Source organism: Heptranchias perlo, chromosome X, assembly GCF_035084215.1.
Source record: "Heptranchias perlo isolate sHepPer1 chromosome X, sHepPer1.hap1, whole genome shotgun sequence".
Classification (NCBI taxonomy): domain Eukaryota; kingdom Metazoa; phylum Chordata; class Chondrichthyes; order Hexanchiformes; family Hexanchidae; genus Heptranchias; species Heptranchias perlo.
In genome coordinates, this window is record NC_090370.1 from 10,883,259 (window position 1) to 11,027,437 (window position 144,179).

Here is a 144,179-nt window from a genome sequence, read left to right on the forward strand (position 1 = left end):
GAATGTATTTAGACAGTACCCCACACGGGGAATGTATTTAGACAGTACCTCACACGGGGAATGTATTTAGACAGTACCCCACACGGAGAATGTATTTAGACAGTACTTCACACGGGGAATGTATTTAGACAGTACCCCACACGGGGAATGTATTTAGACAGTACCTCACACGGGGAATGTATTTAGACAGTACCCCACACGGAGAATGTATTTAGACGGTACTTCACACGGGGAATGTATTTAGACAGTACCTCACACGTGGAATGTATTTAGACAGTACCTCACACGGGGAATGTATTTAGACAGTACCCCACACGGGGAATGTATTTAGACAGTACCTCAGACGGGGAATGTATTTAGACAGTACCTCACACGGAGAATGTATTTAGACAGTACCCCACACGGGGAATGTATTTAGACAGTACCTCACACGTGGAATGTATTTAGACAGTACTTCACACGGGGAATGTATTTAGACAGTACCCCACACGGAGAATGTATTTAGACAGTACCTCAGACGGGGAATGTATTTAGACAGTACCTCAGACGGGGAATGTATTCAGACAGTACCTCACACGGGGAATGTATTTAGACAGTACCTCAGACGGGGAATGTATTTAGACAGTACCTCAGACGGGGAATGTATTTAGACAGTACCTCAGACGGGGAATGTATTCAGACAGTACCTCACACGGGGAATGTATTTAGACAGTACCTCAGACGGGGAATGTATTTAGACAGTACCTCACACGGGGAATGTATTCAGACAGTACCTCACACGGGGAATGTATTTAGACAGTACCTCAGACGGGGAATGTATTTAGACAGTACCTCACACGGGGAATGTATTTAGACAGTACCTCACACGGGGAATGAATTTAGACAGTACCCCACACGGGGAATGTATTTAGACAGTACCTCAGACGGGGAATGTATTTAGACAGTACCTCACACGGGGAATGTATTTAGACAGTACCTCACACGGGGAATGTATTTAGACAGTACCTCACACAGGGGAATGTATTTAGACAGTACCTCAGACGGGGAATGTATTTAGACAGTACCTCACACGGGGAATGTATTTAGACAGTACCTCACACGGGGAATGTATTTAGACAGTACCTCAGACGGGGAATGTATTTAGACAGTACCTCAGACGGGGAATGTATTTAGACAGTACGTCAGACGGGGAATGTATTTAGACTGTACCCCACACAGGGAATGTATTTAGACAGTACCTCACACGGGGAATGAATTTAGACAGTACCTCACACGGGGAATGTATTTAGACAGTACCTCACACGCGGAATGAATTTAGACAGTACCTCACACAGGGAATGTATTTAGACAGTACCTCACACGCGGAATGTATTTAGACAGTACCTCACACAGGGAATGTATTTAGACAGTACCTCACACGCGGAATGAATTTGGACTGTACCTCACACGGGGAATGTATTTAGACAGTACCTCACACGCGGAATGTATTTAGACAGTACCTCACACAGGGAATGTATTTAGACAGTACCTCACACGGGGAATGTATTGAGACAGTACCTCACACAGGGAATGTATTTAGACAGTACCTCACACGGGGAATGTATTTAGACAGTACCTCACACAGGGAATGAATTTAGACAGTACCTCACACGGGGAATGTATTTAGACAGTACCTCACACAGGGAATGAATTTAGACAGTACCTCACACGCGGAATGTAATTAGACAGTACCTCACACAGGGAATGTATTTAGACAGTACCTCACACGGGGAATGTATTGAGACAGTACCTCACAGGGGGAATGTATTCAGACAGTACCTCACACGGGGAATGCATTTAGACAGTACCTCACACAGGGAATGTATTGAGACAGTACCTCACACAGGGAATGTATTTAGACAGTACCTCACACAGGGAATGTATTTAGACAGTACCTCACACGCGGAATGTCTTCAGACAGTACCTCACACGGGGAATGCATTTAGACAGTACCTCACACAGGGAATGTATTGAGACAGTACCTCACAGGGGGGAATGTATTTAGACAGTACCTCACACAGGGAATGTATTTAGACAGTACCTCACACGGGGAATGTATTTAGACAGTACCTCACACAGGGAATGTATTTAGACAGTACCTCACACGGGGAATGTATTTAGACAGTACCTCACACGGGGAATGTATTTGGACAGTACCTCACACAGGGGAATGTATTTAGACAGTCCCTCACACGGGGAATGTATTTAGACAGTACTTCACACAGTGAATGTATTTAGACAGTACCTCACATGGGGAATGTATTTAGACAGTCCCTCACACGGGGAATGTATTTAGACAGTCCCTCACACGGGGAATGTATTTGGACAGTACCTCACATGGGGAATGTATTTAGACAGTACGTCACACGGGGAATGTATTTAGACAGTCCCTCACACGGGGAATGTATTTAGACAGTACTTCACATGGGGAATGTATTTAGACAGTACGTCACACGGGGAATGTATTTAGACAGTCCCTCACACGGGGAATGTATTTAGACAGTCCCTCACACGGGGAATGTATTTAGACAGTCCCTCACACAGTGAATGTATTTAGACAGTACCTCACACGGGGAATGTATTCAGACAGTACCTCACACGTGGAATGTATTTAGACAGTCCCTCACACAGTGAATGTATTTAGACAGTACCTCACACGGGGAATGTATTCAGACAGTACCTCACACGTGGAATGTATTTAGACAGTACCTCACACAGGGAATGTATTTAGACAGTACCTCACACGGGGAATGTATTCAGACAGTACCTCACACGTGGAATGTATTTAGACAGTACCTCACACAGGGAATGTATTTAGACAGTACCTCACACGGGGAATGTATTTAGACAGTACCTCACACGGGGAATGTATTTAGACAGTACCTCACACGGGGAATGTATTTAGACAGTACCTCAGACGGGGAATGTATTTAGACAGTACCTCACACAGGGAATGTATTTAGACAGTACCTCACACAGGGAATGTATTTAGACAGTACCTCACACGGGGAATGTATTTGGACAGTACCTCACACAGGGAATGTATTTAGACAGTACCTCACACGGGGAATGTATTTAGACAGTACCTCAGACGGGGAATGTATTTAGACAGTACCTCACACGGGGAATGTATTCAGACAGTACCTCACACGGGGAATTAATTTAGACTGTACCGCACACGGGGAATGTATTTAGACTGTACCGCACACAGGGAATGAATTTAGACAGTCCTTCACACGGGGCATGTATTTAGACAGGACCTCACACGGGGAATGTATTTAGACAGTACCTCAGACGGGGAATGTATTTGGACAGTACCTCACACGGGGAATGTATTGAGACAGTACCTCACACAGGGAATGTATTTAGACAGTACCTCACACAGGGAATGTATTTAGACAGTACCTCACACGGGGAATGTATTTAGACAGGACCTCACACGGGGAATGTATTTAGACAGTACCTCAGACGGGGAATGTATTTAGACAGTACCTCACATGGGGAATGTATTTAGACTGTACCTCACACGGGGAATGTATTCAGACAGTACCTCACACAGGGAATGTATTTAGACAGCACCTCACACGGGGAATGTATTTAGACAGTACCTCACACGCGGAATGTATTTTGACAATACCTCACACGGGGAATGTATTTAGACAGTACTTCACATGGGGAATGTATTTAGACAGTACCTCACACGGGGAATGTATTTGGACAGTACCACACACGGGGAATGTATTCAGACAGTACCACACACGGGGAATGTATTTAGACAGTACTTCACATGGGGAATGTATTTAGACAGTACCTCACACGGGGAATGTATTTGGACAGTACCTCACACGGGGAATGTATTCAGACAGTACCTCACACGGGGAATGTATTTAGACAGTACCTCACACGGGGAATGAATTCAGACAGTACCACACACGGGGAATGTATTCAGACAGTACCACACACGGGGAATGTATTTAGACAGTACCTCAGACGGGGAATGTATTTAGACAGTACCTCACACGGGGAATGTATTTAGACAGTACCTCACACGGGGAATGAATTTGGACAGTACCTCACACGGGGAATGTATTTGGACAGTACCTCACACGCGGAATGTATTTAGACAGTACCTCACACAGGGGAATGTATTTGGACAGTACCTCACACGGGGAATGAATTCAGACAGTACCACACACGGGGAATGTATTTAGACAGTACCTCACACGGGGAATGAATTTAGACAGTACCTCACACGGGGAATGTATTTGGACAGTACCTCACACGGGGAATGAATTTAGACAGTACCTCACACAGGGAATGTATTTGGACAGTACCTCACACGGGGAATGTATTTGGACAGTACCTCACACGGGGAATGTATTTAGACAGTACCTCACACGGGGAATGTATTTGGACAGTACCTCACACGGGGAATGTATTTGGACAGTACCTCACACGGGGAATGTATTCAGACAGTACCACACACGGGGAATGTATTCAGACAGTACCTCACACGGGGAATGTATTTGGACAGTACCTCACACAGGGAATGTATTTAGACAGTACCTCACACGGGGAATGTATTCAGACAGTACCTCACACGGGGAATGTATTTAGACAGTACCTCACACGGGGAATGTATTTGGACAGTACCTCACACAGGGAATGTATTTAGACAGTACCTCACACGGGGAATGTATTCAGACAGTACCTCACACGGGGAATGTATTTAGACAGTACCTCACACGGGGAATGTATTCAGACAGTACCTCACACGGGGAATGAATTTGGACAGTACCTCACACAGGGAATGTATTTAGACAGTACCTCACACGGGGAATGAATTTAGACAGTACCTCACACAGGGAATGTATTTGGACAGTACCTCACACGGGGAATGTATTCAGACAGTACCTCACACGGGGAATGAATTTGGACAGTACCTCACACAGGGAATGTATTTAGACAGTACCTCACACGGGGAATGAATTTAGACAGTACCTCACACAGGGAATGAATTTGGACAGTACCTCACACGGGGAATGTATTTAGACAGTACCTCACACGGGGAATGTATTTGGACAGTACCTCACACGGGCAATGTATTCAGACAGTACCTCACACGGGGAATGTATTTAGACAGTACCTCACACGGGGAATGAATTTAGACAGTACCTCACACGGGGAATGTATTTGGACAGTACCTCACACAGGGAATGTATTTGGACAGTACCTCACACGGGGAATGAATTTAGACAGTACCTCACACGGGGAATGTATTTGGACAGTACCTCACACAGGGAATGTATTTGGACAGTACCTCACACAGGGGAATGTATTTAGACAGTACCTCACACGGGGAATGTATTTGGACAGTACCTCACACGGGGAATGTATTTGGACAGTACCTCACACGGGGAATGTATTTGGACAGTACCTCACACAGGGGAATGTATTTAGACAGTACCTCACACAGGGGAATGTATTTAGACAGTACCTCACACGGGGAATGTATTTGGACAGTCCATCACACGGGGAATGTATTTAGACAGTACCTCACACGGGGAATGTATTTGGACAGTACCTCACACGGGGAATGTATTTGGACAGTACCTCACACGGGGAATGAATTTAGACAGTACCTCACACGGGGAATGTATTTGGACAGTACCTCACACGGGGAATGTATTCAGACAGTACCTCACACAGGGAATGTATTTAGACAGTACCTCACACGGGGAATGTATTTAGACAGTACCTCACACGGGGAATGTATTCAGACAGTACCTCACACAGGGAATGTATTTAGACAGTACCTCACACGGGGAATGAATTTAGACAGTACCTCACACGGGGAATGTATTTAGACAGTACCTCACACGGGGAATGTATTTAGACAGTACCTCACACGGGGAATGTATTCAGACAGTACCTCACACAGGGAATGTATTTAGACAGTACCTCACACGGGGAATGTATTTAGACAGTACCTCACACGGGGAATGTATTTAGACAGTACCTCACACGGGGAATGAATTTAGACAGTACCTCACACGGGGAATGTATTTAGACAGTACCTCAGACGGGGAATGTATTTAGACAGTACCTCACACGGGGAATGTATTTGGACAGTACCTCAGACGGGGAATGTATTTAGACAGTACCTCACACGGGGAATGTATTTGGACAGTACCTCACACAGGGAATGTATTTAGACAGTACCTCAGACGGGGAATGTATTTAGACAGTACCTCACACGGGGAATGTATTTGGACAGTACCTCACACGCGGAATGTATTTAGACTGTACCTCACACGGGGAATGAATTTGGACAGTACCTCACACGGGGAATGAATTTAGACAGTACCTCACACGGGGAATGTATTTAGACAGGACCTCACACGGGGAATGTATTTGGACAGTACCTCACACGGGGAATGTATTTGGACAGTACCACACAGGGGAATGTATTTAGACAGTACCTCACACGGGGAATGTATTTAGACAGTACCTCACACGGGGAATGTATTTGGACAGTACCACACAGGGGAATGTATTTAGACAGTACCTCACACGGGGAATGTATTTAGACAGTACCTCACACAGGGGAATGTATTTAGACAGTACCTCACACGGGGAATGTATTTGGACAGTACCACACACGGGGAATGTATTTAGACAGTACCTCACACGGGGAATGTATTTAGACAGTACCTCACACAGGGAATGTATTTAGACAGTACCTCACACAGGGGAATGTATTTAGACAGTACCTCACACGGGGAATGTATTTAGACAGTACCTCACACAGGGGAATGTATTTAGACAGTACCTCACACGGGGAATGTATTTGGACAGTACCTCACACGGGGAATGTATTTGGACAGTACCTCACACGGGGAATGTATTTAGACAGTACCTCACACGGGGAATGTATTTAGACAGTACCTCACACGGGGAATGTATTTAGACAGTACCTCACACGGGGAATGTATTTAGACAGTACCTCAGACGGGGAATGTATTTAGACAGTACCTCACACGGGGAATGTATTTAGACAGTACCTCAGACGGGGAATGTATTTGGACAGTACCTCACACGGAGAATGTATTTAGACAGTACCTCACACGGGGAATGTATTTAGACAGTACCTCACACGGGGAATGTATTTAGACAGTACCTCAGACGGGGAATGTATTTAGACAGTACCTCACACGGGGAATGTATTTAGACAGTACCTCAGACGGGGAATGAATTTAGACAGTACCTCACACGGGGAATGTATTTGGACAGTACCTCACACGGGGAATGTATTTGGACAGTACCTCACACGGGGAATGTATTTAGACAGTACCCCACACAGGGAATGTATTTAGACAGTACCACACGGGGAATGTATTTAGACAGTACCTCACACGGGGAATGTATTTGGACAGTACCCCACACGGAGAATGTATTTAGACAGTACCTCACACGGGGAATGTATTTGGACAGTACCCCACACGGGGAATGTATTTAGACAGTACCTCACACGGGGAATGTATTTAGACAGTACCTCACACGGGGAATGTATTTGGACAGTACCTCAGACGGGGAATGTATTTAGACAGTACCTCACACGGGGAATGTATTTAGACAGTACCTCACACGGGGAATGTATTTAGACAGTACCTCACACAGGGAATGTATTTAGACAGTACCTCACACGGGGAATGTATTTAGACAGTACCTCACACGGGGAATGTATTTGGACAGTACCTCACACGGGGAATGTATTTAGACAGTACCTCACAGGGGGAATGTATTTAGACAGTACCTCACACGGGGAATGTATTTAGACAGTACCTCACACGGGGAATGTATTTAGACAGTACCTCACACGGGGAATGTATTTGGACAGTACCTCACAGGGGGAATGTATTCAGACAGTACCTCACAGGGGGAATGTATTTAGACAGTACCTCACACGGGGAATGTATTTAGACAGTACCTCACACGGGGAATGTATTTGGACAGTACCTCACACGGGGAATGTATTCAGACAGTACCTCACACGGGGAATGTATTTGGACAGTACCTCACACGGGGAATGTATTTAGACAGTACCTCACACGGGGAATGTATTTAGACAGTACCTCACACGGGGAATGTATTTAGACAGTACCTCACACGGGGAATGTATTTAGACAGTACCCCACACGGGGAATGAATTCAGACAGTACCTCACACAGGGAATGTATTTAGACAGTACCCCACACGGGGAATGAATTTAGACAGTACCTCACACGGGGAATGTATTTAGACAGTACCCCACACGGGGAATGAATTCAGACAGTACCTCACACAGGGAATGTATTTAGACAGTACCTCACACGGGGAATGTATTTAGACAGTACCTCACACGGGGAATGTATTTAGACAGTACCTCACACGGGGAATGTATTTAGACAGTACCTCACACGGGGAATGTATTTAGACAGTACCTCACAGGGGGAATGAATTTAGACAGTACCTCACACGGGGAATGTATTTAGACAGTACCTCACACGGGGAATGTATTTAGACAGTACCACACACGGGGAATGTATTTAGACAGTACCTCACACGGGGAATGTATTTAGACAGTACCTCACACGGGGAATGTATTTAGACAGTACCTCACACAGGGAATGTATTTAGACAGTACCTCACAGGGGGAATGAATTTAGACAGTACCTCACACGGGGAATGTATTTAGACAGTACCTCACACGGGGAATGTATTTAGACAGTACCTCACACGGGGAATGTATTTAGACAGTACCTCACACGGGGAATGTATTTGGACAGTACCTCACACGGGGAATGTATTTAGACAGTACCTCACACGGGGAATGTATTTAGACAGTACCTCACACGGGGAATGTATTTAGACAGTACCTCACACGGGGAATGTATTTAGACAGTACCTCACACGGGGAATGTATTTGGACAGTACCTCACACAGGGAATGTATTTGGACAGTACCTCACACAGGGAATGTATTTAGACAGTACCTCACACGGGGAATGTATTCAGACAGTACCTCACACGGGGAATGTATTTGGACAGTACCTCACACAGGGAATGTATTCAGACAGTACCACACAGGGGAATGTATTTAGACAGTACCTCACACGGGGAATGTATTTGGACAGTACCTCACACAGGGAATGTATTTAGACAGTACCTCACACGGGGAATGTATTCAGACAGTACCACACAGGGGAATGTATTTAGACAGTACCTCACACGGGGAATGTATTTGGACAGTACCTCACACAGGGAATGTATTTAGACAGTACCTCACACGGGGAATGTATTCAGACAGTACCACACACGGGGAATGTATTCAGACAGTACCACACGGGGAATGTATTTAGACAGTACCTCACACGGGGAATGTATTTGGACAGTACCTCACACGGGGAATGTATTTGGACAGTACCTCACACGGGGAATGTATTCAGACAGTACCACACGGGGAATGTATTTAGACAGTACCTCACACGGGGAATGTATTTAGACAGTACCTCACACGGGGAATGTATTTGGACAGTACCTCACACGGGGAATGTATTTGGACAGTACCTCACACGGGGAATGTATTCAGACAGTACCTCACACGGGGAATGTATTTAGACAGTACCTCACACGGGGAATGTATTTGGACAGTACCTCACACGGGGAATGTATTTGGACAGTACCTCACACGGGGAATGTATTTAGACAGTACCACACACGGGGAATGTATTTAGACAGTACCTCACACGGGGAATGTATTTAGACAGTACCTCACACGGGGAATGTATTTAGACAGTACCTCACACAGGGAATGTATTTGGACAGTACCACACACGGGGAATGTATTCAGACAGTACCACACACGGGGAATGTATTTAGACAGTACCTCACACGGGGAATGTATTTGGACAGTACCACACACGGGGAATGTATTCAGACAGTACCTCACACGGGGAATGTATTTGGACAGTACCACACACGGGGAATGTATTTAGACAGTACCTCACACGGGGAATGTATTTGGACAGTACCACACACGGGGAATGTATTCAGACAGTACCTCACACAGGGAATGTATTTAGACAGTACCTCACACGGGGAATGTATTTAGACAGTACCTCACACGGGGAATGAATTTAGACAGTACCTCAGACGGGGAATGTATTTAGACAGTACCCCACACGGGGAATGTATTTAGACAGTACCTCAGACGGGGAATGTATTTAGACAGTACCTCACACGGGGAATGTATTTAGACAGTACCTCACACGGGGAATGTATTTAGACAGTACCCCACACGGGGAATGTATTTGGACAGTACCTCACACAGGGAATGTATTCAGACAGTAGCACACAGGGGAATGAATTTAGACAGTACCTCACACGGGGAATGTATTTAGACAGTACCTCACACGGGGAATGAATGTAGACAGTACCTCACACGGGGAATGAATTTAGACAGTACCTCACACGGGGAATGTATTCAGACAGTAGCACACAGGGGAATGAATTTAGACAGTACCTCACACGGGGAATGTATTTAGACAGTACCTCACACGGGGAATGTATTTAGACAGTACCTCACACGGGGAATGAATGTAGACAGTACCTCACACGGGGAATGAATTTAGACAGTACCTCACACGGGGAATGTATTTGGACAGTACCTCACACGGGGAATGTATTTAGACAGTACCTCACACGGGGAATGTATTTAGACAGTACCTCACACGGGGAATGTATTTAGACAGTACCTCACACGGGGAATGTATTTGGACTGTACCTCACACGGGGAATGTATTTAGACAGTACCTCACACGGGGAATGTATGTCGACAGTACCTCACACAGGGGAATGTATTTAGACAGTACCTCACACAGGGAATGTATTTAGACAGTACCTCAGACGGGGAATGTATTTAGACAGTACCTCACACAGGGGAATGAATTTAGACAGTACCTCACACGGGGAATGTATTTAGACAGTACCACACACGGGGAATGAATTTAGACAGTACCTCACACGGGGAATGTATTTAGACAGTACCTCACACGGGGAATGTATTTAGACAGTACCTCACACGGGGAATGTATTTAGACAGTACCTCACACGGGGAATGTATTCAGACAGTACCACACACGGGCAATGTATTTAGACAGTACCTCACACAGGGGAATGTATTTAGACAGTACCTCACACGGGGAATGTATTTAGACAGTACCTCACACGGGGAATGTATTTGGACTGTACCTCACACGGGGAATGTATGTCGACAGTACCTCACACGGGGAATGTATGTCGACAGTACCTCACACGGGGAATGTATTTAGACAGTACCTCACACGGGGAATGTATTTAGACAGTACCTCACACGGGGAATGTATTTAGACAGTACCTCACACAGGGGAATGTATTTAGACAGTACCTCACACGGGGAATGTATTTAGACAGTACCTCACACGGGGAATGTATTTGGACTGTACCTCACACGGGGAATGTATGTCGACAGTACCTCACACGGGGAATGTATGTCGACAGTACCTCACACGGGGAATGTATTTAGACAGTACCACACACGGGCAATGTATTTAGACAGTACCTCACACGGGGAATGTATTCAGACAGTACCTCACACGGGGAATGTATTTAGACAGTACCTCACACGGGGAATGTATTCAGACAGTACCACACAGGGGAATGAATTCAGACAGTACCGCACACAGGGAATGTATTTCGAAAATACCGCACATAGGGAATGAATTTAAAAAATACCGCACATAGGGAATGAATTTGGACAGCTCTCCTCAGTACCCTGGCCAATATTTAGCCCTCAACCAACATCACTAAAAAACACATTATCCAGTCATTATCTTATTGCTGTTTGTGGGACCTTGCTGTGTGCAAATTGGCTGCCGTGTTTCCTACATTACAATAGTGACTACACTTCAAAAAAGCACTTCATTTGCTGTAAAGCTCTTTGGGATGTCCTTAGGCTGTGAAAGGCGCTATATAAATGCAAGATCTTTCTTTCCTTTTAATATTTGCAAAGGATGGGTTGCATCATTTCTGTTCACTCTGTCACAAAGGGTGACTTTCCAGCTGTTTCATTTTTAAGGTATTAAAAATGCCAGCGTTATTTTCTTCCAAAGTCAGGTTTTAAAACGGTGACTCTCCTTTCTTTACATCGAAGAGGGTTACTTGGTTCTATTGCTGTGGTGAAATTAGATCAGATAATTAATTTCAAAATGTTTGAGATGGAGAATTCCATTCAATTCAGCTGCAAGGCAGGTCGTGTGATCTGTGATTTCTACATTGAGCCACTATCGGACATTTGGATTTCCAAATTTGTGAAATTGTTTTTCTTTTAAAGTAATTAAGGAGGATAAAAGTCAGGTTGTTTCTGCGGTTTCTCAATTCTGACTGAATTTTTGGTGGCCGTTCAAACTCAAAGAACTTGGTATTTGCTCAGTTCTCATGTTTCACGTGAAATTCTTTACCTGAGGCAAGATGCCATTTTTATTCCAAGTTTAATTTCAAGTGACTATGTTAATTACTGGAGAAGGGCTGGTGAGACTTCTGAAGGGATTGTCTGTATTTGGGCATTTAGTTGACTTGTACTTTATAGTTAATCTGACCAAAATCTTTGCTTCTCTATATTAAGTGTAAAGAAATTGGATTAATTGTTTTAGCCTGTACAAATCTGGTTTAGTGTGTGATATATTATGAATGCATGTATGATCTCACTGCACACAGCGACTAGAGCATCATTTTCACTTTGGCAGGAGGAATAGAAAAGCAGTATATTATTTAAATGGAGAGAGATTGCAGAACTCTGAGGTACAGAGGGATCTGGGTGTCCTAGTACATGAATCACAAAATGTTAGTATGCAGGTACAGCAAGTGATTAGGAAGGCAAATTGAATGTTGTCATTTATTGCAAGGGGAATGGAATATAAAAGTAGAGATGTTTTGCCACAGTTGTACAGGGCATTGGTGAGATCACATCTAGAATATTGTGTGCAGTTTCGGTCTCCTTATTTAAGAAAGGACATAATTGCTTTGGAGACGGTTCAGAGAAGGTTCACTTGACTGATTCCTGGGATGAGGGGGTTATCTTATGAGGAAAGGTTGGACAAGTTGGGCCTGTATACACTGGAGTTTAGAAGAATGAGAGGTGATCTTATTGAAACATATAAGATCCTGAGGGGACTAGAAGGGGTAGATGCTGAGAAGATGTTTCCCCTTGTGGGAGAGACTAGACTCTGGCAGCATTATCTCTGCATGAGCAGAAAGTGAAAGACCCAAATTTTAGGCATTGTTGGTGTTTTTGTATCTTCACACGCTTCCCTTGGAGGACAGTGTGAAGAGGTGGGAGGATTTGCAGGCTGATTAATAGTCGCAACGTGAATGCTGCTTCCATGGCTGTAACCATCTTTATGCCAGCCAATAGGGCAGTTAGTCCTATACAGCAGGAGGGTGGGGGGGGGGGGGGGGGTGGGGGGCGTTATGGGCTTCCACAACCCATATGATGAGAGGGAGCCACCAACATCCACGATCTCCAGTATCCCACTGGATGTCAACCTAGAATTCAGAGCCAGAGCTCCGGTCTCCACTCGCCGGGATTGTCTGGAGTGGGGTTCGAACCCTGCACCTTCTGACTCAGAGGCAACAATAAGTCAAAGGCTTGTTCCACACTTTAGGCGTGTGGTCTGCTTACAGAAAGTGGTAAACTGTTGGCATAAGAGAATTGTATTTCAAAAGCCCAAATTGTAATAACTCTCTATTCATCTCTTTTTGTCTGCTGTCTACATCATTCTGGTTGTCTGGTACCCTCTCTTTCTCTTTTTGGTCTCAACCTATACAACAACAACTTGCATTTATATAGCGCCTTTAACATAGTAAAATGCCCCAATGCGCTACAAGGAGCGATTATCAAACAAAATTTGACACCGAGCCACATAAGGGGTTATTAGGAAAGGTGACCAAAAGCTTGGTCAAAGGGGTGGGTTTTAAGGAGCGCCTTAAAGGAGAGAGAGGTAGAGAGGCGGAGAGGTTTAGAGAGGGAATTCCAGAGCTTAGGGCCTAGGCAGCTGAGGGCACGACGGCCAATGGTGGAGCAATGAAAATTGGGGATGTGCAAGAGGCCAGAATTGAAGGAGCTCAGAGATCTTGGAGGGTTGTAGGGCTGGAGGAGGTTACAGAGATAGGGAGGAGCGAGGCCATGGAGGGATTTGAAAACAAGGATGAGAATTTTAAAATCAAGGCGTTGCCGGACCGGGAGCCAATGTAGGTCAGTGAGCACAGGGAATGATGGGTGAATGGGACTTGGTGCGAGTTAGGATACAGGCAGTAGAGTTTTGGGTGAGCTTGACTTTATGGAGGGTGGAAGGCCGACCAGGAGAGAAAGATTACAAACAAAGCAGTTTAATTTTTCTGCTAGAGCAGATGAAAAGCAATTAAGTACAAGGTTCAATATGGTTTTAATATTCCATTAAGTGAGTTCTCAGTTGAATAAGAATATGTAATCATAAAACATGTAATTATAACATGAGAGCCCAGATCTCAAATGTTCTCTCAGCACTACCTTGTGGAATGCTGTATAGAGTCGCAGTGCCTGCCCAAGTGATACTCGGAAGCCATCATTTCTTTAAGAAGTGTCTCAGGGTGTATTTATATTGGAAGTTTAGCATCAGTGCAAAGGGGGGGATCCAGAGACCTTATGGAAGTCCAGGGGTCTTTGCTTGCACAGAGCAGTGACCTGTATGAGGACTTGGCCTCCATCAGTGCAATGTATGCACGGAACAGGTGGTTGGCTCTCATGTTGATGCCCATCCTGTGCCATCACATTGCGCAAATGACAGGCGATGCCCCTGAAAGTATGCAGTCTACACTATGACTACAGGACAGGGCATGCCCGGTATAAATACAAGGCCCTCTGGATCACCAGCACATGAAGGTCGTGGCACACTGGAATCCCAAGAAACTCATGAGAGCACATTGTAGTCAGCCAGCATTCTCCTTCCATTAGGGAATCATTTAGGAATAATGTATGAGGCAGATTACTCACCATTAGGGAATCATTTAGGAATAATGTATGAGGCATATCACTCACCATTATTTCGCAAGGCACAAGGGGAAAGCAGAGCAGCACATTACATTGACCACGTTCACTGCATGACTATTACTCAAATAAGAACATTACACTTCGCTTATATGTTGCAGTCAGTTCTTTTAATGTACTCATCAGAAAGGCATGCAACAGCACTAAGAATGATAATACAATGTATACAGATGGTAGGGAAAACCGGGTATGGCAAAGCAGATAGGAGGTCCAGGTGAGCAAATCTACCGTGACAACTGTTGTAGGGGACCATGTGCAGGGTTCAAGAGTTGAAATCGGCAATGAGAGTCTGACACACCAGTCTCCTTTCCTGCTCTGGCAGTTCTGCTGCTGGAGGCTCCTCCACACCATCGATCTCCTGGCCCGGCTGCTCCTCAGCAATTCCATGGTGACACCTCTGTCCAAAGCAATATTATGCACACTCGCTTAAATTCAGGAAACCTTCTCTGCGCCATATTGTAACCCCTACCCCCGCCCCGCCTCCCCCAAGATTTAAAAATCTTAAGCATTATGAGCGGACCCAAAGTATCCACTTCATGAGACTCCTAATTCACCCACGTTCCTCGTAGCTGTGCTTGGCTGGGGCGTGGGGTTGCTATGGATGTGCCATCAGAAATAGTTGCTATGGATAACCAATGTTCCCCCGAGCCAAACTTCTTTCCCTTTTAAAGAGTTGGGGGCATGCATGATTGTCTGAGAATTAAGGCAGTATGAGTATTCCCCGGGAACGGTGTCTTCACGTGCATGATTTTCTGGCAGTAGGCACATACTAGTAGCACGCTCAGAGATAAAAGCCCTTCCTGTTGAGGCATGCAATTGAATTGTGTAAAGAGAGAAACTTCTTTACCCAAAGAGTGGTAGAATGTGGAATGCGCTACCACATGGAGTAGTTGAGGCAAATAGCACAGATGCATTTAAGGGGAAGCTGGATAAGCACGAGGGAGAAAGGACTAGAAGGATATCCTAATAGGGTTAAATGAAGTAGAGAGGGCAGAGGCTCGAGTGGAGCATAAATGCTGGCATAGACCAGTTGGGCCAAATGGCCCGTTTCTGTGCTGTAGTTTTGATGTAACTCGACATAAGATGCGCAAATGGCTATACGCATTCATTGTACCTTGGGGAAAACGGCATCTGCCAGTCCTGTGCTTATGTAGCTCAATGTTGATGCTTGGTGGCACAATAGGGAGATGGGGCATGCATGATTGTCTGAGAATTAATGTAGCAGTATATTACAAACTGATTGACCCCAGCGATTTCTGCCATGGGTGATTACAAGTATGCTTTGGCATCGTAGTTGAGGACCACAATGACTTTTATTGCTGCTGGTGGGTGGAGAGTAGATGGTGGTCTGCATCTGGGGGTCTTGTTAGAATCATAGAAGTTTACAACATGGAAACAGGCCCTTCGGCCCAACATGTCCATGTCGCCCAGTTTATACCACTAAGCTCGTCCCAATTGCCTGCACTTGGCCCATATCCCTCTATACCCATCTTACCCATGTAACTGTCCAAATGCTTTTTAAAAGACAAAATTGTACCCGCCTCTACTACTGCCTCTGGCAGCTCGTTCCAGACACTCACCACCCTTTGAGTGAAAAAATTGCCCCTCTGGACCCTTTTGTATCTCTCCCCTCTCACCTTAAATCTATGCCCCCTCGTTATAGTCTCCCCTTCCTTTGGGAAAAGATTTTGACTATCTACCTTATCTATGCCCCTCATTATTTTATAGACTTCTATAAGATCACCCCTAAACCTCCTACTCTCCAGGGAAAAAAGTCTCAGTCTATCCAACCTCTCCCTATAAGTCAAACCATCAAGTCCCGGTAACATCCCAGTAAATCTTTTCTGCACTCTTTTTTGTTTAATAATATCCTTTCTATAATAGGGTGACCAGAACTGTACACAGTATTCCAAGTGTGGCCTTACTAATGTCTTGTACAACTTCAACAAGACATCCCAACTCCTGTATTCAATGTTCTGACCAATGAAACCAAGCATGCCGAATGCCTTCTTCACCACCCTATCCACCTGTGACTCCACTTTCAAGGAGCTGTGAACCTGTACTCCCAGATCTCTTTGTTCTACAACTCTCCCCAATGCCCTACCATTAACGGAGTAGGTCCTGGCCCAATTTGATCTTCCAAAATGCATCACCTCACATTTATCTAAATTAAACTCCATCTGCCATTCATCGGCCCACTGACCCAATTTATCAAGATCCCGTTGTTCTATCATGACAGCTGACCCGAAGTCTCCTCTGGCACTGATCCTCTGTAAAGCTCCGGTCGCTCATTCTGTTCATTGCGTGGGGTACTAGTCAACCTCCTATGTCCCCTGACCCTTCTTATCTGTTGTTGCCTGCAGTCCATACTCCTCTACCAAGACCTCAGCCAATGTTACACTGGGCACTATACTTAGGCTGTCCCACAGACAGAAATAAGGTAGCATCAGTAGTATGGGGAAAGGGTAGGGGAGTAGGACTAATTGGGTAGCTGTTTCAAAGAGCCAGCACAGGCACAATGGGCCAAATGGCCTCCTTCTGGGCTGTATCGTTCTATGATTCTACGATACTTGTGTGGCCACTCTGTTCCCTGATGCAATTCTGCCAGCTGCCTCAGCTATTCTTACCCCAGCTTTTATTGCGCATTAGATGTGAGAAATTCAAGGTGGTATCATTTTTGCACGAGGTTTCCTTAATTGGCCTTTTATCGGGATATGAAAGAAACTTACACTGTGACTGTTGGTGAATATACACTATACCAGGAAGGAAGTTTAGGAGCAGTGCTGGAGCAGACAAAAGCTTTATTAGCACAAACTCCACAAACGACCCCATGCTTAATTTGTGCATAGAATAGATGTAACAACTGGAGGAATTTCTCCCCAGGTGGACATTTTTTTTTAAAACATTGAACTAGAAGAGACATCTTGACTTCATATCCTAACATTGAAAAAAATCGGTTTAAAAATATATATTAACAATAGAAAAGTATATGCATTTTGCAACAACATCTTACATTTTCTCCTACATTGCAACATCTTATTAACATAAGCAGATGGACCTTAATAGGAGCCATCTGAAGTATCCAAACAGTACGGGGGGGGGGGGGGGGGGAAAGAGGGGAAGAAGAGGAAAGAGCGGGGAGGCATTTCGTTCATGGCGTTATTCCTGGGTTTCCGCAGCTCCTCCGTCCAAGTTACGGGACATGAGCGGACTAGCCCTCTCGGAAATCCACCCCTTCCATTTGGTTGAAAATAAGTCTACATTAGAAGCCTGGTGGAAGTCTCAAAGTGCAGGTATCACTTGGCACTTGAGCTGCCCTACTGAGCTCCAAATGCAGGAGCAGAAGAGACCAGTTTTGCAAGCCTACAAGCAAGCAGTAAAAGGTTACAGATGAGGACTCAACTGCAAGATAACACAATGTGCAATGAGTTATATCATTTCCTGGCAACTTCAGAATCAAGCACCTTCTGTACATAATGACTGGTAAGGCACTGTAAATATAGTCCATGGTTTTTAACCAATATAAAATGTACACATTTCCATTATGGCATCAGATATGTTAAGTACTACAACTGATTCAGTGCTCCCCATATGAGATAAAAACATGTTATTTCCAGTCATGATGGTCTCTATATAGGATAAATTCAGACAATTATACCCAGCCACACATTTCTTTCACCCTTGCTCCCTGTCAACCAATCAATAGACCAATTGATTTGAACCTTTTGTCAGATGGGTGACCATAAGCTGAAGCCAGGAATAGACACTTGAAAATGCTCATAGTCCATGTAAATAACCAAAAAATAACTTGGTGGATGTTACCAATACAACTTTGGTGTTATAGCTAAGAGGCCAACTGATGACAAGTGGATTCATGAGAGAAAGCGCACTCCCTCCCCCCTCCTCCCTAGAAAGTGCCTGTTGCCATTGGTACAACAGACTTTGCTCTATCCTACACAAGTCTCAAACCTTTTCTGTAAGGGGGTACTACGAGTTCAAGTTTATCCACTCTTGGTTCCAGGACTATTAACAATACTTAGCAAAAGAGAACAATTTAAAACATCCACGTTAGTACCAATAATTTGTGCTATATTGCATGAGTGTAGTCTTCTTAACTGAAGAGATTTGGCTTCATAGCTTCCAGCCAGTGTTCTGTTCACCTTGACTATTAACTAATTTTGTTACTAAACCATAGTGTGAAAAATCCATGCAGAATACATCAGGGGCATATTTCAAGGTTTAGTCTGTCACACTTCAGCTTTCTCAGTCTTGACTGTCCAGGACTGGCCTTGAAAGAACCTTTTGAAGATTGAATGGTTACAGTGTTAAAGAATGTTGTCCTTTCAAAATCCATCCCAGATAGACAGGTTGAAGCTTTATTCTTTCCAATGACAACTGAGTTGGACATTGTTTTCCTACCTCTTGTATACGATTGCAAATCCAGCCCAGACAGATAGAACACATATCCATTTTCTTTGATAGCTGATCACTGAAATAAGTTGTCTCGATCTCATTTAAAAAAAAACACAAATCTGCCCCTATGATGATGTTTCTTGACCCTCATTTGATGTAAGAGGCCACAATGATTGAGAGTGCACGATACAGTAATGTCATCACGTTGCATTAGCTTGTTCTTATGTTGGGATTAAGGGCCATGACAATATGGGGGCAGAGTGAGAGAGTACCTCTAACCACTGTTGTCATCTTCTCCGAGAGGGTCTGATGTCACAAGTTTGTCAAGCTCAGAGCAGCTATATAGTTAAGATTGCGTTGTAGAAGCTGCAATGTAGTAGAGACTATTTTTTCCCCCAACAATCTGTATGCTGAATAAAGTAAAAACAGCATTTTGAAAAATAGCAAACCCAACTAGCGCATAGCATAATTGTCCAATTCCTGAAGCCATTCAATTTTGAACTGGTTCCAGTGTAAGTTTAACTCCCTGCTCATACTGCACATCAAATATGATGGCTGGGGTCCAGTTCTACAGCCACGTAGCTTGGCAGCTACTCTAGAAAGGCAAAGTGTCCAAGAATAGCTTATCGACAATGGCAGGTGGAGGAACCAGGTCTGCGAGCTTCAGGTAGAAAATACGCTGTAGTCCTTGTGTGCAGAGGGTACAGAGTTCAGGTAGTTTGCCCAAAAGCTTGGACAAGTAGTTTGGCCGCATCTGCTCGCCTGCACTGGATGTGACGTGGTCTTTCAGACAAGTTATAATCTTAGTCTGCAGATCTTCAACTTTCTTGGGTTCTTTTAAGCCGTGCCGGTCTGAAACATCACAAAACCAACACAGGCCATGAAATTCATTTTCAGAAATGGATGCAAAACTACAGACAATAATTCAAAATGATAAAGCTAAGGATCATTTGAAAGTAGTTGTTATTCCCCCTCTTGCACGAAGACATGTTTTTAAATTCAATCTAGACAAGAATGGATAAGCAGTTTGCTTGCAAGCCTCCCCACTCACTGCCTACTCTCTCCAGGCCTCCTCCTTCACCAGAGAGAGTCTTGGGTTCAAACTTCCCTTTGGCTGCTATCTATGAAGCTCCATAGTAGATAGAGGCCTGCAAGAAGGTCAACTGCTACTCCTCATAGTTGGAGACCAGTACTTGGCCTAGGGAAACACAAGGGCAAGAAACCCCTCCTTAGAGCAGAGAAGGTTAAGGGGAGATTTAACAGAGGTGTTCAACTGTTTCCACTGGCAGGAGGGTCAGTCACTAAAGGACACAGATTTAAGGTAATTGGCAAAAGAACCAGAGGGGAGATGAGGAAACTTTTTTTTAACGCAGCAAGTTGTAATGATCTGGAATGCACTGCCTGAAAGGGTGGTGGAAGCAGATTCAATAGTAACTTTCAAAAGGGAATTGGATAAATACTTGAAGGGGAAAAATTTGCAGGGCTATGGGGGAAGAGCAGGGGAGTGGGACAAATTGGATAGCTCTTTCAAAGAGCCGGCACAGGCACGATGGGCCAAATGGCCTCCTCCTGTGCTGTATCATTCTATGAAAACTAAAGAGGAGAAAGAATAAACAAACAATCAATTTAATAAGTTACATTGTTTTTTTTAAATATTTACTCTTGCGTCGCAGGTGATGCTGGCAAGGCCACATTTATTGCCCGGTCCCTAGTTACCCTGAAATTGTTTTTGCTAGGTAACTTCAGAGAGTAGAGGTTATTAAGAGTCAACCTTATAGTGTAGGACTGGAGTCATGTAGAGGCCAGACTAGGTAGTAGGGTTCCCAACCCTCCCGCTTTCGGCAGGAGTTTCCCAAAATCGGGGGTTCGTCTCCCGAGCGTCGCCACTGGCAACTTCAGGAGAAAAGTTGGTTTGGAGATGACCTACCTTTTGTTTCACGTTATTTAATTTCAATGGGGAAACTCAAAGGTCGCTGGGCTGACATTGTTAAAATGGTGTAGCAGCCCATCATCTGTTTGCGCCACGCCGCTGAGCCTGCTTGCCGTACATCCGGAAGTTTGTATCGGAGGGAGCTTGCTGCCTTGGTGTGCCCAGTGTGTGATCCAGGAGCATTTATAGCATGTGGTGGGGCTGCTGTGGATCGGAGGAGGATGGACTGTAAACAATTCGAGTTTGTGCCTAAATGCAGGCAATTGCTTGAAATGAATCGTTTAATCGGTTTTATAAGACCATGTAGCAGTTCCTCTTTAGAGTATCACTTGCCAGGGTGATGTTGTAAGGTAAACAATTGCAAGGCTTTTTTTTAAAAAAAACATTCAATTCATTTTCTCATGGTATCAAGAGAGTACTCAGATCTAGAGGACAGTTAGTGAGTAATTGTGTAAAAGCATATTGATAGCGTTCAAGAGGAAGGATATATATATAATCTCATGATTTTGTGTAGCATAAAACTGATCCAGAATTTCCCTGCATTCTCTATATCTCTGACTTGGGCTGCAAGCAAGAAATTGCTGACAACAATGTCCCTTTCAAGGTTTCCAAGTGAAGTGTTGGCTGAATGAAAAGATTTGTGGCCTGGAGCTTGTACTCAAGCTATGTTGGACCAGAGGCAGTGCGGCACCATCCGGATCAATGGGTAAAGGTGACAAGACGAAGGGACGTCTGAGTAAAGAAAGGACTCACCTGTTATTACAACCAATGCTGCAAGGCAGGAGAAGCTGGACATGTCGATCTTCATCCGTTGCAGGGTGGAGGAGAAGTCGATGATAGAGTCAATCCATTCGCCAAAGCCACGCACACACTGCTGACGATGGAGGACGACGCCATTGCAGAAGATGAGCTTGCCTTCTTCAGGGTTGGACCTGCAAGCAACATGTCAACACAACACCTCAACAGAGTTGTACTGGGTTCATGGAAACCAATCTTCTTGTCTGCCTTGGACTAGAATAGTAAGGAGGATAAAATAAATCAAATTGGTGATTTATTTCCATAATTCCATATAATCCAGAATTAATTTCACACCAACAGAGGCAACTTCAGGATAGCTTCAATTTTATTTCTAGCATGACATACCACTACTTGAAGAAATGTCATAGAATCATTGAATCTTACAGCACGGAAGGAGGCCATTCGGCCCATCGTGCCTATGCCAGCTCTTTGAAAGAGCTGTCCAATTTAGTCCCACTCCCCAGCTTTATCCCCCATATCCCTGCAAATTAGTCCTCTTTAAGTAAATGTCCAATTGTCTTTTTGTCATTGTCTATTTGCTACAAACTGGGATTTCTCTGCCAAACAATAACATGTTATTCACTCCCCTGTAATTTGTATGGACTGTTCAATGGATGATATCATGATTGAGTGTCACTTATGCTATTTGCATCTCTTCAGCTAGGGCATCATTCATTGGAATAGTTGATATTAAAAAAAAGTGAAGCAACACAATTTGGCACTAACATTTGAAATGTTGAGTCAGGGCTTTGGATAACTGGCCTCAGTGAACCTGCGATAGGGAGGGGCTAAAAATAAAGCCACCCATTCCCGATTGTTATCCAATGACTGGAAGGGTGTGTGTGTTGTGTATACACGTTGGTTGAGGACAGGAGTGGGAGCAGCTGGAATGTCTCCCCCCCATCGTCGAATAGTTTGCTAACAGATTATCTGGTCATTATCACATTGCTGTTTGTGGGACCTTGCTGTATGCAAATTGGCTGCTGAGTTACAACAGTGACTACACTTCAAAAAGTACTTCTTTGGCTGTAAAGCACTTTGGGACGTCCTGAGGTCGTGAAATGTGCTATAGGAATGAGAGTTCTTTGTTTAACACTCAGAAGAAGGAATAAGTACAGAATGGTACCATAGAACTGTACACCAACATAATTCATGGTCTTCAGGAGAGGAGAGGAGAACAGTGGGGGCAAAAATGCTTTGAAACAAAATGAAGTATTGACAGACGGGTGGCTGGGTTCGAATACCTACCTGTAGGCCAGCCTGAGGATGAAGAGTTCTAAGAAGGCAGATTCCAGCAGTAGATCCTGATCCTCCTTGGGCAAACCATTAAACCCTGGGATCTTCTCCGCCCACTTACGTATCATTTCCATCGAACCTGCCAACAACTCATAAAACTGTCGGATGTCATCTGCCTCCTCCTCCTCTGACTGATAAGTGCTCGATTCCTGAAACTGTACCAGACATTTTAAAATCAACTGGAGAATATTTCTGTTAAACAGAACAACTAAAAAAAACGAATGTCGTCGTTCATTTGTTACAAACTGGGATTGCTCTGCAAAGCAGTAGTGTACTAGTGACAGCTTTCAACGGAGCATTGGACTTGTAAGCACATTTCTGGCATTGCCGGTTTTGTAAATTGGTTCAATTCTCCTTTTAAGTAGACAGAAAATGCATGCTGGTTTCTGATTGCATTTATTCCAGAGCTGGACTGGCAATGTAGAAGTGATTACTCCAATCATTTGTGAAGGCAAATTTCGCACTCGCACAAGCGAAGTTGGCGCCAGGCTTTTTTTTTTCGCGAGCAGAGCCGCGCTTTTGCTGTCTTCCGATCATTTGCGCCCGTGCGCGCTAACTCTGTGCTTAGGTAAACGTTAATAAGCAAACAGGCTGGGGAATGGTGTTACGGGCTTACTTTAAAGTAGGACCACTGTGCCACCTTTTCATGCCCACTTAAAGCATCTCGAAACAGACAAAAAAAAATGCATGAGTTGGAATCGATGTTTCGAAAGTACAATGCCAAACCAAAACAGAGTGCCACAAAATATTTTCACAAGGCAAAGAAATCCTTTGCTTTAGCACGAATGCCTTGAAAATCTGGTCTTCCTGTTGAGCCATCAACACCTTACTTGCACAGTGATTTGATGTATTAAACGCCCATTAGATGTCTATAGTATGGTTAGAAAGCACATTACTTTGAGTGACTAGTGACACCGGGGGGGGGGGGAATCTAGGATTCGACACCAGTCTCTCCCCCTTATTTTGCATCGTTATTGTGAGAATGTAATGAGTTCAAATCTCACTCGAGATATTCTTTTGTGTGCTAGATTAAAGCTGACCTAGAGTCTTGCCCGCGCACAAGCAAAAGCAGTGGGGTCGATTTTAACTTGCCGAAATCATCAGTAACGGGGTGGGAACAGCCTCAAAATGGGGTCGGTAGATTTACTGGCCCCGTTAATGTCAACGAACAGCCGGCTACCACAGAGGCCTAACGTTTGGGCGGCCCAAAGCGCCTGCCTATTTCAGGCAATAGGCCTCTTATAATAAGCAAATTCCAGAACTGGCCGGGGCGTTATACCGGCGATAGAGCCACAGAGGTCCCGAGAAGGTAAGTTTGAAATTATTTTTGTGGGGTGGGGCCAGGAGGAGCACGGAGTGTCCTGGCCCCACAAGAATAACCTGGGCTGTTGATGTCCCGGGACTTATCTCGCTGCCGGCTGAGCGGGGCCTCTGGGCTGCCCAATTGTGCCTGCAGCTCGTCGGTTCGATTTTTTAAAATGAGGTTCGGGCCTCTGCTGCTGGAATGGGCGGGCAGCTAACCGGCCACGCAAGAGTTAAAATTGATTCCAGACTGTCACTGGATTGCAAATATATAAATATAATTGCAAATTTATATGTTGCCGCCTTCTCCTCTGATACAAACATTTTTTTTTTAAACCTCTCAACTTTTTTTCTCCTCATATTTACCTTGGAATAATCTAGATTGGACATGATTGGGTTGGAATCAATATGTGCCCTGACCAGCGCTGTGATGAGACTAACTGGAGCATTTGAAGGCGTAGCTTCTTGAACATTCTTTGGTTTGGATGGAAGACGACCTCTACGACCTTTCAGGCTGTCTGTGCGGACCACTGGAAGATTAAAAAAAAGTTAGAGTTTCTTTTTAAGCCTCTAAGGCCTAGAAATGCTTCTCGTCGTTGGAGCTAGCGGATGCACAAAGTAAGCGTTAACCGGGGAGGGGATTTTTTTTTTTAAAAAAGAGTTTGCGCAAGCGAAGCGTTCGTCCGCTTCCAGCGCCTCTCGTAAAATTCCTCATGTGCAACTGTTTATAACGCCAAGTTATGTACTATTCATTGGCTTGACTTTCTGCGCACATTGCGTTCGTTGCATCCAATCAAATCTGCCGCTATAGCAAGAGAGGGAGCGGGCAAAGTTTCAGCAGGGAACAGCCTACCCACTGACACTCTGTTCCTCAAACAGCTCCTCGATTCACTCTCTCTCTTCACAGCTGTCCCTGAACCTGGACATTGGTTCAACAGTGCTTCAAGCTGACTCCAACCTGTCTACAAGTCAACTACATCTCACCACTGGGCCTCAGAATCGAACTTTAGACTCTCAGATCGTCTCCTCTCTATCATCGGTTTACAACCAGGTCAAGTCTCTCCTAATCCCCGACATGCCTATGTAATTTGATTTTACTCTGTGTCCATTCACGTGCATATTTTGGCTGCTGCTCCAGACCCTAGCCCATTACTTCTGCCTCCCTTTTTTTTCCCTCTTGACCCTCCCCTTCCTGTCACCCAGTCATGTCACCTTTCATTTCTCCCCTCTTGGGTACTTTGCCTCCACCCACTCTCTACCCCCAATCCATCACTATTCTGCCTTCCTACTCACTTTCCAGCGTTCCAGGCTTGACTTCCCCCTTGGATAAGCCCACAGCTTCCCTCTGTCCTCTCGTGGCATTCTCTGAAGTGCCAATTGAGGCACCGGTCACTGCTCCTTATGAGCAACAAGTCCAACTGCCCCATTCTCCTTTCTCGACAACCTTCCCACCCAGCACACCCACTGAGGGCTAATCTCACCAACCTCCTTCCCGTCCCACTCACCCACCATTACCCTCTTGGACTCTGCCAGCGGATCAACAATTACCACGCCTCTCTGCATTTCCCCTCAGAATGTCCGTTCACTCGTGAAAAAGGTTCGTGCCATCTACAACCTTATGGATGATTACATCGACATCACAGTCTTGACAGAAACTTGGTTCACGGGTGATGACACTTTACCCCTTACTGAAGCCTCCCCGCCTGGCTATACCTTCCACCACCTGCCCCACCCAAACCACTGCAGTGACGGTGTAACCCTCATTACCAAATCTCACCTTGGTCTGTCCCCCTGCTCCCCTGGCACCTTCTCCTTTAAGCACCTTACCTTGTCCTATTCCCCCTTGCCTCTCTCTTAAAATCCTTATTCTCTACCTCCCCCACCCAAGCCCCATCCTGAGTTTCTCAGATATTCTCCTCTCCTCCCTCAGCCACTGCACTGAGCTCCTCTCCTCCCTCATCCTCGGTGATTTTGATCTCTATCTCAACTTATCTTGCTCTCTCTCCTCTGAGATCACTGTCCTCCTATCCCCCCTAAACCTCTCGCCCCATATAAACTCTCCTACCCATATTCACGGCCACCCCCTCAACCTTGCCATCTCATGTGGCCTCTACTCCCATAATCTCGATCACAGACAAGGCCAACTCTGACCACTACCTTGTATCCCTCACCACCCATATTCCCCTACCCTCTTCCAACCCCACTTCCTTCTATGTCCCTGGAAAAAAACTCTTGCCCCAAGTCACTTACAATTGCAATTTCAAACTACCAAATCCCTAGCCTTTGGTCCTCCATTTGCCAGAACACTTCTGCAGCTGTTGATCTGCTCAACCAGTCCCTCACCTCTATCTTTGATGCCCTTGTCCCCAGTAAAACTGTTACTCTCTTCCATCCTGGTCATTCTCCCTGATATGCCCCCCATCTTCACTCCCACAAGTTTAAGGCATGCAGACCAGCCAGTCTGATGCACAACTGGTTTAGCCATTCATCACCAGATTTGTTTGGACCACATCAAGTGCTTTCGGGCTTCACTCTCCTACCAAAACCGGCCACTACTCCAAGATCGTCTTGGAGATAACCCCCCAGCTTCTTTTCTCCATGACCAACCGTCTCCTCAAATCCCTTCCTCTGCCATTCAACCCTTACCTCCGACAAGTGCATCCCCAAGCTCCCATCTGCCCTGGCCCTGATGATGTGTCTGTCTCTACTTACTCTCCTATTTCCCCATATGCCCTCTCCATGCTCATCTTGTCCACGAGACCCAACTGCTGCTCCCTTGATGCCATTCCCACTAAAGTGCTGACCACCCAACTCCCCTTCCTGGCTCCTCTGCTAGCTGATATTGTAAACGGCTCCCTCTCCTCAAGTACTGTCCCCTTTCCCTTTCATACCCCTCCCTCCTCAAAAAACCCACCCTTGACCCCTCTGTCCTTGCAAACTACCGCCCCATCTCCAACCTCCATTTCCTCTCCAATGTTCTTGAACATGTTGTCACCGCCCAAATCTGTGCCCATCTTTCCCACAACTCCATGTTTGAACCTCTCAAGTAAAAACAGAGGTCATTGACCTGAACCGTTAACCTGTCCACAGATGCTGTTTGACCTGCTGAGTCTTGCCAGCATTTTCTGTTTTTATTTCAGATTTCCAACTTCTGCAGTATTTTGCTTTTTGAATCTTTCCAATCAGGTTTCCGCCCTGCGACAGGACTGAAACAGCTCTCATCAAAGACCTCTCTGCAGCCTTTGACGCGGTTGACCAAACCGTTCTCCTCCAACGCCTCTTATCAGTTGTCCAGCTAATTGGGACTACCTTCGTTTGGTTCCTTTCTTACCCATCCAGTCGCAGCCAGAGCATCTCCAGCAATGGCTTCTCTTCCCGCCTCCACTCTGTTACCTCTGGAACACAGGAGGAGGCCATTCAGCCCCTCGAGCCTATTCCGCCATTAAATGAGATCATGGCTGATCTATATCTGCTCTGCATGTATCCGCTTTTGTTCCATATTCCTTAATACCCTTGCCTAACAAAAATCAATCAATCTCAGTTTTGAAATTTTCAATTGACCCCCAGCCTCAACAGCTTTTTGGGGCAGAGAGTTCCAGATTTCCACTCCCCTTTGTGTGAAGAAGTGCTTCCTGACATCACCCTTTAATGATCTAGCTCTAATTTTAAGATTATGCCCCCTTTTTCTGGACTCCCCCACCAGAGGAAATAGTTTCTCTCTATCGACCCTATCAAATCGTTGAATCATAAATTCCTTAATTAGATCACCCCCTAATCTTCTATACTCAAGGGAATACAAGTCTAGTCTATGCAACCTGTCCTCATATTTTTAACCTTTTTAGTCCCGGTATCATTCTGGTGAATCTGCGCTGCACCCCCTCCAGGGCCAATATATCCTTCCTGAGGTGTGGTGTCCAGAACTGAATGCAGTTCTCCAGATGCAGTCTAACAGAGCTTTGTACAATTGTAGCATAACCTCCACCCCTTTGTATTCCAGCCCCCTTGAGATAGAGTCCCCCAGCGATCTATCCTTGGCCCCCTTCCTCTTCCTCATCTACATGCTGCCCTTTGGCTACATCATCCAAAGACATGGGGGTCAGGTTCCACATGTATGCTGATGACCCCCAACTCTACCTCCCCACCCCTCCACTGCCTCTACTGTCAAACTGCTTGTCCAACATCCAATCTTGGATGAGCTGCAATTTCCTCCTGTTAAACATTGGGAAGGTCAAAGCCTCTGCCAAAAATTCTGTACCCTTACCACTGATTCTATCCCGCTCCCCAGCTACTGTCTCAGGCTGAACCAGAGCTTGGTATCCTATTCAAACCTGAGCTGAGCTTTTGATCCCATAATCCTCTCCATCGCAAAGACCGCCTATTTTCACCTGCGTACCATCATCTGCCTCCAACCCTGCCTCAGCTCATCTGCTGTTGAAACCCTCATCCATGCCTTTGTCACATCCAGACATGACTAATGCTCTCCGGGCTGGCCTCCCACCATCCATAAACTTGAGCTCATCCAAAACTCTGCTGCCCGTATCCTAACTCGCACCAAGTTCTGTTCACCCATCAACCCTTTGCTCGTTGACCTACATTGACTCCAGGTCCTCCAACACCTCCAATTTAAAATTCTCATCCTTGTTTTCAAATTCCTCTATGGCTGCACCCCTCCCTATCTCTGTAAACTCCTCCAGCCCTACAACCCTCCGAGAACTCTGCGTTTCTCCAATTCTGGACTCTTGTGCATCCTGCACACAATTCGCCCCACCATTGGCAGCCATGCCTTCAGCCTTCTAGGCCCTAAGCTCTGGAATTCCCTCCTTAATCCCCTCTGTGCCTCCACCTCTCTCTAAAACTCTCCTCTTTGACCAAGCTTTTGTTCAACCTTCCTAGTATCTCGTTTTTTGGCTTGGCATCCATTTGTGTCTGATTGCACCTCTGAAGTATCGTGACATGTTTTGCTATATTAAAGGTGCTATATAGATGCCCAGAACAGCATAGGTCCAGCATCTAGTGTTAGATTTGTTGGAGGGGTAGGACCAACAGAGTTGAGTCCAGGAGGTTAGAGAGCACATAAGGCATCCAGCAGGATTACCATACGAAACTCAGCTACAACACACCTCACAGTGCAGCAATGCTCAAGGGTGCTATACTGAACCCAGTCATCTGAAAGAACGAGACCTGCAGCCACAGGTCAATATCTGAAAGTAATGATGGCTATCAACTTTTATGTCACAGGATCCTACCACTCATGCAGGAACTAAATTGCTGCTCACTGCTCCATTAAATAGGTCACATGTCCTATTTCATCATACACGTAACTTCAACACATTGAATAGTGAGCTGCAATACCAGCAGGAGAGACGGACCAAGATTGGGCCATCTCCCGGGTATAGGGTGCCATAGACTGTGCTCATAGAGCCATTGGTGCATCTATCTATACACAATGCCGTTATTTTCATCAACAGAAATAATTATTACTTCCTAAATATGCAAATACTACGAGAGTACCAGCAGAGAATTCTGTATGTTTCTAAAGGAGCTTCTCATACTGCCTTAAAGTAAACATGCGTTCAACAACACGTTGAAGGTGCAGATAGGTTGCAACGTTAGCTTCTGGAAGGCTTGGGGTACCTGCTGCTAAGCATGGCTGATGACACCTTTGTACAAGCCCCCATACCCCTCAAGAGGGAAGATAAAGAGTAGCAGAACAAGCAGAGAGCTGACATTTGGGGTGTTGAAGCAATGGCTGGACCACTGAGGGCCCCCCCCCCAACTCAGGGGCCCCCCCCACAGAGAGTTGGAAGTATAACAGTAATGTGTGCTGCACACCGCCAAGTAGCGCTATGGAAACAGGTGTAACCATGGAATTTGCTCAGAAGCAGCAACAAGCCATGTAAGAGGAGGATGATGGTGAACAGGATCCATCAGCAGCAGGAAACAAAACTGGTGCATCAGGCTTTCGTTGACAAATTCTTCCCTTGAGGCCTGCAAAGGGCCCTTACAAGTTAACAATGCAAATTTCACAGCTTGACTATCCTATTTCTTTAGTACACTTGCTTTTCCCTGTCGCCTCTGTATACTGTTACCATTCCTAAATGCTGTTAGGTGATTTTCTGACGAGCGCAGTTAAATAAAACACTGATGTCAATTTTTAAGTGAAGTGCTTTTATCTATGCAATAATGCATGCAAGGACTGTGTTTAATGGGCTATTGTGCGGTCACGTTGTGCCTCATGCATTACTCCTATGTGATTTTCCTAATGAAAGGAGTAGATCATGGTGGCTTGCTGCAAGATGTCATCATGGTCTTCTTCGGAGTCCAATGCCTGCTATGCAATTGAGAACGAGAGGGTCCTGCCAGTATGCTGGAAACGTTTTGGTTGTGTGTTGGGTGGTGGGGCGCTTGCCTTCGGGAGGCTTCTTCTGTCCAGAGGTGTGTGTTGGCAAGGGATTAGCGCCGACTTGAGAGCCAGCCACTTGCTCCTGTGCTGCTGCGTGCGTCAAAACCGGACATAGGCCACCAATCTCTGCAAGCATGGACCACTGCATTTCTATGGGGGGTCTCCGTATCCCTTTCTCCTGATTATGTCTCCCAAGCACGTGGATGCCAGCCTTTATTGTGTCTTGGATTTTAGAGCTGAACATCAGTGGAAGCGTTCGTGAGAGATGCTCCAACTGTGCTTGCCGTCTGCATGACTGAAGTCTTCCCTGCAAGTGGGTGATAGATGCTCCCACACTACATGGACCAGCTTCCATCGTGCTTCACGAGGAGACAAGCGATTCGAGTACAGTTCCTTGGCATATGGCATCCTCCGTATGAAAGCTTGCCCTGTGTGAGGCCAGCACTCTGATGAGAGAAGATGACATACGATGAACATCCTACAGACCAGAGATCTGTCGTCTTTCTAACCATAAGCGATTGTGTATCTTTTTATATTTCTGTCTTAAAATCTTGCTAGTTGGCCAACTGGTAATTTGTTTACTGCTGGCGAGAAACAAACTGTCTGGGTGGATGCCAAAAATACATTTGGCCGCACATGTTAATGTCGCTTCAAAGGGGGATTGAGTCACCTCTGTCTAGGCAGACCACTTAACAAGTGTTAATTGCCAAGTCCTCATATAAGTGAGAAACGTTTAATATTGATCATCTGGATGGGAGAAGGAGACAAAGCCAAACAGTTGTGGTGGTCCGTCCCATTTGTGAGTCCTGCAAAGCAAAAGTTTTCATAGTTGGCTTTGTTCTGAAGGGCGTGGGTGTCTGGAAACCAGTTTCTGGGAAACCGGCCTGATGTTTTTTAAACCCTAATGCGAGTGATAGCTGTGTTCAATTATGAAATCTACCTTTTTCTTTGATACTTTATTGTCTCAATCTGAGCTTCAAAGCAAAGAAGTGGGTATGACTGTTGCTCGCTAACCTTCACTCACCAGGCAGTTGAATGAGCTGCGACTGATGGAAAACGGTCCATGAATCTCCGCGTTCACGTTTAAGCTTTACCACACAAGTGCGTTTTGAAGTTACTGAAATTTCAAAACATTTATTACTTTTTGGAGTGGGGGTTAGAAGACTAGGGAGAAGTCAAGCATTCACTTACTGTAATCTGGTGAAATTTGCTGTGCATGTTCTTCTGATTAATTCTACTTCTTAATAACTTGATTTACGGTGATAGACTGTGTAGCACAGACCATCAAAATGTTATTTGTCCACCTATCGAGGACACCGAAGAGAGTATGAGGCGGCTGGTACTATTTTCAATGAGTTTATTGTTCAGCAAGGGCAATACTAGTTCAGATTATTTTGTGCATAAGGTGGTTAATTGAGGTGTTTAAGATAATTAAAGTAGTTGATAGTTTCTCTCTATCTACCGTATTTCGTCTGGTGTGGAAACCAGAACAAGGGGGCTTAACCTTAAAATTAGAGCTAGGCCATTCAGGAGTGATGTCAGGAAGCACTTCTTCACACAAAGGGGAGTGGAAATCTGGAACTCTCCCCCCAAAAAGCTGTTGAGGCTGGTGGTCAATTGAAAATTTCAAATCTGAGATTGATAGATTTTTGTTAGGCAAGTGTATTAAGGGTTACGGAACCAAGGCGGGTAAATGGAGTTAAGATACAGATCAGCCGTGATCTAATTGAATGGTGGAACAGGCTTGAGGGGCTGAATGGCCTCCTCCTGTTCCCTGTGTTAGTCTTCAGTTCGGAGGAAGCACAGGGTTGCCTCTGGGAGCTGGCTTTTACGTTGGGCAGGAGAAAAAGTATCTGAGAGCTCAATACATAACAACGAGCACATAGACATTATTTTCCATAATGTTATAGCAGTGTCAGTGCATAATAGCCTAGATATTCTATCAGCATGTTTTTTAAAAATTCATTCTCTGGATTAGAGTGACGCTGGCAAGGCCAACATTTATTTCCCTTCCCAAACAACTGAGTGGCTTGTCAGGCCACTTCAGAGGGCAGTTAAGAGTCAACCGCGTTGATGTGGAACTGGAGCCACACAAAGGCCCAGGCTGGGTAAGGACGGCAGGTTTCCTTCCCTAAGGGACATTAGTGAACCAGTTGGGTTTTTACAACAGTCCAACAGCTTCATGGTCACTTTTACAGATAGCAGCTTTTTATTTCCAGATTTTTGAAAAACTAAATTTAAATTCTCAAACTGCGATGGTGGGATTTGAACTCGCGGTTTATTAGTCCAGGCCTCTGGATTACTAGTTGAGTAACATAACCACTATGCTACCGTACCCAAATTATTTTAATGGCAGTCATGACCGCTGGCATTAAAACAACGCTGATCAAAAAATCTATGTTACTGTATTTAACGGACATGCTCAATCTCAGACGTTTGACCTAAAGAATGTAAAACTTAATGCAGTGTGTGACTACAACTGTACAAACCAGCAGCTTAGTCACTTCCTCCAACTTCTGAATCCCTTGTGCCCTCCGTGGTCACCCTGCCTTTAAGGATGCCACTGTTGACATTAGAGCTGGCAAGGGACTTTCTTTGTTAAGAACTATCGCTAGTCCACAAACACTTTCTCCGATCAAGCGCCATCTTCTCTTGCAAGGAGAAGACCAGTATCCATTGAATAAGGACGCACTGTGCTCGAGGCATAGTCTCTCTCGTAATTTAAACCGTATTGTACCATTTATAATATCATGTTTGCTGCACTTCTAAGATGTGAGTGATCACAATCTTATTGTCAGGGCTTGGTTTGCATACAGATAGTTTGCCATATACCATTAACTTCCTGTTTTGGTCTGTTCTATTATTTCAGAACAATTTTCCTTTGTGTTTCATTTCCACCATATTACTTGATAAATTCTGGTAAAAATTCTCTTTTTAATGCTATCCAAGCAAATATCTTTCAAACCATTGGTGGCATATTCGGTTAATTCGCATACGATTCTTACCGTACCCCTTTTCTTCAGGTTAGACACCTTCTTGCGCCCATTCTTCCAAGTGTGGTGAGGGGGAGTTCTGACCCTTTTAGTGGTCATCTCCAAATGCCCACTTTATTCTGTCCTTACTTGTGACGTGACCTTCGGGCCTGAAGAGGGCATTTCGCTGCCCCCTCATGCCATCTGCCATAACCTGCGAAGCTTGCTCTTTGAAGTGGGCTTTTCTGGTGTGCTGCCGTGCCTCGTCGAGCGATATGAATCATGCAGTGCACTGCCATTTTGTTGCATTATGCGCTGTGCTCAATTAAGTGGCCATTTGGATGGTGAACGAGTGGCTCAGTTGCACTATGGCTCTTCAGTCGCACATTAGTTTGAACTAACCGGGTCTGATTTAAACGGGGGAATTTCTAAGAGTGTGTTACAACACCCAGAAGGAAAAGTGAGTGCCTATATCATGCATTCTCCATGCGCTAAGAAGAACTTCTTTCATGGAATGGAATCATTGGCCTTCTGCCTTTTCTTTCATCAGCTCTGAACTCTGGAATTTACAATACCTGAACCGTCCCTGCCAGCAGAAAAGGCATGGGGACAAGAGAAGAGATCAAGTGAATGATAATGGGGAGGACACTGCAAATAAATGACAGTTGGCCATATTAGTGGACCAACGTTTAATGCGTTTATATAGCAATCCTCCGTCTGCTATTATAACAAAGGCATTGACCAGGTCATTACTAGGGGTTAGTTGGGTCTTTCAAAGGGTTGGATGTAGTAGGACAGACCCGGAATGTGTGCATGAGGCCAGTTAGGTATGAGGAAATCTTAAAACGGTGATAGGCCTGTGAATCCAGCGTGATTATCACGGTAACAATGTTCATTTTTGAACAGTTCAACAACGTAAGACAAAGCATTGCCATTGTGGAAACTGCAGTTTACATAAGAAATAGGAGCAGGAGTAGGCCATACGGCCCCTCAAGCCTGCTCCGTCATTCAATCAGATCACGGCTGATCTTCAACCTCAACTCCACTTTCCCGCCCGATCCCCATATCCCTTGATTCCCTTAGAGTCCAAAAATCTATCCTTCTCAGCCTTGAATCAATTGCACTGGTAATGTTCCTTTGAGCTTATAACAAACTATATTTTCTATAAGTTGAGAGGTCATGTGTTACTTCTAAGGAGCAAGTTTAAAGTCGCATGCATGTCTACAGGTAGGAAAAGATCCTAATCAAATGGCTTTATTCCTTAATGCTAATAATCACTTACAAATGCTATGTACTTGAGGTGTTTAAGATGATTAAAGGATTTGATAGGGCAGATAGAAACTATTTCCTCTAGTGGGGGAGACCAGAACAAGGGGGCATTCAGGGGTGATGTCAGGAAGCACTTCTTCACACAAAGGGGAGTGGAAATCTGGAACTCTCTCCCCCAAATGAAAATTTAAAAATTGAGATGATAGATATTTGTTCAGCAAGGGTATTAAGGGTTACGGAACCAAGGCGGGTAGATGGAGTTAAGATACAGATCAGCCATGATCTAATTGAATGGTGGAACAGGCTTGAGGGGCTGAATGGCCTATTCCTGTTCCTATGTTCCACCGTAACAGAAAGGATGGTCTTTACATACCCTTAGCTTCCTGCATGCTACATCGCATTTAAAAAGGTACTTGGCTATGCATAACCTACAAGGCTAAGGACCAAGTGCTGGAAAGTGGGATTAGGCTGGGTAGCTCTATTTCGACCGGCACAGACACGATGGGCTGAATGGCCCCCTTCTATGCTGTAAATTTTCCATGTTTCTGTACTTCAGGGTTCCCAGCTCAATGTTTTGGCTTCACCAATGCTTTTCTAGTTATCAATATCAAATCCATCTACTGCAAATCCATCTCATCGTAGCCCTTTCCCCATTCCTATTAACACTGTTATGGTGACCTTGGGCTTTGAATATCTTTGTCTCTGATGATTACAATTATTATTGAAAGTAAACCAAAGCACAGATCATTAACTTACGAGATAGGCATGTGTGACAAAGTATAACAGATGATGGTAAGGGGTGGGAGGGAGGGTAGATTCTGAAACTGTTACTTCCCTATTAGAATACCACCTCAAGGGAATATGTAAAGAAGTGACTTGCGTTCTAAAGGGCAAACACACCTTATTTTTGTACCCTTCTATAATACAGTAAAATGCATTGTACTAGGTGACTAGAATTAGACCACTAATGTTAGCTTGTCCTGAGAGGCGGGCATGATGAATGGGATGGTGGTTGACCAACAGTATATATCTAGAATTGTCCAAATGCTTACCTTCTTTTACCATGCCCACGGTGAGGCATTTCTGAAAGCGGCAGAACTGGCATCGATTCCGTCTCCTCTTGTCCACTGGGCAATCTTTACTTGCTAGGCAGACGTACTTGGCATTTTTCTGAACTGTGCGCTATGAAATCAAATGGAAATTATCAGTGGGGAGAGGAGGCTACCAAGGAACTCCTGATGCACAGATACATGAGCAGATGTACCTCGAAAATTGGACACAGTTGAGGTAAAAATCCACTAACTTACAACATTTTCTGCACATATCCACATTTCCATATAAGATAATGAAGCAATACGACCATAGTTGAAGATTGAATGTATAAATAGAAATCGGGTTCAATAATACAAATCTGCCTCCCCATGAGCAGCCCATCTCAATGTAACTGCCTTTATAAAACTAAAAGGTTGGGATGGGTGAGTTCTTTGTTTCTCGAGGCAAGGGATGTGGGTGCGGGAAGGCAAAACTCCTTTTCACATTTTTTATGCAGTGTTGGCAGCAAGCACTCCCAAGTCAGGTTATGACGCAGGTCAAAAACCTCTTTGCCCCAACAACTCAACCTTACCCTTAAAGGACGTAAACCAGTGTGAAGTTTTCACTTCCCACACCAGCCAACCTTAGGAGTGAGCACGATAATATATAGGCATGGATATGTTCATGCTGTGCACTCCTGTCTACTAGAAACTGGGTTCAGGCTGGTCAAGTGTGTTTTGCATAGGTCCTTTTCAGCTGGACAAGAGAGAAGACTTTAATCTATCTCTGCTGGATTTGACATCAGAGCCCAGTGGTGAAAGGACAGTGTGCTAGCACTCTCCACCACCTAGTCCTCAGGAGCTGCGCAAAAAGTAGTGAGGGGTGTATTGTAGAGAGGGTTTTATTTATGGTTTCTTTATTCGTTCGGGATCCATGAATAATATGTTGTGATCAAAAACTGCAATATAACAACGACCATTATGTAAAGATATTAGTCCATTATGAGCTGGTTGACTTTTTAAATATATAATTTACAACAATCTTCACCTGAGCAAAACATGTTTATCTGGCAAATAGGGGCAGATATATTGTTGCCAAGCAACTGACCCATTGGTAGGATGCCAGAACATCTGCAAAACAACTATCTTGGGTCCCTCTCCCCCCTTCCTAAGATCCAGTGTCACAGCTGTACTGAATATCTGTGTTGTCAATGTTACACAATGAAAAACAGATTTGATTTTGACACCGTGCCAGGAAAATTCAGTGTTTAAAGGGCATATTGTGTTGTGCAATCACTTACTGGCCAGTTGGTAATATTTGTGGTTGTCACTTCTTTCTTTAAAACCCACTCTGATATCCTGCCATATACTTTAACAGTGTTCTCTCGCTTAAAGGAACAGTATATCACTTGAATGCCTTTTCCCCCTTTGAGCAGCAGCAATTCATTAAAAAAAATGCTTCATCGCTAGCAAATATTTTAATGAAAATACAAGAAAATTGAAAACGACTTGCTTGGTTTAAAAAGCAGTAATTTATCCTTTAAAATACATTCTTGTGGCTTCTCAATGGCTTAATGGACTGCATGGTGTCATACTGAGCTGTGCGGACCAGGATCCCTGGTCTGTGCTGTGTTAGCTGATCTCACCCTGTGTCGGCAGTTGGGATGCTACAATTGGCCTGGGTATCCCTAGTCAAGGAGGGAAAGAAATACTGAGGCTGCATTCTTCTCGGAAAAAGTTTGTGTCTGGTCGGTGGGTGAGTACAGAATCAGGCTTGCCTGTGATGCCCCCGACAGTCGAGTAGCATGCAAGTACTCACTGTATAAACTCATCCCTGAGGAACGGCCACTTGGGCGAGGTCTCGGAGGGCTGAGGTCATAGGTCAAGTGACAAGCATTATTGATAGCATGCTAGAAGTGACCAATAGGCAAAACATTTAGCACTTGGATACGACACCCCTCCATTATTTTAGTGGAGGTTTCAACCCATTTAAGATAAATGGATTGATGTCTGCACTAAAGCAATGTCCAGAAAAATATCATGAGAGCAGTAAGGAATCCATCAGTTAATAGTCATTTCTAGCCTAGACATTCTGACTAATATATTTACTATTTTTTATGAGTAATTTTTCCTTGCAATTTTAGATGTCATTTTCAATATACATACGTACACATATATGAAAAGACACACACACACACACACACACACACACACACACACATTGATATATACATACATACATGCAGGGTGCATTCTGTGGTCACCTCTCCAAATACCAGCTGGCCTGCATACTGTGAATTCCTCATAATTTGACAATACAGTTTTGGTCTATATTTAACTTTGCTCTTCTGTTATTCTTAATTGTGCAATACAGTTTCACAGCTGGATGATGTTCTGTGATTGCAGAACACATGTACAGATGCAATTTGACATGAACGCAAAACATAATTATTCTTTAAGCAGTCAGTCAAATAATAAAAACAAAAGCTCAAAAGTAACATCACATGGTACAAGGGCTCTCTGGTAAAATGGCAGTGACTGAGCTAAATAGAGGATACCCACTGAGGAATGGCGAGTACAATGCAGTGGGGCTAAACAGGTTAAATTATGAGGACAGGTTGCATAGACTAGGCTTGTATTCCCTGAAATATAGAAGATTAAGGGGTGATCTAATTGAGGTGTTTATGACTATTAAAGGCTTCGATAGGGTCGATAACGAGAAACTATTTCCTCTGGTGGGGGGAGTCCAGAACAAGGGGGCAAAATTAGAACTAGGCCGTTCAGGGGTGATGTCAGGAAACACTTCACACAAAGGGTAGTGGAAATCTGGAACACTCTTCCCCCAAAAAGCTGTTGAGGCTGGGGGTCAATTGATAGATTTTTGTTAGGTGAGAGTATTAAGGGTTAGGGAACCAAGGCGCATAGATGGAGTTAAGATACAGATCAGCCATGATCTAATTGAATGGGAGAGCACGCTCGAGGGGCTGAATGGCCTCCTCCTGTTCCTATGTTGCTAAAACCTTGTAACCCCTGCCAGGAGATCTGATAGCTTTTAAAGTACGATGAGAGTTGAGAAAAGAGACAGGAGTGTCTTCTCGAAACGCCACGTCGAGGCTGTGCAAACAGCATGTTTCCTGAAACTTGCAGATCTTGAAATTTACTCGTGAGTAACAGATTGTGTGTGGAGGAAGAGTGGGTGGGGGAATTCTCTTATCACTGGCTTTCAGTGAAAGCACGAGTTAGTCACAAGTGAGTCATGTGCGAGTTATAAAGGTCTCTCAGAAATGTAATCACCTTGGTATTCCCCTGGTCCCCATTGTATTGTCAGTCTACACCACAAGTTAAGAAAAGACACTTTAAGCAGTCGTATATCAGTGACACTATTTTTAAGTGTATTCAAAGTAGTCATTAATGCATTCATTTTTAAAAATTATTTTCATTATGTTTAGAAGATGTTATTTAATATAGTTTTGCACTGGCATGGGTGACAGGGAGCTACTTAAAGCATGAGATGCAGCCAAATCCATTATAGCTAAACACATCACTAAAAGTAGCAATGCAGATTAATAAGGCAATAAAAAAAGCAAACAGAGCATTGGGGTTATTTCTGGAGGGATAGAACTGAAAAGCAAAGAAGTTATGTTAAACTTGTATAGAACCTTGGTTAGACCACACTTAGAGTACCGTGCACAGTTCTGGTCTCCATATTATAAAAAGGATATAGAAGCACTGGAGAAGGTGCAAAAAAGATTTACAAGGATGATACCAGAACTGAGAAGATATACTTATCAGGAAAGATTGAACAGGCTGGGGCTCTTTTCTCTAGAAAAAATAAGGCCGAGGGTGACCTGATTGAGGTCTTTAAGATTATGAAAGGGTTTGATAGAGAAGATGTTTCCACTTGTGGGGAAGACCAAAACTAGGGGCCATAAATATAAGACAGTCCCTAATAAATTCAATAGGGAATTCAGGAGAAACTTCTTTACTCAGAGAGTGGTGAGAATGTGGAACTCGCTACCACAAGGAGTAGTTGAGGTGAATAGCATTGATGTATTTAAGGAGAAGCACGAGATAAACATGAGGGAGAAAGGAATAGAAGGATATGCTGATAGGGTTAGATGAAGAGAGGTGGGAGGAGGCTCATGTGGAGCATAAGCACCGGCATAGACCAGTTAGGCCAAATGGCCTGTTTCTGTGTTGTACATTCAATGTAATTCGTTGTTAAACACTAACCTGGGAGCTGATCCAATGTTGCCTGACCTCAAAAGAATATACTGTTGGTGCGTACTGATGCATACTCTGCCATAAGTGTGTTTTCTCTGAGTTGGGAAGCTCTGAATCAGCACCCAGGTCAAACTCCATTAAAATGGATAGAAATGTCCCAGGACGCAGAACCCTATCAGTGACATCACCAGGGTGGCCAGTCTCTATTGTGCCAGGATTTTTTTTTTCCGTTAAAAAGGCAACAAATATTTTTATCACTATATAGAATCACATAGCACAGAAGGAGGCCATTCGGCCCATCGTGCCTGTGCCAACTCGTTGAAAGAACTATCCAATTAGTCCCACTCCCCTGCTCTTTCCCCATAGCCCTGCAAAATTTTCCTTTTCAAGTATTTATCCAATTCTCTTTTGAAAGTTATTACTGAATCTGCTTCCACAGCCCTTTCAGGCAGTGCATTCCATATACAATAACTCGCTGCTTAAAAAAATGTCTCCTCATCTTCCCTCTGGTTCTTTTGGCAATTATCTTAAATCTGTCCTCTGGTTACCGACCCTCATCCCTGGTATCATTCTAGCAAATCTCCTCTGCAGCCTCTCCAAGGCCTTGACATCCTTCCTAAAGTGTGGTGCCCAGAACTGGACGCAATACTCCAGCTGAGGCCTAACCAGTGATTTATAAAGGTTTAGCATAACTTTCTTGCTTTTGTACTATATATTTTCAATACTCACATTAGGCTTTCTCTTCCTTTTAAACAGCCTCAGGTCTCTTACTTCATTGTGACTATCAATAGACTGATAGATAATGGAACTACTGAGTTGTAACCATCGCCTCGCTCCTCCCTATCTCTGTTAACCTCCTCCAGCCCTATAACCCTCGGAGAACTCTGTGTTCCTCCTGTTTCCTTTGCCTCACCATTGGCGGCCGTGCCTTCAGCTATCTAGGCCCTAAGCTCTGGAATTCCCTCCCTAAACCTCTCCGCATCTCTCTCCTTTTAAGATGCTCCTTAAAACCTACCTCTCTGAACAAGCTTTTGGTCACCTGTCCTAATATCTCATGTGGCTCTGTGTCAAATTTTGTCTGATAATGCTCCTGTGAAGCACTTTGGGACGTTTTACTACATTTGCAAGTTGTTGTTGTAACACATGAGCTAATTTCAGAGGTGTAACCAGTATGAGGATTTGAGATGGGGTGGCGGACATAAACTATGCTATAGAATTTGAGGGAGGGTAACATATCGTTCCCATTCCTCTCCCCCACCAACCAACCCGCCCCCCCCCCCCACAATGGGTTGAGTTGAATCTGTTGCTCATTGTGGGAATGAATGTTTTATACGTTATGTCGCCCTTGGGAATTCAGTTGAAAAAAGTTTTTTTCATTTTTAACTGCTAAAATAATACCAATTTATTTAACAGCTAGCTTCACACCTTCCTCTCACCACCGCCCCCACCTGCTTATCTCACAATCTTGATCTCTCCTTTAGTGCTCTCTTCTCCCATCTCATCCCTCATCCAAAGCCACACCAATAAAAGACTGCTGGTGTAATTATTCATTAGATTACTCTGGCATGCATTTTTCCAGTGAACCACAAGCTAAGACTGAGAAGGCACACACAGCATTAGCCTGGGGGCACGAATCTAAACTTTTTCAAATTATTTTATACTTAGCAGATATGAAAGAACCATTGAAAAAAAAAATGAAGCCTTAATGCACTTTTTAAATACAAATAAACTCCTTTTTCCATTATATCCCAATGGAAGGTCAAACCCCACTCCCAACTGAAAAACAATGAGACATTTGAAAGGACCACTATTTTCTGGTAATTTTTTTTGCCAGATACTCGATTAAGCTTGTACACAGAGGGCCACTGTGTCACAAGTAGATTTGCCACCTGAACTGGGCAGTGAGCAGTCTGAAAATTTCTAGAATATAAATCGTATATCCAAAATCAACATTTTTCAACTCTCTCCTATGCTCGGTGATGTGCAGACATCCATTATTAATTTGTGGGTTCAAGCCCCACTCCGGGACTTGAGCACATAATCTAGGCTGACACCTTCCATGCTGTACTGAGGGAGCGCTGCACTGTCAGAGGTACCGTCTTTCAGATGAGACGTTAAGCCGAGGCCCTGTAAGATCCCATGGCACTATTTTGAAGAAGAGCAGGGCAGTTCTCCCCGGTGTACTGGTCAATATTTATCCCTCAACCAACATCACTAAAACAGATTATCTGGTCATTTATCTCATTTGCTGTTTGCGGAATCTTGAAGTGAACAAATTGACTGCCATATTTGCCTATGAAACAGTGACTACACTTCGAAAAGTAATTAATTGGCTGTCAAGCACTTTGGGATATCCTGAGGTCTTGAAAGGCACTATAGAAATACAAGGTTTTTCTTTCTTAAAGGTTGTCAATGAATTTTCATCAGTAGCAAAGCAAACATCAGAGCTCAACCCTTGATCCCACCCTCTGCCCCACACCTAACCTGCCCCCATCTGGTGTTGAACTTGGGAAAAGAAAGCAACCCTAATCACAAGCAGTGGACCATCTGGTGCTGTAAATATTTTAACTATATAATTCCAAGAACAACCCACCCAAAAAATGAATTTCACATTTTGTGCCGCAATAGACATCATGCCTGTCAATCATAGAATCTTACAGCATAGAGGGAGGCCATTCGTCCCATTGTGCCTGTGCTGGCTCTTTGAAAGAGCTATCCAATTAGTCCCACTCCCCTGCTCTTTCCCCATAGCCCTGCAAATTTTTCCTTTTCAAGTATTTATCCAATTCACTTTTGAAAGTTCAATGTTGTCAGTTATCCTAACAATCAACATGCCACAAGTTTGAGTGAAATGCTAAGTACAGGCTGTTCCTTGCTCTTCTAGAAAATTTGCCTGCCCTGGCGTCGTCTTTCCGTAGATGCAAGGATGTTTTATAGATTGCATCTGTAGTGCTACCTCAATGCTTTGATTTTCGGTCCTATATTTACTTGTTGCAATAGGTGTCCTCAAAAATGACCAGAATTTTAAACTTGGGGCAAACTCAGACTTCGCAAAGTCTTAACATAGAAGACAGTACACCGTTTCTGCCCCCCTCCCCCCCTCCCCCACCTTGTTCTATCAACTCTCAGAAGGTTATGGGACGGGTCACAGCTGGGAAAATGCTGCATGGAAGATCAAAGCTGAGATGGTGGGACTGTGTACGGGAAAACCTGAATGGAAGAGTGACAACAGGCAGACAGCTGCAACAGCCAGCAGAGAGGAGAGTGTGCTGGCAAGGATTTGTCACAGATAGCCTGGTTATGGCAACTAACCAACTGACTCTTCATGCTCTAAGCTATAACCTGTGACATAGGGGGAACTGTACCTTACCAAATGTACTCCTGCAAACCATTTTATGAACAAATTCCAATTTCCATATGACAACTGTCATTCTGCTTCGGAACTATTGTAGAACATACAAGATTCATATCTTCATCTTGTTGAATTACCAACAAACGGGAGGACACAATGGGGGTAATTTTGACTTTGTGCGATAATGTAAAACGGCCGATAGAAATAGAACGGGTGAAGTCACTAGGAATAAAAATCGGGAGAGATGTAAACGGGCTGCCGATTCGTTATCATCCGTTTTACACTATCGCACAGAGTCAGAATTACCCCCAATCATTGTTAAAATAAGGTTCAAGAAATTGATCAAATACCTTGAAGAAACCTTTGCATCCTTCACAGGTTCGTACACCGTAATGTTGGCATGAAGCATTATCTCCACACACAGCACACTGGCCCTCACTGGAAGGGGGATTACGAACCGGTGGAGAGGGGATGGGATTGTCTATTACAATGGGACTGTCCAAGATCCGCGGTCCATGGTCCATGGATAGAGCAGGAAAATTCATTGAGGCATGATTGGTGACATCATAAGACATGGTGTCAACTAGTTGGTGGACAGTATTAGGGCCATGGGAACTTGCATCAAGCCTCATGTGGCAATGTGGCACAGGAGACTCTGAAGGTAACTGTTTAAAGGAAAAGAATGAAAGTTGGGAAACGTTTTTTTGTTGCTCTAATAAATGATCCATCTCACTATATTGGAGTGAGTGATGAGGAAAAGAATCATCCCATATGGACATTTGCTGCATTTGAAAACCAGGGGTTGAAGGTGATGGGATGGAGCAAGATCCATTGTAGTATTGAGAAGATCCACATTGAGGTATCACCTCTTCTAAATGCATGTTGATTGAGCCTGGGTAACAGCCAAACATTTGAACGTCCTCCACTTTAAATGGAGACTGCTGGTTGGAAAGCATCAATTGGTACAAATAGGCATCAAAGTCTCCGTTGTTGCTGTTGATGAAAGTGTTGAAACTGGGTAGAGAGGTGGTGGCAGCGATCTCAGTGGTGGAGAGGTCCATTCCAAACTTGACAAACTCAGGAGTCAAGAAGTCAGAATTGTAGTCCTCATATGGTCCTCCACCTTGTGGCAAGGTCCCATATTGTGCCTGAAGGCAAGGCATCTCTGAAAAAGAAACATATTAAAACCTATTCAAGTTAGAGGGTATTTTGGTCTTCCTTCACTTGTCTTGCATCTTGCACTACTTAATCAATACAGAATATACACGAGATGGATGTCTAGTGATGTATTGTAACATTTTTATTTTACCTCCAAAGTCAGAGATCAATTCTCCAAGATGGCAGAGTGTTTTTATATATCAAAACTACTCTAAATTTGACAGCGGGTTATTCAAACTGCCAAGACCACTGGGTGGTGGAATAGTTCTATCTTGCACTGAGTGATACCTTCAAGGCAATATGGTACAGGCCGGATGTAGCAAACAGATCTACATTTATTGCCTGAGCTCCTAACCTCGGCCCTTTCTTTCCATTGATTATTGTCTATTATTATGATATTTTTGGCTCTGTATCCAAAGATTAGTGTGTTGAATCTAAGCTGGGCATTTTTTGAGTCTGGACCCAAGACCTCCCTTATTGGAAAATGGGTGTAAATTAGCACCCTTACCAAACATCGAAGAAGAACCTTTAAATACTTATGGCCTATAGCTCAGGCAGGTCCCGGCTTGACTAGCTGGTTGGTGTTGAGTTAAGTGATCTCAGTGGGAAGTAATGGTACATTGTGCCTGAGCTAGAAAGGGGGGGAAAAAAAATCACCCAGGGTACCCACTTCTGATAGCTATCCAGTGACTCCTGCTGAAATGTTTGCGTCCGTGGGCATTGGTTGAAGGCAGAATCTAGGCCTCAGCTGTGCTATCCTTCATGGCTCAGCTCACACACTGAACAATGATCTGTTGGGTGAGCTACACGTGCTGGCACCTTCAGGAGAGGAGGAGGAGGAGGAGAGAAAATTGGAGGGAGGATAAACGCTTATTGATCTGATATGCTGTCTTTTTTTTTAAAATAGTGACTCGATTCATGTTTTGCATGTAGCCTCAAATAAATCGAACGTAACAGGACACGAGGCTGCAATCCAAGCAGTTGTGTTGGCCTTATGACAGCAGACATTCTAAGCGCATATAAGTGGCCATTTGTCATCACATTTTATATATATATATTTTTTTTTTAAAAAATTGAACCCCGTATCATGTTCTTTGAGCAAACTGATAGCTGCTGCCACCATGGGATTTTTTTTCATATTTTTATAGGAAAATTTTTTTTAAATGTGTTTGTCTTTGAATTTGCACCATACAATGCTGTGAAAGTGGTCATTGCTAAATTTTACATCAGGTTTCTTGTAAACAGTTAACTTAAACACAGGAACAGGAGTGGGCCATTCAGCCCCTCGAGCCTGTTCCACCGTTCAATTAGATCATGGCTGACCTGTATCGTAACTCCATTTACCTGCCTTGGTTCTGTAACCCTTGACTTGTGTTAGGCAAGAGTATTATCAATCTCAGTTTTGAATTTTCAATTGACCCCCAGCCTCAACAGCTTTTTGGGGAAAGAGTGTTCCAGATTTCCACTCCCCTTAAAGCAGGTTTTTTTCTCCAATATCGTATTTCTGGATTTAGGTTAAAATCAACATTTCTTGGGTACATTCATCAATTGTGTGCCCCCAGCAGAGAGTCGTAGTCGAAGAGAGTGGGTATCGGAGAGAAAGCAAAACACAGTAAAACTAATTCTCTAACCCTTGCTCCCTTTGAGTGTGGTTCTACAAGTAGGATGGGTAAATGACCTCTATTTTTGAAGAAAGAAATTAAATAAAATTTGTTCTCTTATATAGAAATGTCCTCTCATGCATTCTAAGAGTCAAGGCACTTCCCTTCCATTTGATAGCTGTTTTTACTCTCCTTTTATCTTTCTAAAGCTTTTTTACCATCTGACTAAAATGATCTTTATACAGTGTTCAGTTCTTTCCAGCTTTAAAAAAAAATCTTGCAGGTTATTAAACCCAATCACAACTTAAATTTTAAAGGGACTCGGTTTTCTCCTAGTTTCCAGTTCTGACGAATGGCCCACACCTGAAATGTTAACCCATCTTTCCTGTTTCAGGTGCTGATGGACCTCTGTGTATTTCCAGCATTTTCTGTTTTTTTAATTTTAGGTTTCCAATAGAGTGACTCACCATAGAATTACTACCATTGGCACTGATATATATCTTAAGAAAAAAAAATATGAAACTTCAACAAGAGCCAGCATCTTCAGGAGAAAACTGGGAAAAATTAAATTTCAAACTTGTTCTCCTAGAAAACACAAGGGGCGCTTATAACTAACATTAGGTATTTACTCAAGATATCCACTACAAACGTACGAACATACAAAAATGTCAGACAGGAAAAGACCAGCTTGTCCATCCAGCCTGTCCCATACAGTTGTGATGCTTTATGCTGCAGGTCAAGAGACTCCCTGTCCACTAGGTACCATGTAGTCTCCTGGGAGAGCCAAAAAACGAGATCAAAAACCCATGGCCAATTAGGGAAAAAATCTGGAAAATTGATCTCCGATCTCTCTAAGCGACACCATGGACTGTGACTTATTATTTGGTACCTGCTTCTTGTATGGCATGATCTCCACCCCAGCCAGGATCTGGTCCAGCTCTGTCTTTAAGGTACACAGTGTATCAGCACTCACGGCACAAGCCTGTTCCACAGGTCTACTATTCTCCGGGAGAAGAACTGCCAAACATCTATCCTATTTTTTTCCCTTGCGTCATGTATACTGGTCCTTCCCAACCCAACACTCGCCCAAATCTTCGTCTCATCCGCAAACTTGCAAATCATTCCCCCAACACCTCCATCTGGATGTTGATTACCCAACAATATTGATCAAGTAAAATCAAATGTGATAGCAATACTGTCTGGTCGCTTGAGCCCCAAGAACACAATAGAATGGAGAGGATACTTCATTAGTGTGTCTATTTCTGCAGTGCTTGGACCTCCTGGAGTTGTACTGGCTGCCAAAATATGAGCTTATGCTCCAGTAACAACTCATGTTCCTTTTCCCCGTTCTCTCGAGCAATAACTGAGATAAACACGTACACCAACAGCAGACACTTATTCAGACCAAAAAGAGAATAATGTGAGTCGCATGGGAGCAAACCTCATGTCCTTCTAGTCCCACTGATCAAACCCATTTCTGTTATCTTTGGACCAAACTGCACCAACTTGGCTCAGTTGCTAACAGAATGTTGTCCTATGCGGGGCTCGCACCCACGTCATCCCTAGGCCGACACTCCAGCCTCGCACTTTGTTGTCAGAGGTGTTGTCTTTCGGATGAGGTGCTAATCCACAGCCTAATTTGCTTGTTCAGATGGGTGTTAAAGATCCCCCCTCACCCCCTGGCAGCATTGGAAGAAGAGCAGGGGAGCTCTCCTGGTGTCCTGACCAACACTCGTCCCTCAATCGACACCACAAACAGATTAAGCGTTCATTCACCTCATTGCTGATCCTATGATCTTGATGTGCAAAAAAAAATGGCTGTCGCCTTGCCCGTATAAGAACATTCACTGCACTTCAAATTAATTCTGATATTGTTATGATGTGATAAGGCACTATATAAATTCAAATATTACATTTAGATACAAGTATTATTCACTTGAAAAGATGATCTGATTTTCTGATAACCCATCCCCACCTCCCAGAATCGAAGGAGGGAGGAGCGTTAAGGTGCCATGGGTTTACTCCCCGAGGGCATGGTTCCAATTCCTGCTGTACCAGTGTGTGGGAGGTGGCAAGCGGAGGAAATTCAGAAAAACTGGAAAGCAAAAAAAAACTGGAGAGCCAGTTTTTACTGAAAAAAACTCAACGAGTTTTCAGACTAAGTACAGCACCTGGCATCTCTTACTGCACAATAGTTAATCATGGACTCCATTCCACCCACTGAAAGTAAGCAAGCCGCTTCTGGCAGGGTCTTAATGCTGTATGCTTGACATAAATTGCAGCAGGATCTGACAAAGCCATAACTAGCCTGTTCTGATAAAAAGCTCTGTTTGTACGAGGATTTCAATAAAGGATAAATGGACTAAAATAGGCAACTTGACGATCACAACCTAACGAGCAGATATTTCACACAAATGTGTTTCTCTTTTTCAGTGCGCTCCAGGTGAGATTGAACAGTGCCTTGGCTATACTTAGCGTTAAAGAACAGGTAGTCGTAACAGATTTTTGTGGTTAAACCATGTCTGTTATTCTGTACAAGGGTACGTTGGAATTATAAAGTGATATTAGCCATGTAGTAGACTCTTTGTTCTGGTTTCTAATTGTGGTGCCACCTGGTGGTATCTCATAGCTCTTGCAGGATGGTATTAAAGGGAATTTCCCTATTCTTACAGTGCTACCCAGCAACTGAAAGGCACCTGTTGCTTGTCCTATCTGTTTAATGAGGATATTTGCTGTAACATTGATTTACAGTCTTTAATGCAGTGTTTGTAAACAGAGATAACTATATAAAGGGAACCTTTGACCCATGATAAATGTGAAATACATCTTATTGAATTGTCACTTAATCCTAAGTGTTATGCAGGGAGATCTTTTATATACTTACAATGTGCTTGCTCCCGTTTGTTTAACTCTAAAACTGCTGGTTGTAACTACTCTGGGAGCAGACAACCTTGTGTAGACCCCAACCCTGCGACAATGGCCAGTTCTTCCCCAGAAGCGTGCTGCCAACAGTCCCATCATCTGATTAAAGAGGTCCCCTGCAACTTTGTGATCGCAAAGTTAAGTTCGGTTCACTTGAATTTTTTTTTAAATTTTACAGCACAAGTTTTTCATTTCATTTCACAATTGCAAAGACAACGAAGATTTTTTTTTAAATGGAAAAGGGAGCAAGCGCGGCTTTTAAAAAAACTAAAGGCACAGAACAGCTGGGCCTTAATGTGCCATTCTGAGTGTTGGGTTACCCCTTTAAGATGGCTCTTTGTTATCTGAATCATCTCCAAAAAATGGAGGAAGACGGTCCCTTGGCAATAGCAAAAGTAAACAGTGGATGGCTTACTGCATGGGCAGCCAAAATATCAACTTAGATGCCTTTTTTTGGAGGGCATAATACATGATAAACTTGATATGCTGAACTGACAAGTACTAATAACTCTCCCCTATCTTAAAAAAAAATCAGATTGCAAGGACCTCTTGCCTAGTGCAACATTCATTATAGAACAAGTTACTAGATAGATATTAAACAGTGGTGAGCCATTAGCTGTGAGTGGCTTTTACTGTGGTTTCTTAGAATATGTCACACTGACTCATGTCTAATGACGATTGACAGATCCTCTTCCCTTGCCATTAGAGAGCACTGCAGGTTTCAGTATGGAATTGTTTATACGTATTCCTAATACATCATTTTAAAACATTCCTCCTCCTTGCAAGCTCGCTGGGTTGAAATGAAAGCTCATTGCACCATAATCTACACTTTAATTATTTCCCAAACTCTCAAAACTGTGGGACTCCTTACTTTCCTCAATCTTCTCGTCCTCCTACAATCTATTGGCTTCTAATAGCTAATCACTACTTCTCGATTTACCTCATCTCTTACCCTGTTCAACATTAGCATGGCTTTGGCCTTTCATCTAGGTTTCTTAATTAAAAAAAAAATCTAGGGGCTATAAAGGAAAATTACAGATGGGGAACTCCACTTAAGCCTAGAAACAAATCCTGATGAATATTTCTGAATTGGGTGGCTTGCAATTCAGTGTACATCAGATCTGTGGCACTCTCTTCACTGGGTAAGTGTTTCCAGTCCTGCCTGGTACTGTATTTCTAGCACACCTTGTGAAAGCCCTGAAGCATAGTCCTTAAAAAGCCAGTTAGTCGCACCTAGTGGAAGAATATCAATACTGCATATTTTTGTTCCTTCCTCACCCCTGCCAATTTTCTCCCCATCTCTCCTCTCCTCTCCTGGAAAATTGCATATGTGTGGACATTGGATAAAGGCAGGACTGTGCTGGGCCACGATGCTCCTCATGGTTGAATATTCTGCCGCCATTCACACCATGAGGAATGGCCGCTTGGGTGTGATATTGGCGGACAGCCAACACCAGCGGAACAGTTCACCAGCAAGAGTCAGTGCCTTAATGGAGGGGAGGGAAGAAAATAAAAAAGAACCATCATTGCGAACCCGGAGCATGTGTCGGGACTATGGCAAAGCTCCAACCTGCACCCACCCCCGACACCACAAGTATAGTTCCTCAAAGACTTTTGGTTCTCCCAGGGGTCGCCAGGGTTGAATTTGCAAAACTGTATTACAGTAGCATCCTGTTTTTAATGCAGACCAATGTGAAACCTGCCACCGGGTATCACTGTGGCTACCTACACGAGGTCACTCCTCGCCATGCCAACAAGAAGCGCGCTTCCTAAGAAAAGGCCTTCAGAAAGGGTTAATAACCTGGCCTGTGACTGGCTGGTAGCCTGCCAGTCATGGAGGTTGGAAAACAATGTTAATTTGAGCCAGATCAGTGAAAGCATTTTAGATATTCTGCACTGACCCCCTTGGCTGAGGTTCCCCTTTAACTGCTATATAATCTGATGTACACGTTCACGCAGATTCTTCTATCTTCTCAACGCATGGAGATGACTTATACATTGATGCAACTTCTACACCAGAGTTTATGGTGCTTTGGAATACAGCACTGTGTACACCTCACACACAAAATGGGACAGTACCAGGGGGTTAATGAAAGCGGGTCACCCGTGACCTGGTAACCCATGACTGATCGAGCTATCGAGTTATGTAGGTCAGGTCAAGTGTGAGACAGTTTCTCTTCTGGCTGCCTGCTACAACCATCATGAAAATGCTAGTTAGTGTTTCATTCGTTTAAAGACACTTGCGTTGAAAAGATAGGTCTCGCTCTGCTGCCCGTATCCTAACTCGCGCCAAATCCCATTCCCCCATCACCCCTGTGCTCGCTGACCTACGTTGGCTCCCGGTTTGGCAACACCTCAATTTTAAAATTCTCATCCTTGTTTTCAAATTCCTCTATGGCCTTACCCCTCCCTATCTCTGTAACCTCCTCCAGCCCTACAACCTTCCGAGATCTCTGCACTCCTCCCATTCCGGCCTCTTGCGCATCCTCAATTTTAATCGCTCCACCATTGCCGGCCGTGCCTTCAGCTGCCCAGGCCCTAAGCTCTGGAATTCCCTCCCTAAACCTCTCCGCCTCTCTACCTCTCTCTCTCTTCCTTTAAGACACTCCTTAAAACCTACCTCTTTGACCAAGCTTTTGGTCACCTGTCCTAACATCTCCTTCAGTGGCTCGGTGTCAAATTTTGTTTGATAATCGCTCCTGTGAAGCCCCTTGGGATGTTTTACTACGTTAAAGGCGCTATATAAATGCAAGTTGTTGTTTTGTTAGACACATTAGTATTTTGTGATAATTACAGATTCTATACATTATGAGCTGGAGGCAGCAGAGTCATGGCAATGTGTTCGAAGCCCCAGTGAGGGTTATGTAGAGTGAGAGGACACAGGCTTAGGCCCCCTGTTTGCCAGGGAGGCAAGGTACCAATCTCAGCTGTCCCATCAAGGAGAGGCGCTGAGTGAATTCCGGGCATTTCCCACACAAGGAAGGGAAAAGTCATAGTAGCCAGTTATTCCTGAGCTACTCTCACACTCCTCCTCATGGCTGCACTGGTGAAGAGCTTGGAGCAGGTTTCTAGCCTGTCCTCTTAGCTGGGGGTATGGGGAGGGGGTGGTGAGGGGGTTTGGTGCTGAAGGACTGTGAAGAAAACCGACACAAAATGCAAAATAAGAACTACAAATACCTCCTGTGCGTCAAGATCATGAAATAAGAAATTAAATATTTATGCACGTGTGGAACATAAACACTGGCATAGACCAGTTGGGCCAAATGGCCTGTTTTTGTGCTGTAGACTCGACGTAACTCGATGACATCGCAAGTCAAAGTGTCAGATTTTGTTATTGGTGCCAATCAAAGGTATTAAACAGAAAGATAATCATTCCTGATAGTTTATCTGCCCTTAGGGAGGAGCCTTCAATTTACAAACAGCTGCCAATCTACAGAGAAACAATTACCTTTAATTGACCTCAAGATATGCCTAGTACAACTTGTGGCTTTAAAAAGGGACATGGCTGCACTATAGCAGCAGAGTAATATTCTGCGTGTTACATGATATTTCTCTCCCGTCTCACCAGAAGCACCATCACGGGTGATCGACTAGCATCTTAATACTGTACTGAAAGAAAGCAGCTCCACGAGCTTGCTGGCTAAACGCACCTTCTGGTCCGGTGCTAAGCCACGCAGACTAGGAGGGTCCCAAGTCCGCCCCTCAGTCTATACTGAATCAGCTGGTCTCAGCCCAGGACTGCACTGGTGTAGGACTAGCTGCACTATAGTTGGTCTCAATGCCCCTAGAGTGAGCAAGGGGGAAAAAAAATATGAACTGGGATTTCTGCTCCTGATTATTATCCAGCAACCTCCGTTGGAAAAGCATATGCGTGGAAGATGTTAAGTGAGGACAGGATCAGACTGTGATGCCCCCTGTGGTGGAATGGCCCATCGACACTCACTGCCTGTGCTCACACATGAGGAATGGCCACTTGGGTTAGGGACAGCAGGACTGCTGGCACCCGGGGAACCATACTCCAGTAAGGGGGCAATTACTTTGGGAGGGGTCAGGTGGAGAAAATTGGCAATCTTTTTTTAAAAGCAAGGGAGCACTCCCTCAGTACAGCACTGGGAATGTCAGCCTAGATTATGTGCTTAAGTCTCTGGAGTGGGGTTTGAACCCACACCCTTTCTGACTCAGAGGCAAGAGTGCTACCATTGAGCCACACTGATTCATGGAGCTTGTTATCGACTTTAAAGGGGAACTCATACATGCAAAGGTTTGTTAAACTGTGGAATGTATTCCCACAGGTGAGGCTGAGAAAATTAGACAAGAACTTGAAGTGGAAACAAATGAGAAATGGTGTTAAATGTAGTTAGCTCCAACGAGGAGCAGGTATAGGCATGATGGGCAGAATCGTCCCCTTCTGTGCCAAAATTTCTATTACATCGAATTTACAGCACGGATACAGGCCATTCGGCCCAACTGGTCCCTGCCGGTGTTTATGCTCCACACGAGCCTCCTCCCACCCTACTTCAACTAAACCTATCACCATAACTATTCCTTTCTCCCTCATGTGTTTATCTAGCTTCCCCTTAAATACATCTATACTATTCACCTCAACTATTCCTTGTGGTAGTGAGTTCCACATTCTCACCACTCTCTGGGTAAAGAAGTTTCTCCTGAATTCCCTATTCGATTTATTAGGGACTGTCTTAAATTTATGGCCCCTAGTTCTGGACTCCCCCACAAATGGAAACATTTTCTCGACATCTACCCTATCAAACCCCTTTATAATCTTAAAGACCTCCATCAGGTCACCCCTCAGCCTTCTCTTTTCTAGAGAAAAGAGCCCCAGCCTGTTCAATCTTTCCTGATAGTTATAACCTCTCAGTTCTGGTATCATCCTTGTGAATCTTCTTTGCACCTTCTCCAGTGCCTCTATATCCTTTATATAATAGAGACCAGAACCGTTTGCAGTACTCTCCATGATTTAGTCTAAATCAGATGTATAATCACATAGTGATGTATAATCACACGTGGTGTCCACTGGTACCGCAGAGACTGCTGTGTGTACTGGACACTGGAAATAATATTATTTAAGTTTATACGTTTCCTTTATTTTTTGATGCTTTCATTCTTTATTAGTTGTGCCCCATCTAAAAAGAGGCACTTTTGTTTGATGACACTGCGGCAACCCAATGACTCCTTATTAGTTTATGTAGAAAAGGCATACCATTTCTCAATAAACTGGGGTAATTTGAGTGAACAGCAGTATGAGTGTTACCAATGACACACTGACACCCACTGCCAGTATGTAAAAAGAAAAAATAAGGTCAGAAAAAGTATCACCATGTTGTCCGAGTGAGATATTATTAAACAGTGGAAACACTTGCCCACTTTTGGCATCCAGTGTCATCGTCAATAAGCACTCCTGGGTTAGCTACAAATGGGCATCAAACCACCCCAAATAATTCAACCAGCAAACCTGCTGAACTACCTTCAGGGTAAAGTGCTTCATAGAACTGAGGTGAAATAAAGAAAATACAACAGAGCAATTTAAAGAACTGGTGCAACTCTGCATACAACACTAGAACACTGATGCAATACACTATATAGCTTCATATATGCTTCACTGATAAAGTCAAAGTGAAGCCGACATTTAAAAAAGGACAAATCTCAGCATCGGGCTCCCTTTATAAGCTACGGCGACTTCAACAACAACAACTTGCATTTATATAGCGCCTATAACAGAGTAAAAATGTCTCAAGGCGCTTCACAGGAGTGATTATCAAATGACGTTTGACACCGAGCCACATAAGGAGATATCAGGACAGGTGACCGAAAGCTTGGTCAAAGAGGTAGGTTTTAAGGAGCGTCTTAAAGGAGGAGAGAGAGGTTTAGGAAGGCACGGCCGCCAATGGTGGAGCAAAGAAAATGAGTCTATTTCTGTTCAGTTTCTTGAATATTTTCATCTAACTAGTGGTACAGATGAAGAATGTTACAGTCAAGCTGATAGTAACATGTTAAAAGGGATCCTGATACCGAGGCTCCCTTCTTTAGATGGTAGTGAGGGCAGTGCTATTAGCATATACTGACGCTGTTCACCTGTCTTTTTTTTTTAAACTGAGTTGTCTTCGCACCTCAGCAAAAAGCTTGCTTAATCCAGGTTTGCATTTCTATTTAATTGAATTAAAAACCTGTTGGTTCTGCAAGAAACCGATACTGCGCCAAAAGAAAAAGAGATGGGTCTTCACGGAGAGCTTTTGCAGGGATTACAATTCTCGAGTTCTGCAGCATCCTCCTGTCGCTACCTGACAGGTTGGAGGAATATTTCTCGAGTTCGTCTTCCTCAATTGTCATTCTTGCACTTAATAAATCTGTTGTTGAGAACTATCAAGATTGGGGGGATTTGTAAGTGGTTCCAGCCCATCCCTCAACCTAGGCATATGATATTTAAAACACAGAATGTGAGACTAAGAATGCTCTTCATGGGGTCCGTTTATATTTTCTGTCCATACCATGATGGGAGAAGTATAGATTTTTTTTAAAAGTGCTTTTTTTCAAATTCAAACTTCGCTCTTTTAACAGTTCCTCCCTCCCCACATTAATCTTTATCACCAGCCATCTTCACATCTTCCTCTCGACCCCCCCCCCCCAAAATGCTCTGAGACGTTCCCCCAACAGGAGGGGTGCAAGCTGTTCTGTTGCAAGGTTACAAACTATTTAAAAAAATAACCAATCATACCCAATGAGATAGGTTAACATTTTGGGTCGAGATTTTTTCTGACTAAGGATTTCCATTCAAAACATTAACATTCAGATGCCGACAGGCGTGATATGTATTTCCAGCATTTTCGATTTTTGCAATTGGTGAAAATGGCACTGTGGAGGTGGCATGGGGCGCCAACCAAATGTGCCAGCATGCCATTTTGCACCTGTGGCTTCCCCACACGGGCATTGCCATTTCCCCCCCCCCCCCCCCCCCGCCAGGATCATCAGTCTATCCCCGGGCCACTCTGCCTACAAGTATAGCGGCTGAGGTACAGGAACAAGACCAGCCTCCATACATCCCAGCATTATGTATGCTGCAACAAGGTTCGGGGGGCGAAAAACATCAAAAACTAACACAATGGCCCAGAATTTGCTGGAGTGGGGCATCTCGCGGCGTGGCCCGTTAGTTAGACTTTTCGCCCGAGCTCGAAAAATGTTTGCGCCGCAAATTGCTGGAAGTGTGAGCTGATAACGGCAGCAGCTTGTGACGATTCGCAATTCATAGGGTATCTCTTCCTCGCCACAAGTTGCTGGACAATTCACACGTTGATAATGCTGAGCGCCATTAAACACGCCGTTATTTTGGCAGCAAATTCTGGGCCAATATACTTTACAAGTGGCATTTTTTAAAATGACTGACACTTTTAAATCAAGTTGCGTTTTTGTAGTCATTAAAACGTTTTAAAAATAAATGTCATTGCTATACCAGGCACACGATCAAAGTGGCAATGGATATCATATTATTAGTTATAAAGGCACCTGTTAATCTGCTTTAGATTTACACTTGTCAGCAGCCTTTTCCCCACTGACCGACAGGCATTCTGGACATCACATACCCTGGATTTTATAATTAATAAATATTTCCACTCATGCTTATTTGCCTTGTGCATATTTGTCATTTGAAATATGTTTTATATATCAAGGTTAGACACACAGGCATGTCCTTTTGAAAATGTTGTTTTTAATCATTTATATGTGTTGGAATAACAAAGTTCCACACCTCCAACAGTAGCATTCACAATTCTAAACAAAATATGCATGGTTACCTTCTGTTGTTTTAACTGTTGTGTAATTTTATTAGCCAGTTTATTGCAATGTTGCAAATATAAGTATTACATTATTCTCTCTCTACTTTCTTTTCTGTAGCAGAATTGGAAATGCTGCCCAAGGCGGTTTTATGGCTCAAAGCTCAATGTAAATGCACTACCTGTTGTGATACTAAGCTATGCAGACCAGGGAGGTCCCAGTTAAATCCCCAGTCTGTACTGAGTTAGCTGATCTCAGTTTGACTGCAAGTAGGGATGTTAGAATTGGTCTCAACATTCCTGAGGGAGAGAGGGAGGGAGGGAGGGAAATCAGCAAGGGTTCCTACTCCTATGATCCCTGGTGGAAAGTATGCACGGGTGGATATCGAGTGAGGACAGAATCGGGCTAATGGTGCGATACTCTCTATGGTTGAATGGCTGGCCAACACTCACTGCCTGGGCTCACAAATGGCCACTTGGGTGAGGTACCGGAGGTCAGCCAGTGCCCGAGGAACAGTAACGCAGCATGAGTCACTGCTGAAAAAGAGGAGAAAGTTGCAGGAAGAAAGAAATGCTGCTCATCTTTTGCAAGCAGCAAGAAAAAGACCAGGTCTAAAAATAAGACTACTGCTGCATCTCTGGCACATCTCACTGATTTCTGACCAGTCTCACAGTTCTGGAAACCACCTTACTGAAGATCACAGAATTTTATAGCACAGAAGGAGGCCATTCAGCCCATCGTGCCTGTTCCTGCCCTCTGAAAGAGTTATCCAATTAGTCCCATTCCCCTGCCCTTTCCCCATAGCCCTGCAATTTTTTCCCCCTTGAAGTATTTATCTAATTCCCTTTTGAAAGTTATTTCAAAGATATCTCATTCTTTTCAAATTTATGATTGCTGCACTAATTTTGAGCTTTGAAGTAAAAAGCCTGCCATTCTAACAATGCATTTTCCATAACTTTTAAGTGTATAAAATGTAACAGTTGCCCCTACCCCAATTAAAACAAGAGGAGTGGGAACATGGATTGGCATACCATGCTCCAACATTTGAATGCAATTCGTTTTCAATATCAATTTGACAGTTCTACTACTCCTAAAACAAGGCTGCAGCATCTGCAGATCCTATCCCTTAGTAACTGTCAGCGCTCTTGTCCTTGCTGATTCTATCCCTTGTACAGGGCAATCCTTTTTTCACTAACCTTATCCTGCAGACCCTAACCCCACCTGCTGATAAGGAGCTGGTCTGCAACACCTTCTGAACCTAAATCAGGAGCTTTACAGTTACTAGGTTTAACCGATATTCGCTTCTAAAGCAACGAATGAGATATTTTCTTATTTCCTATAATTGCACCTACAATTAAATCGAATTTTCTACACAAAACGCAGATACATTTACAAAACATTAGCAAATTAAACTTCTGTGCAATACACATAACACCGCTTAAAATATGCCCTAAGTACAATGGTCTGCGTGTTTGTTTTGTTATCTTTGATTTTAACATTTGCAAACAAAAAAAATCAGCAGAATAAACATGTTTACAAAGCAAAACAGAAAAGACAAAAACGCCTGCAACAGACATCTTTAACATTGCTTTACTTTCTTGTCCCCTCAGGGGAGAATCATTGAAAAAAAATCTGATTCATGTATCCCCAGATGCAATTTGTATTATTTTTTTAAAGCAATCAGAAAACAAGTTATATTTGCAATACATACCTGATTGTAATATATATATTAATCTTTTGTTTGTTTTTAAGAATCCAGATCAAAAATAGATTTTTTTTTAAATCCCAGTGGATGATTTCAGTTGCACAGCTATGCAACAACAGTATCAGGTTTGAAACACCTGCTTAAGCTGCCGCAGATCACAGGCACTTTGCAGCCTCGCACACTGACTGACAGACTCCCAGCTTCTGGGAATCACTCTTGTCAATGTCACTGTAATGAACTATCCATTACGTCTGAGGGGGCGGGTCGGACCCGCTCCCATTGGTCAGTCCCCCGGCCCGTGGGTTGTCCATGTCTGGGAGTTGAGCCAATGGCTGGCGGTGGAATTTGGCTGGCCGGGTCGCTCGGTGACGTGCGCGGAGCTCCATTGACGCACAGGAGGTATTTTGGAGCTAAATATAGCCGCAGGTGAAACCTGTGTAATTGCTGTTTGAGTTTATGCATTCCGTGGGAAATGGGTGTCCCCACCTGCACACAAGCACGACAATAAGCTATATTTAGATCAGGCACATAACAAAACATCACCGTGACGTTTGTATATCTTATCTACAGTGGTAGAAAGTAATGCAAACACCACTTTGTGGGTGGGGTGGGATTGCCTTTATTAAGACCAGGTTTTAATATCCAGTGCTGTTGGCTAAAAAGGCTACTGTCTACATAAAAGAAATAACTTGCATTTAAATCGCGCCTTTCAAAACGCTTTACAGCATTGAAGTATTGTAATGTAGGAAGCACAGCAGCCAATTTGCGCACAGCAAGGTCCTGCAAACAGCAATATGACAATGACCAGATAATCTGTTTTTTCAGTGAGGGATAAATATTGGCCAGGACACCCGGGGAGAACTCCTGTGCTCTTCTTCAAAGTAGTGCTGTGGGATCTTTTACATCCACCTGAGAAGGCAGACGGGGCCTCGGTTTAATGTCTCATCTGAAAGACGGCACCTCCGACAGTGCAGCACGCCCTACTGCACTGGAGTGACAACCTAGATTTTGTGCTAAAGTTCCTGGAGTGCGATTTAAACCCACAACTTGTGACTCGAGAGGCGAAAGTGCTACCCACAGCTGACACCTGAGGTTCTACTGGGAGGCAGAGGTGATGAGAAAAATAGATTTGCAATCAATGTTGGACCCTGCAACATTAGCCTCTGTACCACAGGTTTTCAAATTATGGTCCATGGATACTAGGCCATTCCACAATGGGATCCTTTCAACTTACAGCGTCCCATATTTGTTGCATAATAAATCTTTAGGGGGTGAACACTTTCCTGTGTCGCTGCCTTACTCCAACTCACGTACTGACTGCAAGCTTTTGGATGGCTGTCTCAGACACTATACCAAGCAAACACAAGCAGCTTATCAATGCGATTTCAGAATTTGTCGCCAAATGTTGATACATTCCTCGATCTTCATTAGGAAAGGTCAATAAAATGACCCACTGCCATCACAATTTCCAGTGAAAAACAACCAGATAGCCGGTCAACGGTAAATACATTACATAGAATTACATTGAGTCTACTGCACAGAAACAGGTCATTCGGCCCAACAGGTCCATGCCAGGGTTTATGCTCCACGCGAGCCTCCTCCCACCCCTCTTCATCTAACCCTACCTGCATATCTTTCCATTCCTTTCTCCCTCATGTACTTATGTAGCTTCTCCTTAAATACATCTGTGCTATTTGCCTCAACTACTCCTCGTGGTAGCAAGTTCCATATTCTTACCAGCCTCTGGGTAAAGAAGTTTCTCCTGAATTCCCGATTGGATTTATTAGTGACTATCTTATATTTATGACCCCCTAGTTCTGGTCTCCCCCACAAGTGGAAACATCTTCTCTACGTCAACCCAATCAAACCCTTTCACAATCTTAAAGACCTCTATCAGATCACCCCTCAGCCTTTTTCAACTTTGCGTGAATTGGGTTATATCAAGTGATGAACGTATGTTTTTCCTGCTAAGGTCCAATGAACGCCACCTGTTTTACTGCTTGGCTGCGATACAGTTGAACTCTATACCCCCGCTCTAATAACAGACGCAGTAAACGTGTAACATGCAGTCACCTTGAGAACTGAACCAGATTTGATACTTAAAATAAAACGACACGTGATCTGGGGACTTCGAATCTACCCTTGCTTGTAACACTTGTTGCTGATGAGGCCTGACGTCACTCTGGTTTTTAAATAACTTGTCCCCCATGATAGGGCTGCAGCGCCGTCCTTGCAACCAATTCAGCCAGATTAATGCAGCAGCAGCAGCAGCTAGTGGGGCTGCAGTACATTGCACTCGTTTATTTACACAGGAATTCAGATCTACTATTCGCCACAGTCGGGGAGAGTTCCTGATCTCGGCTTGGGACGCCAGCGGTGGGGCCCGGCAGAGTTCGAAATGCTCTGTGATAGGGGAGGGGGAAACAAATTAAAAGGGCAATTTACCACGCAGCTAGTCTCACTGACCTGCTAGTAGCTGGTTGCTAAGCAGCGAAGGAGTGAGCTCAGTTTACATGCTGGCACTCTCCATCCCAATATGGGTGGGTAGCATGAAAAGACTTAAAGGGTGCCGTAACTTTTAATTTAAAAAAAATCGTGCAGAAGGAAATCGAGTTGTTAAGGGTGAGCTTCGAAAGTCCTGTTCAGGAAGTGTGTCGGTAATGGACTATATCTTTGAACCCATGACCATCCTGGTCTGTATGATTCAGCGGGAGTCACTGGATAGCAATTAGGAGCTTGGACCCCAGGAGTACTGAGGCCAGTTGTAGAGCCCCAACTGTTGCTGAGATCAGCTAATACAACACAGACCAGGGATCAAACCTGGGGCCTTCTGGCCTGCAAGGCTCAGTATAAGTAATCCCTTTCATGGAATCTTACAGCACAGAAGGAGGCCATTCAGCCCTTTGTGCCTGTACCGGCTCTTTGAAAGATCTATCTAATTAATCCCATTCCCCTGCTCTTTCCCCATAGCCCTGTAAATGTTTCCTTTTCAAATATTTATCCAATTCCCTTTTGAAAGTTACTATTGAATCTGTTTTCAGGCAGTGCATTCCAGATCATAACAACTCGCTGCGTAAAAAAAATTCTCCTCATCTCCCTCTGGTTCTTTTGCCAATTATCTTAAATCTGTGTCCTCTGGTTACCGACCCTCCTGCCAGTGGAAAGAGTTTCTCCCTATTTATTCTATCAAAACCTCTCATAATTTTGAATGTGTAATATTTACAACCTAAGATACATACACACTTTTGCTTTTCAGTTTTATACACACTGCCTTCCTTTACAATAATAAACTGGCTAACCTCTGAGTAGCACATTATAATAAGGGTACACTATCATTTTCACAAATGCGTCATCATTTAACAACCTGTATGTACATGAATAGGACACACTAAAGCTGCTAAAATAAATGAACTCAATGATCCAATTGTTAAGGGGGCAAAGCTCCCATCAAAAAAAGTTTTTTTCTCCAAACCTTTTCTCACTTGTTTTCAAACACATGGGTAATGATACAGATTATGAAACAAATGATATATGGCCCCACTCCAGAGACTCGAGCACATAACCCAGGCTGACACTTCAGTGCAGTACTGAGGGAGTGCTGCACTGTCGGAGGTGCCGCCTTTTGGATGAGACGTTAAACCGAGACCCCCATCACCTCTCTCAGCTGGACGTCAAGGATCCCATGGCACTATTTCGAAGAAGAGCAGGGGAGTTCTCCTTGGTGTCCTGGCCAATATTTATGCCTCAACCAACATCACTAAAACAGATTATCTGGTCATTATCACATTGCTGTTTGTGGGATCTTGCTGTGCGCAAATTGGCAGCCACGTTTCCTACATTACAACAGTGATGACACTTCAAAAGTATTTCAATGGTTGTGGAGCACTTTGGGACGTCCTGAGGACATAAAAAATGCTATAGAAATGCACATTCTTTCCTTTTTCTATCATCATGTCACTTACAACACCACCGTGGCAAAAGTGACCCATAGTTCTTCTGAGACAGGCTAATGAACAGTCTCCACCCAAAACATGTTAACCGGTCTTTTCCCTTTACAGATGTTCACTGACCTGCTGTGTATTTCCAGTGTTTCCTGTTTTCATTACTGACATCTAACACCTTGGTAAACACAATATAATCACCCCTCCCCACATAAAAATTGTACGGATGTAAAAGAAGTAAAAGATTTTATGTTAAACGAAAATACTGTCTGCTGCTGTTGATTAATTTTAGCACAAAAAGCAACTTTGAATTAACAGCGGTGGGCTGTATATTCTTAGTTTCTTCAACAGACCAGCTGTTACATTTGAGACATGTCTGCTATTAGGATTAGGGGGAAAAAAATGAAGGTATACCATTCACATACCTTGTAGGCAGATTGTAAACTTGGTACTAATACAATTGTTGCCCCTGACAATGCGTGAGGCCACAGTTAACACCAGATGGACCTTACTGTGGTCTGGCTCTAGTCCCATATTTTGCTGGCAAAGTTTACTTTCCACCAGTGGCTGGCTGCCATATTTCCATTTGTAAATAATGTTGGTGCATAATTAATGTTGTCTTTATTGCTGTCTTATCTATCAAGTGTTTCTAACATTAAATAATATAGATCTTTTTGCAGTTAAAGAGAGAAATTTATTTTTATCTCCTCCTCTTAAAATCAGAAATGGCACTGTGCAATATTACACTGAATGCATTCATCTGAGACTATTTTCTCTGCTATTTTTATTGGAGTTATTAACCCAGGTTAATGCCGCTACCATTGAATTAGTGGACAAAGTCATTTCAAATGAATGCATTAAGTATTCCAAGATCATTTCTAGGTTTTATGAGGGTTAAGCTCGACATAGGAAGATTGACTTTTTAGAAAAGGGAATGATTGTTAATCCAGTATCCATACTATCCCTGTATGATTAGCCAAATAAAGCCTAGATAGGTGGGATGGACATTGGTGTTTCCCCTCTGGGAACTGGGTTCAGCACCCAGCCCAGACTAATAGGGTAACAGTCTCTCCTGTCTGCTGGCTATAAGGATCCTATGTAGGATCAGTTTAGGTAGAATCAGTTGGCTTGCCCCATCTTTGCCAGTTTTGTATTAGGATTAGTATTGTCAATATGTTGGTCAAGTCTCACTGGCTTCTTTCCCTTTTCAGTGGAATGATGGATTGGTTTTTGGCCTTTCTGACGAGGGATATTGGCCATCCACAATTGCCAGGAGAACAAAGGAACAATAGCACACATGGGATCTTTCACGCACACCTGTGCATGCAGGTGGAGCCTGGGTTTAACACCTTATTCAAAAGATGCCATCTCCAACAATAGAGCATTTCCTCACTGAAGTGTCAGCCTAGATTATATGCTCAAGTCCTGAAGTGGGGCTTGAACCCACTGCCTTCTAAATCAGAGGTGAGAGTGCTACCAACTGAACCAGTCTGATGTTAACCAAAAATGACTGGCACCTCGGAGTTTGAACAGAGCATATTTTACTATATTTTTCATTTACAGTAATCTTAAGAGTTGCACAAGGAACTGGACTATTAAATCGTGCGCCAGAAAATTCTGCATGGGTTCTTCCGTTCTCCCACTGTAACTTTTGGTAGAAGAACAATGGAAACCCCAGAGAAATCGTGACTAAAAATGGCCAATTCCAGTGTTTCTCCAGGGTTTCTGCCAATCTTCTGCCGAAGTTATGGCGGGGGAATCGGGAGAACCCCTGTGGAAATTCTTCCCGACGATGTTCATATTACTTGCTTATATTCAATGCTAAAAATGATCCAAGTGTCTTTGTTTGGTTGGTGGCGGTGGTAAGTGATAGTTCCTGGTTACATGTACACTGCCCTGATCCCCAGAGAGCCCACAATTCTCCGCCTCTAATCTGGAAGGCCTGAGGTAGATTTTTGTCCTTCCTTTTCCTGGGCATCAGGCAGTTAGGCGGAGTGCAGACAGGAAAATCAAGTGAGGAGGATCGCATGCCCCTTTAAGATCGCATGCCACCTTATTTTCTTTCCCATTCGTTTCAACGGAAGAAAAATCGCTGGGTTCCATTACTGACGTGCTATCCTCCCGTCACATTTTCCCGTCAGCGCTCCCCCCCGGGCGATGATTAATGCCCAGGCGGTAAGGACGAAAATCTGCCCCCCAGATTAGGAAACGAAATTTGTTTGAAACCCTTGGCACACTGATATCGTCCAAGGGCTTCGCACAGTAAATCATAGTAACTCACCTAGCTACATGATCACTTACTGACATCCAGGATGTGCTGAAGATTGGGCACATGTTTGTCATTACATGTTTTCCTTCAACTTGCAACATATCTAGACTACTTCTCTGCTTGCAGGACACACACTACAAGGGAGCGGACCTGAACGAGAGAAGGGCGTCAGAAATTACAAGTCCTTGATTGCCTTGGAGGAAGCCACCCTGGACATTCTTGCATTTAGAGCATGGAGGGAGTATGAGAAGGTGAAGCCATGAGTCTCCTCCAAATGCATGTTTAGTTCTATTCTGCTTTTATGCCTCACTCATTCCTGCACAGGCATACGCACAACCACATAAACATCACACACAGTATCGTGCAATTCGAGACCTGCTCGAGGGTGTCTCTTGAAGGTAAGCTACAGTGCACTGGTGAGCAGGAGCTAGCGGTAGTGATAAAAGAGGAGCAGGGACCTGTTGCCTGGATGGCCATATAGCTGCCATCGAAGACCCCTTGTGCTTTGAGAAATCTTGCAGTGAGGTAACATTGGAGAGCCATGTCATTCTCCTGTTGCTATTCAGTAAGAAAGAAATTAAATTGTTGTCCACACTGACCGATGCAACAGTCACCTGTTAGATACAAGTGTGGGTTGCAGATTGGCTGATACTGCAGATGATCCCTATGCTCAGCTGGAAGGAGTTGGGTGCAGAAAAGTTGAGGACGGTGGCGACCTTGGCTACCACTGACAGTGCCATCCCTACAGTGTAGGATGGCTACAGGCCTCCTTGCAGCAAATGGTACAGCCCCGCAGCTGGCTCCCTGCGGATCAGAGTTTACGGAGGCAGTTGTCCTCAGTCATTGTTTGGTAGGCGTGCCCAGGTCAGTGGACAAGATTGGTGGTGGCATAATGGCAGATGCAAACAGTCCAGCTCTGGTGCCTGCTGATCTCAATGGCATGCCTTCTTTCATCTTGTACCATTCCAACCATTAAACTGTGCATTTGGGGCACTTTAAAACCAACTCCCATTATTAATTTTGACTTGATTTGATGACCAACATAGGACTGTAGCTTGCACTTAGATGTTTTGTGTTCTTTCAGTACATCGTGGACTTTTACTTGGAGCTGGTGTACTTTGGTCACCGCCTTTGTCAACTTCCGCATGGCGGTCTGGATCTCCCAGGAGCTGATGGTCAAGTGCTTGTTGTAATGGGCCAGACGTGAAGCCTCACTCGCAATGCGTGCGAAAATATCGTTCACAAAGGCGTTCGTGATGCTCATGGCCTTGGAGGAGATGCTGGTGTCGGGGTGAACCTGCTTCATCACCTTGTAGATGTAGATGGAGTAACTCTCCTTCCTCGACCTTCTCTGCTTCTTGCCGCCATTTACTGCCGCTTTATTCCCAGCCTTCTTGACGCCCTTCTTGGGAGCTGCTTTCTTCTCCTCGGACATTTTCAGACACAGAAATCGTCACTTCTTGACCTCCTGTGAACGTTTGCATTGTAAGAACCCCTTTTTTTTTGTCCCCTCTTTTATTTATTAACCTTTGCCTGTCAACCGAGGAAATGCTTCAGTTAAAGTCAGCTTTCTGGTGATTTTGCTCTTTTTATTTCAATCTAAACATTGCCCACATGATCAGCTACAAAAAGAAAATCAAGAAATAAAGTATAAAATAAAAAAACCCGAGAACTTTTTTTTTAAAAGCACAAAAATAAAAAGAATAAAATCAGCACTAAAAAACGGTCACGGATAAATGAAAATAAAAACAAACATTAAAAAGTCAAACATTAAAGAGCTCCGTTGCACATGGAACTTTACATAATGCTCACTCCAGATGGGCAAGCAGTGTGTCTCATTTCCATAGATTTAAGGTGATTCAAATATTTAAATTAAGCTCTCGCTATTTAAATGCAAGTTCTTGTGGTTCTTATTTCATTAAAATTTAGGGAGTTTTGTGATAAACTTCATCTTAAAGAAGTGTTGTGCCTGAATTACTCACCATGTTTAGAATGTTTGTCTTAAAATGAGTGTACCGGCTCTGTGAGTCACCCAGTGTCAGATCCTCACACTATTTATTATCCCCTGGGTAAAAGTATCTGGGCGGTACACAGGGTGGGGAGGGGGTGGTGAGAGAGCAGATGACACAGGGGGTGGTATGGAGGCGGTTAGGACAGAGGAATATGGGGCAGGATCTCCTGTAACACCTTGTCCTTGATGTCCTCTTCCTCAACGTCATCATCATCATTGGCAGCATCATCATAACTCACCAAAAAAAAGATTTTTTTTCACTCCTGCTCCTCCTCCACCTCATCGTCATCATCATTTTTTGCTCCCCTCTAGTCCCTCCGCTCCTCCCACCCAGCTGTGACTGAATCACAGGACAGGAGGACAAACTAAGAATGGGTGAGACTACGTCCCTTGGAATTAAGGAGACAGAGAAGGGTATGGAAGCTTCTGGCTGTCTGCTGACTCACGGTGCAGCCATGGCGACTGTGTAGGTGTGCGCCTGCTAACCCACAGCCTACACTGTCCCACCGATCTCGCCGTCGCCCACATTTAGAGTGGAGTGCCTCCCCGGCAGCTCCAAGTGGCCTGCTCCTACTCGGGGATCAGCTCCCTTACATCTGGAATGCCCCACTCTCTGGTCCCCTGCCTTTCACGGGCGTGATGCACAGGTTTCTCCTGTAACAAGATTGAGTCATTAGGTTTTGGCTGGCATTTGAGGGATGTCTCCCGGGTGGCATCAGACAGCTGAAGTAATAGAGCTGCTGGTTTCATCCTGTTAAGGCGGATGAAGGGGTGTTTTTTTTTTTTTTTATTCGTTCACGGGATGTGGGCGTCGCTGGCAAGGCCTGCATTTATTGCCCATCCCTAATTGCCCTTGAGAAAGTGGTGGTGAGCTGCCTTCTTGAACCACTGCAGTCCGTGTGGTGACGGTTCTCCCACAGTGCTGTTAGGAAGGGAGTTCCAGGATTTTGACCCAGCGACGATGAAGGAACGGCGATATATTTCCAAGTCGGGATGGTGTGTGACTTGGAGGGGAACGTGCAGGTGGTGTTGTTCCCATGCGCCTGCTGCCCTTGTCCTTCTAGGTGGTAGAGGTCGTGGGTTTGGGAGGTGCTGTCGAAGAAGCCTTGGCGAGTTGCTGCAGTGCATCCTGTGGATGGTGCACACTGCAGCCACAGTGCGCCGGTGGTGAAGGGAGTGAATGTTTAGGGTGGTGGATGGGGTGCCAATCAAGCGGGCTGCTTTATCTTGGATGGTGTCGAGCTTCTTGAGTGTTGTTGGAGCTGCACTCATCCAGGCAAGTGGAGAGTATTCCATCACACTCCTGACTTGTGCCTTGTAGATGGTGGAAAGGCTTTGGGGAGTCAGGAGGTGAGTCACTCGCCGCAGAATACCCAGCCTCTGACCTGCTCTCATAGCCACAGTATTTATATGGCTGGTCCAGTTCAGTTTCTGGTCAATGGTGACCCCCAGGATGTTGATGGTGGGGGATTCGGCGATGGTAATGCCGTTGAATGTCAAGGGGAGGTGGTTAGACTCTCTCTTGTTGGAGATGGTCATTGCCTGGCACTTATCTGGCGCGAATGTTACTTGCCACTTATCAGCCCAAGCCTGGATGTTGTCCAGGTCTTGCTGCATGCGGGCTCGGACTGCTTCATTATCTGAGGGGTTGCGAATGGAACTGAACACTGTGCAGTCATCAGCGAACATCCCCATTTCTGACCTTATGATGGAGGGAAGGTCATTGATGAAGCAGCTGAAGATGGTTGGGCCTAGGACACTGCCCTGAGGAACTCCTACAGCAATGCCCTGGGGCTGAGATGCTTGGCCTCCAACAACCACTACCATCTTCCTTTGTGCTAGGTATGACTCCAGCCACTGGAGAGTTTTCCCCCTGATTCCCATTGACTTCAATTTTACTCGGGCTCCTTGGTGCCACACTCGGTCAAATGCTGCCTTGATGTCAAGGGCAGTCACTTTCACCTCACCTCTGGAATTCAGCTCTTTTGTCCATGTTTGGACCAAGGCTGTAATGAGGTCTGGAGCCGAGTGGTCCTGGCGGAACCCAAACTGAGCATCGGTGAGCAGGTTATTGGTGAGTAAGTGCCGCTTGATAGCACTGTCGACGACACCTTCCATCACTTTGCTGATGATTGAGAGTAGACTGATGGGGCGGTAATTGGCCGGATTGGATTTGTCCTGCTTTTTGTGGACAGGACATACCTGGGCAATTTTCCACATTGTCGGGTGGATGCCAGTGTTGTAGCTGTACTGGAACAGCTTGGCTAGAGGCGCAGCTAGTTCTGGAGCACAAGTCTTCAGCACTACAGCTGGGATGTTGTCGGGGCCCATAGCCTTTGCTGTATCCAGTGCACTCAGCCGTTTCTTGATATCACGTGGAGTGAATCGAATTGGCCGAAGACTGGCTTCCGTGATGGTGGGGATATCGGGAGGAGGCTGAGATGGATTATCCACTCGGCACTTCTGGCTGAAGATGGTTGCAAACGCTTCAGCCTTGTCTTTTGCACTCACGTGCTGGACTCCGCCATCATTGAGAATGGGGATGTTTGCAGAGCCTCCTCCTCCCGTTAGTTGTTTAATTGTCCACCACCATTCACGACTGGATGTGGCAGGACTGCAGAGCTTTGATCTGATCCGTTGGTTGTGGAATCGCTTAGCTCTGTCTATAGCATGTTGCTTCCGCTGTTTAGCATGCATGTAGTCCTGAGTTGTAGCTTCACCAGGTTGGCACCTCATTTTTAGGTACGCCTGGTGCTGCTCCTGGCATGCTCTTCTACACTCCTCATTGAACCAGGGTTGATCCCCTGGCTTGTTGGTAATGGTAGAGTGAGGAATATGCCGGGCCATGAGGTTACAGATTGTGCTGGAATACAATTCTGCTGCTGCTGATGGCCCACAGCGCCTCATGGATGCCCAGTTTTGAGCTGCTAGATCTGTTCTGAATCTATCCCATTTAGCACGGTGGTAGTGCCACACAACACGTTGGATGGTGTCCTCAGTGCGAAGACGGGATTTCATCTCCACGAGGACTGTGCGGTGGTCACTCCTACCAATACTGTCATGGACAGATGCATTTGCGACAGGTAGATTGGTGAGGACGAGGTCAAGTAAGTTTTTCCCTCGTGTTGGTTCGCTCACCACCTGCCGCAGGCCCAGTCTAGCAGCTATGTCCTTCAGGACTCGGCCAGCTCGGTCAGTAGTGGTGCTACCGAGCCACTCTTGTTGATGGACATTGAAGTCCCCCACCCAGAGTACATTCTGTGCTCTTGCTACCCTCAGTGCTTCCTCCAAGTGGTGCTCAACATGGAGGAGGACTGATTTATCAGCTGAGGGAGGGCGGTAGGTGGTAATCAGCAGGAGGTTTCCTTGCCCATGTTTGACCTGATGCCATGAGATTTCATGGGGTGCAGAGTCAATGTTGAGGACTCCCAGGGCCACTCCCTCCTGACTGTATATCACTGTACCGCCACCTCTGGTGGGTCTGTCCTGCCGGTGGGACAGGACATACCCAGGGATGGTGATGGAAGGTTCTACAGGCAAGTAATTGCTATTAGGGGGGATATGATGGCACCTATTCTAAGATCTCGAGTTAGTGGACCCCGCCCTTAACCACACTGCAGTGCAAAAGACTACTTGGGCAGCTATTGGTTTCAGAGGGAGAACAGTGTGTTGGTGCCCAAGGAAGAAAATAGACAACCAGCTGGTCTGTTGCCTTGCCTGCCCTCATCAGGCCATTAAACTCTTTCTGACACTGGTCTGCAACCCTGGGGGTGAGAGAGATGGCACTCAGTGTCACTGCCATCACCCTCTACATGGCACACAAGAGACTGTCCTGAGGTTTCCTCCCATGGGCACCCAGCAGCCTTTATCTCCTTTGGTGCATTTCATCCAGGAGCGTCGGAAGGTCGGTCACATTGAAATTATGGGCTCTTCTTTTCTGACTCCTTGCGACACCCTGCTCCCTTCTTTGGCTGCCTCTACCAGGTCCTCCACTTGAAGACATGCTTTGGAAGTGTCACAAAACCTCACATGAGCTATCCAATGCAGCTACCTGACAGTGAGTTCAGTGATCCAAACACTTCCCTATTTACCTGCTACTCCCCCAAGCCTGCCGCTGCAATCTTTAGCCATCCTTGGCTTTTCTCATCCTTGTTTTCAAATCCCTCCATGGCCTCGACCCTCCCTATCTCTGTAACCTCCTCCAGCCCTACAACTCTCCGAGATCTCTGAGCTCCTCCAATTCTGGCCTCTTGCGCATCCCCGATTTTCATCGCTCCACCATTGCTGGCCGTGCCTTCAGCTGCCTTGGCCCTAAGCTCTGGAATTCCCTCCTAAGCCTCTCCGCCTCGCTACTTCTCTCTCCTCCTTTAAGATGCTCCTTAAAACCTACCTCTTTGACCAAGCTTTTGGTCACCTGTCCTAATATCTCCTTATGTGGCTGAGTGTCAAATTTTGTTTGATAATCGCTCTTGTGAAGCACCTTGGGACATTTTACTATGTTAAAGGCACTATATAAATGCAAGTTGTTGTTGTTGTTATAGTAGTAGTAGTAAAGGCCTAATTTCCAAGTCCTTCCCCCTCCAACCCTCCCACCACTGGAAACAGTTTCTCCTTATTTACTCTATCAAAACCCTTCATGATTTTGAACACCTCTATAAAATCTCCCCTTAACCTTCTCTGCTCTAAGGAGAACAATCCCAGCTTCTCCAGTCTCTCCACATAACTGAAGTCCCTCATCCCTGGTACCATTCTGGTAAATCTCTTCTGCACCCTCTCCAAGGCCTTGGGGGAGCAACACTGGCATAAATTGTCCTGGGGTTTTCAGGGCCATCGTCTTTATGCCTTGAGAGGGAGAGCAGTGGGACAGGTATACCAACACTAGGTTACAGCCTTGATATTGCTCGCTGGTCTAAGCTTTTCAGTACAACATGCAGTTCCAATTTGATGTGTATGTGTATGTGATTGTGGGGTGTCATTCTGCTTTTGGCTGACTCTTGTGCTGTCACAGGCGTTGCTGGTACAGGCGTTGCCGGTACAGGCACTGCCGGTACAGGCACTGCCGGTGCGCTCCATGCCCTTGGTGTGTAATCCAACTCACCCAAGAGGATTCGTTTTGTAAAGTCATCTTGAACCGTTCATTTCAAAATTCAGCTGCATGATAGACAAAAGTTTAGCACAACTGAATTGTAAAAATGATCTCTTTCCAGCACAGAATTGATAAATAATACAATGCTGAAACAAACTCACAGAGCACTAGTGAATTTATTTTTGGCTTGTAATTCTATCTCTGACATAAAATACCTGCCTCCATTTCACTTTTGTTAAGAGCGCCTCCTGCCTTTATCTTTTCAAGAGACATGAAGACAGTCACAGGTAACACAATGTTTTATATATATATATATATATATATATATATTTTTCCAGTGGTAAAACTGTCTAAACTTGCCCATTGAAACTAAACAAGACACAGGCTGGAGTTTGGTGCCTTATCGTTTCATGTAGTGTTTGTTGCTCTTGTTTTTTGACCATTTTTCTGCCCTTTTCGCCTGAAGGGGTTTGCCTCTTGCTGGGGTCCTTTCCTAAAGGGCACCGACCACCTTTCATTACCTCACTCCCCAGCGGTCATTCTTCATGCAGAAGGTCAGTCGGCTATTTGATCATGTAGGGCCTCACGGCCAAGCCTGTTCCCGTCCCCAGTCAATACACACACGCGCGCTGCGCGCCCACACACACTTGCAGCAAGGGTCACCACGTAACAATTAGAAGTGGGAATCCTGGCCGACTTTCCACCTGCCTAGGTCAGGGATGTGGAGCTGAGCACAGCCCAGTAAATCAACCTGCAACTATCTAAAAAATCAGTGGGGGGAACTAACGTAAAGATTTTGCAAACTGAACAATTGGCAGCAGAATATAGAGGAACAACCACCCTCCCCCATTAGAATGATCACAAAATGTGCACTCATTTTACATACATATATATATATATATAAAATATTACCCAGAATTTAGGGTCTGTCCAAGTTATTTACTTGGAGATCCTTCCACAGTACAGTTTCTCATGACTGTGCGAAGTTTCACAATACTCCAACCCACATTCCTCCAACAGTTTAACAAGCCTAATTACCTCACATTCTTTCATGCAATTAAAGAGGCACTGTCTTCATGAAAACGTATCTGGCAAACGCACTTTTCATTTGGGAGGGTAAGGTTCAGGGAGTGTAATTGGTGTGATGTTACTTTTCAACATGATTTAATTGTCTTGTTTGCAAGCAGACAAGGAAAATAAGGGGTTGCCAAACATTATTTTTTTCCCTCCCCATCAAGACAATGCTCCTTTAAGTGAGCCAATAAAATAGGAACTGCCTCCATATATGGGTTCAGTAAAAACCGCTGGAGAACATTGCAAATATAGAAACTGCATTGGCTACATTAAAATGCATAATCCCTACAGTCTAAAACAAAACTTACAGTAGAACAACTTGGGTGGCGTTTGTACTTACAATTTTGATTTTCCATTATAGCCCGATTGCCAGAACTGAGGAAAAGAAATGGCTTGCAAGAGAAGCATAATGAAATCTGCAGTGTAATTAAATCTAGGCTTCCTTCTTTTCTTCATGCCACAGTAGTCCCTCTGTTTGAGCAAACAGCAGTCTGTGCAGTGCCAGGCCATAGCTAGTTGAATGCTGTTGGACTGGATTGTAATACTACACTGCATTGTGCAGTAATACTACACTTTCTTTGTGCTGCTGCCAAAAAATGCATCTTTGTGCAGCCAAACCCTGCTCAGAAGGACGTCAATTCAGACTTCCATTGACGTCGGTGGAATTCCCATTGCTTGCGTCATTCCAATAAAAATAGAATCCTCAAAAGAATTCATCCTTAAAATAATCTGGAATAGTACATGGTCTGGGTAATGGATACTAAGTTAACTTTTTTACCCATCTGCATAACTATTATTAGTATTGATTTCCAGAACTGTTGTTGTTATTCTTCATTGTGTCTCTGTGCTGGTTAGTATTTTTAAAAGGGTAATTTTGTGAGGCAAAGCTTCTGGCGTGGAGCCTTGCTGGACTGGAGCGTGACTTCGAGGTAGGGCTATAACGCTACAGAGTTGATTCTGTCAGCTGCATGCCGAGAGCAGAGTGAAGTGAAGGTGTGAGGTTGGTTTAAGGATTCCCTCTCTCCTACTGCCTCAGCTCAGTTGGTAGCACTCTCACCTCTGAGGTAGAAGGTCAGAGGTTCAAGTGCCCACTTCAGAGACTTGAGTACCTATTCACAAGCTGATGCTCCCAGTGCAGTACTGAGGGAGAGCTGCACTGTCGGAGGTACCGTCCTTCGAATGAGACGTTGAAGTGAGGCCTTATCTGCCCTCTCAGGTGGACGTGAAAGATCTCACGGCCACGATTCAAAGAAGAGCAGGGGAGTTCTCCCTCCCTGGTGCCCTGGCCAATGTTTATCCCTCAATCAACATCACAAAAGAAAACAGATTATCTGGTCAAATCATATTGCTGTTTGTTGGATCTTGCTGTGCGCAAATTGGCTGCCACGTTTCCTACATCACAACGCTGAAGAAGTAATTCATTGGCTGTAAAACAGTTTGGGACATCCTGAGGTCGTGAAAGGCGCTATATAAATGCAAGTTGTGGGGCCAAGAGGAGCAGGAATGCATCTCAGGGCCCGACAAGGAAAGTCTGGGCCTCTGCTGCCCTGAGTTCCAGAACTTTCCACCTGCAAGACCCTGCCGAAACCCCTACCTGCATGCCAGCGGGTGACCCTCTGCGCCGCCTGATCTTTGCTTCTTGGCAGCCAGCCTGCTGCCTCTTTACGCCTGTTTTGGTCAAGCAGCTGGCCTTTGGGGTGTAAATGGGGCCCGGGAGTTAAAATAGCCCAGGCCACAAATTAATCACATTGCGGGGGGGTGGCATTGGGTTGATACTCATCCCACCTAGGGGTTGCCAACTCTGGTTGGATGTATTCCTGGAGGTTTCATCACATGACCTCCTGCCTCCAACTGCCCTGCCCAGTCAAAACGCCATTTCCTCCAATCTCCAATATTTTTAAAACTAATAAATGAAAGTGTTCAAAGAAAATGAGAAAAACAACACACTTTCTTTTGATGCCCCTATGATTTTTCTCCCGGGTTTTGCTCGCGGCTGTGTCCAGGAGATTAATCTTTAATTTCTGGAGACTCCAGGGCAATCCTGGAGGGATGGCAACCTTAGCCCCACCACCGCCCCTGTCCATCCAAAACCGACTACCACTTAAAATCCCACAAAGGGCCTACAACACTTATAGAGCTGGCTGCGCACCTCCTTATCCTTATGTCTATTTATTGGCTAATGAATTCATACACGGGGTAGTTTATCTCTGTGTTTGCTGCAAATGATAACAACACATTAATACATGTGCAGATTATTAATCTCTACTTTGCATCGCCAATGACTGTAGATAAGCAAAGCTACATTGCCTTCACTGTGGAGAATCTAAAGTCAATAATTCTGTTGAGAAAGACTAACCTTGTTATTAAGAAGGCCCAAGGCAGGACACCACCAAGGTTGAAAAAAGTAGGAGAGAAGATAACCTATATCAGGAAGGATAAGGTGATGCCAAGCTTGGCTTTTAAAAGCCTGTGGACTTTAGGAAAGACTTGCATCTAGCACCTTATCACATCTCTGAGAAACATCTCAAAGTGTTACACATACAATGAGCTTGAAGTGCAGGTAGGGTTGCCAACCCTCCAGGATTGGCCTGGAGTCTCCAGGAATTGAAGACTAATCTCCAGGACACTTCTGGGAGCAAAACCCAGGAGAAAAATCATAGAAGCATAAGCAAAAATTGTGTTTGTTTTATTTTCTTTGAGCACTTATAAAAATATTGGAGGTGGGAAAAAAGACTGTTTAACTGACAGTCAAGAATCATCCAATCGGGTAATGAAGAGTCTGTTCGCTTTCCGATTGGCCGTGAGAAGGCGAGGCACGGTGAGGATGGGCGTGTCGAGCGACCAATGGGGGGAATGTGGGGGCGGGGTGGTTGGTGGCAGGAAATCATATGATGAAACTTCCAGGAATATGTCCAACCAGAGGAAGGGATCACTGAGCAAGATAAGGAGGTGCTTGGCCAGCTGTACTCTATAAGGGTTGCACACTTCAGCTATGAAGAGAGACTGGGAAGATTGGGTTTGTTTTCCTTGGAGCAGAGGAGGCTGAGGGGGGACATGATTGAGGTGTGCAAAATTATGAGGGGCATAGATAGGATGGATACTAAGGAGCTTTTTCCCTTCATTGAGGGTTCTATAACAAGGGGGCATAGATTCAAGGTAAAAGGCGGGAGGTTTAGAGGGGATTTGAGAAAGAACTTTTTCACCCAGAGGGTGGTTGGAGTCTGGAACTCACTGCCTGAGAGGGTTGTGGAGGCAGGAACCCTCACAACATTCAAGAAGCATTTGGATGAGCACTTGAAATGCCATAGCATACAAGGCTACGGACCAAATGCTGGAATATGGGATTAGATTAGACTGGGCTTGATGGCCGGCGCGGACACGATGGGCCGAAGGGCCTCTATCCGTGCTGTATAACTCTATGACTCTATGACTCTCTTCAGTTCCAAACATTCAGCTTCTTAGCAGAGAAACCACACCTCATGCTCCTGGACTCAGTACAGTGAAAAGCCATGCAGACCAGTGGGTTTAATGAGAATAACGAACTCCATCACAGAGTTTACCCTCTACTTCATTACCGAGCTGAATTTATCAAATTTGTGACACCTCTGGTTCTGATTGCAATCTGTTACGAAGCCATTTAATCTATATCTATAATATATTAAAAGTCTCATGTATGGGGAGCACTCCTGTTCACATTACCCTTATTTTTTGTGCCACACTTTTATGCCAACATTTATAGTGGAAAAACCCTTTCTTTCCATGTCTTTGGGCAGAACTCTTACAAACTTCTTTCCAAATTTCTTTTCATTGGAGATGTGCACCACTCCCTCACTTTCACATCCCATTACTCCACCCCTCCATAGTGCAATCTCTGACTCACTTTAAGCAATGCCCATAAGAACATGAGAAATGGGAGCAGGAGTAGGCCTTAAGGCCCCTCGAGCCTGATCCGCCATTCAATAAGATCATGGCTGATCTTCGACCTCAACTCCACTTTCCCGCCCGATCCCCATATCCCTTGATTCTCCTAGAGTCCAAAAATCTATCGATCTCAGCCTTGAATATATTCAACGACTGAGTATCCACTGCCCCCTGGGGTAGAGAATTCCAAAGATTCACAACCCTCTGAGTGAAGAAATTCCTCCTCATCTCAGTCTTAAATGGCCGACCCCTTATCCTGCAACTGTGCCCCCTAGTTCTAGACTCTCCAGCCAGGGGAAACAAACTCTCAGCATCTACCCTGTCAAGCTCCCTCAGAATCTTATATGTTTCAATGAGATCACCTCTCATTCTTCTAAACTCCAGACAGTATAAGCCCATTCTACTCAACCTCTCCTCATAGGACAACCCTCTCATCCCAAGAATGGCCCATGGGAGATCTGCTACATGCAAAGTATCTGATTAGCTCAAATATCATATTCATAAAATGGGAACGGATCACAACTGACAATCATTTTCAGCTGAGTTACCATGAATATGCTAAGCAGCCACTCCCTGGAGGAGAAGTTGGGGATTTACAAGCAACTACCAATCTACAGACAAACATCCTTAGCAACAGTAACTAGCTTCTAATTGATCTCAGAATGTGCCTATTTAGAGCTCATAGTCACAGATAATATTAAGCAGTGCTCTTAAAGGGACAGGCCATGTTAAACACAGCTCCATCTTAGCAGCTGAACATTACAACTGTACTCCAGATCCCAGACTAACTTGTGAGCAATGCCACAGGAAATCAGTTAGTTTTCCAAAAAATAAGTTCATTGTTCTTTCAATGCAGTTCCTTTGCACATCCATTGCTCTTCATGAACAACATCTTCTTCACTTGCACAATTACCTACCAAGCTTCCTTTTAGGATCAATAATGTGGGAAGAAAGTACTTTTGGAGCTCATTGTCATCCTACAATGCTGGTCATAATGGACCTTCAGAACCACAACTGCTGTGACTTTGACAAAATCTGCTTCCAAAAGGATGGTAAAAGGTTTGGACATCAAATGGTTGAAACCAGTGCAGAGAAACCAGTGCAACTGGTTTTGATTCCAGTTCTGCAGGGAAAAGACAATAAAACAAGAAATAATGGTTAGCCGACATACTAAGCTTTGGCTTTAAAAGGTTGTAGATTGTAGGAGAAAGGGGAAATTGAAGGTTGACCAATTTTGAGTTTCTGGGATAGAATGAATTAAGGGTAGGCGATGGTGAGATGAATCTTGAGTTTAACACAAAGTTGTAGGGAGGAGTGTAATAAACTGGATAGCCCGGTGGTGAAAGATAGAATACTAGAGCCTGGTCTTCAGTTACTTCCAAACCTTTATTCACAGAGATCCACATTACCCACTCCACACCCTCCATCAGCTCTCTTATAAATGGATACGAGAGAGTTCCCAATTGATACACACCACCTGAATGCAATTAACACTAATTGATATAAATCACATGGATACAATTAAACAAGGAGGAGGAGTGTGTAGTATGGCATGTTTGGAACTTTAGAAGCACAAAAAGAGGAAAGTTCAAAAGATTTGCATTCAGTTGATTTCGGTGAAACAAAAAGGGGGCAGGTTCTACAAGGGGCGGGCGATCTGCACCGTCAGGTTTCTGCCCAGGTGACGAAGTTCAAAATGACCTCCAGTGTTTTCTGTCTACATCATGAAGAGCACCGAAGCAAGATTGAAAGCTGCAAGCCTGCGTGGACATTGGTTGGATCAATGGCCCGTGTGGGTGGGGCATGAGTGGGTTCTGTTAAGGCCTGCTTGGTAAGCTGTGTTGTGGTCTGTTTGAGTGGGGCTTGGGTGTGGCTAATTATGGCATGGCAGGTTAGAAGTGCGGCTTACTTGAGTGGGAAATTGCAGGCTAGAACTGTGGCCTGTTTGGGCAGGGTGTGGTGGGTTGGGCATGTGGCCTGTGTAGGTCAGCCACAGTGGTCTGAACAGGTATTCAACTCCTCCAAAAGTACAGTTTAATTACATGAAGTCTCTACCAAGAATCAACTGCTCTAGCCATCGGTAATGCAATGCTTACTAACACTGCTGTTAGATGTGGAGATGCCGGTGATGGATTGGGGTGGACAAATGTAAGGAATCTTACAACACCATAAAACTGTTGGACTATAACCTGGTGTTGTAAGATTCCTTACTGCTGTTAGATACCAGGGTATCAATACATTTGGCCTCACATATCAACAGTACATGCTTCAAGGAAGCCCCTCTATGTAGCAATGGTATCACTTGTGTGTCCCATTTTAATTTGCTTCAGAAATATCCCACTTAATCCAAATAGAGATGCATCTGTAAAGGCTGAACTTCGAGCAGCTTGGATCAAGGCTTGAGATACAACAGTCTTCCTGAGTGGTCTGGAGACTTGTCCACAACTTTCACCAGTGATGCTCCACAGCAACCAAACAGGAGATGCACTCTGTATGGGTGGGACAGCTTACCTTGCCAATGTTTGTTGAGTCACTTGTGAGTTGTACAATTTCATGTACTTGTGGATGAAAATTAGATTCTGTGGCTTCACATTGGGTGTAAGTAGCCTTATTTATTTACTCATGCAAAAGACTATCAGGAGCCTTTCATGCACAAAGGCTTTTACACATTTGAAAAGCTTCCACAATGCAGCAATAACAGAAGTTTATTTCTTTCTTTTTCTTTTATGTTCATTTTTTGTTTCTTGCTTTAAAAACATACGAATTACCTCCAAAGTGAGAGTTGTCTTCTTGGCTGTAATAACCACAATCTGCAGTTACATCGCGTTGCAGAGAGTCTATGGCACAGAAAGAGGCCATTTGGCCCAGCTGGTCTATGCCAGCATTTATGCACCACACAAGGCTCCTCCGACCCCTCTTTATCTCACCCTATCAACATATCCTTCTATTCCTTTCTCCCTCATGTGTTTATCTAGCTTCCCTTTAAATGCATCTATGCTATTCGCCTCAACAACTCCTTGTGGTAGTGTATTCCACATTCTAACCACTCTCTGGGTAAAGATGTTTCTCCTGAATTCCCTATTGAATTTATTAGTGACTATCTTATATTTATGATCTTAATGATATGCATTCTGAAGATTCTGCCCATCCACCTCCCTCTGAGAATCTCAGGTTTTAACAGGCTAACTAGCAATGGGTCCCCTGGGGGAGGGAGGGGAAATTCATCCAGGGTTCCTGCTTCTCATTACTATGCGAGGAAAACCATCCGAAAATGCGCGTGGGTGAACAGGATTGGGCTGAGTTGTAATGCCCCTCACGACCGATTAGCCTGTTGACACTCACTATCTGAGCCTATGTTTTAATGCTACTTTCTGACCCTATGTTTTCATGCTACAGAGGCCATTGGCCCACACGAGCACACACTGAGAGAGTGTAATGTTCCGTGCAGCCCCAAGGGACCACATCACAAGATTGATTAAGCTATGCACCATCTGACCTCTGCAGAAAGAAAAAAAAAGACCCACTGGTTTGAAATAATTACCTAACAATCTGAAAAGCAAGAATTTGTTTAAAAAGCACATTTTTTCAATGTTGCCGCACAGCGTGAGCAGAATATATTAGAACACTGGTATACAGAAAATAAATTGCTATGATGCAGTTGATGTCATTCACCCGTGCCTACAACCCTCGTAAATTATGCTAATGCCACACAATATTTTCTGTAAGCCAGCATGTTCCAATGTACCCTTAACATACCAGTTACTGTATCGACAATACACTGATCTACATCTCAAAACATTAGAAGCTGAGAGCAGTCATGTTAGGGACATGTTAGAAATTATATTTATGATCAGATTGACAATTCATTTAAACATAAGGAGTAGCAAACATACAAATGTAATTTTTCTTCTTGAGGCACCTCCAGGCTCAACTGTTCCAATTCTCTCTTGACCGGCCTCCTAGCCCCTACCCTCCATAAACTTCAGCTCATCCAAAACTCTGCTGCCTGTATCCAAACCTGCACCAAGTCTCACCCACCCATCACCCCTGTGCTCGCTGACCTACATTGGCTCCCGGTCCACCAACACCTCGAATTTAAATTTCTCATCCTTGTTTTTAAATCACTCCATGGCCTCGTCCCTCCCCATCTGTGTAACCTCCTCCAACCCTCCAACCTTCCGAGAACTCTGCGCTCCTCCATCTCTGGGCTAGCATCGCCAACTCTTGTTGGATGTATTCCTGTAGATTTCATCACATGACATCCCACCTCCAACCGCCTCACACAGTCAAATAGTCTTTTTCCCAATCTCCAATCTTTAAATAATTAATAAACAAAAGAAAATGGGGCAAGAAACAAAATGTTTCGATGACTTTTCTCCTGGGTTGCTTGCAGCAGTGTCCAGAGACTAATCTGTAATTCCTGGAGACTCCAGGACAATCCTAGTCTGGCCTCTTGTGCAGCCCCCACTTCCTTTGCCCCACCACTGGCAGCCGTGTCTTCAGCTGTCTAGGTCCTAAGCTCTGGAATTCCCTCCCTAAACCTCTCAGCCTCTCCACCTTTCTCCTCCTTTAAAGCCCTCCTTAAAACCTACTGCTTTGACCAAGTTTTTAGTCAACGCATCTAATATCGCCTTCTTTTGCTCGGTGTCAATTTTTGACTGATTACGTTTCTGTGAAGCCTCTTGGGCCGATTTTTCAACGTTAAAGGCACTATATAAATGCAAGCTGTTGTTGTAACGTTATCCTTCACTGTGATTAGCTTCCCTCCCTTACAAAACACACACGGATCTACGTCCCAAAATATAGATTTTTTTTTTAAACTTTAGAAGCTGAGAGCAGTCATGTTAGGGACATGATGCAGATTGACAACTCATTTAAACATAAGGAGTAGCAAACATACAAATTTTAATGCATGGGGCCCTAGTAGCACATATTGGGAATGTCAACTCATGATTTTCCATTCATTAATTTTAATGGACAGAATCTGTTTTTATTGACTCCAAATCTGTATAAAGTCCCTATCCTGGCCGGTCCATGAATTACTCTCTCCTGCGAGTCGCTGTCCTGAAGTTTCTACATTTGAAACGGTTTGAGAATAAATCACACCCAGAGCCAGTATTTAAAATGAAAACCAAATAGCTGATGTTTTAATATTTAATTATATTTTTTTCCTGTATTCCCTAAATATCATAGTCAATATAATATATAAGTTAAATAAAGAGATGGTTAATAAATATAAATAATTTTTAAAAAAACTATGCATCGGCCGGGAATCGAACCCGGGCCTCCCGCGTGGCAGGCGAGAATTCTACCACTGAACCACCGATGCTTGACAAAGGAAAAATAAAAATCAGGGCTTATCTCAGTTTGATCTTTGTCAGAATTTATACTCACAGAACAATTTTTTTTAAATCCCCAAATTCTGGCAGTTCAGAGAAATCTAACTTCAAGAACTTGGAAGATTCATTATTACCAATTCTGTTGCATTAGATGTGGCCTGTAAGGAGCAGTTATCCGATAAAATTTGTCTTTGTACACAGTCCTCTACCAAGTGTGGTGCTTCCCATTTCTGGCTACCGAAGGCCACAATATGACAAGCATCTTCCTGAGACAGCTGATAGGGTTTCTTGCCAGGCCTTGGCTGGCTGGTGGCCTGCTACCAGTGATTTGGGAAACCAGTTGGTGTGAAACTGCAGTAAAACTGTTAACCGGTTTTGTTGTGCTGATTTTCACCTTAATGTTCCGCGGGCTGATTTAATCAAATGGTGTTGAACCTAGAGTATAATGTTACTTTTAACGGAAGGGGAATAAAATTATCCTAGAGTTTCAGTTGTGTTATGGAGCAATACGTATCGGACAGTACGGTGTAAGATTTTCAATCATGAGCCATATACCCGAGGTGTTGATAAGGGGTCGGCCATTTAAGACTGAGATGAGGAGGAATTTCTTCACTCAGAGGGTTGTGAATCTTTGGAATTCTCTACCCCAGAGGGCTGTGGATGCTCAGTCGTTGAGTATATTCAAGGCTGAAATAGATTTTTGGACTCTAGGGGAATCAAGGGATATGGGGATCGGGCAAGAAAGTGGAGTTGAGGTCGAAGATCAGCCATGATTTGATTGAATGGTGGAGCAGGCTCGAGGGGCCGTATGGTCTACTCTTGCTCCTATTTCTTATGTTCTTATGCCAAAACCATAAACATGGTTAAAGCACAGATCCCTGGGGGCCACCATTACGCACACCCCACCAGTCCAAAAAACAACCATTTGCCCCATTCTTTGCTTTCTATCTCCCAGCCATCTCTCAATCCATGTGCTACACTCCTTTGCATACCAGTGTGCCTTAATTTACTATAGCAGGTCTGCAATGTGGCACCATATCAAAAAAAATACATAGCTTCAACATCCATTGCATTTCCTTCATCTATGCAGGCTCTGATTTTCTCAAATCATTCAATTAAATTATCCAAGCACAACCTGACCTTTACAGATCCACGCTGACGTCCTTGATTAGCCCACACCTTTCATAAAGGAAAGGACTTGCATTTATACAGCGCTTTTTATGACATCCCAAAGTTCTTTGCAGTCAATTAAGTACCTTTGAAGTGTAGTCACAGTTGTAATGTAGGAAACACGGCAGCCAATTTGCGCACAGCAAGATCCCACAAACAGCAATGAGATAAATGACCAGATAATCTGTTTTAATGATGATGGTTAAAGGATAAATATTGGTCAAGACACCAGGAGAATTTCCCTTCTCTTCTTTGAATAATTTTTTTTTTTATTCGTTCATGGGACGTGGGCGTCGCTGGCGAGGCCGGCATTTATTGCCCATCCCTAATTACCCTTGAGAAGATGGTGGTGAGACGCCTTCTTGAACCGCTGCAGTCCGTGTGGTGACGGTTCTCCCGCAGTGCTGTTAGGAAGGGAGTTCCAGGATTTTGACCCAGCGACGATGAAGGAACGGCGATATATTTCCAAGTCGGGATGGTGTGTGACTTGGAGGGGAACGTGCAGGTGGTGTTGTTCCCATGTACCTGCTGCTCTTGTCCTTCTAGGTGGTAGAGGTCGCGGATTTGGGAGGTGCTGTCGAAGAAGCCTTGACGAGTTGCTGCAGTGCATCCTGTGGATGGTACACACTGCAGCCACAGTGCGCCGGTGGTGAAGGGATTGAATGTTTAGGGTGGTGGATGGGGTGCCAATCAAGCAGGCTGCTTTGTCCTGGATGGTGTCGAGCTTCTTGAGTGTTGTTGGAGCTGCACTCATCCAGGCAAGTGGAGAGTATTCCATCACACTCCTGACTTGTGCCTTGTAGATGGTGGAAAGGCTTTGGGGAGTCAGGAGGTGAGTCACTCGCCGCAGAATACCCAGCCTCTGACCTGCTCTTGTAGCCACGGTATTTATATGGCCATGGGCTCTTTTACATCCACCTGGGAGGGCAGACAGGGCCTCGGTTTAACATCTCATCCGAAAGATGGTACCTCCGACAGGGCAGCATGGAGGTGTCAGATCGGATTGTGCGCTCAAGTTGCTGGAGTGGGGCTTGAACCCACAACCTCCTGACTCAGGCAAAAGTGCGACTAGTGAGCCAACACTGACCCTAGCCGACAAGCTGGTAAAGTTTACCCAGAAGTGCCGTAAGATTGACTGAGCTATGATTTCCCTGGCTTAGCCTTTCCCTTTTATTGAACAGGGGTGTAACATTGGCCAGCCTCCAGTCTTTTGGCACAAATCCCTTTTCCAAAGATTTTTGCAAAATGATGGTTTTTTTTTCTCTCACCGGGGAGCAAAGAAAAACCAAGAGAATGTAATGGAGCATAGGCTATTCCAGCAGCCATAGCAGTCGTAAAAGTCCCATATTAAATCTATTGGTTGCGCAGTTTGATTTGTGTGAAGGAATTGGTTAGGTTTGCAAAGAATTTTTATCAACAGCAAAGCAGACATCAGAATTCAAGCTGTGCATGATCTCACCCAGTGTCCTATCTCTATTCTGCCTCCTACCGAGTTCTGTGCTGTGGTATTTACCCTACAGACTAAATGTAGGGTCAAAGTTCGATCCCTCCATATTCGGAGTTAGCTGATTTCACCCAGGGCAGTGGTGATGGTTAGGGAGGGGAGAAAAAGTCATCCAGGGTTCCCACTCTTGGTCGCTGTCCTGTGACTCCTCCTGAAAACTATTTGCATGTGTGCAGATGCTGGGTGAGGACAGGCAGATGAAGAGTATCCCACCCCCTCCCCAATGGTCAAACTGTCTTCCAACACCTACTATCTAGGTTCATGCATGAAGAATAGTCACTTGGGCATGGTAGTAAAGGACTGGCAGCTCCTGAGGAACCATTCCACTGGAATGAGTCACTGGTTTCAGGCGAGGAGGAGTGCCCATGGAACTGTACCCCACCAAGAATTAGCACCTTCGGGAGAGGAGGGGAGAAAATTAGGGGAGAGGGATGAACATAAAAAGTTGAGATTGTTCTACATGCAGTAACATTGCTAGATGTTTAGCTTTTTTTTGGAGGTAATGCTACTTTCACCGTAATTACTGCCAGTCCACATGTCTTACAATGAATTAAATCCTGCCGTAATGGTTCATCACATGGTGACTACACCACCAATTAAAACAGTTATTGGGTGTTAGACCTGACTGAACTAAGCCACCTTCCCATTTATTGCATTCTTTTGATGTGTAAAACATATGTGTTGTAAATCACATCTGAAAACAAGTTTGATACCTCCTCGAGCATTGTGCTAACAATGAGCATTAATAAATCTTCTGTACTTGTTCCTCCATTGTGATTTAACCCTTTCCTACATTACAACAGTGACTACACTTCAAAAAGTACTTCATTGGCTGTAAAGCGCTTTGGGGTGTCTTAAGGTCGTGAAAGGCGCTATAGAAATGCAAGTTCTTTCTAACTTTTACAAGCTGCAGACGTGATTGCTCTTTCTTTGCGAGCAGCTTCTGAACATGTTTTGTTTGTTATTAACAGCTGTTTTGACATGTAAAGGTGCGGCTCAGATTGACTGGTCATTGCGTGTATGTTAGTTTTCACTCTTCTGATTTTCAATCGGCTAAAACAAAAACTTTGGAGCCAGAGGGGCAGGTACAAAGTATTGCTGGGAGGAAAAGATTGAGGCATTTCCGGGATTTGGAGCAGGGAGAAGGAAAAGGAGGAGACAATCCATGCTAAACACATTTTGTGGTGGAGGGGGGAAAACACAAGACTCTTAAATAATCTTAAACATTAGCTTCCTAGAGAAATAAGGTATAAAAATGGTGGGTTAGATGGCAAAAAAGGAAATTTAAAATTAAAAGAAAGAACTTGCATTGATATAACACTTTATCACATCATTATGGCACCCCCAAAGCACTTCACAGCTAATGTTACTATCAGGCAAATAGAGCAACAGCCAATTTGCTCACAGTAAGATCCCACAAACAGTAAATGAGATGAATGGCCAATTAAACTGTATTTTGGTTGAGGGAGGAATGTTGGCCAGGACAACTCCCCTGCTCTTCTACACTCCTCCCTCCCACCATCTCCCACCATCCCGACCAGGCAGTCAGGATCTCAGTTGAACATCTCATCCAAAAGAGGGCACCTCTGACAATGCAGCATTCCCTCAGTGCTGCCCTGAAGTGTCAGCCAAGATCATGTGCTCAAGTCCACAGGGAAACTTGACCCCACAATCTTCTGACTCAGAGGCACACTTGGAGTTTCAATTGTTATTTTTAAAATTTAAAATAGTTATGGGTTTTTTTATGATTCAGGGGTAATATCACAGTAATAAATGCTTTCCTGACATATACATTTTGTTAATATTGTAATATTAGTGTTTATTTGACTGTCACAAAACTGGCCAGCCCAGCTAGACAGTCATTTAACTAGATCTAACAGCAGTCTAGGGGGTAAACAATGATATAGATTCTTTATGAGATTCAAGGATAAATACAGATGGGGTGGTCAAATATTCTCCAGAGCTCAGTGGTTCCTGCACTCTTGGGATTGTGGAAATGCCATCTGTGGAAAGCAAATGGTGAGGTTAGAATAATGGAGGTGGAAGGGAAGGCAGATCTTGTGTACAGCTCTCCTGATGGTCCAGTTGGTAAATAGACTGCCAGTGTAAATTGAGCAACTTGCATTTATATAGCGAGGAGGTTTTAAGGAGCATTTTAAAGGAGGAGAGAGAGGTAGTGAGGTTTAGGGCCTAGGCAGCTGAAGGCACGGCCGCCAATGGTGGAGCGATGAAAATCGGGGATGCACAAGAGGCCAGAATTGGAGGAATGCAGAGATCTCGGTTGGGTTGTAGGAGGTTACAGAGATAGGGAGGGGCGAGGCCATGGAGAGATTTGAACACAAGATACAGACCAGGAAAGTCCCAGGCTTGAACCCTGGCCTATGTTGAGTGAGCTGACCTCAGTGGAGGGAGAGGGGTGATTGTAGGGAGCTACAAATGAATTCACTGCTCCCATGCTAGGGAGGGGAAAATTAACCAGGGTTCTTGATCCTGACTGCCTTACAGTAACACCTGCTGGAAAGTGTGCGTGTGTTAACATTAGGTAAGGGGAGGCTCAGGTTTGGCTATGTTGTCCACCACTGTAGAAAGCTTGCCAACACTCACTGACAGGACTCACACGCCAGTGGGATGAGGTAACAAGAGAGCTGACATTGCCTGTAGAACTGTCCAGTAAAAGTCAACACCTTCATGAAAGAGGAAAGATAACTGGAGGGAAAAAATGGCACAAAGTAAAATCAGGTACCTGTATGGAAGGGTTCAATATTTCTCAAAAGGGGCATAATTGCTCCATTTGAAGTTACAGGTGTAGCAGTTCAGAACAACTCGTTCTCACATCTGTACTGCTGTATCACAGGTATTCAGCTGGTACTGAGTTACAAAATGACTGACGGCTCCAAACAGGAATAGGAATTTCGATCCCCAGTGATGACTCCTGTGGCTGATGCTAACTGGATCTTTGGAGTAGAAGAGAATGTAATGAATCTTGATTTCAATACAGTGGGGAGAAGGAATAGTGCACTTGGTGCTTTGGAGGAACAAGAGAGGCAAGCTAGAAATTAGAGGCTGGAGAACGACAATGGAAGGATAGGAGTTGGAGACTAGAGAAAGACGATGGAGAGTTCGGAGCTGTAGGCTGGAGAAGTACAATGGAGAGATAGCAGTTGGAGATTACAGAGGACGATGGTGGGATAGGGTTTGGAAAATAGAGAAGGACGATGGAGAGATAGAAATTAGAGGCTAGAGAAGGATGATGGAGAGTTTGGAGTTGAAGACTGGAGAAGCACAATGAGAGGTAGGGGTTGGAGACTAGAGAAGGATCATCCATCAGATTACAAGCTTTTTCTTGTGTCATTATCTCTTGACTTATTTTGTCTTTTACTCTTTCAAACTTGGTACTATCCTACACTGTGGACTTTGACCCTTCACACTGATTAAAAAAGGATTTCGTAGACGAGACTCCACTTCATGTGACTGGTTTTATTTTAATGCTCAATGAAGAATATCAATGGATACTATTTCGATCAAAACTGGAAATGCTCACTGTTTATTCGTCAAATGTAAGGAATCTTACAACACCAGGTTATAGTCCAACAAATTTATTTTAAAATCACAAGCTTTCGGAGATTATCCCCTTCGTCAGGTGAATGAGTGAAAAGGTTCTCAAATCGCATATCTTATACTAGGCTGGGACAGCATCACACCAATCAAAAGGTGTCGTTGTTATTCAAACAGGCCAGTCACGGAGAACAGCACGTCCCAGTACACTGGATATACATTGTGTCAATTACACAGACAGGCAGAAAGAAACCCAAAATGGCAGAGAGAGAGAGAGAGAATATTAAAAAACATAATTTTTTTCCCCCCTTTTTGCTGGTGGGGTTACGTGTAGCGTGACATGAACCCAAGATCCCGGTTGAGGCCGTCCTCATGGGTGCGGAACTTGGCTATCAACTTCTGCTCGACGATTTTGCGTTGTCGTGTGTCTCGAAGGCCGCCTTGGAGAACGCTTACCCGAAGATCGGTGGCTGAATGTCCTTGACTGCTAAAGTGTTCCCCGACTGGGAGGGAACCCTCCTGTCTGGCGATTGTTGCGCGGTGTCCGTTCATCCGTTGTCGCAGTGTCTGCAAGGTCTCGCCAATGTACCATGCTCCGGGGCATCCTTTCCTGCAACGTATGAGGTAGACAACGTTGGCCGAGTCACATTCGTCAAGGGGACAGGGTGAATTAGGCCAACTCCTATCACTGTCCCAAGCCGAATTTGTGTAGCACAGAGGACATGGCCTGGAACACGTGACACAGATTTTAGATCATGACCAAACTATTGTAATTCATTGTTTTTTTAAAATTTGGTTGAATTCCATCTTTAACCTTATGCAATTATGAAATTAAAACCAGGTGTGGAAATCTACAAAGATCAAGAGGACACGTCTCCGAATTTGTAATAATATTTGATTTAAAGAGAAATTATATTAATGGCCTTGTTTTGGTTGATCTGTTTCCTTGTCCCATTTACATCTGCTAACAAACCAGTAGCAGGCTTCGAGTTGGTATGTGGGTTACAGTGTGAGGCACTGCAGGGATATACTGCACACTAGTGGTGGGATAGAGAAAAGCAGCTTCATTTAGTTTGTTAGCACAGTGATAAATAATGCTATCACATTATAAGATCAGTTTGAATGAAGAAGGCTCTTTGGACTTCCAGAATGCCTACCCTACCATCTTCCCATTACAGCTGTTTCCTAAATAAGTCCATTGTCTGGGCTTCAACCATCCTCCCTGCTAACCAGTTCTGCCTGTGTCTATCCCTGTGTAAAGTCCAGAATGATGATGTGTCTCTTTGAGTTATGGGTGGATTTTTAACTTGCCATTTGGGTGTAAGACTGGCATTGCGGATCGACCGCCTGTTATAGAAACCGCCCGATTTTCATTTCATAGAACTTGGCAGTGTCTAGGAGAAGCGTCAGTGGTATTATCCCAGGTAGTTCCAGACCTACCACCTATACCATGACACCATTACAGATTATTTAATCTATACAGCAGTCGAGATACAGTACTGAGGTTGCAGACACTTAATCTGATACGAACAAGTTTAATAGAAATTATTATCTAATTATGCACAGACAATTGCTGAACCATCAAAATACATTGGGCTATATCTCCCTCTTTATTTGCATAAAGGCTTAATAACCCTTTTTATTGTCATTTACAACTGGGTACAAAATGGTGGCCGTGTGTGATTTATAATTGGGCAGCTTCATGTAATAGTTTCTTTAGAGGAAATAGCAAAAATTCAGCCAATTGTGATGCACCTGTATAAATAACCCTCAAAGGCTTCTCAAACAACAAATGAGTCTCTCAAACCAGTGTAAACGTTAAACGGTTCATTAAACCTGTTGTGGAGTGAGCAAAGCTTTTGAGAAATGGCTGCGTGACAAGGCCATAAAGCCTGTTTCGCAGATCGGGCTCTTGACTGTCCTAGTGGGCTGTGCAATAGAGAAATGTTAGGAACTTTTTGATGGGCAAAGACAGGTCCAAACATGTGGAGATACGTGTCAGAACATGTGAACTTGATGTCCGCCACTCAGCGGTTGGAGGCACGGAAGAAGTTGCACAACCTGAGAAAGAGCACAAAGGTAAGGCATAAGATATTAATGCAAAGTAGCTGCACAGGACGTGTATGGGCATGAAGGAACACAATAGTGGTTAAAGAGATATGAAAGATGTGAGCAAAGATGCAGTAAGGAATTTCAATGGGCCAAATCACCCTGATTCAATCCACAATGCTCTTATGTTTCAAGGGAAAACTGATACATAGTAGAGGGAAACAAAATGGAACAGGTGGTGAACTCTACCAGCAAAAACCTCTCATACAATATGAAGGCAGAATTGTTGATCTGTGCGGGAGGGAGGCTTGTGATTGCATTGGGTGTGAGGAGGTTGGAGGGAAGTGCAGACTAAGTGGTGTGTACCATATCGATCATATCATTCTGTGATTGGCACAATAAGTTTCACCAACCTGTCCAAACACACTGATTGTACACAAGCATCGAATAGTGTATGTGCTTATATTTGTCGCAATGTCCCATTTGTTCTCTTCACTGAGCAAGGAGAAAGAAGCATCCTCAATTGGTCCCAAAGAGGAACAGTAATGCCAGTACCACTCATCACCACCCACACTTACATTAAGCACCATCACAGATAAAGACACTGTGACTATTAGATAGTGGTGTGGCTGAGGAAGCCCAGGGTGAAGCATGGGGCAAAGCACAGGGCACTGGTGGTGAAGGGGTACCAGTGGTAGGAATGATGAGGTGCCAGTAGGTAGATGATGGAGGTCTGGCAAGCTGACTGTCCCTCCTGAGTTGTCTACTGATAAGGACCTTAGTGGACCTGCTGCCTAATGGAGTTAAAACTCATATGCCTGGAATCTAACTCCCTAGAACCATAGAACCATAGAAAAGATACGGCACAGAAGGGGGCCATTCGGCCCATCGTGTCCGCGCCGGCTTGAAGAACAACCAGCTGCCCATTCTAATCCCACCTTCCAGCACCCGGTCCGTAGCCCTGCAGCTTACAGCACTTCAGGTGCAGGTCCAGGCACTTTTTAAAAGAGTTGAGGGTCCCTGCCTCTACCAGCAATTCGGGCAGTGAATTCCATACACCCACCACCCTCTGGATAAAAAAGTTTTTCCTCATGTCCCCTCTAATCCTTCCGCCAATCAGCTTAAATCTATGTCCTCTAGTTCTTGAACTCTCCGCTAGGGGAAACAGGTACTTCCTGTCTACTCTATCTAGGCCCCTCATAATTTTGTACACCTCAATCAAGTCTCCCCTCAGCCTCCTCTGCTCCAAGGAAAACAACCCCAGCCTATCCAATCTCTCACCTCCCTCCATTTCTCCAAGGTTTCTGCCAATCTTCCACCAAAGTTACGATGAGTGATAAGGAGAACCCCTGCGAAAATTCTACCCATGGTCTCACATTTTGCGAAGGGGCCTGAAACAGGTATTGGGCCCCCGATTTGCATATGCAAGCGGCCTAATGCCAGTTTCAGGTGCACCTCCTGGACGCATATAGAGGAGGCCTAACCAATATGGCGGGTGGCGCACTTCCGGAACGGAATGATTGTGTGCACGCCACCCGCCATATTGGATCCTTAGGCGGCCGTTGTACGCCTGTAATACGGGCGCGGCACGATCCAATTTCTAGGCCTGTGAGTAGTGACTCAACTAACATTCCTTGGTCTCTTTCAACTTTCTCCTTTGGAAATTTCTATCCCACCCAGAGAATAGATGTGCTTCCTATTTTTACTCCCAATATATACAATGTCTTGCATTTTTACATTGCTACTGATCGGTTCAGGTGCAAACCTCGTTGAGGTCTCTTCGAGATTTTGGCTCCCTCTTCTGAGTCTACATTCCACTAGGCATGGCGTCATCTGCTACTTTGCAATGGGACTCTCATTCCAGCTCATCTACGTATACTAGGAAAACGAGGGGGCCCACCATGGACCACTGGATGACCTGTCTCAATATCTCCCTCCACTACGACCCTCACAACTACCGTTTGGTTCCCTCCCTTTAGCCAAGTTACTAATCCACATCCATGCCTCGCCCGCGACACTGAACTTAGTTTGTAAAGAAATCTCTCATTTATAAAAAGCCTTCTGAAAGCCATTTGCACGTATATATCAAGTAAGGATTTTGTGCATGGACGTGATGTCTTTTAGTTCAATTCGCCCCTCCCCCCTGCCCCCTCCCATTGCTTCTGGTGAAGTAAATGGTAAATTTGTTAACCAAATGTATTAAGGGAAAGGGGGCTAAGGCGGGTATATGGAGTTAGGTCACAGATCAGCCATGATCTCAATGAATGGCGGAACAGGCTCGAGGGGCTAAATGGCCTCCTCCTGTTCCTATGTTCCTAGAGTGGTACGTACGTGTGAGTTGGTGCCAAGGCAAGACCCCAGGTTTTTAAATACCTGTAGGAGGAAGGGAAGACTGAGGGAGTTAAGGAGTTCCCCAGTTTTGGGCTCCTGGGACAGAACGAATTAGAGGCAATGTCCAGTCCTGATATCAACACGGTGAGGATGCAGGGAGGAGGAAGACCACGTCGTTGAGGCTTAGGAGCAACAAGACAATAAAGATCAGAGGAGCAATGAACCTCCAAAGAGGACATGTCAATGGGCTCCTTGAAGATGGCGGAGGGGGTGGGGGGGGGGAGGGAGGAGGGGCAACAGCCACACCTGATCTTGTCTTCAACCAACATGCACATGCATGCATTTACCAGCAGGGGTCGCTGGATGTTGATCAGGAGCACAAAGTTGGTTGATTCTTCCTCTCACTAAGGCCAATTAGAGTGCTTTGGTACATCAGTGCCCTGCACCATCAGGTCGCCTCCTGCTGCTATCTTTAGTACATTGGAATGATTACTTGCAAGCAGGATGAGAACTTGTTGCCTGCAAACAAAATTCTAGCCAGCATAAGACCTTCAATATGTCTTGCACCTGGACATTACATAAGTTATCACACATAAACTTGCCGCCTTTTAATCGTATTTATAGCTTGACATGACTTTGCAATGACATCTTAGTCTTTTACAATGTGGCGTCGTGCCAAAGAAAAGCAATCTACATTATAGTACGAGGCAACTTGTGGAGATGGAAGATGGAATTACAGTTTCCCTGTCACACACCATGCAAGTGATAAACTGTTCTTGTGCTTGTGAGGATCGAGCTGCATGCCTTTCACTTATAACCCTGGCATCGACTCCGACATTTTGTAAGTGTTCCAGCAGCCTAGCTTTGAGCCTGTACATTTATGGTGAGGTCATTTTACATAACTATTTACAGACAAGGGCACATCTAAATCAACTGCCGCTTTATTATTCAAAAGCAAAATACTGCGGATGCTGGAAATCTGAAATAAAAACAGAAAATGCTGGAGAAGCTCAGCAAGTCAGGCAGCATCTGTGGAGAAAGAAACAGAGTTAATGTTTCAGGTCGAAGACCTTTTGTCAGAACTGGAAGATGTTAAAGAGTTAACAGTTTTTAAGCAAATACAGAGCCTGGGAAAGGGGGGAGGGGAGGAAAGAACAAAAGGGAAGGTCTGTGATAGGGTGGAGGGCACGAGTGATTAAATGAAAAAAGGGATGATGGTGTGAGGCAAGGAGGGTGGGAATGGGACAGGTTAAGAAACAAAAGATTGATCAGTAGTAGCTGTGAATGGCAGCAGCAGAACCATTACCAGCACTTGCTGACCGAAAAAATGGGAGCAGTGGTTATGATCTGAAGTTATTAAAATGAATGTTGAGTCCGGATGGTTGTAAAGTGCCTAAACGAAAGATGAGGTGCTGTTCCTCGAGCTTCATGGAACAGTGTAAGAGGACGAGGACAGAGAGGTCAGAGCAGGAATGGGAAGGGGAATTAAAATGGCAAGTGACCGGCAGGTCAGGGTCACTCTCGCGGACAGAGCGGAGGTATTCAGCAAAGCGATCACCCAGTCTGCGTTTGGTCTCCCCAGTGTAGAGGAGACCGCATTGTGTGCAGCGGATACAGTATACTAAATTGAAAGAAGTACAAGTCACCCGCTGTTTCACCTGGAAGGAGTGTTTGGGGCTCTGGACGGTGGGAAGAGAGGAGGTGAAAGGGCAGATGTTGCACAGTACTCCAGGTGTGGTCTCACCAGAGCCCTACATAATTGCAGCAAGACCTCCTTACTCTTATACTCCAGGCCCCTTGCAATAAAGGCTAACATACCATTCGCCTTCCTAATTGCTTGCTGTACCCTTAGGTTAACTTTTTGTGATTCGTGTACAAGGACACCTAAATTCCCAAAGGAAACCATCTTCAGCCGGTAGTGCCAAGTGGACGATCCATCTCGGCCTCCTCCCGATATCCCCACCGTCACAGAAGCCAGTCTTCAGCCAATTCGATTCACTCCACGTGATATCAAGAAACGGCTGAGTGCACTGGATACAGCAAAGGCTATGGGCCCTGACAACATCCCAGCTGTAGTGCTGAAGACTTGTGCTCCAGAACTAGTCGTGCCTCTAGCCAAGCTGTTCCAGTACAGCTACAACACTGGCATCTACCTGTCAATGTGGAAAATTGCCCAGGTATGTCCTGTCCACAAAAAGCAGGACAAATCCAATCCTGTTAATTACTGCCCCATCAGTCTATTCTCAATCATCAGCAAAGTGATGGAAGGTGTCGTCGACAGTGCTATCAAGCGGCACTTACTCACCAATAACCTGCTCACCGATGCTCAGTTTGGGTTCCGCCAGGGCCACTCGGCTCCAGACCTCATTTCAGCCTTGGTCCAAACATGGACAGAAGAGCTGAATTCCAGAGGTGAGGTGAGAGTGACTGCCCTTGACATCAAGGCAGCATTTGACCGAGTGTGGCACGAAGGAGCCCTAGTAAAATTGAAGTCAATGGGAAACAGGGAGAAAACTCTCCAGTGGCTGGAGTCATACCTAGCACAAAGGAAGATGGTAGTGGTTGTTGGAGGCCAATCATCTCAGCCCCAGGGCATTGCTGCAGGAGTTCCTCAGGGCAGTGTCCTAGGCCCAACCATCTTCAGCTGCTTCATCAATGACCTTCCCTCCATCATAAGGTCAGAAATGGGGATGTTCGCTGATGACTGCACAGTGTTCAGTTCCATTCACAACCCCTCAGATAATGAAGCAGTCCGTGCCCGCATGCAGCAAGACCTGGACAACATCCAGGCTTGGGCTGATAAGTGGCAAGTAACATTCTCACCAGACAAGTGCCAGGCAATGACCATCTCCAACAAGAGAGAGTCTAACCACCTCCCCTTGACATTCAACGGCATTACCATCTCCAAATCCCCCACCATCAACATCCTAGAGGTCACCATTGACCAGAAACTTAACTGGACCAGCCATATAAATACTGTGGCTACAAGAGCAGGTCAGAGGCTGGGTATTCTGCGGCGAGTGACTCACCTCCTGACTCCCCAAAGCCTTTCCACTATTTACAAGGCACAAGTCAGGAGTGTGATGGAATACTCTCCACTTGCTTGGATGAGTGCAGGTCCAACAACACTCAAGAAGCTCGACACCATCCAAGATAAAGCAGCCCACTTGATTGGCACCCCATCCACCACCCTAAACATTCACTCCCTTCAACACCGGCGCACCGTGGCTGCAGTGTGTACCATCCACAGGATGCACTGCAGCAACTCGCCAAGGCTTCTTCGACAGCACTTCCCAAACCTGCGACTTCTACCACCTATAAGGACAAGAGCAGCAGGCACATGGGAACAACACCACCTGCACGTTCCCCTCCAAGTCACACGTCATCCTGACTTGGAAATATATCGCCGTTCCTTCATCGTCGCTGGGTCAAAATCCTGGAACTCCCTTCCTAACAGCACTGTGGGAGAACCTTCACCACACGGACTGCAGCGGTTCAAGAAGGCGGCTCACCACCACCTTCTCGAGGGGCAATTAGGGATGGGCAATAAATGCCGGCCTTGCCAGCGACACCCAACGAATAAAAAAAAAATAGATGATCCAACACACTTAAGAGCTGACCACTGCAATTTAATTTCTGTTCACTGTGTAGCCGATACTTCAATGAATCATGTTGAATTACAGCAGGTTAAAAGTGCAAAAGACTCATAACTCAGAAGACAGCAGGTGCAAAAGCGACATGTCCGTCTTTTGTTCAAGTAAAAAAGTGAATGAAGCCAAATCCAGATGAGCTGTACCGGATAGTCACCGAGTAGCTTTGGTCCCAATCTGTGCTGAGTGAGCTGATCTCAGTTGGGATTCAGCAGTGGTGTTAATGTTGGCCTCAGCATTTTGGAATAGGAAGGGTTGGGGGGGGTGGGGGGGTGGTGCGGAAATCAGCTCGTGTCTCTGCTTCTGTCCGCTGTCTGGTGATTTCCTGGAGAAACGCGCACGTCCCCAGTCATCAGCTGAGGACAAGCTCGGGCTTGGCTGTGGCTCCCTCAGCTCTCGCTGTCAAGCTTCACAAATGAAGGACGACCACTTCGAATTGTGGAACTGTACCCCAGCCAGAAGCCAATTTTGAACCCCCCGGGACGGGTGGGAGAGGTGCGGAGGCAGCGTGGGAGGGTTAAAATTTCAAAAATCAGAAACCAGATCCCAAGGTTCCCATTTCCGGTTTTAACGGAGGCTGTTTGCGGGGCAGATGACTAACCAGTTCTCCAGAGGCGGGTCCGTCATTTGAATGTTTTAATGAGGCTGTGCGCCTCCAATTTTAGGAGGCTTTTAGATATAATCCCTGCAGGCCAGGTTTCCCAGGGCTCGAGTGCCTTTCCAGCACTACTTGTGGGCCAGGAGGGGCAGGAGTGAGTGCTTCCTCCCTCCCTGGCTCACCAAGCAAACGTGCTTTCCTCCCCACTATGGGCCGATCCCCTCCCCCGGCGATCCGATTGAGAATCCCTACGTGGTCAGTTTTCGGTAAAATATTAAAATGCCTATGTGGCAAAGAAGCAGAATGCAAAATGATTAGAAAGGGTTAATTAGTTAGTAACTGAGATTGGTACAGGTGGCCTGGCCTCCTGCTGGGCCATATGTTTGCGTAGTCAGCAGGTTTGCATGGTCTTAGCAATGTAGAGTCTTTGATGTGATTCAAGGACTGGTCTGAATGTCTCCATGTTTATGGCAGATCAATATAGGTAACAAGCTTAGCCAAAGTTGAAAGACATTCCAGGTTGGGAGATAAGGAACAGAAGGAACAGGGAAGAACATTCCAAGTTGGAAGATGAGGAAGTATCCCCTTTGATGTCTAACAGCAGCATGGTCAGCACATGGACGATTTATGATTGGCCGGAAATAATGTAACCTCGCATGGCAACCTGTGCCCGGCTTATGATTGGTGTTGACCCTCGTTAAGTATGTTCCAACCCTATTGATTTGTATAAAAACGTGTGGATTTCTGTATGTTTTTGTTCTTGCTCTGCCAGCATAGAGGGACTCTATCAGGAGTCCAAATCAATGCTGCAGACTAAGAACCCTGCTATTAAAGTTGTGATGAACTTTAAAATGTATTCGACTTCAGTTTTTACTGAACCAGACTGAGGGGAAAGAATCCGGATCGTCACGATCTGCCCCCCCCCCCCATGACCCACGATCACCCCCCTCGGCCTCCGATCTCCACTATCTCCCCAATCTCCGCTCTCCCCCTCCAATCTCCCAAAGGCCTCCAATCTCCATCCAATCTCCCCAAGGTTCCCGATCTCCCACTGATCTCCGATCTCCCCTCACCCGGCTTCCGATCCCACCCTGACCCTCCGATCTCCCCAAGGTCTTTCCCATCTCTCCCCACACCACGCCCGGCCTTCCCGCTCTCTCCCTCCCTCCTCTCTGCTCCCCAGCTGCGGCCTGATGTCGCAGGCCTTCCCGCCGGACAGCCGGCCAGCCGGCCAGCCTCTCAGTGTGGCGAGGAACGGAGACAAAAAACTTAAATGAGGCCCTGCCGTTAAATTCGGCAGGACCTCCGGGTTACCCGCATTCCCGGGTTTCCCGGTCACGATGACCCCCACCCCACCCCGCTCTCTCCCAGCCTCCCCGTAAATGTCCCTCTATCTGACCACTTGTTTCTGTCGCCTTCATGACTCAGTCTCTCTGACTCTTTCTCTCTTCCTCCATCTCTTTCCCTTTCTAGCTGCATAGATAGTAGAACTGTTCTGTCGGTACTTGTAGAGTAGTGTAAGAATATATAGCTGTAATTTGTACCTGCCTGCTATAACTTGCCTTTCACTTTTATTTTCTCTCGAGATACCAGACTCCATTATGAACTGTAAATAAATGAGGACGGGGATCTGGCCATACCCTGGGACAGAGAGCACTCATAGACAGAGTATAAAAAGACTGGCCTCTATCTCGTTTGGCTGCTGTGTCCGCTTGTCTGCCAGTGCAGACCTGCTGAATGCTTAAGGTACTTCTGGGTAGGTCAGATGGAAGAATCTGATGACGAGACTGGTGGTCATCACATTCCAACATTCCTGCTACTCAGCAGCAGAATGTGGAATCTCCTAACTGGACAGATACTGTTTGGTAGCTACAGATGATGACTCCAGTAGATTCTTGCCTATTTGATGTCTCATCATTGCCCACGGAGGTGGTAATGGCCTCTTCAGCAGATGGAGCAGACCTGAAGGAAGTTGACAATGTATCTGTGGAGGAAAAAGGGACAATGTGCAACCTATTACTTGTGAATATGCACGAGTGCGCCGGGGACAGGTGATGTAGTAGATTTGCCGGGTGATGTGGTAGATTTTCCGGGTGATGTGGTAGATTTTCCGGGTGATGTAGTAGTTTTGCTGTGTGGTGTGGTAGATTTGCGGGGTGATGTGGTAGATTTTCCGGGTGATGTAGTAGATTTTCCGGGTGATGTGGTAGATTTTCCAGGTGATGTGGTAGATTTGCCGGATGATGTGGTAGATTTGCCGGGTGATGTAGTAGATTTTCCGGGTGATGTGGTAGATTTTCCGGGTGGTGTGGTAGATTTGCCGGGTGGTGTGGTAGATTTGCCGGGTGATGTGGTAGATTTGCCGGGTGATGTGGTAGATTTGCCCTGTGGTGTGGTAGATTTTCCGGGTGATGTGGTAGATTTTCCGGGTGATGTGGTAGATTTTCCGGGTGATGTAGTAGATTTTCCGGGTGATGTGGTAGATTTTCCGGGTGATGTGGTAGATTTGCCCTGTGGTGTGGTAGATTTTCCGGGTGATGTGGTAGATTTTCCGGGTGATGTGGTAGATTTTCCGGGTGGTGTGGTAGATTTTCCGGGTGGTGTGGTAGATTTTCCGGGTGATGTAGTAGATTTGCCGGGTGGTGTGGTAGATTTTCCGGGTGATGTGGTAGATTTTCCGGGTGATGTGGTAGATTTTCCGGGTGGTGTGGTAGATTTTCCGGGTGATGTGGTAGATTTGCCGGGTGATGTAGTAGATTTTCCGGGTGATGTGGTAGATTTGCCGGGTGATGTGTTAGATTTGCCGGGTGATGTAGTAGATTTGCCGGGTGATGTGGTAGATTTGCCGGGTGATGTAGTAGATTTGCCGGGTGATGTGGTAGATTTGCCGGGTGATGTGGTAGATTTGCCGGGTGATGTGGTAGATTTGCCGGGTGATGTAGTAGATTTGCCGGGTGATGTGTTAGATTTGCCGGGTGATGTAATAGATTTTCTGGGTGATGTGGTAGACTTGCCGGGTGATGTGGTAGATTTGCCGGGTGATGTAGATTTTCCGGGTGATGTAGTAGATTTGCCGGGTGATGTGGTAGATTTGCCGGGTGATGTGGTAGATTTTCCAGGTGATGTAGTAGATTTGCCGGGTGATGTAATAGATTTGCCAGGTGATGTGGTAGATTTGCTGGGTGATGTAGTAGATTTGCCGGGTGATGTAATAGATTTGCCGGGTGATGTGGTAGAGTTGCCGGGTGATGTGGTAGATTTGCCGGGTAATGTAGTAGATTTTCCGGGTGATGTAGTAGATTTGCCGGGTGATGTGGTAGATTTGCCGGGTGATGTAGTAGATTTGCCGGGTGATGTAATAGATTTGCCGGGTGATGTGGTAGAGTTGCCGGGTGATGTGGTAGATTTGCCGGGTGATGTGGCAGATTTGCTGGGTGATGTAATAGATTTACCGGGTGATGTGGTAGAGTTGCCGGGTGATGTGGTAGATTTGCCGGGTGATGTGGCAGATTTGCCGGGTGATGTGGTAGATTTTCCGGGTGATGTGGTAGATTTTCCGGGTGATGTGGTAGATTTTCCGGGTGGTGTGGTAGATTTTCCGGGTGATGTGGTAGATTTTCCGGGTGGTGTGGTAGATTTTCCGGGTGATGTGGTAGATTTTCCGGGTGATGTGGTAGATTTTCCGGGTGGTGTGGTAGATTTTCCGGGTGATGTGGTAGATTTGCCGGGTGATGTAGTAGATTTTCCGGGTGATGTGGTAGATTTGCCGGGTGATGTGGTAGATTTGCCGGGTGATGTGGTAGATTTGCCGGGTGATGTAGTAGATTTGCCGGGTGATGTGTTAGATTTGCCGGGTGATGTAATAGATTTTCCGGGTGATGTGGTAGACTTGCCGGGTGATGTGGTAGATTTGCCGGGTGATGTAGATTTTCCGGGTGATGTAGTAGATTTGCCGGGTGATGTGGTAGATTTGCCGGGTGATGTGGTAGATTTTCCAGGTGATGTAGTAGATTTGCCGGGTGATGTAGTAGATTTGCCGGGTGATGTAATAGATTTGCCAGGTGATGTGGTAGATTTGCTGGGTGATGTAGTAGATTTGCCGGGTGATGTAATAGATTTGCCGGGTGATGTGGTAGAGTTGCCGGGTGATGTGGTAGATTTGCCGGGTGATGTGGCAGATTTGCTGGGTGATGTAATAGATTTACCGGGTGATGTGGTAGAGTTGCCGGGTGATGTGGTAGATTTGCCGGGTGATGTGGTAGATTTGCCGGGTGATGTGGTAGATTTGCCGGGTGATGTGGTAGATTTGCCGGGTAATGTAGTAGATTTTCCGGGTGATGTGGTAGAGTTGCCGGGTGATGTGGTAGATTTGCCGGGTGATGTGGTAGATTTGCCAGGTGATGTGGTAGAGTTGCCGGGTGATGTGGTAGATTTGCCGGGTGATGTGGTAGATTTGCCGGGTGATGTGGCTGATTTGCTGGGTGATGTAATAGATTTACCGGGTGATGTGGTAGAGTTGCCGGGTGATGTGGTAGATTTGCCGGGTGATGTGGCAGATTTGCCGGGTGATGTGGTAGATTTGCCGGGTGATGTGGTAGATTTTCCGGGTGATGTAGTAGATTTTCCGGGTGATGTGGTAGATTTTCCGGGTGATGTGGTAGATTTGCCGGGTGATGTGGTAGATTTTCCGGGTGATGTGGTAGATTTTCCGGGTGATGTAGTAGATTTTCCGGGTGATGTGGTAGATTTTCCGGGTGATGTGGTAGATTTTCCGGGTGATGTGGTAGATTTTCCGGGTGATGTGGTAGATTTTCCGGGTGATGTGGTAGATTTTCCGGGTGATGTGGTAGATTTGCCGGGTGATGTGGTAGATTTTCCGGGTGATGTGGTAGATTTTCCGGGTGATGTAGTAGATTTTCGGGGTGATGTAGTAGATTTTCGGGGTGATGTAGTAGATTTTCGGGGTGATGTAGTAGATTTTCCGGGTGATGTGGTAGATTTTCCGGGTGATGTGGTAGATTTTCGGGGTGATGTAGTAGATTTTCGGGGTGATGTAGTAGATTTTCGGGGTGATGTAGTAGATTTGCCGGGTGATGTGGTAGATTTTCCGGGTGATGTGGTAGATTTGCCGGGTGATGTAGTAGATTTTCCGGGTGATGTGGTAGATTTTCCGGGTGATGTGGTAGATTTTCCGGGTGATGTGGTAGATTTTCCGGGTGATGTGGTAGATTTTCCGGGTGATGTGGTAGATTTTCCGGGTGATGTGGTAGATTTTCCGGGTGATGTGGTAGATTTTCCGGGTGATGTAGTAGATTTTCGGGGTGATGTAGTAGATTTTCGGGGTGATGTAGTAGATTTTCGGGGTGATGTAGTAGATTTTCGGGGTGATGTAGTAGATTTTCGGGGTGATGTGGTAGATTTTCCGGGTGATGTGGTAGATTTTCGGGGTGATGTGGTAGATTTTCCGGGTGATGTGGTAGATTTTCCGGGTGATGTGGTAGATTTGCCGGGTGATGTAGTAGATTATCGGGGTGATGTAGTAGATTTTCGGGGTGATGTAGTAGATTTTCGGGGTGATGTAGTAGATTTTCGGGGTGATGTAGTAGATTTTCCGGGTGATGTGGTAGATTTGCCGGGTGATGTAGTAGATTTTCGGGGTGATGTAGTAGATTTTCGGGGTGATGTAGTAGATTTTCGGGGTGATGTAGTAGATTTTCGGGGTGATGTGGTAGATTTTCCGGGTGATGTGGTAGATTTGCCGGGTGATGTAGTAGATTTTCGGGGTGATGTAGTAGATTTTCGGGGTGATGTAGTAGATTTTCGGGGTGATGTACTAGAGTTGCCGGGTGATGTAGTAGACTCAAGATATCAGGAGCATTCAAAATGCAGTTGGATGCCAGGCTAGGTGAGCTGGAATGTTGGCGGGATTAGCTTTGATGGAACGAATAGTCTATTCTCGTGGTTGGCTTTTCTTATGTTCTTATTCCTGCATGGACACAGTTAAGTTAAGGAATTTTCTGCCACATACCTGTCACAAGAGCCTTGAAGTCAGAAAATCATACCCAATGCCGTTGGTCCAGATATATACTCCAGAAAAGAACAGATGTGCTACAGAGAGTTGCAGGCCGTAACACAATCTCAAGATTCTGATGACAAGATTAAAACGGCTTATAATGCCACCTGTAGACTTTGATTGCAACCCAACCTTTCTATATATACTCTGTCAATGTTCCCTGTACTTAGGATTACTCTATGAATGTTCAGGGGGATAGAAATTCCAATCAAACACATTTTACATACAAACTATGTTCCTGTGTGCGCTATCTTTAAATTGGTTAGAGCGTGCTGAATAAGAGACACACACGAATACCATATGAGTGCATTACATGTGAACTTTTGCTGATATTCCTTTACAATGTCAGTGCTGCCCCCAGGCTTATTTTTGGTTCCAATGCACTTCATGCTTCTTGTGCAATCTTCTTAATTCTTCACCTTAAATTGATCCCACCACAACCACATTGACAGTTCTGTACCCGCCAACACTTCACCCCAGTGTTGCACAGCTCAAAACGCTCCCTCCGGACGCATCCCATGTTTGGAAGGATACAATCTGTAATAATGCTGCTGGCTATTTTTCACAGCTCATGTGTCAGCTTAGCTCAGTGATTGCACTTTTATCCCTTGAGTCGGAAGGTTGTGGGTTTAAGCCCCAAGCTAGCGACTTGATCACATAATCTACAGTGACAGTTCAGTGTAATACTGAGGGACTGCTGCACTGTGGGAGTTGGCGTCTTTCGAATAAGACGTTAAACCTCAGCCTCACTGTTCAGGTGAACATAAGATCACATGGCACTATTCGAAAAACAGCAGGGAAGTTCTTCTGCTGTCCTGGCCCACATTTATCTGTCAAACGACACCACCAAAATAGATTAACCGGTAATTTATCTCTTATTGTTTGTTGGACCTTGCTGTGTACAAATTGGCTGGTGCATTTGCCTACAAAACAATGGTGACTGAACTTCAAAAGTAATTAATTGGTGGTGAAGTGCCATTGGGTGTGTAATGGGCAGGGTGTGTAACGGGCCGGTTGTGTAACAGGTGGGGTGTGTAATGGGCGGGGTGTATAACGGACGGGGCGTGTAACGGGCGGAGTGTGTAGCGGGCGGGGTGTGTAAGGGCAGGGTGTAAAACGGAGGGGGCGTGTAACGGGTGGGGCGTGTAACGGGCTGGGTGTGTAATGGGCAGTGTGTGTAAGGGCGGGGTGTATAACGGACGGGGCGTGTAACGGGCGGGGCGAGTAATGGGTGGGGTGTGTAATGGGCGGGGTGCGTAAGGAGCTGGGTGTATAATGGACGGGGTGTGTAATGGGCGGGGCGTGTAATGGGTGGGGTGTGTAACAGGCAGGTTGTTTAACGGACGGGGCATGTAATGGGTGGGACGTGTAATGGGCGGGATGTGTAAGGGCGGGGTGTATAACGAACGGGGCGTGTAACGGACGGGGCATGTAACGGGTGGGGTGTGTAATGGGCGAGGTGCGTAAGGGCGGGATGTATAACGGATGGGGCGTGTAACGGGCGGGGTGTGTAATGGGTGGGGTGTGTAATGGGGTGGGGTGTAAGGGCGGGGTGTATAACAGATGGGGCGTGTAACGGGTGGGGTGTGTAACGGGCGAGGTGTGTAATGGGTGGGGTGTGTAATGGGGGGGTGTGTAAGGGCGGGGTGTATAACAGATGGGGCGTGTAACGGGTGGGGTGTGTAACGGGCGGGGTGTGTAATGGGTGGGGTGTGTAATGGGGGGGTGTGTAACGGGTGGGGTGTGTAATGGGTGTAACATCTATGGAACTATTCTAGTAAACATGGCTGAGATTTACAATCTACTTGGATAGTTATTTCTACCAATGTAAGAAGGTCCTCCTATCTATATATCACAATAAAAGATATGGAATCATAGAATGATACAGCACAGGAGACCATTTGGCCCATCGTGCCTGTGCCAGCTCTTTGAAAGAGCTATCCAGTTAGTCCCACTCCTCTGCTCTTTCCCCTCGCTGTGTAAAAAAAATTCTCCTCATCTCCCCTCTGGTTCTTTTGCCAATTACCTTATATTCAGACCTGTATACAGAACAGTAAGATAATTCACATTCAAACCCATATAAAGCAGAGCACAGCTAACTCAGCACAGACCAGCAATCGAACTTGGGAGCTTCTGGCCTGTGTGGCTTTCCGCAGCAATCGCCATTTACCAACTGAGCCACGGGGGTGGCGGTGGGATATAGTTTGGTCACAGGAAAACCACCCTGCAATGTCACAAGTTGTCTGACGTTTGTAACAGGGGCTGTAAATAATTTGCTGCAACTCACTGATCCGCATTCATCACTGTCAGCTTTGCTCGTGGAGCAGTTTGCTCTTAAAAATAGATCGGGAATTTTGAAGGCTTACTCAGCTGTCACAGGCATTAGAGAAACAAGATAGTCAACTAACAAGTCACAGGAATGAGCGGGTGAAGTGAAGTTAAGAACCAGGGCTTAATTTAGCAGGGAATTTGCAAATTCTCAAATGTGGCTTGAGGATGTCCTGTCCTGAAAAATGACACACAGATGAGGCTTTGCCCCATTTTTCTTCAATATCAGGTTAAAGGGCAATAATATACTTGGGGACAATTCTAAGCTATCTTTAAAAACAGATAATGGTGTCCTCTACTTTATGCATACAGCAACTTACAATTCTACAGCACTCCTCGTGGGCAGGAAGATATCCTAGAGTACTTTACATTAAAGAAAGAAAACTTACATTTATATAGCGCCTTTCCCAAATGTCCCAAAGCGCTTTACAGCCAATGAAGTACTTTTGTAATGAAGGAAATGCATGATCCCACAAACAGCAACGTGATAATGACCAATTAAGCTGTTTTTTTTAAGAGATGCTGGTTGAGGGTACTATACTGGACACCAGTATGCAATAATTCTCACTGTCATCGGATTCAAAGCACTCCATTGTGAAACTTCATGCGTTCAACGTGAAACGGCAGCAGGGATAGCAATTCTCATGTGCTCATCTTCTATTTTTATAGAGAGGCCACAAGCCCAGGAGGAGGAAGCCAGCACCATGGAACCATCGCACAGCACTTTGTGTCACCCACACCACCGCGAGAAGGTGGCAGCTCAGGCCCACACACTTCAGAAGATCTTAGTGAGTGCAACACAGGGAGAGAGGTGGGGGCCGAACAGACATACAACGTGGCCACCGGCCCTGCTGAGTTGAGTCCAGTCCTCTGTTTTAAAGGAGACGTGAACCCATTTTATTTGAAGCCATCTGCCTGCATACATCAAGTTCAACAGGTGACATCCAGCACCCACCCGGAGAGGCATGGACTAATAGTCTGGAGAACCTGGGTTCAAATCCCACCATAGCAGTTTGAGAATTTGAATTCAGGAAATTAAAAGAAAAGCTGGTAAAAGTGACCATGAAGCTGTCGGATTGTTGTAAAAATCCAACTGGTTCACTAATGTCCCTTTAGGGAAGGAAACCTGCCGTCCTTACCCGGTCTGGGCCTATATGTGACTCCAGTCCCACACCAACGTGATTGACTCTTATTGGCCCTCTGAAGTGGCCTAGCAAGACACTCAGTTGTATCAAACCACTATCAAGAAGAAGGCCCCCCACCACCTTCTCAGGGCAACTAGAGATGGGCAATAAATGCCAGCGACGCCCACCTCCTGAGAATGAATCAAAAAAAGGTAATTGGATTTTATTGATTGCGGACGATGATATTCTCATTATCGTATTTTAATCTCATCTGGACTAACAACTTTTGAAATGTGATCATTTTCTGGGACACTGTGGTACTTTGTTTTCCGTGCCAATTTTCTCCCCTCTTCTCTTGAAGATGCTGACTCTTGCTGGGCTATGGTTCCGCTGGTGCTCACCATCCTTTGGTACCTCACCCAAGTGTGTGAGTCTAGACAGTGAGTGTCATTAGGCTGCTCGACAGTGGCAGGCATCGTTGCCAGGCCCAATTCCATCGTCACCCACAGTACAGCAACATACGCTTTCTGGCAGAGGTCACTAGGTGGCAATGAGGATCAGGAACACTGGTTGTTATAGTGACCCAGGGTTTGTGAGCCCAAGCGTGGCAGCCCTGGCGCTGCCCAGCTGAGATGGGCTAGCTTGGCACAATCGGAGGATCAAAACTGGGACTTTCCCTGTCTGTATGACTCCAGTCCACACTGTGCTGTGCGTGAGAGCGTGCAGAACAAGGGGGCATGAATATAAGATAGCCACTAACAGATCAAATAAAGAATTTGTTTACACAGAGTGAAGAGCATTTGGAACTTGCTGCCACATGGAGTGGTTGAAGCAACAACAACAACTTGCATTTATATAGCGCCTTTAACGTAGTAAAACATCCCAAGGCACTTCACAGGAGTGATTATCAAACAAAATTTGACACTGAGCCACATAAGGAGATATTAGGACAGGTAACCAAAAGCTTGGTCAAAGAGGTAGGTTTTAAGGAGCATCTTAAAGGAGGAGAGAGAGGTAGAGAGACGGAGAGGTTTTAGGGAGGGAATTCCAGAGTTTAGGGCCTAGGCAGCTGAAGGCACGGCCGCCAATGGTGGAGCGATTAAAATCAGGGATGTGCAAGAGGCCAGAATTGGAGGAGCACAGAGATCTCGGAGGGTTGTAGGGCTGGAGGAGGTTACAGAGATAGGGAGGGGTGAGGCCATGGAGCGATTTGAACGCAAGGATGAGAATTTTAAAATCGAGGCGTTGCTGGACCGGGAGCCAATGTAGGTCAGCGAGCACAGGGGTGATGGGAGAACGGGACTTGGTGCGAGAGTATTGATGCATTTAAGGGGAGGCCTGATGCAACATGAGGGAGAAGGGAATAGAGGGATATGGGGCAGGGTGGGAACAGGCAATTAGAGTGGGAGGAGGCTTTTGTGGAGTATAAACACTGACATCAGTTGGGCTGAATGGCCTGTTTTTGTGATGTAGAATCTATGTAATTCAATGGTTAAGCCACTTTGTTAAATTCCTTTGTATGCTGTTTTAATGCATTAAACAGTGCACAAAGAAGTCTTACACAAACATGTTAACCAGTGCACTACCAGAAGAAACTCAACCCCTAAACAGGCTGGGGTAGTTTCCGATGGAACAAAATGCTGCTTTGTAAATATGAAGCCACAGAGTGGCCACCAGGTGGAGACAGTGTGTTAATGTTTTACAATACTGTATATTTTTAGTTTAAGTCTCTAGAGTGAACAAACACACACACATTGATGGCAGAGCTGCTCACACAGAACAGTCGTAGGTATGAGATATTCAGTTGAGATCCATACACCTCTTGTCAAAAACTTAAACATGATTAAAAGTGGCAAACCACATGTGTTACATGACCCAACCAAGTGGTGACTTTGACATGGTTGACCACACCCTCCTCCTCCGATGTCTCTCCTCCGTCGTCCAGTTGGGTGGGACTGCCCTCACCTGGTTCCGTTCTTATCTATCCAGTTGTAGCCAGAGAGTCACCTGCTTTGTGCTCCTGCACCGTTACCTCTAGAGTCCCCCAAGGACCTATCCTTGGCCCCTTCCTATTTCTCATCTACGTGCTGCCCCTCGGTGACATCATCTGAAAACACAACATCAGATTCCACATGTGCGCTGATGACACCCAGCTCGACCTCCCTCGACCCCTCCACTGTCTCTGATTTGTCACACTGCTCCAACATCCAGTATTGGGTGGGCAAAGATTTCCTCCAACTAAATATTGGGAAGACCGAAGCTGTTGTCTTTGATCCCCGATGCAAACTCCATTCCCGAGCCACCGACTCCATCCTTCTCCCTGGCCACCGTCTGAGGCTGAACCAGACCGTTTGCAACCTTGGCATCCTATTTGATCCTGAGATGAGCTTCTGACCCCATATCCGCTCCATCACCATGACCACCTCCTTCCACCTCCGTAACATTGCCCGTCTCTGCCCCTGCCTCAGCTCATCTGCTGTTGAAACCCTCATCCATGCCTTTGTTATCTCCAGACTTGACTATTCCAATGTTCTCCTGGCCGGCCTCCCATCTTCCACCCTCCATAAACTTGAACTCATCCAAAACTCTGCTGCCCGTATCCTAACTCACACCAAGTCCCATTTACCCATCACCCCTGTGCTCACTGACCAACAGTGGCTCCCGGTCCAGCAACGCCTTGATTTTAAATTCTCATCCCTGTTTTCAAATCCCTCCATGGCCTCGCCCCTCCCTATCTCTCTAACCTCCTCCAGCCCTACAACCCTCCAAGATCTCTGCGCTCCTCCAATTCTTGCCTCTTGCACATCCCCGATTTTCATCGCTCCACCATTGCTGGCCGTGCCTTCAGCTGCCTAGGCCCTAACCTCTGGAATTCCCTCCCTAAGCCTCTCCGCCTCGCTACTTCTCTCTCCTCCTTTGAGATGCTCCTTAAAACTTACCTCTTTGACCAAGGTTTTGGCCATCTGTCCTAATATCTCCTTATGTGGCTCGGTGTCAAATTTTGTTTGATAACCACTCCTGTGAAGCGCCTTGGGATGTTTTACTATGTTAAAGGCGCTATATAAATGCAGGTGGTTGTTGTTGATAAATTGTCTCTTATCATTTTCCACATCTTTCTCTTCTTTCTTCCTCTCCATTTCTCATTCTTTCTATTTCTCTTTTCCTCTGCCTTTTTGCTATCTTGACAGCCCACCTGATGTGCGATTGCTGAGAGTTGGTGTGTGTGTGTTTATTTTTGTAGCTATGGAGGCAGGGCTATCCCAGCATCCACTGCAGTAGTGAAATCGCTCTATTAAACCCACAACCTTCCGATTGATACATTTGCCTCTTTCCCAGAGTTAGCTCTTCGTCGGCCTGCTGAACTGCTACAACTGAATTCACCGTCCGTCAACTCAGGAGCGATGATGGGGCCGAATGAATTCACTCCAGTGTTGTCGGTTCTGAACTAGCCTGGCCGTTTCAATCTCCGTATCCCTTTCTGTGACAAGTAGGGTTGCCAACTCTGCTTGGACATATTCCTGGAGGTGTCATCACATGACCTCCTGCTCCGCCCCACACTCCCTCCATTGGTCGCCCAACATCTCCATCCTCACTGTGCTCTCCCTTCCCACACCAATTGGAAAGCGACCAGAATCTTTGTTACCTGATTGGATGATTCTTGACTGTCAGTCAAACTGCCTTTTTCTCCACGTCCGATATTTTTATAACTAATAAACAAAAATGTTCGAAGAACATTTTTTATAAAGAGCACAGTTTTTTAACGCCCCTATGATTTTTCTCCCGGGTGTTGCTCACAGCAGTGCCCTGGAGATTCAGCTTTAATTCCTGGAGACTCCAGGGCAATCCTGGAGGGTTGGCAACCCTTGTGACAACTCACCTTTGACATTGTCTATCCAGCGCTCCCTTGGTCTTCCTGGGCTACCTGTTCCATGTACCTCTGCATGCAGGGCCGTGAAAGGTATTCTAGCTGTTTCCATTCTTGACCCATGCCCAAACCATCACAGTCCTCTTTCTTGGACCTTCTGTATAAGCCTTGTTTCTTGTCCAAGACATGTTCTTATTATATCATCCTGGATGCTCCCAGTATTCCTCTCAACCAACTCACCTCTGCTGTTAGTATCTTTTACTCGTCAACTTTACTCATGTTCCAGCGCTCAGATCCGTACAATAATGCGGGGATAACCATCGCTTTGTAAACTCTTCCCTTCGTTTTTAACCGAAAGATCTTTGGCCTTCCATATCCTGCTTAATCCTCTGAAAGCAGCAGGAGCAAGCCCAATCTTTCTTTTGATGTCGTCTTCATTTGCTGAACAATTATCTTAATTGACTAATTTCAGAACAAAGCAGGCAGCCTGTCTCCACAGAAACTGCAGGAGGGAAAACATTCCAGACTGGGTTAAATGTGGGATCTGCTTGGCGTATAAACACATCAAAGTGACCTAAAGCACACTTTACATTCCCGTGGCCTTTATCTTAAAAACTATACATGATATGAAATTCTGCGGCAATAAAACAGATCAGATTTCTTATCCGTCACGACCTTTATCCTCAAAGTTATGTCGGAAACATGTATTAACACTTCAACTGATGGTTTGCCACATTCTTTTAGACTCTGCTGACGGCATCTCGAAGGTATGGTGGACAGGCGGGAGACCCCCCACAAGGAATTCAAGCCCACAGTGCTTTAACTCCTGAGGATAGAGACTGGAGGAGCTCAGTGGTAGCTCTCTGGCCTCTGAGTCAGAAGGTTGTGGGCTCAAGTCCCACTCCAGAGACTTGAGCACCTAGTCTAGGCTAACATTCCCACTGCAGTACTGAGGGAGTGCTGTAGTGTCAGAGGTGCTGTCTTTTGGATAAGATGTTAAACTGAGGCCCCATCTACCCTCTCAGGTGGATGTAAAAGATCCCATGGCACTAGAGGGGAATTCTCCCTAGTGTCCTGGCCAATATTTATCCCTCAACCAACACCACTAAAAACAAATTTTCCGGTCATTTATCTCATTGCTGTTTGTGGGATCTTGCTGTGCACAAATTGACTGCCGCGATTCCTACATTACAACAGTGACTACACTTCAAAAGTACTTCATTGGCTGTAAAACACTTTGGGACGTTCTGAGGTTGTGAAAGACGCTATATAAATGCAAGTCTTTCTTTCTTTTTCAAAGACCTGAAAACTTGTGTGCTAAGTTAATCCAATAAAAAAACATGTTAAATATTGAACGTGACATCTTGACTGATAAATTCCAGCTCTGTCCTTGCTCTAATAGACCACAAGGTGGGGCTGCTGTCCATTGCCGCACCCTTTCCCCAGTTAAATGAAGTCAGCGTGATGACAAACAGATCTCTCTGACAAGAGACGTTAGCAAGCTAAAGTTGTAACTCAGTTCCGTTTGATTTCCTCTCCTCGCACCCTAAATGATAACTAAAGGCCCTCAGCTTGCTCGGGCCGTCATTCTGACAGTTAAACCAGGATCGTGCTCGCCGATGCCCTCCGGCCCTGACCCCGTCAGTAGACGGGCACCTCATCAGCTTGGCACGTGTTTGGCGACCACTTGGCCTATGCCCAGAAAATCCCAGCTTCATTCCGCCCTCTGGGGAGGGGGCTGTCCAGCTCCACCCCCAACAACTGACCCCAGCCATGATATCCTTGCTCTGGGGGACCATCTCCCATCATTTATATTGGGGGGTGGGGTTGTCTTCAAGGGTCCCTTGCTTGGCCCGGACCTCATCCACGTAGCCTACGTATGTCCTGTGGCGGCCAGTACACCTCCATTCACTTAGCGCATCTTCTGCCAAGCAAACGCCGGGTCCTGACTGTAGTTCAGGAGCGGGTACTCCCGGCTTGGGGAGGTGCCTCTCTTCCACGGTCTTGTCCGCACCCGGGTGGCATTGGAGAGGGAGCGTGCCGTGCCCACCGGTACACTTGGGACCTTCTGCGACTGGCGGAGTGTTTGGTGGACAAACAGAGCAATATTATCATTTTGTTTTATAAGTTTCCTCTTGTTCCTTTTTTTTTGGATGGTTAAGTTCTTTTATTAGCTGTGCCATTTATAAAAGGGGGGGGGTGGAGCACATTTAAAAATAATGCTTTTTCAGTTGATGACACTGGGGCAACTCAGTGTCTCCTTATCGGTCCTTAGAAAAGGCATTTGAAAGAGAAAAGGACAGGTTAATGTTTCATATGGGCTACTTGGCCCAACACATGGGCTACACCCGAACCATGAATCGGCCTTTTCTCTCTTCGGAAGCTGTGTTTAGATTTTTTTTCTAAAAAAGTGGTTGAAAATGTTTGAGAACCGACATCACTTCCTTTGGTGGTAAACAATTGAATGCAGCAATATTTTCCACTTGCGGCTGGGCCATTGTATCTGCCTTGTGATATACCATCGCCCGTGGGCTGTGTGGCTGAGCTGCTCAGTAAGGCTTCTCTGTGCTGACTCCCAGCTGCACAGCCCGCTATTTCTGGGGTATGGCTTTTTTTCTTTCGTCGTTTGTGATCATGTCGTTGTAACCTCCGACCGTTGCCATGGCTCCCTTGGTAACCGCGATCATTGAAGTGCTCTATTTTTCCTGATGTCGTTTGGCCGATTGAGTGACTCGGTTAAGGTGCCCAACGTTGCAGAACAAGCAGATAGTACAACATTTCGCTGCAGGTTGCAAATCCCCCTGTATTAGAGGACAATTTATTCGGCTCAGAGGCACAATGCTCACACTCCCGTTGTTGCTTGAGGAGGCAAATAGTGAGGGACACAAAGCCAGTCACTGATGAGGGGCACCCAGCGATCTGTAGCACCCTCACCAGTCGACAGTTGCGCCCCCCCTCCCCTGAACGGCCGTATGTGATTCCAGATAGTGGGCATCTTCCCCTTGGTCGGGGGTGGGGCGGGGGGGGATGTGAGGAAGGCATCACAGTTTGCAGATGACACCAAGATTGGTGGCATTGTGGACAGTGAAGAAGGTTATCTAGGATTGCATCGGGATCTTGATAAATTGGGCCAGTGGGCTGATGAATGGCAGATGGAGTTTAATTTAGATAAATGTGAGGTGATGCATTTTGGTAGATCGAATCGGGCCAGGACCTACTCCATTAATGGTAGGGCGTTGGGGAGAGTTATAGAACAAAGAGATCTAGGAGTACAGGTTCATAGCTCCTTGAAAGTGGAGTCACAGGTGGATAGGGTGGTGAAGAAGGCATTCAGCATGCTTGGTTTCATTGGTCAGAACATTGAATACAGGAGTTGGGATGTCTTGTTGAAGTTGTACAAGACATTAGTAAGGCCACACTTGGAATACTGTGTACAGTTCTGGTCACCCTATTATAGAAAGGATATTATTAAACAAAAAAGAGTGCAGAAAAGATTTACTGGGATGCTACCGGGACTTGATGGTTTGACTTATAGGGAGAGGTTGGATAGACTGAGACTTTTTTCCCTGGAGAGTAGGAGGTTTAGGGGTGATCTTATAGAAGTCTATAAAATAATGAGGGGCATAGATAAGGTAGATTGTCAAAATCTTTTCCCAAAGGTAAGGGAGACTATAACGAGGGGGCATAGATTTAAGGTGAGAGGGGAGAGATACAAAAGGGTCCAGAGGGGCAATTTTTTCACTCAAAGGGTGGTGAGTGTCTGGAACGAGCTGCCAGAGGCAGTAGTAGAGGCGGGTACAATTTTGTCTTTTAAAAAGCATTTGGACAGTTACATGGGTAAGAAGGGTATAGAGGGATATGGGCCAAGTGCAGGCAATTGGGACTAGCTTAGTGGTATAAACTGGGCAACATGGACATGTTGGGCTGAAGGGCCTGTTTCCATGTTGTAAACTTCTATGATTCTATGATTCTATGAGCCCGATTCTGCCTGGTGCCAAGGTCTGCACTGGCAAACCTTCCAGCCAAAGTCGTCACAAGGTGATCAGGAGTGGCAGCGCCAACTGATTTTGCCCTCTTTATTCCCAGGGGCACTGAGGCCACTTGAAGCTCCTCTGCCACTGAGGAGAGAAAAAGGGAGATCATTAAACCCCTCAGATAACGACAGACAATTAATCGGTTTGGGAGGGAGGGCGTGGGCTCAATTAGCCCACTTTCTCTCTCTTGCTGATGGCAGCCTGGCCGATATTGTTTTCTATTGCCTCAGGAGAGGAGGGGACAGCAGAAAGGATAGCAGGTAGACTATCACAAGTGCCAAAGCCAATAATGTTTAGGGTCTTAGACTAAACTCATCCAAAACTCTGCTGCCCGTATCCTAACTCGCACCAAGTCCCGTTCTCCCATCACCCCTGCACTCGCTGACCTACACTGGCAATGCATCGATTTTCAAATTCTCATCCTTGTTTTCCAATCCCTCCATGACCTCGCCCCTCCCTATCTCTGTAACCTCCTCCAGCCCTACAACCCTCCGAGATCTCTGCGCTCCTCCAATTCGGGCCTCTTGTGCATCCCCGATTTTCATCGCTCCACCATTGGCGGCCGTGCCTTCAGCTGCCTAGGCCCTAAGCTCTGGAATTCCCTCTCTAAACCTCTCCGCCTCTCTACCTCTCTCTCCTCCTTTAAGACACTCCTTAAAACCTACCTCTTTGACCAAGCTTTTGGTCGCCTATCCTAATGTCTCCTTCTTTGGCTTGCTGTCAAATTTTGTCAGATATCGCTCCTGTGAAGCACCTTGGGACGATTTTGCTGCATAAAAAAGATGCTATATAAATGCAAGTTGTTGTTGTTGTAAATGTAGTTAGTAAACTGACTCACTGGTAGTGAGGAATTTATAGATTTAGGAAAGGATACATGGTATTTTAGCATTAATATAAATATAATAATGTGCAGAAAGGCCCATGTTGCCTTGCAGACTTTGAATAGCTGCATTACTTTTCAGAAGGCAGAAGTTCACCTGCATATGGAAATTATTCATAATGATTCCTCTGAAAATAACGAAGACTGAGACCTTTTTTTGTGGGCACACACTTACTGCCCCTTACTTTCCTAGCTGGTCCCTCAAGCCAGGTACTTCCTGCATCCTGGAAGCTAGGCCTGGAGAGACCTGCAGGCTTGAACCCTGGCCTCTGACAATTGTACTTTTTTTAAGCTATCAAGAGACATGCAAGAGTGGCCCACTGGATCATTTCTACCTGATTTCCCCTCCCCTCCTCTGTGGAGATGTCCATCCCTCGCTTGGCTGAGATTGAGCATTGGGTAGACCAAACCTGTGTCCATCACTCTTGGCTCCATTGGCAGTGCCACTGTACCATTGGCACAGTGGGGACAATTTTAACCCCAAGTGGGTTTCAGGTGGGTGGGAGAGGCGAGTGCAAAACGCACTCATCGGCCTAAATTTGAAGCCCGGGGGTATTTTACTCCTGGACCTTATCTGCATGCCACCAGTCAGCTACCTGCCCGAAACAACAAAAACTTGCATTTATATAGTGCCTTTAACATAGTAAAACGTCCCAAGGTGCTTCACAGGAGCGATTATCAGTCAAAATTTGACACCGAGCCATATAAGGAGAAAAGGGTGATGGGTGAACGGGACTTGGTGCTTGTTAGGATATGGGCAGCAGAGTTTTGGATGAGCTCAAGTTTATGGAGTCACGTCTGGAGGTAACAAAGGCATGGATGAGGGTTTCAGCAGCAGATGGGTTGAGGCAGGGCGGAGACAGGTGATGTTACGGAGGTGGAAGTAGGCAGTCTTGGTGATTGGAGCAGCTTTTTGGTCGGAAGCTCATCTCAGGGTCAAATAGGAGGCCAAGGTTGCGAGCCGTCTGGTTCAGCCTCAAGACAGTGGCCAGGGAGAGAGATGGAGTCGGTGGCTAGGGAACGGAGTTTGTGGTGGGGACCAAAGACAATGGCAGAAAGTGGCATCTGGCCAGTGGGCGGGAGAGGACGTTCGGGCGGCCCGAGGCCGTCACTTAGTGAAAACTCGCCGGCAAGCAGGTAATTGGCGGGGAGGGGGTTTTGGGAGGGTCTCACGGGAGGGCAGGGGAGGCCGCAACTTACCTTGTGGGGCCTGGAGGGGGCGCTCCTACTCCTCCTGGCCCCGCAAAAGAAAGGAGGCCTCTTCTGTCTGCAGACCAGCTTCAGCCTGACGAGCCCTTTCCCCGCTTCGGTGCTGGTTAAAATGAAATCGGGGTCCTAGAGACGGAATAGGACCCCAATTTGCATAAATTCGTGAGGCCCCCGCCTGCTTTAGGCGGTCGCCTTATCTGCCCACAAAACCCTGCAGATCAAGATCAACAACATCGGGAAGGAGTCCAGTTATGAGTGGGTAAGTAACCTCTTTGTTCTCAGCTGCCCACTTGCCCGGTTTCCACTGGCTGGGCAGGGTCGAAATCGACCCCAATGTTTTTCATCTCTCTTAAAGCCTATAATGGACACAGTACAATCTATAAAAACAGAGACTAAACGAGTCTTTATCCATCCTATAAATTTATTCTGGAAGACCAACTCCCGCAACATCTGGATCAAATATTAAGTTTCAACTCATTGGAAAGGCATTTCAACATCAAGTGAGGCGGTGGACATGGCCTCCATTGATTTCCTGCATGCCATACTAGATCTTTAGCAGAAAATTAGGCTCAGAGAGAAATAAAGTAAATTGTCTGTTAATAATTAGCAACCCGAGCCACATTTCTCACCATTGTGTGTTTTCCCATCAATTGTTTGAGGCCAATTGGCACTGAGGCCAATTCTAACACCTCTACTGCCAGCTCAGCTGTAATCAATGAACTTAGCACAGGCTGGGCATCAAACTTGAGGTCTTTTGGGGGTATGAATTCCTCTGGTCACTGTGTGTATGTGGAGATCCGGCCACCATGGTGTGGGGCAGGCTTGATGGACTAGCTGGTCTTTTCCTGCCCATCAACTTCGTATGTTCGTAGATTTCCGCTGTTCATGAATTCGAGGAGAATCCCGATCGCATTTATTACGGGTGGGATCTCTCCCGCCACTTTTAGCTCGCGTGCACAGCAGGAAGGACAGTCTCCATCGGCAGACAACGTTTGACCCGAACATTTGCACCCTTGTGCGTCCCATGCGTGCGATAGTGTGCCACGGGAGTGACAACCACCTCTTCATCTGTGGCCAAACGCATCGGAGATCACGCAGAGCACCCATTGCGTCTTCTGGTCTGAAATAGAAGGTGGTCAATATCACACTGTCAGATCATTACATTCAGACTAAAACTAATCAATATATTGACATGTCAGAGAATTACACCGAAGTGGAAAAAGTACAAGAATTTCTGTTGGGTGCTCTCCTAATTTCAGTGGGCGATCAGTGGAAATCCCAAGGAAATTACATAAGTTGCCATTTCCTCCGTTTTTTTTTTACATAGAATTACATGGAACGTACAGCACAGAAACAGGCCATTCGGCCCAACTGCTCCATGCCGGTGTTTATGCTCCACACGAGCCTCCTCCCACCCCTCTTCATCTAACCATATCAGCATATCCTTCTATTCCTTTCTCCCTCATGTGTTTATCTAGCTTCCCCTTAAATGCATCGACACTATTCCCCTCAACTACTCCTTGTGGTAGTGAGTTCCACATTCTCACCACTCTCTCAGAAGTTTCTCCTGAATTCCTTAGTGGAATGTCTCCCTGCGCCCCCACAGAAATTCTAGCACAGGATACGCAGAGAACAGTTAAGTCGGGATGAGTTCGCTAGAGGTTAAATATCTTCTTTAGAACATATTTCTTATACAGTCGGATGATCTGCAACAGTCTTTCGTAGACTTCCTGATGTGAGATTTGTTTGTGGGTGAGGGAATATTCCTCTCCACCGTGTAAAGTCCAGCTGCCCCCCGTTCAAAGCTTGCTGTCACCACCAATCACGATTTGACTTACTTCTACTTTTCCCTACTCTTTTCAACCTTGCTATGAACCCTGCCCTATGAACCTTGACCCTTCATAAAGGTAATAGACTAAAAAATGAATCTTGGTAACGTTTTCTGCGGGTCATTACAACCAAGCAGAAGAATTTCAGTTATTTTGAGCACAAAGATAAAACATGTGATGGCCATTCATTTAACAGTGATGTTCTCAAGATCTCAGATATGGTTACTTCCGTCTTACAATTATCTGGCTTATATTTCTCAATGCAATTTCATGCTTGATAGGATCATTTTGCCTTTTGGGACAAGTATTTCCTTTGGCTGTGACTAAATCTCATGAATACACATCCGCTGTATTTTTCAGACCGCACTTTGTGCAACTTGTCTGCCATCACTGGTACATCATGTCAGCCGTGGCTCAGTGGGCAGCTCTCTTGCCTTTGAGTCATGAAGGGTGTGGGTTCAATCTCAACTCCAGAGACTTGAGCACATAATCCAGGCTGACACTCCCAGTGCAGTACTGAGGGAGTGCTACACTGTCAGAGTGTGCTGTCTCTCACATGAGATTTTAAACCGAGGCCCTGTCTGCCCTCTCAGGTGCATTTAAAAGATCCCACCACACTATTCGAGGAAGAGCAGGGGTGTTCTCCCCGGTCTCCTGGCCAATATTTATCCTTTAACCAACATCACTAAAAAAAACAGATTATCTGATCATTATCTCATTGCTGTTTGTGGGATCTTGCTGTGCGCAAATTGGTTGCTACATTACAACAGTGACTACACTTCAAAAAGCACTTAATTGGTTGTAAAGCATTTTGGGACATCCTGAGGTCGTGAAAGGCGCTATAGAAATGCAATTTCTTTCCTTCTTTATGTGCGTCATGACTTTTAATTGTTTCAATATGATTACATGATTGTGTAAATTCACTGGTCCTACACCCCATCTTAAAGACGCGCTCTGAGGAATCGCAGCTTGGAGATAGCGCTACAGCCCTGATTCTCCGACTCGCGCTCCCTTCTAACAGGGCTCCCCGCTGGTAGTACAGGAACAGTGAATTTATCCATCTGTAGCTACACGATGCATACAGTTAAGATAGCCACTGCTTGCCCAGTCTAAAACTGGACAGGGGACTGGAGAGTTGTTGGACAGGAGTGGGGCCATGACCCAGTTATGATATTTGTTTTGCTGCTGGTGAAACTTCATTCAAAACCTTAATAACTCATGCCTACTCATCATAGGGCACAGAAGCAAATGAAACAATAGGCAGAGACTGAGGATTATCATTTGAAGAACGAAAGGGGAGGTTAGAGGATTTTTTTTTCACACAGGTTATTCGAATATGGGATGCTTTTGAGTGGCTATTGAGGCAGAGACGGTAACGGGGAAAACTACCCTTTCAGGTGGTCCCTGGCACCTCTAGTATCAGCCCCACTTGCTCATTCACTTCACAGTACTGCTGCCCCGGCATAAAGCAGTGAAAAGGGACCATGATCAGGATGAGTGCTGGTGCTTTCATCTTGGGTCAGTAGCCCAGTGTTGGTTGAACCGGATGTGCAATCCAACTGGCTGTCAGCAGCGCTGCTCCATGCCCATATTTGGCACTGCATGTATCAGGTGTCGCCACACTGTGTCGATGTCAGAAGCTTCATGCGTTACCTTTGCTCAGGTTTGGACTGCTGACGAGAGGTGGAAGCACTGGGATTCAGTATAAACAAGGGGGCCGATTTTAAGGCAGCGAGTGACTCACCTCCTGACTCCCCAAAGCCTTTCCATCATCTACAAGGCACAAGTCAGGAGTGTGATGGAATACTCTCCACTTGCCTGGATGAGTGCAGCTCCAACAACACTCAAGAAGCTCGACACCATCCAGGACAAAGCAGCCCGCTTGATTGGCACCCCATCCACCACCTTAAACATTCACTCCCTTCACCACCGGCGCACGGTGGCTGCAGTGTGTACCATCCACAGGATGCACTGCAGCAACTCGCCAAGGCTTCTTCGACAGCACCTCCTAAACCCGCAACCTCTACCACCGAGAAGGACAAGAGCAGCAGGCACATGGGAACAACACCACCTGCACGTTCCCCTCCAAGTCACACACCATCCCGACTTGGAAATATATCGCCGTTCCTTCATCGTCGCTGGGTCAAAATCCTGGAACTTCCTTCCTAACAGCACTGTGGGAGAACCTTCACCACACGGACTGCAGCGGTTCAAGAAGGCGGCTCACCACCACCTTCTCAAGGAGCAACTAGGGATTGGCAATAAATGCCGGCCTCGCCAGCGATGCCCACATCCCATGAATGAATTAAAAAACCCTCCCCCCACCCCCGCCGCCAGTGGGGGTGGATATGCTGGCTGGGGGTGGGGGGATTAACACCACATATCCATCTCATTCCACCCCCTACCCCACCCCCCGACAAACGTTTTTACTAACCTGACTTCAGGCACGGGAAGGCCACCCGCCCCAGAGGAGCTGGGGCCTAATTTAAACGACAGGGTCACGTTTCGATGATGTCACCGGTACGTACACGCCATTTTAACCATGGGCCTGACTATGGCCTGCAGGGTCTCGGGCCCACCAGCGGATGCTGGTGTCAGCAAGGATCCAGCCTGGTTAAGTGTTTCTGAAAACATTTTTGAAGGATCCTTGTGGGCCAAGAGGAGCAGGAGCCTTTCCAAGTGGGAATGGCCCCACAGCACCACACTGCCACCGAGTGTAAACCCTTTCACAGAGGTCACGGGAGGCTAAGAGTTCCTTTGGTTTCTGTGGGGGTGATTTTAAACCCCAAGAACGGGTGGGTTGTGGGGGGGGAGGGGTAGGAGTTGAAAACAGTTGTTTTTTGGGCTGTGACCGCGGGTTTAAGGTTGGAATGGAAAAGTACAGGTTTCCCACTGGGAATGCCAAGTCGGAAAATTTTGCACTTGCGACCCAAAAAAACAATTATTTTCAACTCCCACCCGCCCCCAACCCACCCGTTCTTGGGGTTTAAAATCACCCTCTATGTTTTTTAAAAGATCAGAGCCTGAATTTCTGTGGGGCTAGTGGGACACTCCAGGCGGATATTGGCCTGATGCGCAGCGTAGCCTCGAAGAAATTGGGGAGGACTTGGTTATACAAAGTCCCAGCTCAGCTGTGAGATTTTGACGGGGCCTGCAATGGCTGGAAGTTCCATCTGATCCAAATATGGCCCTTGATGTCAGAGTGTTTGATGGGACAGTGTAGAGGGAGCTTTACTCTGTCTCTAACCCTTGCTGTACCTGCCCTGGGAGTGTTTGATGGGACGGTGTAGTGGGAGCTTTACTCTGTCTCTAACCCGTGCTGTACCTGCCCTGGGAGTGTTTGATGGGACTGTGTAGAGGGAGCTTTACTCTGTATCTAACCCGTGCTGTATCTGCCCTGCCAGTGTTTGATGGGACAGTATAGAGGGAGCTTTACTCTGTATCTAACCCTGTACCTGCCCTGGGAGTGTTTGATGGGACAGTGTAGAGGGAGCTTTACTCTGTATCTAACACTCTACCTGCCCTGGGAGTGTTTGATGGGACAGTGTCGAGGGAGCTTTACTCTGTATCTAACCTGTGCTGTACCTGCCCTGGGAGTGTTTGATGGGACAGTGTAGAGGGAGCTTTACTCTGGATCTAACCCTGTGCCTGCCCTGGGAGTGTTTGATGGGACAGTGCAGAGGGAGCTTTACTCTGTATCTAACCCGTGCTGTATCTGCCCTGGGGGTGTTTGATGGGACAGTGTAGAGGGAGCTTTACTCTGTATCTAACCTGTGCTGTACCTGCCCTGAGAGTGTTTGATGGGACAGTGTAGAGGGAGGTTTACTCTGTATCTAACCTGTTCTGTACCTGCCCTGGGGGTGTTTGATGGGACAGTGTAAAGGGAGCTGGACTCTGTATCTAACCCATGCTGTACCTGCCCTGGGAGTGTTTGATAGGGACAGTGTAGAGGGAGCTTTACTCTGTATCTAACCCGTGCTGTATCTGCCCTGCCGGTGTTTGATGGGACAGTGTAGAGGGAGCTGTACTCTGTATCTAACCAGTGCTGTACCTGCCCTGGTAGTGTTTGATGGGACAGTGTAGAGGGAGCTTTAATCTGTATCTAACCCGTGCTGTATCTGCCCTGCCGGTGTTTGATGGGACAGTGTAGAGGGAGCTGTACTCTGTATCTAACCAGTGCTGTACCTGCCCTGGTAGTGTTTGATGGGACAGTGTAGAGGGAGCTTTACTCTGTATCGAACCTGTGCTGTACCTGCCCTGGTAGTGTTTGATGGGACAGTGTAGAGGGAGCTTTACTCTGTATCTAACCCGTGCTATATCTGCCCTGCCGGTGTTTGATGAGACAGTGTAGAGGGAGCTGTACTCTGTATCTAACCAGTGCTGTACCTGCCCTGGTAGTGTTTGATGGGACAGTGTAGAGGGAGCTTTACTCTGTATCTAACCCGCGCTGTATCTGCCCTGGGAGTGTTTGATGGGACAGTGTAGAGGGAGCTTTACTCTGTACCTAACCCGTGCTGTACCTGCCCTGCGAGTGTTTGATGGGACAGTGTAAAGGGAGCTTTACTCTGTATCTAACCCCGTGCTGTACCTGCCCTGCGAGTTTTTGATGTGACAGTGTAGAGGGAGCTTTACTCTGTATCTAACCCCGTGCTGTACCTGCCCTGCGAGTTTTTGATGTGACAGTGTAGAGGGAGCTTTACTCTGTATCTAACCCGCGCTGTATCTGCCCTGGGAGTGTTTGATGGGACAGTATAGAGGGAGCTTTACTCTGTGTCTAACCCGTGCTGTTTCTGCCCTGCCGGTGTTTGATGGGACAGTGTAGAGGGAGCTTTACTCTGTATCTAACCCGTGCTGTATCTGCCCTGGGGGTGTTTGATGGGACAGTATAGAGGGAGCTTTACTCTGTATCTAACCTGTGCTGTACCTGCTCTGAGAGTGTTTGATGGGACAGTGTAAAGGGAGCTTTACTCTGTATCTAACCTGTTCTGTACCTGCCCTGGGGGTTTTTGATGGGACAGTGTAGAGGGTGCTGTACTCTGTATCTAACCAGTGCTGTACCTGCCCTGGGAGTGTTTGATGGGACAGTGTAGAGGGAGCTTTACTCTGTATCTAACCTGTGCTGTACCTGCCCTGGGAGTGTTTGATGGGACAGTGTAGAGGGAGCTTTACTCTGCATCTAACCCATGCTGTACCTGCCCTGGGAGTGTTTCATGGGACAGTGTAGAGGGAGCTTTACTCTGCATCTAACCCTGTACCTGCCCTGGGAGTGTTTGATGGGACAGTGTAGAGGGAGCTTTACTCTGTATCTAACCCGTGCTGTACCTGCCCTGGGAGTGTTTCATGGGACAGTGTAGAGGGAGCTTTACTCTGCATCTAACCCTGTACCTGACCTGGGAGTGTTTGATGGAACAGCGTAGAGGCAGCTTTACTCTGTATCTAACCCATGCTGTACCTGACCTGGGAGTGTTTCATGGGACAGTGTAGAGGGAGCTTTACTCTGTATCTGACCTGTGCTGTATCTGCCCTGGGAGTGTTTGATGGGGCAGTGTAGAGGGAGCTTTACTCTGTATCTAACCCGTGCTGTATCTGCCCTGGGAGTGTTTGATGGGGCAGTATAGAGGGAGCTTTACTCTGTATCTGACCTGTGCTGTACCTGCCCTGGGAGTGTTTGATGGGACAGTGTAGAGGGAGCTTTACTCTATATCTGACCTGTACTGTACCTGCCCTGGGAGTGTTTGATGGGACAGTGTAGAGGGAGCTTTACTCTATATCTAACCCATGCTGTACCTGCCCTGGGAGTGTTTGATGGGGCAGTGTGGAGGGAGCTTTACTCTGTATCTGCCCTTGGAATGCCCAATGCTGACACTGGGTGTCTGATATAAGTGCAAAATTCACAGGAAAAAAATAGTTATTCAAATACATTTTTTAAGTATGTTGCAACTGAGCTGACTTTAAATCAAGTTCTCTGGTAATCCGCAGCTTCTCAACAATGTCATTCTTAATGGGAGGTGAGTGCCAAAATCTAAAAGGAGAGCTTCAAAGTGATGTGTTGACTGTGCCAAAATGAAGATAGTTGGAAAAATCATTTTGGCACTGTTTGAGCAATTTGGATTCAGATGCATTTGTCCTTTAGTGGCCTCCTGAAAGGAAGGGTGCTCCCTGGTAGTGAATGGAGATTTTTCCTGTTAGCACATGATGTTGTCATTAAAATATATATGTGTGAGCGCGTGTCAGTCCATTCGGATGTTCTAAAGAAGTTCAATAAATTGTTGCTGCTCATTTGACTCCACTTGCCGTATCTGACATTCCCAGAGTGATAAAACAACTCTGTGGGTAACTTCCATTGCCTGTATATCACACCAGTACAGGATCTCCCATCGGGTTGGAAGGCCTTTCAAGAACCTTCACAGAATCCCACAGGAAGGAAATCAGGAACTGGCTGGAATGCTCATTGCTTGGAAAGTGAATTGCTTGGGATTTTATTTTTGCAGGGGCCTCCCTACTCCCCAAAGAGCTCCCAGAATGGAACAATGGAGCCAGAATGCTGTAACGAGTACAGCTTGTCCTACATGGAATCAGGAAATGACCAATTAAAGGGGCACCATCTTCACGGAAAAATGTCTGGTAATTTTTTTTCCCATTTGCTTACAAAAGCAGACGATGTGATGGAGTAAATCTTGCGTTTGCATTTTTATGGTGTCTATCATTTCTCGGAAATACGGGAGCGCGGGAGCACGGGCGGTGGGAGTGCGGATATTCAAGGCTCCATGGGGTATCATTTAAAATTTTTACAATTAAAATTGCACAATTGGAGGGGAGTTCCACTGTCTCAGTACAATACCACAAAGTTGGCGCTGATATGTGCTCTATTGCTTTATGACATAATTACAAGAAAATCATTTTAATTGCTTTCAGGGAAATTCCATATGCAGTCGTACATTATACACAAAAATGTCCAGTTAATAAAGCAGCAAGAATTTCCTCATACCACTGTTGGTTCTTGCTGCGTAATGTCTTAATACCGTGAATAGCTGTCACCAGTGGTGTTATCGCATTCCTTCCTGTCACATGACATAACATCTTGGTAATGTCAAAGACCAAGACCAGCGTCGAAAAATTCAGGGACAAGTTAGAGTTACCCTTTTAATTATTTTTGTGTTCGCCAGCTTCTCCCATCCTTCTCCCTTCCTCTGCAGAAGGTGCGGATCCATGGACACTGGGAGCAACTCTAGTACCTCATTGAAAATTGTCCATTCTTCATGTATGAGCTCAGGTGGTGAGAGCCATCACTGCCAAGCAGGTCCTGTCCTCTCCCAGTATCCACGCACAAGTACTTTGTAGCAAGAGACACTGGGTAAAAGTCAGGAGTAGGACCCCTGGCTGATATTCTTCTCTTCCCACAGTCCAGGGCCCCAAACATTCCTTCCAGGTGAAACAGCGGGTGACTTGTACTTCTTTCAATTTAGTATACTGTATCCGCTGCACACAATGCGCTCTCCTCTACAATGGGGAGACCAAACGCAGACTGGGTGATCGCTTTGCCGAACACCTCCGTTCTGTCCGCAAGTGTGACCCTGACCTGCCGGTCACTTGCCATTTTAATTCCCCTTCCCACTCCCATTCTGACCTCTCTGTCCTCGTCCTCTTACACTGTTCCAATGAAGCTCAACGGAGGCTCGAGGAACAGCACCTCATCTTTCGATTAGGCACTTTACAACCTTCCAGACTCAACATTGATTTCAATAACTTCAGATCATAACCACTGCTCCCATTTTTTTCAGACAGCAGGTCTGAATGGTTCTGATGTTGCCATTCACAGCTACTCTAGATCCATCTTTTGTTTCTTAACTTGTCCCATTCCCACCCTCCTTGCCTTGCACCATCCTCCCTTTTGTCATTTAATCACTCCTGCCCTCCACCTGATCATAGACCTTCCCTTTTGTTCTTTCCTCCCCTCCTCTTCCTTCCCTCCATTCCCATGCTCTGTATTTGCTTAAAAATTGTTAAATCTCCAACATCTTCCAGTTCTGACGAAGGGTCATCGACCTGAAACATTAACACTGTTTCTTTCTCTATAGATGCTGCCTGACTTGCTGAGCGTTTCCAGCATTTTCTGTTTTTATTTCAGATTTCCAGCATCCGCAGTATTTTGATCTAGATGGACCAGTCAGTTTCCTGTCCATCATTTTCATATGTTTGTGCAAAATAATATTTGAATTACCCGTCATATGATTTTCCATTTATGATGGGTACTAAGTGTAAAGGTTTAAAGGGAACTTCCATGAACCAAGGAACTCCTAAGGGGACAGTGACTTCTCTGGGGATTTTTTTGTTTTTGTTTTCTTTAGTGGCTTTCAGTGCTGTTTTTCTTCCGGGTTTTGGGGGTGTTTTTTGTATCAGAACATGTCAGGAATGTTTATGTTAATAAAAAAGCTGCTGAATACTGTCAACAATAACTGAACCAGTGCTGACAGGCTGCTATTTCAGTTCTACGATGGCAGAAGAGGAACAAGAGCTAGACTGTGGGCTCCAGGTTGCCTGAGGGCTTGTCAGCTGTGGCTCAGTGGGTTGTACTCTCATCTCTGGGTCAGAAGGTCATGGGTTCAAGTCCCACTCCAGAAACTCAAGCACATAATCCAGGCTGACGCTCCCAGCACAGTACTGAGGGAGTGCTGCACTGTCGGAGGTGCCGTCCTTTTGGATGAGGCGTTAAACCAAGGCCCGATCTGCCCTCTCAAATGGATGTAAAAGATCCCATGGCACTATTTGAAGAGGAGTTTTCCATGGTGTTCTGGCCAATATTTATCCCTCAACCAACATCACTAAAACAGATTATCTGGTCATTATCACATTGCTGTTTGTGGGATCTTGCTGTGTGCAAATTTGCTGCTGTGTTCCCTACATTACAACATGTGACAGTACTTCATTGGCTGTAAAGTGCTTTGGGGTGTCCTGAGGTCATGAAAGGTCCTATAGAAATGCAAGCTTTTCTTTCTTTGTATGTACAGGTCAACAGTTAACATGGCAGACTGATAGCAAAAACTTTATGGCATGCAAACTTGGGCCATCTACCTAGTATGTGGCATTATTACACAGCCATTATCTCCATGGGAGCTTTAAAGTGTGCATAGCATTGACCCTGGCTGCCACTTTCTACCAGCCATGCTATGCACTCATGTTCCCTGGGGAGGTTGCCAGCCATGTCAAACAGGGCAACCGTCCTCAAATCCACCAGCATCTCCACTTCACCATCCATCAAACAGAGGGCTTCCTTTCTGCAGCACTCCATCACTTACCCGCTGATCATGCTTCGGGCTTTCACAGTTTTTTGCCATCCACTGGTTTATTGCCGATCATTCCTTTTGCCCAACTCAACCTTTTGACAGCCAGGAAAAATTCTTCACCGCAACAAAGCTTTTTGACAGCCAGGAAAGGTTTTTGCTCCACTCACCCTCAAGTGACTGCATCCCTTAAAGTGCTGCAGCAGTCGTGGCTAGTTTTGCCCCCTCCCCACATTTGCAAGCTTCCAGTAAGAGGCTCAACATATGAAGGGAGCTGGCAATCCATAATAAATCAGGGCCGATCCTGGTAGATTCAAGGCGACCGACTACATGCAGTGAATTCAGGCACAAAGCCTACATCACATCGTTTAGGCAGAAGAAGCACTGACCTTAGGACATGTGCCATTGAACTTATTGAAGGAACAGCTGTAAGGCTTAGATCGAGTTCGAGAGGGTGCAGAGGAGATTTATCAAATGCCATCAGTGCCCACTATCTGGAATTTTTTTAAAGTCTGCAGTTTTTTTAGATGAAAGAGATTTCTTAACCACACTGCTAATCAGACATGTGAAAAGTTGATGTTCTTGTTGGAAAATGCACCAGACTCTATAACCGAGAATACAAGAGGTATAAAATGACCTATGAAAGCACTTTGTATGCTCAGCAAGGTGAGGGGTGTTCCCGCTGGGAAATGGAACACTTTCCTGCCTCAGGCACCAAGTGGAAGAATCTAACACTCCCAAGGCAGGTACAGGGTTAGATACAGAGTAAAGCTCCCTCGACACTGTCCCATCAAACACTCCCAGGGCAGGTACAGCACGGGTTAGGTACAGAGTAAAGCTCCCTCTACACTGTCCCATCAAACACTCCCAGGGCAGGTACAGGGTTAGATACAGAGTAAAGCTCCCTCTACACTGTCCCATCAAACACTCCCAGGGCAGGTACAGCATGGGTTAGACACAGAGTAAAGCTCCCTCTACACTGTCCCATCAAACACTCCCAGGGCAGGTACAGCACAGGTTAGATACAGAGTAAAGCTCCCTCGACACTGTCCCATCAAACACTCCCAGGGCAGGTACAGGGTTAGACACAGAGTAAAGCTCCCTCTACACTGTCCCATCAAACACTCCCAGGGCAGGTACAGGGTTAGATACAGAGTAAAGCTCCCTCTACATTGTCCCATCAAACACTCCCAGGGCAGGTACAGGGTTAGATACAGAGTAAAGCTCCCTCTCCACTGTCCCATCAAACACTCCCAGGGCAGGTACAGGGTTAGATACAGAGTAAAGCTCCCTCTACACTGTCCCATCAAACACTCCCAGGGCAGGTACAGCACGGGTTAGACACAGAGTAAAGCTCCCTCTACACTGTCCCATCAAACACTCCCAGGGCAGGTACAGCACGGGTTAGACACAGAGTAAAGCTCCCTCTGCACTGTCCCATCAAACACTCCCAGGGCAGGTACAGCACAGGTTAGATACAGAGTAAAGCTCCCTCTACACTGTCCCATCAAACACTCCCAGGGCAGGTACAGGGTTAGATACAGAGTAAAGCTCCCTCTACACTGTCCCATCAAACACTCCCAGGGCAGGTACAGGGTTAGATACAGAGTAAAGCTCCCTCTATACTGTCCCATCAAACACTCCCAGGGCAGGTACAGCACGGGTTAGACACAGAGTAAAGCTCCCTCTACACTGTCCCATCAAAAACTCCCAGGGCAGGTACAGCACGGGTTAGATACAGAGTAAAGCTCCCTCTACACTGTCCCATCAGCACTCCCAGGGCAGGTACAGGGTTAGATACAGTGTAAAGCTCCCTCTACACTGTCCCATCAAACACTCCCAGGGCAGGTACAGGGTTAGATACAGAGTAAAGCTCCCTCTACACTGTCCCATCAAACACTCCCAGGGCAGGTACAGCACGGGTTAGACACAGAGTAAAGCTCCCTCGACACTGTCCCATCAAACACTCCCAGGGCAGGTACAGCACGGGTTAGACACAGAGTAAAGCTCCCTCTACACTGTCCCATCAAACACTCCCAGGGCAGGTACAGGGTTAGATACAGAGTAAAGATCCCTCTACACTGTCCCATCAAACACTCCCAGGGCAGGTACAGGGTTAGATACAGAGTAAAGCTCCCTCTACACTGTCCCATCAAACACTCCCAGGGCAGGTACAGCACGGGTTAGACACAGAGTAAAGCTTCCTCGACACTGTCCCATCAAACACTCCCAGGGCAGGTACAGCACGGGTTAGACACAGAGTAAAGCTCCCTCTACACTGTCCCATCAAACACTCCCAGGGCAGGTGCAGCACGGGTTAGATACAGAGTAAAGCTCCCTCTACACTGTCCCATCAAACACTCCCAGGGCAGGTACAGGGTTAGATACAGAGTAAAGCTCCCTCTCCACTGTCCCATCAAACACTCCCAGGGCAGGTACAGGGTTAGATACAGAGTAAAGCTCCCTCTACACTGTCCCATCAAACACTCCCAGGGCAGGTACAGGGTTAGATACAGAGTAAAGCTCCCTCGACACTGTCCCATCAAATACTCCAACGCAGGTACAGGGTTAGATACAAAGTAAAGCTCCCTCCACACTGTCCCATCAAACACTCCCAGGGCAGGTACAGGGTAAGATACAGAGTAAAGCTCCCTCCACACTGTCCCATCAAAGACTCCCAGGGCAGGTACAGGGTTAGATACAGAGTAAAGTTCCCTCTAAACTGTCCCATCAAACACTCCCAGGGCAGGTACAGCACGGGTTAGATACAGATTAAAGCTCCCTCTACACAGTCTCATCAAACAATCCCAGGGCAGGTACAGGGTTAGATACAGAGTAAAGCTCCCTCTACACTGTCCCATCAAACACTCCCAGGGCAGGTACAGGGTTAGATACAGAGTAAAGCTCCCTCTATACTGTCCCATCAAACACTCCCAGGGCAGGCACAGGGTTAGATGCACAGTAAAGCTCCCTCTACACTGTCCCATCAAACACTCCCAGGGCAGGTACAGCACGGGTTAGACACAGAGTAAAGCTCCCTCTACACTGTCCCATCAAACACTCCCAGGGCAGGTGCAGCACAGGTTAGATACAGAGTAAAGCTCCCTCTCCACTGTCCCATCAAACACTCCCAGGGCAGATACAGCACGGGTTAGATACAGAGTAAAGCTCCCTCGACACTGTCCCATCAAACACTCCCAGGGCAGGTACAGGGTTAGATACAGAGTAAAGCTCCCTCTACACTGTCCCATCAAACACTCCCAGGGCAGGTACAGGGTTAGATACAGAGTAAAGCTCCCTCTACACTGTCCCATCAAACACTCCCAGGGCAGGTACAGGGTTAGATACAGAGTAAAGCTCCCTCTCCACTGTCACATCAAACACTCCCAGGGCAGGTACAGGGTTAGATACAGAGTAAAGCTCCCTCTACACTGTCCCATCAAACACTCCCAGGGCAGGTACAGCACGGGTTAGACACAGAGTAAAGCTCCCTCTACACTGTCCCATCAAACACTCCCAGGGCAGGTACAGCACGGGTTAGACACAGAGTAAAGCTCCCTCTGCACTGTCCCATCAAACACTCCCAGGGCAGGTACAGCACAGGTTAGATACAGAGTAAAGCTCCCTCTACACTGTCCCATCAAACACTCCCAGGGCAGGTACAGGGTTAGATACAGAGTAAAGCTCCCTCTACACTGTCCCATCAAACACTCCCAGGGCAGGTACAGGGTTAGATACAGAGTAAAGCTCCCTCTACACTGTCCCATCAAACACTCCCAGGGCAGGTACAGCACGGGTTAGACACAGAGTAAAGCTCCCTCTACACTGTCCCATCAAACACTCCCAGGGCAGGTACAGCACGGGTTAGACACAGAGTAAAGCTCCCTCTACACTGTCCCATCAAACACTCCCAGGGCAGGTACAGGGTTAGATACAGAGTAAAGATCCCTCTACACTGTCCCATCAAACACTCCCAGGGCAGGTACAGGGTTAGATACAGAGTAAAGCTCCCTCTACACTGTCCCATCAAACACTCCCAGGGCAGGTACAGCACGGGTTAGACACAGAGTAAAGCTCCTTCGACACTGTCCCATCAAACACTCCCAGGGCAGGTACAGCACGGGTTAGACACAGAGTAAAGCTCCCTCTACACTGTCCCATCAAACACTCCCAGGGCAGGTACAGCACAGGTTAGATACAGAGTAAAGCTCCCTCTCCACTGTCCCATCAAACACTCCCAGGGCAGGTACAGGGTTAGATACAGAGTAAAGCTCCCTCTACACTGTCCCATCAAATACTCCAACGCAGGTACAGGGTTAGATACAAAGTAAAGCTCCCTCCACACTGTCCCATCAAACACTCCCAGGGCAGGTACAGGGTAAGATACAGAGTAAAGCTCCCTCCACACTGTCCCATCAAAGACTCCCAGGGCAGGTACAGGGTTAGATACAGAGTAAAGTTCCCTCTACACTGTCCCATCAAACACTCCCAGGGCAGGTACAGCACGGGTTAGATACAGATTAAAGCTCCCTCTACACAGTCTCATCAAACACTCCCAGGGCAGGTACAGGGTTAGATACAGAGTAAAGCTCCCTCTACACTGTCCCATCAAACACTCCCAGGGCAGGTACAGGGTTAGATACAGAGTAAAGCTCCCTCCACACTGTCCCATCAAACACTCCCAGGGCAGGCACAGGGTTCGATGCAGAGTAAAGCTCCCTCTACACTGTCCCATCAAACACTCCCAGGGCAGGTACAGCACGGGTTAGATACAGAGTAAAGCTCCCTCTACACTGTCCCATCAAACACTCCCAGGGCAGGTGCAGCACAGGTTAGATACAGCGTAAAGCTCCCTCTCCACTGTCCCATCAAACACTCCCAGGGCAGGTACAGGGTTAGATACAGAGTAAAGCTCCCTCTACACTGTCCCATCAAACACTCCCAGGGCAGGTACAGGGTTAGATACAGAGTAAAGCTCCCTCTACACTGTCCCATCAAATACTCCAACGCAGGTACAGGGTTAGATACAAAGTAAAGCTCCCTCCACAATGTCCCATCAAACACTCCCAGGGCAGGTACAGGGTTAGATACAAAGTAAAGCTCCCTCCACACTGTCCCATCAAACACTCCCAGGGCAGGTACAGGGTTAGATACAGAGTAAAGCTCCCTCCACACTGTCCCATCAAACACTCCCAGGGCAGGTACAGGGTTAGATACAGAGTAAAGTTCCCTCTACACTGTCCCATCAAACACTCCCAGGGCAGGTACAGCACGGGTTAGATACAGATTAAAGCTCCCTCTACACAGTCTCATCAAACACTCCCAGGGCAGGTACAGGGTTAGATACAGAGTAAAGCTCCCTCTACACTGTCCCATCAAACACTCCCAGGGCAGGTACAGCACGGGTTAGATACAGAGTAAAGCTCCCTCTACACCGTCCCATCAAACACTCCCAGGGCAGATACAGCACAGGTTAGATACAGAGTAAAGCTCCCTCTACACTGTCCCATCAAACACTCCCAAGGCAGGTACAGCACGGGTTAGATACAGAGTAAAGCTCCCTCTACACTGTCCCATCAAGCACTCCCAAGGCAGGTACAGCATGGGTTAGGTACAGAGTAAAGCTCCCTCTACACTGTCCCATCAAACACTCCCAGGGCAGGTACAGCATGGGTTAGATACAGAGTAAAGCTCCCTCTACACTGTCCCATCAAACACTCCCAGGGCAGGTACAGCATGGGTTAGATACAGAGTAAAGCTCCCTCTACACTGTACCCATCAAACACTCCCAAGGCAGATACAGCACAGGTTAGATACAGAGTAAAGCTCCCTCTACACTGTCCCATCAAACACTCCCAAGGCAGGTACAGCACGGGTTAGACACAGAGTAAAGCTCCCTCGACACTGTCCCATCAAACACTCCCAGGGCAGGTACAGGGTTAGATACAGAGTAAAGATCCCTCTACACTGTCCCATCAAACACTCCCAGGGCAGGTACAGGGTTAGATACAGAGTAAAGCTCCCTCTACACTGTCCCATCAAACACTCCCAGGGCAGGTACAGCACGGGTTAGACACAGAGTAAAGCTCCCTCGACACTGTCCCATCAAACACTCCCAGGGCAGGTACAGCACGGGTTAGACACAGAGTAAAGCTCCCTCTACACTGTCCCATCAAACACTCCCAGGGCAGGTACAGCACAGGTTAGATACAGAGTAAAGCTCCCTCTCCACTGTCCCATCAAACACTCCCAGGGCAGGTACAGGGTTAGATACAGAGTAAAGCTCCCTCTACACTGTCCCATCAAACACTCCCAGGGCAGGTACAGGGTTAGATACAGAGTAAAGCTCCCTCTACACTGTCCCATCAAATACTCCAACGCAGGTACAGGGTTAGATACAAAGTAAAGCTCCCTCCACACTGTCCCATCAAACACTCCCAGGGCAGGTACAGGGTAAGATACAGAGTAAAGCTCCCTCCACACTGTCCCATCAAAGACTCCCAGGGCAGGTACAGGGTTAGATACAGAGTAAAGTTCCCTCTACACTGTCCCATCAAACACTCCCAGGGCAGGTACAGCACGGGTTAGATACAGATTAAAGCTCCCTCTACACAGTCTCATCAAACACTCCCAGGGCAGGTACAGGGTTAGATACAGAGTAAAGCTCCCTCTACACTGTCCCATCAAACACTCCCAGGGCAGGTACAGGGTTAGATACAGAGTAAAGCTCCCTCCACACTGTCCCATCAAACACTCCCAGGGCAGGCACAGGGTTAGATGCAGAGTAAAGCTCCCTCTACACTGTCCCATCAAACACTCCCAGGGCAGGTACAGCACGGGTTAGATACAGATTAAAGCTCCCTCTACACAGTCCCATCAAACACTCCCAGGGCAGGTACAGGGTTAGATACAGAGTAAAGCTCCCTCTACACTGTCCCATCAAACACTCCCAGGGCAGGTACAGGGTTAGATACAGAGTAAAGCTCCCTCTACACTGTCCCATCAAATACTCCAACGCAGGTACAGGGTTAGATACAATGTAAAGCTCCCTCCACAATGTCCCATCAAACACTCCCAGGGCAGGTACAGGGTTAGATGCAAAGTAAAGCTCCCTCCACACTGTCCCATCAAACACTCCCAGGGCAGGTACAGGGTTAGATACAGAGTAAAGCTCCCTCCACACTGTCCCATCAAACACTCCCAGGGCAGGTACAGGGTTAGATACAGAGTAAAGTTCCCTCTACACTGTCCCATCAAACACTCCCAGGGCAGGTACAGCACGGGTTAGATACAGATTAAAGCTCCCTCTACACAGTCTCATCAAACACTCCCAGGGCAGGTACAGGGTTAGATACAGAGTAAAGCTCCCTCTACACTGTCCCATCAAACACTCCCAGGGCAGGTACAGCACGGGTTAGATACAGAGTAAAGCTCCCTCTACACCGTCCCATCAAACACTCCCAGGGCAGATACAGCACAGGTTAGATACAGAGTAAAGCTCCCTCTACACTGTCCCATCAAACACTCCCAAGGCAGGTACAGCACGGGTTAGATACAGAGTAAAGCTCCCTCTACACTGTCCCATCAAGCACTCCCAAGGCAGGTACAGCATGGGTTAGGTACAGAGTAAAGCTCCCTCTACACTGTCCCATCAAACACTCCCAGGGCAGGTACAGCATGGGTTAGATACAGAGTAAAGCTCCCTCTACACTGTCCCATCAAACACTCCCAGGGCAGGTACAGCATGGGTTAGATACAGAGTAAAGCTCCCTCTACACTGTCCCCATCAAACACTCCAAAGGCAGATACAGCACAGGTTAGATACAGAGTAAAGCTCCCTCTACACTGTCCCATCAAACACTCCCAAGGCAGGTACAGCATGGGTTAGATACAGAGTAAAGCTCCCTCTACACTGTCCCCATCAAACACTCCCAGGGCAGATACAGCACAGGTTAGATACAGAGTAAAGCTCCCTCTACACTGTCCCATCAAGCACTCCCAAGGCAGGTACAGCATGGGTTAGGTACAGAGTAAAGCTCCCTCTACACTGTCCCATCAAACACTCCCAGGGCAGGTACAGCATGGGTTAGATACAGAGTAAAGCTCCCTCTACACTGTCCCATCAAACACTCCCAGGGCAGGTACAGCATGGGTTAGATACAGAGTAAAGCTCCCTCTACACCACCCTAGCGATAAGGGAAGATTTCTTCTCGGGGATACAAAGAGCAACTGGAGAATCGTCGTACAAATCTGTGGAGATCCCGGAGCAAAGCACTAACACAGAGAATCATTGATGTGTGCGATGCTCCAGGCTGTCCTCCCAATATCTCGATGTGCTGTGAAACTGTAAAGAAAATAGAGCACAAGAGTGTTGTTAAACTTGTTAAGGGCTTGTTAAGGATCAATTAACATAGCAGGTACTGATTTGCCCTGCGAATGAAGCCATACCGGCTGGCACTGTAAGCTCCAGCTGAGATCTGTCACTCCTGCTGACATCTAAGGACCAGTGTTTATTTTCTCAGTAATGTAGTGTCGGAATCTATACTAGAGCTGATTGCTGGTTCACAGCACGGGATCAATAGGCACAGGTGGTTTCTGACTACTTGAAAAGGAGGCGGTGAGGACAGCCTGGGAGCACCGAGGTGTACTATTCACACAAGCACTATCCACAGTAATGAGTGTACCATAACAGAGCCAACTACCAGGCCTTGACAGGTCAGCATTGCCCTGAGCAGCCTCAGGGCCGGTAGAGAAGCTGGCTCCCAGATCTGTCATTCGACAGCAGAAGAGCTGGAAACACAGTAACTGATTCACACTGCTTTAACACTTGCACTTAAGGTCACCGCTACCATCAACTTCTACGGAGTGGGTTCATTCCAGGCAAGCACAGGGCTCATGTCAGGAGTCAGTCTCTATTCGCTGCACTGTTCCATCAAAGAAGAAAGAACTTGCATTTATCTCGCTCCTCCTCATCACTCCCGAGCACTCCAGCAAGTGCTCTTTGACTTACCCTGTGTTTCCTTCTCTTCCTCACTAAATCCGTCCGACATGGTGTGTCGCTCTGTGCTTGGTGCTGGAGAGGGCGATGGTTTATGGAGCTCTGGTACCCAGTGTCCTTCTGCTGTCCTCCCCTTGCTCGATGAAGAAAGCGTATGGGGCTTGAATCAGTACATAAATAGCGTGATCTATTGCTTAATGTTCCAATACTGACAGCACTGTTGTGGCCTTTTGGGACCCATCATGTATCTTCCCCAGAAATGAACATTGCTTAAGAGAAGCCCCTTTCTGCACATACCACTGGGTTGGTTGTGCTGATGTTTACCCACCAACTCTCCCCCCAGATAGTTCCAATAATCGTTCTTCTTGGGCGGTAAAGGGTTTCGGCTGGAAAGGACCACTGCTCGTGCCAGTTTTAGCCCCTTTGTTGTGAGTTAGCACGGTGTTTTCACACATGGCTTTTACAACTGCAGGTCACCACTGCATCAAGGCATGCATCCTGTATGGTGCCCGAGCCTGCAGTTTCCTCTTTAAGGATCATACAGACTACATCCTAGGGCACTTACATCAGTGTCCAGACAGTGGTGTCATGAACATACATCATTGCTAACAGGACCTTGCCATAGCTAAAGATGTTGTCGCACATTTTGGTTTCAGGCTTTTAATTAGTATTTCATTTTTCACACTTAAAACTACTCCCTACGTTCAGCCACATATATTTACAACACACCTACACCAGTAACAAATATGGGGCATTTTGGTGCTGTGGGCCCACACCTCTTTAAAAAGGGGTTGGGGCTGCCCAGACTCTTTTTCCATATGGGACCCTTGCAGCCAACAGACTGAGCAGACTTACATCCCGTCAGGATTGAAAGCAAGGTCTCCTATTGAAAGGACATTGCTCCCACTCACACCTTTTTTTAACTGATTCGAAAGGTCATTGCGATGTTGATGACCCTGTGACTTTTTTTTGTGTTAAAATCGATGCTGCCAAACCCTGATAAAAACACACAGCACAGGGCTGAATATCTGTATGCAACCTGTCGGCAGGGATCCACTGACCATGTATATCCAAATAAAAGAAAGAAATTACATTTCTATAGCGCCTTTCATGACCTCAGGACATCCCTAAGCGCTTTATAGCCAATGAAGTACTTTTTTGAAGTGTAGTCACTGTTGTAATGTAGGAAACGCGGCAGCCAATTTGCGCACAGCAAGATCCCACAAACAGCAATGTGATAATGTCGAGATCATCTGTTTTTTTAGTGTTGTTGGTTGAGAGATAAATATTGGCCAGGACACCAGGGAGAACGCCCCTGCTCTTCTTCAAAATAGCGCTGTGGGATCTTTTATGTCCATCTGAGAGGGCAGTCGAGGCCGCAGTTTAATGTTTCATCTAAAAGATGGCACCTCCGACAGTGCAGCACTCCCTCAGTACCACCCCTCCGACAGTGCAGCGCTCCCTCAGTACCGCCCCTCCGACAATTCAGCGCTCCCTCAGTACTGCCCCTCCGACAATGCAGCGCTCCCTCAGCACCGCCCCTCCGACAATGCAGCGCTCCCTCAGCACTGCCCCTCCGACAATGCAGCGCTCCCTCAGCACCGCCCCTCCGACAATGCAGCGCTCCCTCAGTATTGACCCTCCGACAATGCAGCGCTCCCTCAGCACCGCCCCTCCGACAATGCAGCGCTCCCTCAGCATCGCCCCTCCGACAATGCAGCGCTCCCTCAGCACTGCCCCTCCGACAATGCAGCGCTCCCTCAGCACCGCCCCTCCGACAATGCAGCGCTCCCTCAGCACTGCCCCTCCGACAATGCAGCGCTCCCTCAGCACCGCCCCTCCGACAATGCAGCGCTCCCTCAGTACCACCCCTCCGACAGTGCAGCGCTCCCTCAGTACCGCCCCTCCGACAATGCAGCGCTCCCTCAGTACTGCCCCTCCGACAGGGCAGCGTTCCCTCAGTACTGCCCCTCCGACAATGCAGCGCTCCCTCAGTACTGCCCCTCCGACAGGGCAGCGTTCCCTCAGTACTGCCCCTCCGACAATGCAGCGCTCCCTCAGTACTGCCCCTCCGACAGGGCAGCGTTCCCTCAGTACTGCCCCTCCGACAATGCAGCGCTCCCTCAGCACCACCCCTCCGACAATGCAGCACTCCCTCAGCACTGCCCCTCCGACAATGCAGCGCTCCCTCAGCACTGCCCCTCCGACAATGCAGCGCTCCCTCAGTACTGACCCTCCGACAATGCAGCGCTCCCTCAGCACCGCCCCTCCGACAATGCAGCGCTCCCTCAGCACTGCCCCTCCGACAATGCAGCGCTCCCTCAGCACTGCCCCTCCGACAATGCAGCGCTCCCTCAGCACTGCCCCTCCGACAATGCAGCGCTCCCTCAGTACTGCCCCTCCGACAATGCAGCGCTCCCTCAGTACTGACCCTCCGACAATGCAGCGCTCCCTCAGCACCGCCCCTCCGACAATGCAGCGCTCCCTCAGTACCACCCCTCCGACAGTGCAGCGCTCCCTCAGTACCGCCCCTCCGACAATTCAGCGCTCCCTCAGTACTGCCCCTCCAACAGGGCAGCGTTCCCTCAGCACTGCCCCTCCGACAATGCAGCGCTCCCTCAGCACTGCCCCTTCGACAGGGCAGCGTTCCCTCAGTACTGCCCCTCCGACAATGCAGCGCTCCCTCAGCACTGCCCCTTCGACAGGGCAGCGTTCCCTCAGTACTGCCCCTCCGACAATGCAGCGCTCCCTCAGCACAGCCCCTCCGACAATGCAGCGCTCCCTCAGCACCGCCCCTCCGACAATGCAGCAGTCCCTCAGCACCGCCCCTCCGACAATGCAGCGCTCCCTCAGCACCGCCCCTCCGACAATGCAGCGCTCCCTCAGCACTGCCCCTCCGACAATGCAGCGCTCCCTCAGCACCGCCCCTCCGACAATGCAGCGCTCCCTCAGTATTGACCCTCCGACAATGCAGCGCTCCCTCAGCACTGCCCCTCCGACAATGCAGCGCTCCCTCAGCACTGCCCCTCCGACAATGCAGCGCTCCCTCAGTACTGACCCTCCGACAATGCAGCGGTCCCTCAGCACTGCCCCTCCGACAATGCAGCGCTCCCTCAGCACTGCCCCTCCGACAATGCAGCGCTCCCTCAGCACTGCCCCTCCGACAATGCAGCGCTCCCTCAGTACCGCCCCTCCGACAATGCAGCACTCCCTCAGCACTGTCCCTCCGACAATGCAGCGCTCCCTCAGTACTGCACTGTCACAGCGGGCAGCCCGCCTTTGTCTCCCAGCTGATTGGGACTTCTGTGAGCCTCAGCTTAAAACAGGCAATCGCAGAACTTTGAACTCCAGCCAATTGCATGATTAATTCCGAAATCCAATCTGAATGGTAGAAATTGCTTAACCAAACATATTTTTGCACTAAAGCGATTATGTTTCGAAACTATGCTGCTGTCTTTGGACGCAAAACAGGCAGCAGCTCCAATCAATTTAATATGTTGAACAGTAACAGCCGGTTGATCGGGTCATATTCATGCTAGCATCAGGGTTTTACATCGACCTGTTATCTTTGGATCAGGAATTCTATACAATTGGGAGCGAATGGGAAGTGAGGTACTCCATCGGAATGCTATGCTTGGACCCGGCAGGTGTGTTTTTTTTTGAGGCTGCTGCAGTACAATATTTGAGTCCATAACGGACGTCTGGTAGAGCTGCCAGCAAAACCAGCTGAGAGACGAGAGCAACATAACAAGAACACGTGACGGATCAGTTGGACCCAAGTGTGGAGGAACAGCACACAGGTTATGAGTTTTCTTTTCCTCAAATGTTTCGCAGCTGACTCGAGTGGCCAGCTCACCTGTTGAACAAATAAAGCCTGAGTGTCACCCGAGAACGAATCTAAAGGAGCTCCAGACGCCGAGAGATGTCCGTGAGCTGGCAAAATGGAATTCTCCTTGCTGCTTGAGAACAAGAGCCTTCTTCAGAGAGGAACGTACATCGTCGAGGGTAACATCTCGCCAAGGCCAGAGACTTTCAAAGTCAATTTGTTGGTAAATGTACAACAATGGGGAGATATTGATAGAATTGGACAATTGGGGCTCGAAATAGACCACCCATTATACACCTCACCCAATATTCATTACATAGTATGTACAGCACAGAAACAGGCCATTCGGCCCAACGAGTCCATGCTGGTGTTTATGCTCCACACGAGCTTCATCTCACCCCATCAGCATATCTTTCTATTCTTTTCTCCCTCACATGCTTCCCCAAACATTGAGTTCAATGGAGCTGAATGTCTGGCGGAGAGTATAACCGGAGGCCTGTGCGACCGCCCAAGACAAATTGGCACCCCTTGGTGTATTGTCTTCAGTGCTAAGCCCACCAAATCAATAACTCTGTTGAAGAAGGCTGACTTTGATGTTGGCCATCAAACTCACTTCAGTTACAAGTCTAACTGTAGCTTCACTTGTCACATACAGCTCGCCGTTTGGGGCCTGACGAATTCCAGCTGGCCCGCAGATGGGTCCTGGGAGGTGTGCGGGGGGCGGGGGGGCGGGGGGAATGGGGGCGAGGCCGGCTCCACAGAAAAGTAAGTTTAAAAAAGTAAAGCGGCCTCCCTTTATACCTGAATTTTGCATCGAGGTCCTACAACCGGTGTCAGGACCCCGATTTTCATACGCAAGACGCCTAACGCCTGTTTCAGGCAGGCGCCCTGGACACCTAAAAGGCGCCACTTCCAATATGGCGGTCAGCGCACATGCGACCCAAAATTCATCCCCCTATAGCGCATTTTACGCCCGAAGAAACGGGCAAAACAAAGTCGAATTTCTCCCCTGCATCTCCCAGAACTGCGTTAGATGGTGAGCCATTCACCAATTTCAAAGAAGTGTTTGCCCACACGAATACAAGTGCCAATGATACCAGGGCTAAAAGGGTTAAATTATGAGGACAGGTGGCATAGACTAGGCTTGTATTCCCTCGAGTGTAGACGATTAAGGGGTGATCTAATTGAGGTGTTTAAGATGTTTAAAGGATTTGATGGGGTCGATAGAGAGAAACCATTTCCTCTGGTGGGGGAGTCCAGAACAAGGGGGCATAACCTTAAAATTAGAGCTAGGCCACACGAAGAGTAGTGGAAATCTGGAACTCTCTCCCAACAAAACTCGGCTTGGAGACCAGCGAACCGCGAAGAAAAAGTCACAAATGGCCATTTGCACCATTTCCCCAGGGCGTTCCGTCAGTGTCCCACCTGAGTTACAAGAGACCAGTAGACTCCCAATGGAACTTCAAGGCCAACAACTCCAACAGTAACCTCTACCCTTCCGTAGGAAAATCCCGGACATAAGGAGATAATTTGAATGATTGGAATGAACACTCACATCACTTGACTTGTTAAGTGCCTGACCTCATGACCCTGAGTCAAATACAACATTTATAATTGGCATAAATAAAGCTCAGAGAGGTAGGCCCACCCAGTGTACATAGTGCAAGCAGTGTTATTTTTGATGTATGTTTTATATGTAAAAATAAATTAAAGGACAATTGAAATGGAGATCATTTTAATTCATTTCTTAGCACTAAGAGAAAAGTGCACAGCACCATCACATAGTTTCCTGTTGAATTTATTCAGCCATTGCCTGACCCTTGACCTACGACCTCCTGCCAAGCTTTGTTGCTGTGGAGAGGAAGCAAACCACTATGATTAGCAACCTTCTGCTTCCTCCCATTTCCATTCAAGCTAGCATAGCATCACGAGTGTGCATGTGCCTGAGATGTAGGCGTTCACTTCCTGTGAACGTTTCACTCTGCACACAGACGTGTAGATCAGGCGGTTGGGGGAGGGGGGGGTTAACCCTTTGCATGCTGATGATCGGTGGAGATAGATTCTTGGCAAGAAGCCACAAATTATCCAGTGAGCCACAGGTGAAATGCATCTTCCAGTCTAACTGTATCTTCACGAAGAACAGCAGCGGAGTTCTCCAATATTGATCCCTCAACCAACATCACTAAAACAGATTATCTGGTCATTACCACATTGCTGTTTGTGGGATCTTGCTGTGTGCATATTGGCTGCCGGGTTTCCTACATTACAACAGTGACTACACTTCAAAAAGGACGTCCTGAGGTCGTGAAAGGCGCTATATAAATGCAAGTCTTTCTTTTTTCACTTGTTGCCTACAACATATCACAGAGTGTGCAGTGAGTTCCCATACTAATACATTAACAGCTGAGCACACAGTCATGAGGCAGATACTATTGGGTGCATTTTGATAGTCCGTGCTGGCAGTGAGGCATGTCAATTGATAGGAAATTGGGAGGGGGAGAGGGACAGTGCACCCCCGATCTTCTGATCTGCATTGGCTATGTACAAGCCCCACCAGCAGCATGGGGCCTCAGAAAAGGTATTGCTATGTCTGCCGACCTTGGCACAGCTACCAGCCAGTGGCCAAGGACCAGCTTGCTCAGGGTCAGCAGGGAGCCAGTTGCAGAGCTGCCAGTGGTTGGCAAGGTTGCCACTGCCCTCAACTGTTAGGCCTGTGGCTCATCCCCAGCTAGCTCCACAATATCAGGCAATGCACTGCCCACATATGGATCAAGCAGGAGACTGACGCATCAGTCGGCTTGGTCAGCACTTTCATCGCCTTTCCCCCTGCCCGATGTCAATGCACTGCTGAGTTTCGCAAAGTTCTAGGGGTCAC

The 144,179-nt window shown here is 46.0% G+C and overlaps 1 protein-coding gene and 1 non-coding gene across 5 annotated transcripts; both read right to left on the bottom strand.

Annotated features, from left to right (window-relative positions):
• Positions 1 to 15,289: 15,289 nt before the first annotated feature.
• Positions 15,290 to 74,292, bottom strand: LOC137307265 (nuclear receptor subfamily 4 group A member 1-like). 4 transcript variants are annotated; one of them, XM_067976701.1, is made up of 9 exons: positions 74,081 to 74,292; positions 71,019 to 71,021; positions 63,430 to 63,503; positions 44,542 to 45,356; positions 36,637 to 36,766; positions 25,307 to 25,470; positions 23,591 to 23,793; positions 22,298 to 22,476; positions 15,290 to 20,466 (listed from the first exon to the last, which is right to left on the bottom strand). In XM_067976701.1, exons 1-9 carry the CDS (start codon positions 74,248 to 74,250, stop codon positions 20,210 to 20,212), a joined length of 1,995 nt encoding a protein of 664 aa, XP_067832802.1. In that variant the 5' UTR covers positions 74,251 to 74,292; the 3' UTR covers positions 15,290 to 20,209. The 4 variants fall into 4 exon arrangements, with proteins under 4 accessions (XP_067832802.1, XP_067832800.1, XP_067832801.1 ...); XM_067976699.1 differs by lacking the exons at positions 63,430 to 63,503; positions 71,019 to 71,021 and having other exon boundaries at positions 74,081 to 74,152; XM_067976700.1 differs by lacking the exons at positions 63,430 to 63,503; positions 71,019 to 71,021; positions 74,081 to 74,292 and adding an exon at positions 59,366 to 59,816 and having other exon boundaries at positions 44,542 to 45,379.
• An 8,627-nt stretch (positions 74,293 to 82,919) lies between these two features.
• trnag-gcc (transfer RNA glycine (anticodon GCC)) lies at positions 82,920 to 82,990 on the bottom strand. Its single transcript has one exon. It is a non-coding gene; the product is annotated as a tRNA-Gly (tRNA).
• Between the last annotated feature and the right edge of the window lie 61,189 nt (positions 82,991 to 144,179).

Coding starts and splice junctions, on each gene's coding strand:
- LOC137307265 (XM_067976701.1), bottom strand. CDS start 74,250: ATGGCCTGGCACTGCACAGACTGCTGTTTGCTCAAACAGAGGGACTAC. Junction 22,477..23,590: donor ATCCTCAGGCTGGCCTACAG/GTAGGTATTCGA, acceptor TGTTGCTTGCAG/GTCCAACCCTGAAGAAGGCA. Junction 20,467..22,297: donor AGCATTGGTTGTAATAACAG/GTGAGTCCTTTC, acceptor GTGATGTTTCAG/ACCGGCACGGCTTAAAAGAA.